The following is a 114,988-nucleotide window of genomic DNA, read 5'->3' as shown; positions in this document are numbered from 1 at the left end:
ATATTCTATTTATGAACTGATAAATTACAACGTTGAATTTGGATGTTTGATCTTTAGAATTCTTCAAAATTATGCAAATCTTATGTTTTCACCTGAAAATCAAATCGAAAAAATAATTTCGATAATAATTGTTCGATTTTTTTTTAAAAAATATTTTTTTTGGAATGATATCAATTTCTGATTTAATTTTCTGCCGAAAAATAATTTTTTTATTTCGATCATTCCTTTATATAAGTGACAATGTTGGATTAATCAGAAAACATTCCGTAAAATGGACTTGATCTGAAAAACGAATGAGAGTATTGATTCATTTTTTTATAAAAATGTCAAAAATTATGTAATTATGGATATTGAAGATCAGAAATGTGAATGAAACCTTCTAACAGTGTATAAATTGGGTATTTGTTTTTAAATGTTATGAAAATTCTAAAACTTTGCTCAGCATGGATAACGACATGGGATATGCTTTGTTTTTGCTGTTATCTGAGCAAAAAAGAAAATAAATAACTGTAAAGTTCTGCGAGATTCAGAGTTTACATATTTGAAACATTATAAATTTAAACAGAAAAAACACATGTATCCAATATTTCTTTTGTTTGCAACAGCTTTTGCAATTAGAAATTGTGAAGAAATTGAATGCTGCGAAGATGATGGTTCTGCCCCATTGGCAAGTTTGTTTCAAATAACGTTGATTGATAATTTAATTTCATTCATTTTAAAGATGCTCTGTTTCTCCCTGGATTCGGTTTGGGAGGATTTGGACTTGGAATGCCATTCGGGCTCGGTGGATTGGGATATGGTTTGGGCGGTCTGGGCTATGGTCTTGGAGGACTTGGATATGGGCTGGGAGGATACGGAATGGGGTACGGCATGGGATACGGAATGGGATACGGCCTAGGAGGTTATGGACTTGGAGGGCTTGGATATGGATTAGGTGGAATGATGCCTTTTGGATTTGGAATGATTTAATACTTTTTTTTACAAAAAATTTACAACCTAAGTAATAATTTCAACTTCGCCTATTTTATTTTTTTAAAATAATTTCACAACACACATATTTGTAATGTTAAAGAAATTATTTCCACATTCTGTAAATAAAAAAATTTCACTTACAAATGAAAAGGCATCAAAAGACTAATGAAAGATTGTATATGTTTGAAGCAATCTTTTTTTCAAAAATTTCATTTATTAGATAAAATAAAAGCATAAGGAGCATAAATTAATTTATCAACACAATGTTGTAAATATTAACAAACAAAATGCTTGAAGTAATTATTGATTACAACGAGCCAACAATTACAAAAATTAATTTTAAAAAAGAAACGAAAAAATCGAGAAGTGAATTTAAAAAAGAAAAGAAAAAAAGAAAAAGAAATGATGTTGTGAGCAGAAAATATTCCATTTTCCCCTAAACTGCATATCTGCAAAATCTCTTCCGCTTGATTGCGCTGTTTAATATATGTATTTACATTAACTTTTCAAATAAAAAATTTTTTAACATTAAGAACTGAATTATGATTATAAATTCACATTCATTCATCTTTGCGTGTTGAAAATACATCGATCTTTTCATCATCATCACTGTAGAAATCACTATCACTCCAATCATCCTCGCTGTCGCTCCATTCTTCTTCGTTCTCCATCTCTTTCTCTTCGGCAAGTCTTTTTGCTTCCTCCTCAGCCTTATCTTCTTTGTAATCAATGTAGCATTCTCTGCACATCATGATAAGGTAAATGGCCACAAGCAGCACAACGACAGACGCTAACACAATCACAACAATCAAAAACGTATCCAGTTTTGGTGCAACATACGGAGGTATCTTCATAAACCCGTAATCAATATACACCCACTTGTTCTTAATTTGTATGTCTCGTTTCGGATTGACTTCTTTTGCTGTCGAATTTGTTCCAGAAATAAAAGTCAGCTGGTCGTTGAGGAGTTTTGCTGAAAGCTCCATTGAAATCCTGTTTGTTACGATAAAGTCGCTGAGAGGAGGGACAAACGAATCGGGATAATCGGGATCAAGCATAGAGAGATTCAAAGTGATGGGGTACTTAAAGTCTGGAAGATCATCGTAAGCTGATGGCGTGTAGTTCTGAAATGAATGAGAAGGATGATTTTATATATTGAAATAATTATATTCATATAAAAATAAGCAATGATAAAAAATATAAAAGCTCAATTTGAAAGCCAAAAAACGGTTCACATTAATAAGCAAACCAATTCCTTTGCAGAAAAATACTTCTTTTCCAAAACCAGTTTATTGTTTTTCATGCGATTGAAATTCACCAAGCGCGCTTCAACATCCATTTTCACTTTGTCAGATATCATGAAAATGATGTCTCCGCCTGTTGACACAATGGTTGTTTCATTGAGAATGTTACCTGTTACACGACCATATCCCTAACACAACCAAACAAACAAATAAAGAAAAATGTTTTTCAAACATTAAAGAATTGAAGTTCATAATATAAATGTGTGCATTTAAGATGTGCAAAGATTTCAAATTAATCAAAAAAAAATTCTTTCATATTTTCATGCAAAAATTTGTATGCAAACCTGAGGTTGATCGCTTGTAATATTTCCTGTTTCGAATTTGCATTCGACACCAAAAGTCAATTCCATCTCCTTGTCCTTCTCCCACTTGATGCAGTATGCATTCTTATTTGACTCCAGCTCCTTTGCTGAGCATTCTGACGCTGGATTTGTTACAACCAGCTCGCATTGGACATCTCTAAGCTTGTCGCAATAAACCATCTCTTCATCTTCATCATCGTCGTCATCATCATCACTCTCATCCACTTCTTCTCCTCTTTCTTTTGCTTCGTTTTTTAATAATCTACCTTGATGATACGCATATGCGTAGCACTTACAAGTACGGTTTGGATCTGATGCCTGAATTATTAAAAATAATTGAACAATAATCACATTCAATAATCAAAGAATGAGCAAAATTGGAAAAAAAATATTTTTTTGAAAGTTATCATTAAAAATTAAAAGCTAAAATAAACAAAAATTGCATTTTGCTAATTGGTTTATTTCAAATGAAAACGAACTCCCTGAAACAATTTCATTTTTAAACTTGTAACATACATCATCCCATTCTCCAAGATAGCACTCTGAGTATTGGCATGAAATTCCAAAATATCCAGGCAAGCATTTGCAATAAGGTTCATTACTTCCGTCTCGTAATTCTCTTGTTCCATGATAACATTCCACGTCGCATGCATCACCTTGAAAACCTCGCTCACAAACACAACGTGTTCCGTCAAATGTTCCATTTGCACATTTAACACTACAATCCGAAGATGTATAATTCTCGAGGCAATGACACTGACTTGGAAGAAGTCGAGGATCATAATAGCCTTGATCGCAATAAATATCGCAGAATGGTCCTTTCCAATGTTCATTACAATTGCAAAATCCTTGATTAAGAACTCCGTTATTACACGTATATTGGCAAGATTCTCCAAAGTAATTTCCAGTACACGTACATTTCCCGTTCACGTAAGTTCCATGCCCATTACACGTTGGATCAACATTTTGAGTTTTGTTTTGAGAATATGCACTTTTGTTTTCAGAAGTGTTAAGCCCAAGACGTTCGCTAAGAAAGTGTTGTGATTTTGAAGTGGAAATTGTATGAGCTGTCTTTTTAATAGTCTTCCAGCCTTCTTTTGTAACTTTATAAGCTCTTGATAGCAAATTGAGCAAAGGATTTCCTCCTTCATCAACAGCTTCATTCCACACTTTTCTTAGTGGATTTCTTTGTTTATATGGCTCAAAAAAATCAACTGCTGAAAGCAGAGACACAATAAATAAGATGTGGAGAAACATTGTTACCCATACTTTTTTCTTTGTTCTCAAATACTCCGAAATTAGACATTGATTTCAAGAAAATTTTCAAATGAAAATGGAAATTGAAAAAGAGTCCATAAAATATTTTGAGATTTCACACTAAATTTGAATAATACCCATAAAATGTTACAAATCACAAAGGAAATTTAATATGTTTGTTTTTTTTCATGAAAAGAGAGTAAAACCCAAAAATTTTCACATTTATTTTGTAGATCTCAATATATATTAACAAGAAGAACCGGATGCATAATAGTCTGACAGAAACTGAGACGGCAAAGCAATGTAAAGATAGTGAAAGAAATCAATCTCGTAGAAGAAGAAGTGAAGGTGAAAAGCATCATCGTCATTCAAATAAAACTCTTAAGAATGCAACAACTATCGTGTCTGATGATTCTTATCCATCAGCAGAGCTTCTCTCATGTTCACATATGAAACAACAAGAGAAAACAACAATATCAAAGAGCTTTGACAGCGCCATTCAACCAACCCATGACGAAGATGCCATAAAGAATAGAACTGATGAAGAGAATCTGGAACAGCGCGACAAAATCTCTTATGCGAAAAAACGAAAGTTCAAAAGTGGTCAACAAATGGAACTTGATGATTTGAAAAGAAAATCAAGCATAGAAAAAAAACAATCATCTGAATATTCTTCTCTGTACGAAAGCAAAGAAAAACATCAAAAATCAAATGCTTTTCACGATTCAGAAACATTTTCAGATGAATTGGATCAAATAAAAAATGAATCAATCAATTCAAAACGATCTCAAGTGAGAAGTGGAAACGTTGTTCAAAAGCGAACGATATCGTCGCAAACTCCAAATATCCGAATGCTAAGATCATCAGGACTCGTTAGAGTTGAGAAAGATAAAATTATAACATTATCGCTTAAGAAATCTGCTTCTACGCATCTGAAAAATGGATCAAGTGTTGGAAAAAGTTATGAATCGAAAAAGATAGTGTTGAATGAAAAGCTGATTGAAGAAAGGGAAAGAAAGGAGACTGATCAAGATAACAATTCTTTACAAGACGAAAGTATTCAATGTGCAATGCCTTCTCAGAACGATAGATATTCCAAGCACATGATGGAACCAGAAAAGAAGAGCGAAAAAGGTAACAATATTTCTGAAGAAGGAAGCAAACGCGGTAAAGCAGAAGACAGCATTGAAGGCGAAGATAATCGTGGAAACGAAGGTGATATGGTAGAAGAAAGAATGACTTTTGAAGAGAAAATGAAAGAGAAAGAGAAGCGGGAAGTAAAAGAAGAGAAAGAAGAAAAATATAAAAGTGAGATGATTGCAGCGGATGTGCGAATGGATGGAGTTCTTTGTGAAGCAGAAAGTGAAGGTGATAAAATGGTGTTTTCAACTGACAGAAAAGAAGAGAAAATAAAGTCGAGCTGTGACAACGTCTCACAAAACATACAAAAGATACAAAGACTGCCTTTATCGAGAGAAGCAAAAGAAAAAATCGTTCACATAAGTTTGAAAGGAAAAGAAGAAGCTAATGAAATTGACGTATCTACAATGAAAGAGACTCATTTGAAATGCAGCAGAGATAACTTTGAAATTGAGAAAGATTCATCAAACACGACTGTGAAAGGTTCTTGCAGCAAACAAGGTTACACAGAAGCTGTTGAAGGAAACCATCAAAGCACTCCAGAAATAAGATTCAAAGAATACAACCTTTTTTTCACCAGCAACAAGCCTGCAACAGAGAAGAAAAGCGATGTTTCAAAAGCAAATTGCAGAAAAGAAGATTTCCATTCAGAAAATCACATGAAGTTCGATTCAGACATCTGCTTTGGAAAAAGTGCTAGTGAAGAAGCAGCGCAAAAGCAGTTTATCAAAAATGGCTCAACTTCATCTTGTTCTTTGTTACCGAACTCTGGCTCTGCCTCAGCATCTTCATTGCCTTCGATTTTACCTTCACCTAATTCGTCAATTTCTTCACTTGATCCTCTTTTGGAGTCGCTTTCTTCTTTGCTCCCACGCACATTGAGTATGCCCACATCAGCAAAGTCGAGTGCTTCAGTTGTGAATTCATCGCCATCTTCGTTGTCAACTGTGTCTTCATCAACCCCATTGCCATCACATTCCTCCAGTGTTTCATCAGCTTCGTTGTCAAACAGTTGTGCTTCATCGTCTCCAGTTTACAGGTCATTTACCTTCGCCCTGCCGTCTGCCAATCTCGATCCCAAGGCATCTTCAAGCTCCGGTTGCCCCACACAAAATTATCCTTTGTTCACGCGGGTGAAAATCACTCTGAATCACACACCGCCACCAAATTCACCAGCCACCCGCTCTCCTTCGCTGCCATCACTGCCATCACAGTCATCACAGCCGTCTCAGCTATCACAACCATCACAAACACCACAACCACCACAGCCGTCTCAGATGTTTCATTCGCCACAGACACCACGCCAGCCGCCAATATACTCTCCACTGGCTTCTATGTCGCTTTCCTCGCCGTTCACCTTTGCAAGTTCTGGTTCAGAGGCACATTCATCCACAAAGATCAACAACAACAACAACAGTATCACTAATGCTGATGCATCGAAGCAGGCCTTGTCTGCGTTGTCCCTGTTCAAAGAAAGCATAACTGAGATGGTTACACCAAGTTCATCCTCTGCGACCCCATCTTCTCCATCTACAGTGCTTTCTGTGCTTACCCCGCCTGCTTTGTTTCCACTTGCAAAGATACCTCAGTCCACATCTTTGTCACCCGCTCCAATCAAAATGGAATCGCCCTCTTCAATGCCCCTTTCAAACGAGCTGCACTCACCTGCCTCGTCAATGTCGAGTCTTTCACTGGCTTTGAATTCATCAGTGGCGCCTTCTTCATTTGTCTCCCAGTCAAACTCACCGCTGATGCTGAAGTCTCCATTGCTGGAGAATCCTTTGTCTGCGATGAATGGGTCGTATTCAGCACTTACACTATCACCATTAGCTTTGTCAACAGCATCGTCAACATCCATGGCATCTTCATCACCAGCATTGCAATCGTCGTCAGATTCATCCAAACAGTCCTTGTTCAATTCTGCTTCTTCGCTTTCAGCGAACTTTGATTCAATTTCAATGTCTCACTCAAATCTGTCTTCTTCTTTCTCTCCGATTTCTGCTTATCATCCGACACCATCAGCTTCTCGATCAACCAGTCAGTCTTTATCCCCATCCAGATTCTTGTCAACTGCAGAACAAAGCAATTCTCTATTCAAATCCCCCAAAGCGTCTTCTTTGTTTCCGCATTCAACTATACAAAATATTTCTTTTCCAGATCCTTCTTCTTTTTCCAATCTGTCTTCTTCTGCTTCAACTCCGTCTAATTCTTATTCACTTTCTAATTCTGGTTCGTTGCAATCTGGTTCTTCTGATCAACCTTCTCTTCCTCCGCATATACCTTCTTTAAGTTTATCTTCTTCTGTATCCAACCCTTCTACTCCTCTTTCTTCTTCTTCATCTTGCACTGATGCTGATGGAACTGATGCTTTGCCATCTTCTGCACTTGCGTCTTCTGCTTCTTCTACTGCAGCTGAAAACACTGCTGTTGCTTCCTCTTCTTCTTCTTCCTCCTCCTCTTCTTCCTCCTCTTCCTCCTCCTCTTCTTCTTCTTCCTCTTCCTCTTCTTCTTCTTCTTCTTCCTCTTCCTCTTCTTCTTCTTCTTCTTCCTCTTCCTCTTCCTCTTCATCTTCTTCTTCCTCCTCTTCCTCCTTTTCTTCTTCATCTTCATCATCGTCTTCCACTTTTTCCGATACTTCAAGCACATCTTCGTTTCTGTCGTTTCTCTCGTCTTCAGAGTCGTCCACCCAGCCGTCTTCGCCTTTGTCTTCAAGTGGGAAGCCGATGAGTAAAACGAGAAGAAGACTGGCGAAATTGGAGAGAGAAACATTTCGGCTGTCTGGCTGGACGAAAGACTCGTCGAAGACTCGAACAGCAGCAATGCCTGCTAAGAGGAAAAAAAGTAGTGTCATTGAATTTGAGAGACAGATGGAGATGTACAAAGAAAATGAAGGAGATGAAAGCGATGAAGGAGAAGTGGATAAGCAGTTTGGAAGACTGCATCGAGAAATTGAATTGTCTCGAAGGAAATCTCTGCTTTGTAACAGCATGAGAAAAAGGAAATTCAGTATTCAGAATGACGACTCAGACTCACAAACGCAGGTTGTGTCAGAAATTGAAGATAAAATATCAGACAAAGAGAAAAGATTTGAGCTCGAGGAAGGAGAAGAGATGAGCGAAAGAGGAGAAAACAGAGGTGAAGCTGGGAAAGAAAGCGAAGAAGGCCAAAATGGAAAGAAGGCCTTTGAGTATGCCAACGATGTCTACACCGCAGCTGGTCAGTCCGTGCAGAAAGGCCGTTATTCATTGCGGTGCTCGACTTCAGAGCAGCTCAGACCGGCACACTCGCATCATCAGCTTTCAGCTCAGAAGAAAGAAAGAAAAGAGGCGGCACAGAAAAGAAATGGAAAAGAGGCAGAAATAAAAAGGGAAGAGAGTAGTTTAGTGAAAGATGAAGGAGAGAAGAAGAATTTTGATGGAAAGCCGAATGGGACGAGGCAAGAGGAGAAAGCGTGGGAAAGAAAAAGGAATACGATACGCGAGCAAAAGCGAAGGAAGCGACGAAAAAGAGCTGGATGTGGCGCAGATGGGAGCGATGGCGGAGAAGAAGATGGGGAAGGGAAAAGTCGTCATAATAAAGATAGCTCAGCCTCTGGCAGCAGGCACAATATGCGTGCGAGGAACAGGAGACGAGGCCAGAAAGACAGCCGGCGAGAGAAAAGCGGAAGTTCAGAAAGCAACTCTCATCATCGGCGAGGACATCATCGCAGGCACAATCGGCACCGCCACCATCACTCTTCGAGTACTTCACATTCGTCAGATTCAGAGGAGTCAAGATCTTCGTCTGTCGAGTCGTCAACATCAACATCAGGGCTTTCTTCAGCATCGCGCTTTATTCGGTCTGTGAAAAAGGCAGACATTCATCCTGTTCACGTGGATTCTTCGATCACATTCTCCTCTTCTGTTGGAGGTCTTTCACAAATTGTGTCTGCACTGCACGAGATGATTGTGCTGCCTCTGCTTTTTCCAGGACTCTTTAGGCAAGACCAAGGTCATTCGCATTCACATTCGCACACATCGTCTATGTCTTCGCCACCAAAAGGTGTTCTGCTTTCTGGACCGCCAGGGACAGGGAAAACGCTTATTGTTCGCGCATTGGCAGCCTCTTGTCAAAAGGCATTTGGATTGGATGATAGTCACATTAACGATCAAATGGACAGCGAAGATGAAGATGGAAAGGACAAAAGTTCAAAGCAAAAATTGGTTTATAAAAGAAGTCGTCCATTTAAGCACCCCCACACACAGATGATGACTCATTCGCTGTCAGAACCATACGAAGAAGTGGAAAGTTCACTTTCTATGAACAAGTCGAACAGACATCATCATCAAAACAGCTATCCAGCTTTTGAAAGAGTTGATTTCTACACAAGACTCAGAAATTCGTTTCATCATCATGACTTGGAAAGGGAAGTGCATGCAACAGCTGGATCTTCATCTTCTTCGACATTTATCAGGCCACAGGCGTTGAACAGGCCGATCACATTTTTCATGCGAAAAGGTGCGGATGTGCTATCAAAGTGGGTGGGGGAAACAGAAAGTCAGCTGCGTCTTTTGTTTGAGGCAGCCAAGCGTTGTTCGCCATCCATCATCTTCTTTGATGAGATCGATGGATTGGCGCCGGTTCGATCTTCTCGGCAGGACCACATCCACTCCTCGATAGTGTCGACGCTGTTGTCTCTGATGGACGGACTGAGCGATCGAGGAAGTGTTCTTGTGATTGCTGCTACAAATAGACCTGATGCTGTCGATCCGGCACTTCGAAGGCCAGGAAGGTTTGATAGAGAGTTTGTTGTCCCGCTTCCTGATGAGCAAGGCAGAAGAGAGATTTTGGAGATTCATACACGCGGATGGAAATTTGAAGAGGATGAGCGGGAGACGGTTGATAAAGGAAAGATAAGCACACAGCAAAGAGCTGGCTCCATTGGTGGAAATAACAAAAACGAAGAGATTCGTAACAAAGACGATGCTTATGGAAAAAATCGTCAAAAATTGTTTGGTAATTCGAAAGAAGTTCTTTCAATGCCACATTCGTCACCATCACCACCTTCATTGTTTATTTCATCTGGAAAATCACTCCATTCATCCAGAGCGTCATCACTGTCACCATCATCACCATCACCTTCATCGTCGTCAGTGCTAGCAGAAGTGTCTAGAATGACTGAGGGATGGTCTGGGGCCGACCTCCAGGCGCTGTGTGCTGAGACACTTCTGCGCACTCTGAGGCGAACGCACCCACATTTGTATCACTGGAGAGAAAGAGAGGAAGGAAAAAAGAAGAGCTCAAAGGTGGATGAAATCACATCTGAAACGTCAGAACAGCAGTCATACAACAAAGCAATGTGTAAATCAGGTAGAATATGTGGCCCATCGAAAGTGGGCAAGGCAGGATTTGTTGTTGATTCAACACTTGTTAAACCAACGATTGAGGATTTCAGAGAAGCAATGGCTGACATTGTTCCTTCAATACTGAGGGTTGCACCGTCCTCTTTGTCGTTTCATTCACTTTCTTCGTCAGCACTTTATCAACAAATGACTCAAGCTTCATTGTCTTCTCTATCAACCCTCACATCGTTTCCACATCCGGCTGTCAGTGCTGACCATTCACCAGAATTAGAGAGTCAACATAACGCTATTTGTAGTATAAGCACTAAAGGTCAGTCCGTCCAATTGTTTGAAAATTCTGGAAATGGAGAATTTGAGATGGAGAAATACAATTCTCCATTCTCTTCTCAAGCACTTCAGAACATACTGCTGCAAGAACTTTATTTGGGAGTTGATGCGTTCTTCACACCTTCGTCAGCTGCTTTATCCAATCAAATAGTGTCTTCAACAAATTTTATTGAGCAGTTGCAGGTTTCAGATTTGTCTTCATCGAATGAACTTTCTTCGGCTGATTTAATGCAGCCCTCGCCACAATCAACCCCCTCACCTTTTTCGGATTTGTCTCCGCCTTTGCCAGCATCACCTGCTCCAGTATTGCCTCCAACAACGTTTTCCAACCCGATTCTATTTCATCCACCAATGATTTTGTTCTGTGGGCAGTCTGGTTCAGGGCAGGATGAGTTAGCAACATACTTTTTGTCAAAACTTCATGAAACACACAGCATTCATCCTGTTTCACTTACAGAGATTTTGTCTGGTATTCCTCCTGTTGTTATTCCACCTCGTTCTCTGTCAAAGAAGAAGACTTCTGGCAAAGGATCTTCTTCATCACCGAGCTTGTCTTCGGCTTCTCCTTCGTCGTCTTCATCAATGGCATACATTCAGTCTTTACTTTCCTCACCCATTAATTCATCATCTGATCAGTCAGAAATGCCGAAGACAGCCGAAGAAGCGCTTTCACGTGTTGTTCTGCGCTTCTCACTGAATACACCACCCATCACAAGCTCATCTTCATCCACAACTTCTTCATTCCGATCTTCTTCTGTTTTGTTTATTCATCGGATTGATTTGTTGTGGGAAGGACTTTCAGATCCTTGCAGAATTATTTTGGTCGATGTCATCAAACGCACTCTTTCAGCTTTATCATATTTAAGTGACGTGGAATCTGTTGAGCAGACTTCATTTTTCAATTCTTTTCCAACGGCATCTCCTTCATTGTCACCTTCATTGTCTCCATTAATGAATGAGACACCACTGTCACAAAGTAGCCAAATATCAGATTGCATGTCTGTCAATACTTCTAATGCATCCTCACCTTCCTCATCTAACGCAACTCCATTCTTCACGCCCAATCCCACTCCTTCTACATCTCCGTATTCGTCCTCTCCTTCAGTTCTACAAACTTCATTGCAATCTCAGAATTCAGAAGCATTTCCTCGCCATGTAATTTTGTTGACATCTGATAGTCCATTTTTGTGTCTTCCCACAGAAATAGCTTCTTTCTTTCAATCACCCTTTGCACAAACACTTCAGCTCACTGCTTTGAAGCGTATTCCATATAAGTGCCCTCTTGGCCCTTCCAATTTGAATACTGAAGGTGATCCCCCTATGGATCAATCAAAATCAGCATCACCTTCGCCAGACACTCAAACAATTCACTCATTGGAAGGTTCGCCTGCATTGTTGACAAATGATTATCCATCTCACTCTATTATGTTGACTCCGTCAACATTAAGCTTTCATCTCTCATCGCCAAGTCATTCTTCTCTGCTCTCCTTTTTCTCCTTTATTTTGTCGTCACTTGTTCAGACTGCTTTTGTGGAGTATAGCAGATTATTAGAGAAGGTGAATGCTATTAAAGCTAAGGAAATGAATGCCATTGGCGACTCTGCTGCTGGAGAGACTGTGAAGCAGCAGGTAAAGGATTACAAGCAAGAGAGAGATGAAAGTGAGCAAAGCGACTCGATCAATTCTTCTTCATTGCAATCTGTTGATGCATCTGATACATCAACAAGGTTGTCAAACAGTTCTTCTTCTCCTTCTTTTTACACTGCGTCCACAACATCGTCTGTGTCCTCTGATTCGTCCTTCTTTATGCACTCGTCAAAAGTGAAGCAAAGTTCATACTTACGCGAATTGAGGATTTTATGTCGGGCAGCAGTGCAAAAGGCAATGAAAATGGCTAAGTTCAAAACATTTGATGAGCAAATGATCGAACTTTTAAGATGGAAAGAAGACAAGGAAAGATTTGTTGTAGGGGCAGTGAAAGAAGGTGAATGGCAGTGTGAAGAGTTGCCATCAGGAGAGCCTTCTTTCACACAGTCTGCTGCGAATCAGACGATTTCTGCAGACAAAGCTGATATTGAAAATGATGTTGAGAAAGATTTGTATAAGCAAAATGAGCAGAACACAAGCTATGGTAACAGATCGGAAGAGGAGAATTCCGATTTCAATCTTGCGAGGAGCAATGCAAAGCTCTCGAATTCAAAAAACATTACAAGTCTTAATGAGAGCCAGGACAGTTCATCGCACAACTCATCAACTTCAGTCTTGAGTAGATACGAGACGCGTCTTGCTGCTTTAAGCAGTTGTGGAGAGAAGAGTAAGGACTTTAGAAAAGAGCAGAAAAAAACAGATAGAGAGAAAGATATGGTTATTCAAAGGTCTTTTAATGTGAAAAGACTTGCAGATGCGGAGCACGGGGCTCGCCGAACATCGCAGACCTCGTCTCCTTTTCTTTCATCACTTGGCGTATTTTCTCCAACATCACTAATGCTAACTGATCTAACGTTTCCGAATGATCCATTTCACCATCCTTTTGAATACAATGACCTCCCGCAATTGATCCAGTCAGAGTCTGACGATTCGAAAGACAATGATGAATGTCATTCGTCAGTTGATGCTGGTTCATTTGGTGTAAGTCCGCCAACTTCAGCTGGATTGTTGGCAAAAAAAACGAAGGATGATCCTAAAAAACAAAGTGCAACAAACAAGAATAACAAAAAAATCGAGCAAAAAAGCATAAATTCGTTTTCACAAGCTTCTGGTTTTTCGACTGTTCAGGTGGTATCTTCACCTTTTATGGATTCAAAAGCCTCTGCTTCAAGTTCCTCATTGTCGAAGCAGTCAAATCTCACAAATTCATCATCTCTGAATTCCAGTTTACCATTTTTTGAGCAAACACTTAAAGAGATGCCTCGATTGATCACATCTGATAAAGCTGAATATGTGGTTATACCACCACCTCCGATTCAGCTGGAGACGCCTCCACTTTTGCTTTTAAGTGATGTGATGGACGGAATTGATCACAATATGTTCGAAGATGTTGCACAGTTTGTATCGACATTCTATCAAATGCGAAAGATTATTATATCCTTTGCAAGCGGAAAGGATGAGTGGCTTTGGTTGATTCGCTTTCGTCAGTTCAGGAATAAAGAGGAAGTCTTTTTTAAAGGTGAATGTTTGAAGCGCATCACAAATAGATTTGGATGTTTAAGTGGTGAGAATGGTGAAGCAAAAGGTCGAAGTACAAAACGCATCACAACTTCAAAAAGGAGAATACGAGTCAGTAAGTTACAAACGACTTCTTTGGTTTCACAAAAGGAAGAGATGAACAACCATCAAGACGATAAAGTTGGACAACAGTTGTTGCCTGTCTCAGAAATGGTGGAGATACGCCAGTCTGCCAAAGCCACAGCGTGGCGTGTATCTGATTTGATTGACTTTATTGAAAACGAAACAGAACAATGGAATTCGAAAATTGTTGAAAAATGCGCCAAGTATCGAAGTAAAAGAATTCTGAGAATTAAAAGAGATGAAGAGCGAATGAAAGAGATCGAAAAGCGAAAAAGGGAAAAAAACAAGAAGAGACAAGAAAGAGAGGGGAAAATACAGAAAAAGAATGAGACAAGGCATCTACAAAAGAGAAAGAAAGAAGAGAAAAAGCTCCGGCGTATCAACTCTGGAATGCAACTGCACATTGATGCAAAACAGCCTTTGGCTCCTACTCAACAAAAAGCACAGCCATATGACCCAAAAGATGCAGATGTCAATCTCTCATCTTCTGTGAATCAAACTCTGTTACCGTCATCGAACTTTTCCCTTTCTTCGTGTTCACTATCTGCTCCATTACCTGTAAATGTATCATGCCCAGCTTCTTCGCCAGCTTCCTCTTCTTCCTTTATGAATCATCTTCCTTCTCCTTTGCTTTCTCCATCGTCTAGTGGTTCCTTTTCTCCACTTTCTTTGTCAGGTATTTCTCCTTTATCTTCTTTCTCCTCTTCTCCTCTTGCATCTTCATCTTCATCATCTCCAATTGCCATATCTTCCATTCCTCCTTCTTTCACTCCTTCTTCGTCTCAGCAATCTGCTTTTTCTCCTTCATGTTTCACTTTTCCTTCATCAAAGCTGGCAATGCTTGTGAATTATAAGTTTAAGCTTTCATCTTATCAACAATCGATGCTTACTCAAGTTGCTGAATTCTGTGCAGATCGGATTGAAAAGCACATTTTCTGTTCAGATCTTAATGGTCCATTGCAAGGAAAAATTTCAACACCTTTATTTTCAAAATCTGCTCCTCAGACTGTGTCCTCGCAAAAAAATTTGAAGACTCTATCTTCATTAGCTTTCAGTTCTTCTACTCGCCCTTCATTTCCTGCCGCTGCTAACCTGTCCAATTCAAGTAGGCGCCGCTCTTTTAGGCTTAATGAACTCATCGGATTTGGTTGCAGCCTGCAGCAGACTGTTTGCCAAGCTTTGTCTGCATTTATTTCTCAAATGCCTCTTCAAAAGAACGATCAAGGCTGGAACACAACAGATAGTGAAGGTGATGCCACCTTCAGAAGAATTATTGATTTTTTGATGTCGCAAGTGACAAATATTGTCGAGATGGCTACAAAATCTCAAGAACATTGACCCATTTATTAAATGTATCAGATAATATTGCACTGTCACTCTAATATTAGCTTTTTGCGAAAAGTCTTAATGAATTTTTATTTTTCACTCTTTTTTTAAAATCCTTCGACATTTTAATTTATGTCCAATCACACAAACAAAAGTTATGATTCTTTTTTTTAAATTGCCCCTCATTCATACTGGTTTTTACCGTCATTCATTCATATTCGTTCACATTCATACACTTCCATTCGCTTTTTTATCACGCCCCACTTACCATCCCATGTGCTTTTATGAGTACATTTTTCGAAATGAAATAATAAGTGGCGCAAATTACGTTTGCAGCTGTGCTTATTTTGATTGCTCTTCGTGTTGCAACGAGTTTGTATGAGAATTTGAATTTTGCGCCATAGTTTTGCCCTGTCCTATTTTTCAATCGAGCAATTATCATAATTCAAATGTTTTTATTATGGCCACTCCATGCCAAAATATTAAGTGTATTGTGTGCTGTTAAAATTAAAAGACAATAACATAAAACCTCCAACAGTTCCAGCTTAACTTGGTTGTTGCTGCGAACAAAATGAAAAATACATATCGTGCTTTGCAAATTGCAAAACTTAATTTCAAAATAAATTATTAAACGAAAATTGAATTAACAGAATAAATCGGAAAAAATCAATATCCTCTCTTTCAATCGAACATTCAATATACGCCAAAGTGAAAAATTATACTACATATCAATAACATAAAAAATTTTTGTATAAATAATAAACTGCATTGAAATGGGAATGAAACTTAAAAATCTTCTTCATTTGGCGCTTGATAGTCACTTGGAATTTGCTGAGGTGATAACAAAAAAAGTTGAAGTGGCAAAACAGAATTTCCTTCATAGTCTTCTTGTAGGACTTTTTGGTTAAGTTTTTTCACAACTGATAAATAGTGCTTTTCAAGTGATTGTAAATATTCATGCGTATTTTTATTCCCAATTAAAGGACTTATAAAATCTTGAGGTGAAATAGTTGAGGAGGAAGAATTACCGAGCAAAGATCCACTCTGTGCGGAAGGCTCGTTATCATTCGCTTCAACTGGCATTTGACCAGCAGAATTTTGATGACGAAGAAGAGATGGTGAACCGGACAACGCAGGTGAATGTTGATTTGAAGCATTTAATCTTCGAAAGGAATCGGAATCATTAGAAGCGCTTTGCGAAATACTTCTTGAAGTGATAGAAGAGGAAAGTCCTGATTGAAATGTTTGCAGCAAGCTATCTCCATTCAATTCATCTCCATTTAATGTCGGAAAGTAGATAGTAACGTCATCTGCATTCAACATGTGTTTTTTTCTTTTCCGAATTCGAACTTTAAGGTAGCAAGCAATACATAATATGAGGCTAGCAAAAACAACAACAAGAAATGCCACAATAGTGCAGATAAAATCGCAGTCTGTAGAAGGCTGCGAAATGCTGTGTATGTGAAGCTGTAATTCAACAGAAATTGGATCGTGCACAATTATTCCTTTGGACGCTGAGACTTCAACAAGCGCGAATGAAATGTTTCTTTTTAACGGAATTGGAGGTATTGCGCTCTCATTTATAGCAACAAAAGCGTTTGTTTCATTTATAAACTCAGAAAAAGTAATATCCTCAAACTTGTCCATTTTGCTTGAATCAACCCAAAATCTAAGAGATAGGTTACATGGAATTAGTAATTCACCCTCAACTTGGAAGTTATATGAATAAGAATAACTGCTGTTGTTGTATTTTATGTTGTTGATTTTAGGGTTAAACAATACATTATCAATTGTGCTGATATCTCCGGTGAATTTACAACCTTCGTCTCTGATCCAGAAATTCGGTAGTGAATTTCCTTCATTGAGAAGAAAGTCTTTTTTCAATTCAATGGAACTTGATTCTTCATTTAATTTATTTGGTAAGATTTTCAATTTATTTTCATCTTTTGTGTCAAGATATCCAAATCTCTCCAAATTCCTTTTATCATTTGAAGTGGAGCTGGATTTGGTAGAATTAAAATGAAGTGGAGAGGAAGGCAATGATAAATGTTCGTTTGAAGATAATAATCGAAAATTCGATAATTCGATACTGGTTGGGTCTGTAGATGACACATTTGTTGTAGATGAATTTAAGAAGAAACTATTTGGAGCAAAGACTCTTGAAGAAGTGCTCAAGAAGTTCCAAGAAATCTGACCATTGTTTCTGCAAATTATGTTGTGAGAAATTGAAGGATAATTCAAAGAATACGGAGCATTATTTATGAAAGAACAATTGATAATTGTCACTGTTGCAGAGTCGACAATCAAGGCTCCTTCAATTGCACCCTTTACAGAAACTTGCTCAAGAGCAGCTGTGCATTGCCTAATAGATATTATTCCTGATCCCCATTTGCACGATTGAAATCGATCAAATGCTGAAAAAGACGTCGCATTCTCTTGATTTTGCAAAAATTGATTTGAAGGAGATGCTTCAAATGAAAAATCGCAATCGATTTTCACATCGAATATGTTGACATCAATGAATATTATAGAGAGCAACATTGGCTGATGGAATGCATTTCTGTAAAATGATATTTCCATATGCATTAACTGAAGTGGATTTATGCCATGCGTAAACTGGAACAGATGGATGTCGTCATTATCAATTTTTAATTGTTGTATTAATATATCTTTCAAAGTTAATCCTCCATTGTAATTCTGTTGTTCCATTATGTTGATCAGAACAGAAGTGCGAACAATACAGTTCAAGAGTACAATATTTGATATTGACATTGACTTTACTGAAAACAAGGCAGAGACTAATTCTGAACAAATGATTCCTGATCTCATAAAAACCGAATCAATTTGGCAGGCAGCTTTTGTCGATGAGGCAGATGATAGCTTAATCCCAATGCCTGTAAGATTTCCATAAATCGTAATGTTTGAAACATTAACCTTTATGAAATTGTCATAGCAAATGAAAGCTTTTTCTGATATGCAATTCTTGAAAACAATATTTGAAAGATCATAATTAGAAGCAAATTGATTATCATAACTTCCTTCTCCTTTTATTATTTCGCTACTTGAATTAGTATTTTGGAATGTACAATTAGTGAGCTTTGAATCATAAACATTGAAAAAACAAAAAGCATTCTTATTGAAAGTTGAGTTTGAAACATGGCAGTTCAGAAGAGTTGCACTCACATTTGAATCAAAGCCCATGTTCAAGAATTTTTTTGCATTTAAGATTTGCGGTGAATGCGTCTGAGAAACGAATAAGTCTTCAAATACCAAGTCTCCAAAATATTTCACTTCAATAAGCGCAGAACTTGAGTTCACATTTGACAAATTTAAATTTGTAATTGCAAAAGTGATCTTTGAGTTTAAATTTCCTTCAAAGTTGATAAGATTTTTGATTGACGCATCTCTCAATGATATTGTATCCAGTACAAAATCGTTCACTTGTGAAACGTCATTAAAAATTTTTTCGTTAAAACATTTTTCAATACTCAAATTTTTAATGTTTGAATCCTTAGCATTATTTAAAATGATCATTGACTGTGCCCGTTGATTTCGAATATAAAAATTGTTCAGACAAAACGACGGACTATTAACATTCATTATTGTGCAATCGATGCATTGCTCCTCTGTTGAATCTCCAGCACGTATAATTTCTATTTTGTTAAATATGCACATATCAGTATTTGTAATAAGGAAAAGGCTTTGACAAAATGATAGAGAGCAATTAATAACCCATTTAACGTGTGACATTTTGAAACTTCGGCAGCTAATATCTAATGCGCAATCGTCTTGAGAAGTCAATGTCACAATCACCTCTGTATTGGTGACTTGTTTTTTGTTTTTTGTCAAGTCGCATAAATGATAAGTTTCTAATTTTGCAGAGTTTTTCAATTCATTAGAGAATCCTGTTAAGAAAAAAGAGCAATCTTGAACCATAATTGTATTAATCAGATCGAAAGCTGCTTGAATAGTCTCGCATGGGCGGCTTATAGAACCACAAAAAAAAGAAGATACTTTGGATTTTGTCTCTTCAATATAAATTTCAGATGGAATGTGAGACCATTCTTTAACTTCAGATTTTTCATCACCAACAATCTCACACAACTTTTGATCTGAAGAAAAGCACGTACAACTATTTTTATCAAAAGGAATTGGTAAATTGCCACTAGGAAATATAAATGGAAAATGCAAGCAACCAGCATTTGATAGATTATCATCATCACCATCTTTCTTAACTACACTATTCTGATAGAAATAGAGGAAAGAAAAAGGCTTTTCTTCATTCTTTCGTTCATTGCAACCACATGTGTGTGAATTAATAAAATTATCTTTTGAACTTGTATATTGAATAAATATTCCCCCTCCAATTTGATCTGCTTTGCATTCCTGAAAAATTCCTTCTGATATGATTGGAAATGCATCAACCGAGATGAAAAGTGCTCCTCCTCCAAAATATGTATCAAAATTGTTTTCACATGTGGAGCAACAATTCATAAAAAAGCAATTTATTAATTTTGTAGTTTTGTCAGTGTTCGTTTCTGAGGCAAATCCTTTCAGATGCTTCATATAACAACCTCCGCCATATCCAGCAGAGCAGCTTAAGAAGATGCCATTATTCACGTTGCATTGACTTGCGTTTGAGCAAAGTATTGCTCCTCCTTTGCTATCATCGTTAGTTAGAGCTTTACATTCATTGAAAGTGCAATTCTGAATTCTTAAGTTAACTGATCCCAAAACAGCAATTGCACCTCCTCCTGTATCGATTCCTTCCCCTTCAGTAATACATTGATGAAAATCGCTTTGTTTCATCGTTATAGTGAGAATTTCGTTTGCAAAATTTGATTGCTTTGCTAATATTGCTCCTCCAATGGTCGATTTGCATCCAATGAATGAATCAAAATCAAAAGAAGATGTTTTTGAAACAATTATTTGGTTTCTATAAATGTTGTGATCATTAACGAATGAACAATTAATTGTGGAAAGAGAATCAACAAGTATTGAATCATTTATGCAATAATGTTGAAGAAAAGTGGATTCAAAATAACTTGATTTCAAACTGATGAAATCTATCTCAGTGAAGTGAAAAGGGTAAAAACAAGCCCCATCATCAATATTACATAATCTTTGAAAATCAAATTGAAAAGATGCGTGTAAAAAATATGAGCAATTGAAATAACTCGTTTGACTTACTGAAAAATCATTCACTTTAAATAAATTTAAAGTTGAAATCATAAACATCGAACACTTTTTATTCTCAAAAATCTCCAAATGCTCGAAAAAATTATGTTTAGTTAGCAGAGATTTTGAAGGGCAAATACATGCTGCATTTTGAAAGATTGATGAATTTCTTATATATAGGCTACCCTTCTCGGAAATGATCCAATTTGGTTCGTTAACGTTACAATAAAGTTCAGAAGAAATGATAGAAATTGATGAAGTATCACATAAATGGAAAAAAGGAGTATCGAAGAAAGATATGAAAGTATTTCCAAATAAAAAAACTGAGGAATTACTTAAATAAAAAAGACAATTCGATGAATTTGCAAAAATGGATGTCTGACGTTCGTACATATGACACTTTTCTTTTAAATCTTTTTTCACTAAATTGATATTGAATGTTGTGTTGCAATGAATATCGCAATGTCTTTTGTGGCACGAAGAAAACAAAAAATAATTCACTGGACAAAATATTGTCGCCAATGCTTCAATTTCATATATTAATAAAAATGCAAAGTTAATAGAACCAGGAAATCGCGTGGCTTTCATTTATTTGATATTTTCACCGAAACTAGAGCAGATAATATAAAATTTTCATATAATTTGAAAATAATAATGGTTTATGAAAGAGACAATTTAAAATCGAATGAGTATCAGTCATAAGATACACATAATAATTCAAATCGATAGATGCAATATTCACTCTTTTATGTTTATTAACAAAGATATTTATTAAGATTGGAATGTTCTAAATATTTATTTTTTAAAAGCGAATCTGCTTATCGATTGAAGTGAGATAATTATGAAATGATGTATAATGATAGAAAGAAAGCAATGTATTCGTTGGAAAATAGTTTTGAAAGCTTACACCATTATAAGATAACTCAAAAAAAAAAATGCAACGAAATGATTTTAATGAATGTTTTATGCAAAAGTCCGAAGATTATCTTTTTTCCAAAAAATGCAGAAAGAAACAGAAGATAATTCTTTTTTGAAATTATAAGGAGGGATGTGAAAGAAACAAAGAAAAAGAAAAAACTGATGATATGTGGATTTCAAAAGACAAAAATGTTCATTGATAGTTTTTCAATATTTCCTGTCAAATATGTTGCACAAAAAATATTATTTGTCTTATTCAAGCACAGGAAGAATGTATGCTAATAAAGAAATAAATAAATAAATAAAGCGCGTGGAAAGAAAAAATGATTTTCTTTAATAATTTATAATCTCGAACAATAATAAGACAGGTGAACAAAAAATTTTCCTCCAAATGGGGAAAATAACAATGGCAAACTTCTATTATTGTTTGCAGCATTCGTTGGTTTGCTCTGTAATTAATAACTTTGGACAGAACAATTTGCCACACATTGGAATATCAATGTAATCAGCTGAAGGGGGCAATCAATTCTTTAAATGGAAATACAAAAATATCATTTCAACAATAATCACCGAATAATGACTTTTCAATGAAAATTGAATAAAATTCATTTTTTTTTTAATTTTTGAAACAGTTTTCAACGGAAATGCTTCACGCTATTGACCAAACCACTTCAATCTATTAGTTTGATTCCAAAAAAGAAAAATATGTCCGCTCAGAAAATAATTTTTGTGTGGACTGAAATAAAATAGTTAATGAGATTGATCAATCGAAAAAGTATTTTTGCAACTGCAAAGGCTAAGGCCTGTCTTTCATTATATTTGCCCAATGGTTGTCATCACTTCTGGAAATGGGTCGAAAAGCTGAAGCGACGCTGCGCTGGGGTTGATTTATGCTGCCATTAATCTTTGCAATGAAATTGAGATTTCACCGAGCACAGCCGAGACATGCAAAATGCGCTCGATGCAACGATGGCGCATGCGATTTTGTTTTCAGAGGAATGGAATTATTAACAGAGAAACATTCATGCGACGATGAATAAATTGACAATAACTGAAGATGTCTTTTATTGAGCCTGCTGAAGGAAACGGAAAGTGACCCAATGTCGAGGATGGGAGCCATTCTGCATTTGCTGCATTCAGGTAGCAGTGCCACACTTGCAGTTGTTGAACTCATCTTTTTTTTGGATTGCTTGAGAAAAAACGAAAAACCATTTGAAGAAAAAGGCGATGCAAGCATTGCTGCACGGACATGATCGTTTTTTCGTGCAACTGCCACATGCTATTTGTTTCGGAGAGGAAATGAGTGGTGGACGCTTTATTGCCAAATGACACTGCGTTTCACGGAATGGATGAAAAAGCAAACTGTTGGAGGCGCCCAGCGGCTGTGGTGTTTTTCTGGAGCAAAAAAAGGGACGGCAAGAATAAAGATGTTATAATTGATTTTGTGCTCCGCAATTGCGACCCAAACAAGCGATGAAGAAGCCACGATTCGAGTTGAAACATCATCATTTTTTTATTTTTTTGACCGACTTGTTGAATACACTGCTCGAATTGTTTGCTAACGGCTCGGGAGGAACATGCTTTGGGTCTGGGACACGAACGGGAGGATTCCGTCGTATATCTATTTTTGACCTTCGGATTTGGAGAGGCGTGAAAAGCAGCAAAGCAAGGGAGTTGCTCATGGGAAGGGGCATTTGCGAAGCTGGGAATGCTCGAGCCGACACGAGGCAGCAAGGTCGAAGGGATATTCGATTTTCTTTTTTTTGGTGCATTTCCAATCAATTGGTCATTTGTGAGTTTTGGCTCAAAAGGCTCAGATGGATGGAATCCATGAAATGGAGCATCATTCATTTCAATACACATCAGAAAACCTTTTATTTTCTCTTGAAAGTGCTTCATTCTATCTGAAGAAGCAAAGCCAACAGCGAAGCAGAAATAGAGGGAAAAAAAACATTTGCCAAACATCTTTGTTATTTTTGATTTGAGGAGGCATTTCGATTTTCATTCCTGAAAATTGGATCAAAAGCGTTTTCGTGAAGTGCTCAGCAAAACGGACTTGAGGCGAGTCATTTTTATTGATTTATTGGTGGCAGGTCGCAGAATTGCGATGACACGAAGGGGAAAAGCAAAGCTGGAGGTTTTGGAAGCCAGAAGGATTTTGTGTTTTTCATCAGTGTTTCATTCTATCGCTTGATGTGTGAGCGGCAATGCGAATCTTGCCCGATCTTTGTTTTGGAGAGAAAAGAAATGCATTTCTTTCTCTCTGTATATGTGCATGTGTCGTGACTTGATGGAAGAATTCAGGAATGGGCAGAAACGGCACATGGTCCATTCAAGATTTATCTGGAATCGCTTTTGTTCGTTTGCTTCAACTCTTTTTGAAGGCTGACTCTCTCTCACTCTTGCACAAAAAGCTTCGATATTGTCTTTGATTCAATATTGTCGAGATTAATTTTTTGGGGTTTTTTTCTGTGGAAGTGCAAAAGGACATGAGGGATGGAATGGCAGGAAAGAAGCAGCACTGGGAAATGAAGGGTTGCTTCAAGCCTATGAACAGGAAAAGGATGGATGGTGATGTGAAGACATTCAAATGGAACAGGGAAAAAAAAATAGGAAAGTCAAAAACAAAAGCCATTTGGCACAAAACATCAAAAAAAGAAAAGAAAAGAAATATAAGGAATGCTGCATTGCGATGTGCTTGAAGCAGACAGAAATACGAGAAAAATGGGCAGTTGAAGAGTCAGTCCCACTTTGATCGTGCCCTGCTGTCAGCAGCGATTTTCAAGTATTTCGCTTTCGCTGCAAGCAAGTTCACTCGAAGCACCTCTTCCAGACTGCTGGCTATCCACTGTGCGATCGATGGCATCTGAGGCTGTGAGGACCATCGCTCCCGGCGGAAAATGCAGGAAGAGCTCTCTTTTGAGGGTTGTGAGGGATGGGCGCTTCTGCGAAAGGCTGTTGAGGCAGTTTTCAACCACAGAGCAGAACGACGATTGCCCCGCGCTGCCCAGGACTGGCCTCTCCCCATTCACGATCTTCTGCCCTGCCACCTCTGCCTCATAATCACCAAACGGAATCTGGAGCGTCAGACACTCCCACAACATCATCCCGATCGAGAATGCCACCGACTCCTTGGTTGCACCCATCTTCTTGTTGATCAGCAGCTCTGGCGCCTTCCACCTCAAACACTCTTTTTTAAAGTCATCCTCATCCTCAAAGGCAGACGAGGGCAGGGAGTCATCATCTTCGTCGTCATCATCACTTGCAGAAGTCACAACAGTTGACGAGGAGATCGATGATGAATCTGAGTCATCATCTGATAAAAGGTCTGAATGCATCACAATGCAGATGACCATATGCTCCGAGAACAATACAATGTGAGGACTCAAACTGGATAATGATTGGAGAGGATTTTCCATTTCATCAAATGAATGAAGAGCTCCATTTGCCACCCAGAACAGGATCTGAGCAGCTGTCTGCTCCCTCTCCTGCAGAGTGCCAATCGTCATCTCCTTTGTCTTATTCCTTCCATGGAGCAACATGAACAGAGAATCCCTCAAGTCCACAATCAACTTTTCATGAGGTGAAGAGCAGGCCATTGCATCCACCAGATTCGACATTGATGATGTGGTTGGGCAAAGATCCTCTCCTCGAACAAAAGTCGAATCAGAATCAGTTGTTGAAGTGGATGAGATGGATGGAGAAGGAGTTCTCTTCCTTGTTTCCTCTTCTTCCTCTTCCTTCTCATCAACCTTCTCCAGTGCCCATTGAGGGATCTTATCTGAGTCCCTTCCAAGGATGTATTCAGTCGATCCACTCTCAGACAGAAGATGCTCTTCAGACTCCGAATGCTGCATCTGCTTCCCATACACCCTCTTCTTTATTTTTTCATCATTCCTCTTCTCTGCCTCCCTCTCTGCTCTTCTCCACTGCTCCTCAGGCGACATCTCCATCGTCACCATTTCAAACGCCTTCGGATCCTTCTTCACTGTGTCTTCCACAATTATCTCCAACTCTTCTGTTCTTCTCTTTTGTTTTCGCCATCGAACGGCCAAAACAACAGATACAATCAGAACAATGAATAATATAACAACCAATATAACAACAATTATCGGCCAGATCGATTTTCCTTCTTTTCCTCCTTCAACAATCCTTTCATCTCCCTTTGGATCAGTCTCGCTCCTGTTCTTCAGGATGAACGACTCAGTTGCCGAGGGAGAATGGCCATCCCCAAACAAGATGCACACCCTCACTTCTGCACTCGCCTCTGCTCCCCTCACCATCTCCAACCCAGTTGTGCCATGCACTTCCTCTTCACTCACAAACCCAGACTCACTTATCTCGTGAGTCTCCATCTGCTCCACATCCCCCACCGACGAAACAACCCGAAACGACAGGTTGCATGGCAGAAGAAGTGTGCCCCTGAACACAACATCCAGCACCCCTTCCTTCTCCTCTGTCTCCACCCTTCGCAGTGTGGGGATGAACAATGGCGATGCTCGCTCCTCAACAATCCCCATCAAACTGCATTCATCATTCAGAATCCAAAGGGAGGTGTTCTTCTCTTGCCCATCTCCTCCCTTCAAGCTCATGATATTCAGCTGAGCAGAATCCGAGCACAATATGTTTCTCCGAGCTGAGGGATATTTTCCAATCGATGGATTGTTGCTCACAAACTCTCCTTTCTCAATCACCACATTTCCTCCACTCACTGACAATCCCCCTTTCATGCTGTTTCTCATCGAAGTCACTTTCATCTCCACTTCACTCTTCTCAAATTCAACCATTGAGCCATTCCACTTGCATATCTCCTCTCTTCTTTCTCCTTCATCCTGCTCATTTCTTGATCTCTTTTCATTCTCTTTCTCTTCTCCATCAAACTCACAACAATCAACATTCACACTTTCACACTTGCACACACTCACCATCCATCCTCTCTCTTCTTTTCCCAAACACATCCTCATCGAGCAATTCATCAAATCCACTCTTTCTGCACATTCCACGATCTTCACAATGCTCCCTCTGTTCTGTCTGGTGATGTTGCTCATCGACATCTCCTTCGCCTCCATCTTTGCTTTATTCGCATCAACAATCCCTCCATCCTCGCTCTCGATATCGCTCATCCTCAGCTGATATATCGCAGCCTTGCTCCCTTCACAGACTGACAATATCTCTCGTGAAGTGGAAACACAGCTGACAACACATTTCTCCATCTCCAGCTCTCCCCCCTCCACTTCCACAATTGTGCTGTTCAAAAGCATCATCATTCCAACACTCTTCCACCAACACTCACTCACCCCCAATGTTCCATTCTTCACTTTCACAATGCATGAATGCTCTGATTCAAAGCTCAACCCAAACAAGAATTCACATTTCCCCACAGCACTTTCATTCACAAACACAACCACACTCCCTTCATCCCCCACAGCCTCCATCTTTCCATCAAGATGGATTATCGATCGAGTCTTCTTCAGACTCTTCACATTCATATCCCCAATCACACACACTCCCCCAATCACCCCTTCTCCATCAATCAGAAGCATATTTGCAATGCCTCTTTGAATGTGCTTCACAGCGCTGCCAATGCTCAGGCAAGGATTGTTCTGTGCCCCACATTGTCTGTCATCTCTTCCACTTGCAGAGACAAACACCTGCTGGCCGTAATAGAATGTGATCAGAGGGATCAGATCAACATCATCCCTCTCCTTGTCTGACCCACAGATGGAGTTGGAGGATTTCAGGGCATCCTGGCTGAGATCCAGCACAAACAATGTCTCATTGATCTGTTCGGCAATCGACTCGCATCTGATGAACACATCCTTCCCCACAAATGCCTCGTTGCCCCCAAACCTCACATTCTCCATCCTTATCCCAACAGGCCCGAATCCACTGGCTCCACCCTCATTCGGGTCAAGCGCATCAACCATCACCCCTCCTCCTCTCCCCTTCACCCCCGAGCACGAGCACATCCCCAACGAGCATCCAACAACCCTCACTTCTGATTCTCCTCTCTTCAAGCACACTTTCATCCCTCCTCCTTCCTCGCTCATTTCACTCCTGCAACTCGAAACCGAACACCCCTCCAACACACACTCCATTGCCCTCGCAAATGAATCCGCACTCAACACCCCTGCTCTGTTTTCTCCATTTGTGATGTTTGTGAACGAAGACCCATTCACTTTTATCACCACTTTTTCGTTGTTTGAATGCCTGTTTTCTCCCCTGTTTATCCCTCTTTTTGTTTTCATCCCATTCGTCTGCTCATCCTCAAACATCGATATCAGACTTCTCTCTTTCACCCCAACATTCGAGATATTCACATCCTCCACAGTCACCTCCCTTGTTGCTGTTGCGCTGAAAGCGATGAACCCTTTCAATTTGTCAACCGCATCCATCGAACATCCTTGAACAACAACTCTGCCTCCATTCACTTTCATCACACAAAATCCTGCATCTGCCATTCCATTCAATGAACCAAATGAGCAATCCACGACTGACAAACAGATGTTTGCTCCGGATGATTCGATCAATACCTCATGATGAATATTTGGATTTGGATTTGAGAATGATAGATTTGCTAGTGTGAGACTCGCACTTGATGATATTAATGGACTGCCATTTGCATCATTCTCATCTTCATCGCTGATAATCACTGCTGTACCTTTCTTTGTTCCTTCAATCACCATTTTTTGTGACTCTGAATCTTGTGAAGCCTGTGTGGATGAGGAATAAAATGATATGGAATGTCTCAGCAACCCAGAATCCACAATGCTGATGTGGGATTCACCTTCATCAAGTGGTTCATATCTCAGTGATATCAGGTGGTCAATCGATGAACATGGTGCTTCAGAAAAGCCACATCCACTGAAGTCTCCTCCTCCATCTTTCGAAACAAACCCATTCCCACTCCAATTAGACCACAAATACACAACCAATGGAATCACATATCCCTCTCCTGTTGTCTTCCTCTCCCATCCACACAGCTCATCCAATGATCCCAACTCTTCTTCCTTTATCTCCCATTTGAAGTGCTCCTTGTTCACAATCTTGCTCAGAACCCATCCTGAAACAAACATGTTCTTCCCTTTCCAGGCATCACATCCCTCAAATTTCATTCCTTCGAGCACAAATGATCCCATTTGATCAGGCAGTTCAGCGAATACCGCTCCTCCTAATCCTCCTTTTTTCTCTGAACTATCCTCTGATGGAACTTCACATTCAGACAAATTCACATTTTTCATTTCCAAACTCCCTTCACTTCCAACTGATATCATCATCCCTCCTCCTTTCATCTCACTTCCACCTGAGCAGATCGAGGACAAATTGCTTTCTTCAATATTCACACATCCACCTTCCTTCATCCCAACATTCAAACATCCCCCTCCTCCACTTCCACCTGCCACATTCACCTCCACTCCAATCACCCTGCTATTCAAAATCTCCAATTCAACTCCATTTGAAATAGCAACTGGAGATTTCCCACTCATTGTCAGTGTCACTCCCCCTTCCATCACAAATCCATCAACAATCAGTTCTCCCCCCTCAATGTTTATCGCATTATATCCGATCTTTCCATCAGTCAATGCCCCACTCTCAAATGAGATTGAACAGTTTGTCATGTTGATTGTTAATGTTGAATGAACGAATGCTTTTCTCCTTGAATTCAACTGATCTTTCACAACAAATGAAAGTCTGCTCATTGCCAGTGAACTCGAACATCCCACAAGCCAATCTTGTGTGGCTGATCCTTCATCACTCACATTCACCTGCTTCCTCTCCCCTTCCTCTGATGATGATGACACTATTCTGCCTGAAATACTCACACCAAATAAAGAAATTTTAATTTCATCCCTTATTGACGAAGATGAGACAACCTCAATTTCATTTGAACTTTCACTCAACCTTGAATTCGCACAATAATCAACTGTCTGACACCTGAATCCATCAAATCCACAATGGCTGTGGTCCATCCCATTTCTGCCACTCCCATCAACAATCACCTTTGTCCCCATTGAGCACAAATACACAAACAGCGGAATCACTCCACTTTCATCCCCATTTTCACTCCCACTCAGCTTCAGCACATCTGATGGAATGGCGCTTGTGTCAAAGAATGCAAATGATTGTGCATTCACTTTTGACTCCAAAAACACTCCACTCCCACAATGAACAAACACATCCTTCCCATATTCTGCCACATTCTCCCTCACTTTCGAAAACTCAACATTCTGCCCAATTGTCAATCCACATCCCCCACCCTCCATCAGCACAAACATCCCTCCTCCTCTCCCTCCTCTCCCTCCATTCCCTCCATTCCCTCCATTATTCTCTGCCTTATTCCCATCAATCACACTCGTTCCATTCACAACCACTTTCCCATTTCCCTTCAATTCAACATATATTCCTCCTCCCTTTCCACCACCACAACTGCACCCATTCACATTGCATCCATCAACTGCCAATGTTCCACTCGTTCCAACTGTTCCTTTCATCCATCCTCCATCTCCACTATTCTTCACAACTCCACTGATATTGCATCCTGAACAAATCACACTCGTCATTCCTTCACAAAATTCAATGGCTGAATGACCATTGAATGTCAGCCCTTCCTCCATCACAAATCGTTCCATTTTCAGACTCCCACTCTGTACATTCACAATGCTGTATCCAAAGGAAACACTCGATGTGCTCTCTGACAAATGAGCAACTGAACAGTCTGTGAGTGTGAGTGATGAGCTGGTCAAAGCAATGAGTGATGTTGCACTTGACAACAGAAATGGAATTTGGAAGGCAACGTTCTTTATGGAACTTTTGCTCTCAACAATTATCAAATGCGAAGATGTCATTTCACTCGGAACCTTCACATTCACTTCCGTCTTGTTTATCCCGCAATACACCTCCCACTCATATGATCCTGCCATAGAGACAACTTCTGCCAACTCAAATCCAGGATCCAACACAATGTTCTTCTTTGACGAGCTGAATCTGTTTTGTGCTGCCTTTGTGATCGTTTTGCATGGAAAATAGTCAAGCCCACAAACCCACGAGTCATATCCTCCGTATCCATCTTTTTTCTTCCCAACATGTGCTGCTCCAGAAATTGCATCAAAAAACACATTCAATGGGAATATTCCCATCTCTTCCTCATTCCGGTCATATCCCATCAGCTCATCGTAAATAGATCCATTGTGTTCAACATTCAGCTTTGTGGTTGTTATTGTTCCATTCACCAGCCTGCTCCCATTCACAAACACATCTTTCCCTCCCAACCCTGCATCACAATTCATAAAACTCACTGATGATATCTCAAAGTCGAATGAATTTTCTGCAAGCCACATCATCACTCCTCCTCCATTCCCACTGCAACAGCATTGAGAGAATGCAGTTGTTCCTCCACTAGATGATGCTGTTTGTCCCATTCGAAACTTGCTTGTTGCTGATTCCAGTTTTATTTTGAGACCACCACCACTGCCTCTCTCGCACTCACAATCTTCAAATGTTGTGTTCCACACCGCAAGCGTTTCCTCTTCAGCAACTGATTTTGCTACAACCACCCCGTCTCCACTCTCCAGCTTCACATTCTTCACCGTGATATTTGCCAATGAGCTCTCTTTTGATGTGGCGGTTGTCAACAGCAACGCAGAGGAAGAGGACGAAGAAGAAGATAAAACAGGTTCTGAGAACAATGATTGAGAAATATTTATTTCTTTGATTTCCACATCAACCATCGACAGCTGCGACAGCGATACCACAAACACTGATGATGATATCACGTATTCTCCAGTATTGCTCATGGTGATCAAAATATCCTCCAATGAGAGTGACCCACCCCCATCAGTCACCACAACCACACTCGGAGAAGGACTTGCATTTGAGTCACAATCAATCTTCAAGTTACTCATTCCAAGATGACCTGTCGAAACGCTAAACAGCGCTCCTGCTTCTGAAAGCGTTCCTGTTCCAATCAAACTCGCCTCTCTTCCTTTCCCAATTACTGAAATCTTCTTTGTTCCAATCTCAATTTTCGTTGCTTCACTTGTGTGATTTCCTTCCGCCAAAATAATATTCGAGGTTACATCAAAAATTGTATTTTGAACAGCAAATCCAATTGTCTTGCAAGGCTTTAACTTATTCACTCCACACCATTTGTTTGTATTATTTCCTGTTTCTCCCACAAATTTATCCATCACCCCATTCTTCAACCAGCCCTTTTTTTGTGATTCAAGATCAATCCAATTCCCATCTGAATAATAATAGTAACACACTCTCTTTTCGTCTGTATTAGTTGTGTAACATTCATAAAACGGATTCTCAAGATTCCGATACAGATAGAAATAATCTTCATAAAGCACATCATGACCATATGGAGCTGACTCGGTTCTGCATTTGTGGAAAAAAAGAAAAAAGAAATAATGGTCGTTGCTTGGAAATGATTGTTGCCATGGAGAAAAAAACAATCCACCACCTTGAGATCCAGCCGCACACAATGCAAACTGGACATTTCTCATTTTGAATTGTGCGAAGGATATATTTTTACAAAATATACCTCCACCAGCAATATCCTCAATTGTGCAAGATATAAATGAGCATTCAAACACGCATGCACTCTCTCCTTCACCTTTTTCTTCTTCAACACATCCAGGACCAGAGATACCCACAGTATGAAGCAATAGCCCACCTCCTTCACTTTGAGCTTTGCACTTGAGAAATTCGCATTCACTTATCTGAATACATGATATAATAACACCTGCATACATTCCTCCTCCATATTGATTTTGGGCAGTACAAACATTGAACGCATTATTTTCGATATGCACAGATTTGATTGTATGACACATAATTCCACCACCGCGGCTGTATGCAAAACAATTATAAAATAAACTGTGTGAAACAGAAAGCTCTCCGGAATTGATATTATTCATGCAAATTGCACCTCCACTTGACACTCTATCTGAAACAGAATTGCTTGTTCCTGTTGTCTTTGATCCGTTCCACTCACACCAAATGAATGTGTTCTGTCCATCATCTGTTTCGTTCTGCCTTCCTGGATATTTCTTTTTTTCTTTACTTCCTATGAACTCCACATTTCTTGTCCGACAACATCCAACAAATGAGGCGTTTGAAGCAGTTAAAGAAGTCAAAGGGTTGTTGATTGAGGGCATAATCCCTCCATCATCCACATCACAGACTGAATGAAAAGAACAAGAATTCATCGAGGTTGCTTTTCCACATTGGCAAGTTGAATGAGATTCTGTTTTTGCTGGAATTGTCGAGATATTGAAGAAATTCAAATTGGAAAGTGAAATGCTCTCAATAAATGCGGATGAGAGAAATGGAGGTCTTGAGACCATAAAGGATGAAAATCTTGAAAAGCACATTGAAATGCTTCCAAAAAACTCAAATTGGTTTTCTGATCGTTCTGAAGCAAAAAGAGGAGGAATTGAATGAAGATGTTGAATTGATGATGCAAGTGTTACATTCACCAAAACAGCACAACTCCCCGTCAATTTCAAAGGTGAGTTTTCTTCACCAATGGATAAAATGCATCCTCTCATTTCCACAAAACTCTTCTGTTTTGCTTCAATAACACAGTTGTTTGTTCTTTCCACGATTGTCACATCAGCCCACAGAACTGAAGAATTCATCATTTTCAGGCAACCTTCAATCCAACTTTCTTCAACATCGTTGTTTGAACTCCAATGTTTTTGTGCACTTTCAACGCATCTCAGTGGTTTTCTTCTTTTCTTGTTTTCCACGTCAAACTTAATTTCGTTTTTGCTATTTACAACATCAAAGTCTTCCTTTTGGATACTATAAGCTCGAAATCTTTTTTCTGTTGCATTTTTCTCATGCATATTTCTGCTTTGAATTTCATTTGAAATAAAACTGTCTTGGAATATCTCCTTTTCAAATTCCTCTGTTCCTTCTTTCCTGTCTTCTTCATAATCTGTGGAACACATATGTGTGCAGTGAAGATGAATGAAAAAGACCAGATAACATATTCCTGATGGCATTTTGATCTTTTTTAGCACAAGAATTACCAAATTATTCTTTTGTTAAGCCAATATTTTCTTCAATGGGTCTTTTTGATCATTTGGTTTTGATGTTTGCAATCCAATTTTTAATAAATGAAAGGATCAAATAACAACAAAGTGTTCACAAAACAATGAAAACGGCTTTTCACAATCTTTTTTCGTATTAATAATAAACTTCTTCAAATTTTGTAAATCATTTGTTGTTCGTAAATGTGGATGGTTTTTAACTTAATATCCATCAAACATTTTGAATTTTTAAAGCAGTTTTCATATTTGCAACAACATCTACAAAACGGGTAATTATCTATGAAATCACATATTTTTTGCCGTATTAAATATAAAAAGATGCCATGGAATTGGCTTGAAATTTTTCATTCGAACGGAAAATGTGTTGCAACAGTTATGATAGCCAAAGTTGAAATGAATTCGTTGTACAGTTATCTTTAAATCAGATTATCATGTTTCTGTAATAATCTTTGAAATGTTCAAAACAATAACTCAAACCGAATTATTTGTTAGAGAAAATGTGATTTCAAGAATTATCCCATAAGTGAATAATGATTTTGACTTGAATGAGCTTTCTCTCTTAAGGTTTAACATAAAAATCTTATGCAAATATTTCATTCTTCAATTTTCACTCTTATTATATTCATTTGGTTATGTTAATTTTGATGTTGAACAAATAACATTTCCAACTTTCCTTTGCTTGCAAAAATGGAAATGAAAACTTGGCATTATTCTCATTTCTTTATTGTCTTGGTTCTAGAAAATGAGTGATCAAAAACTGAATTTTAAATAATGTGAGCATTTTTTATTTCAAACAGAAAAAATATCAAAAGTGTCTTCATAAAAATTTTTTTGAAATTCATTCGATGAAAATAATATCTATCACAATTTTCAAGTGTTCTTCTTTTGACTTTCTCATTTACAAAAAAGACAGAAGCTTTCGTCTGAAAAAAATACTATAATAATAGTGAATGGATGTGTTGTGAATAATATTCTATCAATTTTTATAGTCGATGAACCAGATAATGCAATAAAAACTTTCAACTTTCTTCCCTTCGAAAAACATTGACAAAAAAATGTAATTTTCTTTTTCTGTTATTCAATAGAAAAATTGTCTGTTCAAATGTTTATTCACAAACAAATAATTCGAAAAACAATGAATTGTATTAACAAATTGGGCAAAAAATATTCACTACAGGCATTTTCATTGAATAATAACAGTCAAAACCGGATCTTATCACGTCGGATATAATTACATTCGTTTATAATCACATTTTTCGATGCACCGTCATTTTTTCCAATTTTTCATTCATTTTCCATCACATATAATCACAGGGCTGAAAATATATAATCACATTTTTTTAATATTATGTGTGATTTTTACAATGAAAAATCGATTTTTTGATCAAAAATCTCAACTTTATGTTTTTTCAAAAATTATGTTTATATATGTCTTAATAATGTTTATTAGTGATAAAAATTGTTTTCGTAAGTGAAAAATGCGTTAAAATGAAGAATTTTCAAAAATTAAAAACTTGGCTAAAAATTTATTAATTAAAAAATTAAATTTTATTCTTTTCTGTGTAAAGTTGCATCGTATATTATCACAATCAGAAACAGTCACAAAAAGTTGTGCAAAAACCGATGTGATTTTATCCGGTTTAGACTGTATCCGCTTTTCCTTGACTTTTTGAAATCAAAAAACATAAAAAAAATGGATTTGTTTTTTGACATTCGTGAAATGTCACAATTCTTTATGTTTTGATTTCAATGATGCCAGCTGAAGGAAATGAAAATCAAATTTATTTTGAAATCTGAGAAAGCGTTCAAAAGTTATGAGTGAAGCAATTTTTTCATGCTTTGTGCAAAAAAAAGCTTGAAAGTTTGTATTTCCCCCAAATTGGTGATTATTTTTGTCATCATAACATTTTTTGGTGAGATGAATAATTTTCTTATCACAGTTGTTTGTAAAAGAATTTTCAAAAAAGTGTCACATGTTTTCACATTATTGTCCTTCAAATCCATGTTGTCTTCGAAATACATAGAAGTTCATTAATGATTTTTATCAGATCATCAGATTGATTTCTGAGTAATTGAGATAAATTGATAATTCAAAAAATTTTTAATACGAAATATGAAATCAAAAATAATCACCTATATGTTATCTCAATGGGTTTTTTGAATTATGAGTTGCAACAGAGAGAACACAAATTGTCCGTGAAGAAGATGTTGTAGAAACATCATTTCTTTAAAGATCCAATATCGAAAAAATTTTTTTGATCAAAATTCGAATGAAAGGAGGACTTAAAGAAGGATCACCATAAAAGATATCTTTCCTTTATGAGCAAGCAAGACAATTTGAAATTTAATAATATTTATTTTTCCTTTGTGAGAGAATACACAATGTGGTGGTTAAAGATAAATACATCTTTTCCTTCATTCGGATTTTTCCATAATAATTTATTTACAATAATTAACAATCTTTCAAAGGTGTAATTTATGCGGTCATCCAATGTCAATGCTCGCTCAGTTTCAAAAAGTTTGTTTGAATATATCAGCACATTTATTCGAAGTATTTTCTCCAACACGTTTCCTCCACTTTTTGAAAATAATAAATAACGTGGAAAATATGATTGAAAATTACAAAACAGAAAATAAGTGGTAGCAATTCATTACAAGCTCTTGAAAAGCATGATGCAGAAACTCTTTGTACAATTTTTATTTTATTTGCAAAAATTTTATATTTTTTTTTGCTATTCCTAATTAAATGTTATACGCTTATCTTTTGTTTGCTGTTTAAGTTAACGGACCAGGAAAATCTTTAAAAATTTGCAAGTATTCTCAAAAGCGTTCACAGTCAATTTCATCTCGCTCATCATTATCAAGATCCAAAAGCTTTTCTCTTCAAAGCGCTCAAGATTCTTCACCAACACTTTCATCGTTTCCATTCGAATTTTCTCCGAAATACAAATCCATATCCAATCGAGCGCATTTTGAAAAAACATCGAGATTTAGTTGCAATAACGCAAAATACAATTCTGGAATTACAGACAATTCAAATTGTATTTCTTCAAAACAATTAATCACAGAAAGTTATAATAGCGATAAATTTCCATCAAAAAAATTGCAACTATTTTTCCATCAGTTATACAATTATAAGCAATCTTCACAGTTTAAATGCTCAAGCACAGAAATCTCTACAGTTAAAAATGTTTTTGAATCTAATTCTTTCATTACTAGTTCTGTATTTCTTTCAGCTGGAACACGAAGCACCACAAATCTCCATGATCAAAAGCCAATAATAAGCGAAGATGCAATTTTGCACGAGAATGACATGTTTCGAGGAATTTTTTACCTACCAATTGAAGAAACGAAAGAGTTCATCGGAAAAGATATCACTCAAACGAGGAAAATTAATGAAGGACATTTTGAAAAACCTAAACACAGTCAGAAGAAGCACATCAAAGACCTTGCACCACCATATACCAGAGCAGACTTTTTTGCAGATATGGGATTCATTCTCGAAAAGAATAAGAGCTTCAAACATTTGGATTCCGAAAGAAACGAGATAAACGCAAGTAATTGCAGTAGCGAGACGAACCATTTATATAGCGCAGAAGGAGGCACATTTGCTACAAAAGAAGAAAACGAGCGAGGCATTGGACAAGATTACTCGCCTTCTGCTGATTCCTCGCCTGGAGGACAAATGCCTGCTCGGATGAACACTCCTGACGAGGATGTGAGCTTCATGTTTTCGAAGTGGACGCCTTTCGCAACAAAAGAGATGCGGTTTTTTAACGACGTCGAGCTGGTTGTTGATGGGCACGTGGAGTCTGCCTTTGCGGCGAAGGAGAAAGAGAAGATGCTTCGCAAGTGGGAAAAGGACGATGTGGCTCTGCTAAACAGCAATGAAGTGTTGAAAGAACCTGAAAGTGGAGAAAGAGGTTGCTCGATCGATGAGGAAAAGGCAGAGGAAAGTGCTTTCAAAAGCAGAAGGATGGCTGTTATAGCAAGGCAGATCAAAGAAGCCAAGCAGTATCAAAAGAGATATGGAATTTGGTGCAGAAAAGGATGGATTTCAGACGAAGAGGAAGGCAAAATGTGGGACGAGGCAGAAAGGAAATTGAGCTGCAAAGAATTGAAAGAAGATATCGAAGACTGTCAGCCAACTGCAAACAGCAGAATTTCTTCGTTGAATATGCTTGATGATTCTCGTGGCATCGATTTATTTGAAATGGGGAAAAGGACTTGTGAACAAGAAAGTCCAAGATTTTTCGATGAAATAAATGAAAGTCGTGAGAAAGCTAAAGAATTGATAGCAAAAGATAAGTGCGTTGAATGCATTCGGCAGAAAAAAACAGAATTTGACAGAAATATGAAATTGACTCGCAACGAGGTTATGAATCTTGACGACAATGAAATAACAACAAAGAAAGAAAATGAAGCTGGCGAAATTTGCGAAAGTTACCAGAAGACGGAATCACTTCCATTCTTGAAATTGGATGAAGAGTCGAAAGGCACAGCAAATGAGCATATTTGTTTAGCTGAGCCGTCCTTTCATCAGAATTGGATTGATTTCTGCTCAGTAAAATCGACAGATGGCTTGGAAAGCTCTTTTAAGCAGGACGAGTTTTCATCATTGGCAAATGTGGAAAAGATAACACTGCATAACACAAAACGAAGGGACTTTTTGAATTCTCAATGCAACATGCAATCCAATTCTGATCTATTTCTAAATTCTTCTTCCAATTCAGAGGAAAATCCAAGCCAACTTCATTTGACACCATTCGGTTTGCATCCATTTAAAGAACCCTCTTTTGCAATTCAGAGGAATTCATTGAATTTTGGATCTGAATTATCGTCTTTGAATAAGCCTGATTTCTCTTCTTCATTTTCACAATCAGATTGCTCAAACATAACTTCAGCTGTTCAAACACCTTCAATAACTTCTTTCTCTTCAAAACACACTTCACTTCCACTCTCTGCTGATCTCAGGGGCATTTCTACTTTTTCTTCATCCATTTCAACTATTTTGAACGAGCGCCATCAACTTCTCACGAACAGCTCTTCTTCTGCTGTTCATTTGTGCCTTTCCAATGATTTATGCGAAGATGAACCGGAACATGTGATTTTGTCACCAAAAAATGAAGGCGAAATTCCTTCAGTCAGCACAATTAGAGTCGTTTTAGACGAAAATGAATGGCTTTCGCGATACAACGACCCGACGATTCCAAGAAAGAAAATATACAAAATGATCAAAAGAAATAAGAATGTTGTAGGGTTTATTCAGGATATGTATGAAATCTATGATTTGGTAAAAGATTCACCCCCTTTGATTACACCCATCCATTGCACAAGCACTGACTCTGTAACACTTATTAGAGACAGAAAACAAAGAGCAAAGATTTTTTGGAAGACTTTTTGTGAGTTAGAAAAGGGTGTTTTCATGAATTCTGACTGGCCATTCATTTGCTGCTCTTGATAATTTGTCGTTATTCGCAAAACAGGAATCAATCCTTTGTTGAATATGCTTAATCATTTTTGTGATTTTGTTATTGCACATGATTAGCTTTTGTAGTATATTTTTGATATAGTTTTTATTTGTCTCCTTTATGTTATTCTATTAACAAAAATTGTTTTCGGAAATCTTTTGGTTTTTGCGTGTGATCCTTTCTTTTAATATTGACAAATACTATTAATAATAGAAAATATCAGATTTTTGATTCTTTTTTTGTTGTTGTATTTTATAAGAACAAAATAGTATGGTTGCTATTCATTTTTTGGATTGGCTTTATTCTTCTAAATTCTTAAATTATAAATAAATATTTTGAATGACTTCATGACAATTGTGAAAGAAATCTGTTCTTATTGGACATGAGTTGAGTTATTCTTTTGCGGCTTCAATGAAAATTCTACAGTAATTATGATCAATTTTGGCTTTGGTGTTTTATTTTCTCTTAAAGGATGAAGTCACTTACCCAACCAATATTCATTTTAGCTTTTCTTTTTATTGTATGGATATTCTTTTCCGTTATACGTATTCTATGTTTCACATAGCTTGATTCTATTTTATGTGCTTACCCGTCCTTAGCAAGTAAATACACCTCAAACGCATCGACCAAACTTCAAAACCAATATATAAAATCCCTCCCCAAATCAGGAGGAAGTTCTTATTCACCTGTCTGTTCACTTTTTTCTCTTATCAATTCTTATATTTCTTTCATTTAATAGTACCAAAAAAGCAGAGACAAACGCTCCCGAGCATCTCCTTATCGTGAAGAGATGTCCCCAGCAGACTATCGCGATGTGTATGAAACTGATCATTATCCACGCCCAATTTCTTATCCAAAGCAAGATCCTCATCATCAACCTCGAATAAATGAAGATCCAAATGACTGGGAGAAGTTGTGGGACGGTCCGACAGGAGAATGCACATCAAATTCGACTGCACCAGAAGAATGCCCAGTTTGCATTCTTTTTTCCCCTTATTTTTGTGCAATAACTTCATATTGATTGTTTTGACGATAATTGATTGATAAAAGAGACTTCACGGAAGCAGAGAGGGACTTGGACGATGGATTTGTAACGGAAGCGATCTGACTTGTTTTTGGTTTTCATATGAATATTCGGAAGATGAAGAAGACAGCATTCGGGAGAAAAGCGCTGGACAAAAAAGTGGAAGTGGGAATAGCAAAAAAGTGGATGATTACATTAAGCATCATCAATACGGTGCTCCGTTGGATCCAAGCAAAAGACGAGAAAGCGAAAGAGGATATTCGAAAGAGAGGGGGCAAGGCGGAGAAAAAAAGAATCGATTCGAATTTGAGCCTGTAATTGTGAAAAAAGCAACTTCTATTGGCTGTTCTTCGAATAATGGTTTGCATTAATTATAAAAATTGAGAATTTATCTTATTTCTTTTTTGTCTTTCATTTCTTTTTTGGCGCTGCTATTTTTTGTTGAAATAAATATATTTATTTATTATTTCTTTTCTTTTGTTTTTTAGATTGTGATTCGGACTCCTTCTGCGAAATTATCGATATTGGTGTTTGCCCTTCTCAATCAAATGATTCTACAGTACGTGGAACATGCAAAAAGAGGCCAGAAAGATGTCAGTCAGCATTTATCAAGCCAGTGGTATGCATTTTATTGATATATTGCAGTTGAAGTATATTTTGATTAAAATAAACATATCATTTCTTTCTATTTATCACAATTTTCTTTTTCAATGAATGCAGTGTGGATGCGATGGGAAAACATATCAAAATGGCTGTCTTGCTCAACAAGCAGGAGTGAATCTGCTTGATCTTAGTCCATGCAACTAGTCATTCAGCTTTTTGAAAAGGCAATTTCAATTGAAATTCTCTGATTCTTTATTTCATTTCTTTCTTCATAATCTGGATTGTGTGCAGCTAAGTTACATTTTTACGTTATTTTATTTTATTTGTTGTATTCTTTAAAACAAAAGTGAAAATTATTTTTTGATGTTTCCAACAAAATGATCAAATCCATTTTTTAAAAATTCTCAAGAATCTAAAAACAATGGTTTTTGATCAATTCTTCATATTTTAATGGCAGCACCTGCTTCTGATCTCTTTTATTTCACAAGCGAATCTGTGTCTGAAGGACATCCAGGTATATAGTACTATCATTTTATCTGATTTATATCGCATTCCTAATTGCTAGACAAGCTGTGCGATCTTGTTTCTGATGCAATTGTTGATGAATGCCTGCGCCAAGATGAGCATTCTCGTGTCGCATGTGGCATGCAAACATATATATTGTTAAAAGTTTTTGTTTTATTATTTAATTCTTTTTTGCTACCATTGGTTTAGAAACTGCATGCAAAGGAAACTGGTGCGCAGTTTTTGGAGAAATATCATCTGATGCAAAAGTTGACTTTCCTGCTGTTGTTAAACAAGTGTATAAGGATGTTGGCTATGATGATGCTGAATATGGTGCAGATTACAAGACTCTTGAAGTTGAAGTTCGTATTTCTCAACAATCATCAGAGATCGATGGAGCTGTCTCAAAAGTTGCTGAAGCTGATACTGGTGCAGGTGACCAAGGCTTGATGTTCGGATTTGCTTGCAACGAATCCGAAGAATTGGTGCCCCTTACCCTTCTCTTTTCTCACAGATTGGTTGAGAAACTTTCTGAAGTTCGTAAGTCAAAAGTTCTTCCATGGTTGCAACCTGATGCAAAATCGCAGGTCACATTTGCATATAAAATGGAAAAGCGCGTTCCTGTTCCACAATTTGCTGATACCATTGTCATTTCAACTCAACATACTCCAGATGTGTCTAATGAAGTGATTCGTCAAGAAGTTATTGACAAAGTCATCAAAGCAGTGATTCCACCACAATATCTCACAGAAAAGACAAAGATTTATGTGAATCCTTCAGGAAGATTCACTTATGGTGGACCAAAATCTGATGCTGGACTTACTGGAAGAAAGATCATTGTTGATACATATGGTGGATGGGGAGGACATGGTGGAGGGGCATTCTCCGGAAAAGATTGGACTAAAGTCGATAGATCTGGTTCATATCTCGCTCGTTGGATTGCAAAATCTCTTGTTGCAAGCAAGATTGTTGATCGTTGTCTCATTGAATTGTCATATGTTATTGGATTGGCTCAGCCTATCTCTCTTTATGTTGATGATTTCGGAACATCAAAGATTCCAAACGAAGAGCTTCAGGCGCTTGTGAGACATAATTTCGACATGCGTCCAGGAATGATCGCCAGCCAACTTGATTTGAAAAAACCACGTTTCTACAAGACTGCAGCATATGGACATTTCGGAAGAACTGATCCATCATTCACATGGGAAGTACCAAAGAAACTTGACTTCTCAGTTGTGAAGACAAAATGGGAAGCATAATTTCATGAAATTACAAGGGCGATGGTGGAGAAGACATGTGCTTATGAAGAATGATCGACTCTTAAAGATGTTCGAGTAATCGTCATAACACATGATCGAGAATTGAGATTTTGGTTCACTCGAAACAGTAATTTGCGAAAAAGATAACACACAAAGCAGAACGATCGGACAAAGGACAAAAACAAGCAAAGGGAAAAGAAGAGATGATTTTGATTCTTTATCTCAAAGTGTTTCTTTCAGAAGAGTTTTGATGGTTGATGCTTATGCTCCCGTCCTCTTCTGCGTTTCTCTGTTGTTTCATTGTTACAAAGATTCTTTATCGTCTCTCCTATTCATTTTCTCTTTTCAAGATTTGTTCTCGGCTTTCTGTTTTTCAAGTTCTTTTCACATTTTTACTGTTTCTTTTTCTTCAGTAGTATTTAGATGGAATAATAATCATTTCATAAAAATCTTTTTCATTTTTTTCACCTTGATTGTCATAGTCAATACTACTAAAAGTGTTTTTTATTTGAAACGCAAAAAACTTACAATAAATACAGAAAAAAATAAATGAAAACAAGAAAATTTTGTGATTCATTGTAATTCAATTAACATTTGAGATAAATTCAACGAACATGTTATACAGTTATGAATGAATCAGAAGAAGAGGATGAAGATGTTTCTGCTTCTTCATCTTTTGGAGCAGGGGGAAGCGGCCTTCCCAGCATGAAATTGATTAAGCATTCGTGAAACAGCTCCGGCTTTTCTCTGTTATATTTGAATAATAAACAAAAAAAAAGAGAAAATATAAATAGAGACTCATTATTCATTATTCAATTATTTATTTCTTTCAAACATGTTAATTCCGTGCCCGCATCCTGGGAATGGAAACAGAATTGCTCCAAGATGCTCTGCAAGTGGAGGCGCATAACTATACGATACCATCTTGTCTGCTGTTCCGTGCATAACAAGAATTGGCAGTTTCATTTGCTTCACTTTTTCCATCCTCTCAACAGTCACATGATGAGTCAAACATGCAGACACCTGAGCCGCTTGGCATTTGAATGAAGGCTCGTCTTCTGATAGAAAGATTTCTGAGGTAGGTTGATCAATGTATTGATATCCGCTTAAACCCCCGAGCGCTTTCTGAGGAGTTGTAAGGAATTTTTCTGAAAGTTGAGTTCGCATCATGGTTTTCAACATTGCTTTTTTGTCAAAAGTCACAATCATCTTTGCAAACGATCCCACAACAAACGCTGATGGTATCATAAATCCAGCAGTTCCTCCGGCGATAATAGCAGATTCAATTATATCCGGGTGAAGGCAAACAAGTTCAGAAACAATAAATCCTCCCATTGAAAATCCACAGACATTAATCTTTTTCCAATGAAGATGTTCAGCAAGGCGTGCAACATCATGCGCCATCATTGTTGTACTGTATAAATCAAAATCAAAAATGATACAGCCACATGAATTTGTTTTCAAAAAAAGTCAAACGTCATTCTCCAATTCTTGCACTTACTCTCTCGAATGCCCCGATTGTTAAAAATACATATTTCAAATTCGTTATATTCTAAAAGCTTGAGAACACTCCTTCTCCAATCATCCATCGTTCCACTCAAGCCGCTAACAAAAATAACTTTTTTTTCTCCATTTCCATAAACTTACAATATACATAAATTCAGTGAACAAAATATTTCAAAAAAAAAAGCTTCGAAAATAAGTATTTTTTAAGAGGCACACGTTCGTAGTATAACTGATAGTTTTCTTTTTCAACAACAAACAATCCATTTCGACGAATTGCTGCTTTTTGCCTTTTGCACAATTCACCCTCTGCTCCAGTTTTTGTATCCAATCTTTTTAATGGCTCTTGCATGAGTTGTCTACCATTTGCGGTTTTTGATTCTTCCATAAGTGAATACAATCAATTATTGATTGATCATAATACCAAATTAAGTTTTTATTGAAAAAACCTCTAATATGTCAGAGGCTTTTTCGTCCAGAGAACAAATCGTTCAGAATATAAATGATGCTCAACAGCTAACAGAAGTATTTTTATAAGATGTAGTTTTTTTTTGATTGTTTTTTGTATGTAGTTAGTAGAAAAGAAGAAAAACTCAACTTCTTCTCATTTGTCCCCTTATGAACAAGCTATGAAAGATATGCAAGAAGCCAGATATGAAGAATATAAAAGAAAGCATGCACAATACATGGAAGCAATTAAGGTTTTTTCCTCCTTTTTATCCTGCAAAATTTTTGATTTTTTGTTTTAGCAACATCACGAAGCTCAAAAACAGAACAAAACGAATAAATTTTTACAAAACATTTATCAGTTGAAAAATGAAAACTTGACATTTGTTAAAGATATTTCAGAGGATGTATCAAAACGTGTTGTTAGTAGAACACTTAAGCAAGTTGAACTTTACAATGATTGGTCAAAGCAAATTTACAAGCCTATGAGGCAAGAAATAATTTCACAATTGGAATCTCCGATTTCAGATGCAATTAGAGAAGAACGTCTCAAAGAGTACGATTGCTTTGTGAGACACTCATATAAATCTCGTGTGCTCTTATTTCACCATTTTCAATTAATTTACGAATTTGACTTGTCGAATTGAACTTTAGCTGTATTTTTGGAAGACTGTCAATCTCTTACAGCGAGAGATAGCAAAAAAGATGCAACAATAAGATATCGCAATCCTCCAAACAGCGAAGATCCTCTTTTTGCAGTTGAATTTGCTCAGCTTCGCGAAAAAAGACTTGCAAAAACTTTTTCTCCAACACACTTTTCGAATCGTGCACTGACAGCAGGCAGAGTTCCGCTGAGTCTAAAAGGACTAGATAATTCTTCGAACAGCCTGCAGTTGATGAGAAGAAGCTTCGACTTGTCGATTGAAAGGCAGAGATATTCAATCGAACTGGAGAGGCAGAGGCTGTTGAGAGGGAGATGTGCGCAGACAGAGCGGATGATGCTGAGCACGAGGGAGAAGATGAGGAGAAGGAAGCAGGCAGAAAAACAAGGCTACAGAAGCAGAAGCAATGAAAGGATGCTGGCTTCATATGATTATTCGGAAGAAAGAAACAGAAAAGAAGATGCAGTTGATTCAGAAACTGAGAGGCAGAAAGAAGTGAAACGGAAAAAAACACGACTTCCTCTTTTGAACAGCCAAAAGTTCAAAGCGACTCCAAACAAACAAACAGAATTGAAAACAGATGTCTCAACACAAAGCAATCCGCAAAGCGAGAATGAAGCAGAAATTTCAATAGACAAAAAGTTGAAGTGTGATTTCAATGAAGACAATAAGAAGAACAACATCAAAGAAAACGATAAAATGGACAACCCAATTTCTGACTCGTCTCAATCTGAAGATCCTTTTCCAATGCCATCTTCTCCGTCTCAGCTGCAGTATGTTGCACTTGAATCGAGTGTTAACTGCACTCCATCACCTTCTTCTCCGCCAACGCCACCTGCCTCTTCTCATCCCAATGAAAGTGACCGTTTTGCTGTGAAGCTGCCTTCATTATCTGCTTCTTCATCTTCTTCTTCCACATCATCTGATAACACTTTCACTTCAGTCAGTTCTTCTCACCCAGAAATTAAAGATGAACAACGAGACAATCTTTCACCTCCTTCTGTGCAACGTAGACGTCCACATCCCATCACCCCATTTCGCTCTTCTTTACCAATGATAACATCGCCTTTTACGTTTTTGTGTGATTCTGATCCGTCATTTCCTGTTACAAGTCGCCCTCGACCGCAAAGAGGAAAATGAATTTTAAATTGTAAATATAACTTGTGAAATTGTTTTATTTATAGTCATTTTTCAGTTTTTAAGTTAAATTTCATTTTATGTGTATGGTTTTTGATCAGTGATTTGAACTGCTACCTTTTTTTCTTAACATATGAGCAGACCTCAAGGTGGACCAGTTGCTCCGCAACTTCACAGACAACATTTATCAACATTAAAAAAAACTGTTTTGAAAGGAGATGTGTCAAAAGGAATGAGAGGAAATTTGTATGAAATTCCACCGTCATTAATTGAGCAGGCAACAAATGGAAAGAAAAGTACTGGCTTTACTTTTGGATCTTCTTCTGCAGCAAAACAAGCAGAATTAGAGAGAAAACAACTTCAAAATTATCATGATATGGTCAAAAGATCTTCTTTTGGAGAAGAGCTTGGATATTCTTATGATAATTATCCTGCTCAACCGCTTGTCAATTTTTTGCCGCTCTTAACAAGAAAAATTTCAGCTTCGCGATATGTTCCAATAACTGCGAAATTGGAGTTGAATATTCCAGATACTTTTGTAACTCTTCAAAAAGAGGAAATTCGAATGTGGCTTCTGACTTCTGAAGAAGGATATTTGGAAAGAATTGATAATTTTACAAATAGAGATTTGATGATGGCAGTTGGAAGGCCGAAAGGGCGTGAAAATGAATTAACAGCTGTTCTTAAATTGAAAAATAGAAAAGGACTTGCAAATGAAGTTTCAATGTTGAATACAGAAGATATGAAAAATCAAATTCTGTCTCCTCCTGGAGGTGATTTTATTATTCAGAGATTCGTTCAATCCAAAGGGCTTCATCCTTGGTATGTTCGAGTCGTTTACAGAACATCTCAGGCTCCGTTTGCATACACATTAACAGGGAAAAACTTGTTTTCGGACGATACTGAAGGTGATTTTCGCAAGAGATTTACTGTTTGTACAGACGTCCCGATGGGAGCGACCATCATCAAGACAACAGGCTCGTCAGTTTCAGAGCCAATCCGTATGACAGAGAATATTTTGCGATATGTGCAGCGACAGCACGGAATACACTTCGAAGAGCTGGTTGCAGACTTCATCAAGGACAGTGCAGATGTGTGGTGGTTTTTGCAGGTGAAGGCGTTTCGAGTGACAGAAGAGTGTTTGCGTTTGTATCAGCAGATTGAAGCGGCAAAGGCCAGTGGCGATCCTGCACTGATTGCAAAGCAAAGAAGTCTGATTCCCAAAGCCAACAAAAAGCAAGAGTATGTTCGTCTTTCGAAGTGCAAGTGCTGCGGGGCGCTGTATTCAGCTAATGATTTGGTTCATCAGCTGACTTTTAAGATGATCATTCAGACAATTAATCATTTGGAGGTATCAAAAATAAAAATACGTTTTCTTTGAAAACATATTTATCATTTTCATTTTGTGCGACTTTTTTTGTGAAATTGACGAATCACATTTTAATTTTTTGAAAATTTTGTTATTTTTTATTTTTCTGTTGTTCTTCAAATTTTTACTTATATTTCATGAAATTCTCAATCAATAACAACTTAAACATTGATTTTTGCACCTGACAGCATCGTGGTGAGCATATTCCGTTCTTCGACCGAATTGACCTAAAACTGAGAGACTCTCGTGAGATGACGCGTGTGTTCAAAGTGTGCTCGTCGTGCTATGATCTCTACAACTCCGAGAAGCGGCTGTCAAACGTGGAGAAGAAGTTTGCGAAGGCCGTTGGCATCAACCTCGTCTCAAACGATGCGGGAGAAATCCAAATTGTGGAGCCTGAGCGCTGTCTGGCTGCTCCGCCTATCAGCGAAGTGGTCGCTGCGCATCCCGAGCTGAAGCTCTTCCGCCTGCTTGTCTGCATCTACGAGGTGTTCAACCTTCCTCCCCGCGGAATGGGCAGAGAGAGGAGCTCATCCCGATTGATGAGCACAAAATCTGGAAGCACCAGGCAGGCAACGGGGACAGCGTCGTCGCCGTCCAGGCAGCACAACAGCGGACACAGCGGAGATTATTCATACACGCTGGCGTATCAGCTGCTGGGGAAGACAGTCAAAATCCCGATTGTCGCCAAAGTGCCTCCGCCTTCGGTGTTTCTGCCAGACTCTGAGAAGGTGAACTCGATTGCGGTTGTAAACAACTACAGGGTGCACTACTTCATTGCCGATGAAGAGTGCTTCGAGCAGTTCCTCCACAACGAGCAGCAGGTCATCCGTGTTGTGTGCCTTGCGGGACACCAGCGCAATGTGGGAGGTGTGCACAACCTGCCAACTCTACAAGACCACAACAGCGCAGTTTCACAGTCATCGTCAGCGTTGGGTGCAGGAACAGATGCGTTTGGCTCTCCTGTTTCACCCAACAGAAGGAGAGGCAGCACGATGAGCGGTGCAGACTACGGGGCGAGCGCAAAGCGGCCAGTGACGTCGATGGGCAACACACGCAGCAGCAGAAGAGGCACATCTGGTTCAACAACAATGTTCACACCATATTCAACCGGCAGTTCGATGGGCAAGACGGGATCTTCTATTCGTCCAGTAACTGCTTATCAGACATCTGGAAGGAACACACCAGCACGCCCGAGGAGCAGAGCAGGCAGTGGAACACTGAAAAGAGCAAGCTCACCTTCTGTTTCGACGACTTCTCTTTCTCCACCGTCTGTCGGTTCGATGGGAGGAATGAGTGATTTTGGCTCATCTTCTGCCTCGTCGCTGCCTCCGACGTCTGCTGCATTTGCTGCGGGACTTCCGCCACTGCACCAGTCATCAATGGCGTATTGTGGGGAATTTCCTATCTCTCTGTTGGGATTTAATGCGAAGACATCGTCGAACCGGATGGATATGATTGTGGACATGGTGCACAGGACAGACGAGCCGGCTGAGCGGATGAGGCTGGCTGCAACATCAACAAGATTAGGAGGTTTGAGATTTGCATTCTTTATTTAAAAAAATGTATTATTTCAATTTATTTATTTAATGAATGGAATTGTAATGTTATTGTTTGAATTCTTCATTTGTTGCACAATAGCTGGAACACCGTTTTCTGATCAAAGCGGAGATGGAACGAGCTTTTCAGCAACAAGCACAAAATCTGCCCAGCTTGATCCAGAAGATGACCCTCCTTTCCCTCAAATGAAGGTGTGCTCTTATCAATTCTGAAAATCTTTATGAATGATTTCAAATATTGTTCTATTAAATACATATTTGTTTTTTTCCTTTCACTCAAAATATAATAATAATAATAATAAAAACCAATGATGAATCCATTCATTAGGTGACAGTTGCATATGCGCCATGCACAGCAGCGGAGTTGAGTGAATCGAAGTTGTGGGTCGATCACGGCGTGTTTATTCCGCATCTGTCTTTCTTTACATGCGAGCCTCTTCCGGATAATTGGGTGGTGCTGCTTCCACAGAACAAGACAGCTCAGTCTCGTCCAATTAAGTTCTTCCCAAGAGATGGTATTCTACATTCTTTTATTTATTTTTGTTTTTTTAATTTTTATTCTTTGAATCTTCTTCAAATAACTATTCATTTGCTATTGTTTTTATAAATGAATTCTTTCTTCTTCTTCTTCTTCTTCTTCTATCATTCACATTCATTTATTTATTATCTCATCTTCATCTTCATCTTCATCTTCAGTCACAAAGCAGCTTCCAGACAACAACATAGACGACACCCAAAGCACCGAGAACATGTTCTTCAACGACACAGACGAAGTGCTGCCGATCTTCAAGCCACACATCGAGAAGCTGCGTGGCATCCAACAGAAACAAGCTCTTCAGAGAGAGAAAGCAGAGGCTGAAGAGAGGAAGAAAGCAGAGCGCGAAGCAAGGAAAGCGAATCGGCGGTTTGGGTTTGGCGGAGATGGAGATGATGATTTCGACTTTGACGATTATTCGGATGAGGAAGTCTCTGAAAACGAGGCTGAACCGGAGCCTGAGCCGAGTCAGCAGTTCTTCCAGCCGGCTCGTCCGCTGTCTTCGTCTTCGACAGCTTCTTTGACAGCCAAAAAGGCAGCAGCTGAAGAAGAAGAGAAGAAGAAGAAAGCAGAAGAAGAGGCGAAGGAAAAGGCAAAGGCTGAGGAAGAGGCAGAAAAGAAGAGGAAAGAGGAAGAAGAAGCGAAAGAAAGAGGGCAGCAGGAAAAAGCGAGGAATGCGCCTGTGACAGAAGGAGAAGGAACAGGGGCAGGACCATCTTCTGATGAAGCGACTGTGATTGACGATCCAAAACAGCAAGAACAGGAAGACAATGTGAAGGAGAGAGAATTTAAGCTGAATGAAGAGCAAGAAGGGAAAGAAGAAGGGGAAGGGAAAGAGGAGGGGAAAGAGGAGGGGATAAAGGAAGAGGAAGGGAAAGAAAGTGAAGTCCAAAATGAAGTTGGTGAGGGTGCAGAAGAAAGAACTGGTGATGTGATTGAAGGAGAAAACGAAGAAAAGAAAGAAGAAGAAGAAGAGGTTGCTGAAGGAGAACAAGAACATGATGAAAATGGCGAAAATGCAATAGGAGAAGAAGTTGTGGAGCGGGGAGATGAAGTACAAGAGGGTGGGGAGGAAATGGATAACACTGAAGGAAGAGATGCTGAAGGAGAAGCTGAAGGTGAAGGAGAAATTGAGGGAGAAATAGAAGGAGAAGCAGATGGGAATGGAAATGGAAGTGAAGGAGAAGGTTTGCCATTTGAAGACGATCAAAATACTAATGGTTTTGGATATGACGACAATGAGACAGGAGACGAGAACAAGCCATTTTAAAAGGAAGTTAACAATTTCAATTCTTTTTGTAATCATTCCATTTTTATTCTTTGTTCAATAATGTTTTCTCATTCTATGTTCAAATCCATTCATTGTGGGACTCTTTCTTTTGCTTCCTCCCTGTTCTTTCATCTCGCATAACATCCACTTCATACCATTGCACTTGCTATGTAATGTTTTTAGATCATTTCCTGATTGTTTATTCGTGTAGTCGCAGTCAATTTTTATGATTGGCTGTTATTTTTTTTTTGTATAGTTTTCTTTATATTGATGTGAAGCTAACTATTAACCTCTTTGATTTTCTTTTTAATTTTCTTTTTCTTTTTCTTTTTTAACCTTTTCTCCACACGTCACGAAAAGCACTTCTATTTCTGACTCATTGTGCATCCATCTTCCACAAAAGAAGCAATCCAACAAGACAATTTTTACTTCAAAAAAGCTGATTCCTCAAATGTCACTTGTGCAATATTTGAAGGGTTACTCTTCCAAAAAAAAAGAGTAGAAAATATTCCGTAATAAGAACCGTTGTGTGAATTGTCCCAAATACAAATAGAAATGCCAATAGAATTTAAAGAAAAATAAACAAAAGAAAAATTGAAAAATAAAAAAAAAAAGAGTTTTCATGCTCAATTCATCAAAATTCAGAAAAAGTCAAAAAATTCAATCAAAAAAAATCTGAAATAAAAAACATTGCTGCTAAAATGAATCTCGCTCTTCATCTTTCAATAATCCATTTCTTCTTGTTGTCGTACTCATTTTTCCATTTTCCTTCTCCTTTTCCCTTTTTATAATCTTCTTCTTCTTCTTCTTCTTCCCTTTCTCTCGCAATCCCCAACCTCCTTCTTCCTTCTTCTCTCTATCTCATATACGTCTCCACCTGGCTCTTCTGTATAGCCAGCAGCAGCATCTCCTCCTCTGACATGTTCGCATACACATCGTCTGTATCCACCAGCATCGGTGGATGCACCGCTGACCGGGGAATCTCCTCTGCCACACCCACATTCTCATCCTCCGGCTGCTGCACAGACGGCTTCGTGTTGTCAAATATCACTTTTTCAATGGCTTCTGTGCTATTTCCTTGTGACGCCTCATTCGGTTTCCCTTGAGCTGTTTGTGCACCAAGCCCAGAAATGACAGAAGACAAGTCGATCGGATCAGAGATTTTGATAGAGTCAGTCTCTGTGCTATGCAGAGTGGCACCCAAGTTCGATTGAGGAGACTGAGCAGAAGAAGCAGAAGCAGAAGTCGATCCATGCCCCAAGTGAAATGCCCCACTTTCCATCATCTTGCTGAACTGCTCGTCTGTCACAGCATCACCACTTACACCAACTCCGGGTCCTCCACTCTGAAGCAGGACTGCCTTCGAGTGCGGAGAAGGCGGCGGAAGAGCAGGCATCGGACGGACGTGTGGAGGCGGCTTCTTTCGGTGGCTGGGAGAGAAAGAGGAAGATGAAGGAGTCTTTTTGGAGGAGGAGGAGGAAGAAGAAGAAGAAGATGATGATGATGAATCACCAGAAGAGGAAGCCAGAGAGAACTTCGGATTTGACTGAGGAATTGCGCGGTGGATGCGGCGGATGGCTCTTTCGTCGTCTGTCCAGAATATTCCCCCACTCAGAAACTGTGCTCCTGGTGGAAGAGGCGTATCACAGATGGAACTCCAGGCATAATTGGCTGGGTTGAAGAAGAAGTCAGACAAGGGGCGTTTTCTGTCCTCTGAGCAGTACATCTCTCCATCTTCATCCTCGTCTTCATCTGAATCAGATTCTGATTCTGATTCGCCTTTATCTGAATTGTCGTCACTGCTGCTGTTGTCATCGTCATCGCCGTATCTTCTCCCATATGTTCTGTTGGGCTTCCAGCTTTCCAGCGGAGGAGGAGGGCGTGGGTGCAGATAAGGTCCATAAGAGGAATACGAGCTGTGGTCTCTGCCTTGCATCTCTTTGATCATCTCGTCAAAGTTCTCGAGAGATTGCAGTCGAACTGGATCAGGCACTTGGAATGGGGGTGGGGGTGGGAATAAAGGTGAATCTTGACTTGAAGAAGAGGAAGAAGTTGATGATGATGATGATTCATTTGCTGTAATGAAGTCAATGTTGCGGAAGGGCTTTTCATATTCTTTGTTGAGTCGCTCAAGCTCTTTCTTTTCTTCTTCTGCTTTTGACAACTTTTCTGTTGGTTGTTTAGTTTCATTCTCATTTTGTGCTTTTTCTGGAAATGTCTCTTCATTCAATGTTGAAGAAGAAGAAGAAGAAGATGTTGATGATGATGATGTTGTTGTTGTTGATGATGATGAAGTTGTAGAATTTCCACTTTCCAGTTCTTTTTCTCCATCTTTTTCTCCTCCTTTTTCTTTCTCCTCCTTTTCCCTCCTTTCCTCATCCTCCACCAGCTTCTTCTCCACCTCTCTTATTCTCTCTTTAGTCACTTGACTTGCTCTGATCGAATATTCAACATCTTCTTTGCTCCACTCAATGTCTCTTCGCCTGTAGAACAGCAGATACGCATCACGCGACACAACACCCGAAAGATACTTTGTGAGATCTTCAGCACTTTTCATTGATTTTACATCAGTTGAAGAACTTATAGAGGAGGAGGAAGATGATGATGATGATGCAGACTCTGCAACAGCAGAGTTACTGTCGCCCTCCTTTTGATCAGATGAAGCTCCTGTTGAAAATTCATCTTTAGCAACCTCAACTTGCTTCTTATCTCCATTCTCCTCTTCTTCCATCTTCTTCCTCTCGATCTCTTCAGCCGGGTCTGGATGCTCCACCAGTGTGACTGTATCGTCGTTGAAGTAATACCATTCCTTTGTGATTGGAGATTGGGCATAGGCTGTGTAATGCCCGCCGGTTGTACCTCCCATGTGGATGCTCACTCCAAACAGATCATATATCGCCTGTGAATGAGGCTCTTTTGGTTCATCAGATGGCATTGAAGAAGAAGAAGAAGAAGAAGAAGAAGAAGAAGAAGAAGAAGAAGCAGATGATGATGATGATGATGAAGTCATTGTATCTGACTGTCCATCCATCTGCTCGTTCTCATCCATTTTGCCCATTTCTAATTCGTTTGTGTTGCTCTGTGAAGCAACCAGCTGCTCAAACTGCCCAGACTGAAGAAAACGCTCCAGCTCTTCGTCGCTCATCGCCTCCATATTCACTGCAACATTTTGGCTTTCCTTCTCTTTTGCTTCTTTTGCTTCTTTTGCTTCTTTCGCTTCTTTCGCTTTCTTTTCTTCTTCTTCTTCTTTCCTCTTCTTCTCTGCTGCTTCTGCCATCTTCCTCAGATGATACGAATTCTCCCTGTTTCTTCTGAACTCCTCCACAACCTCATCGCCACACAGCTCATATTTCCTCAAGTCCAATCCTTTCACCGGATAAATCACCGGCTTCTCAATCTTCTCTCTCTCTGCCATTCCGCCAAATCCTCTTCCACCCACTCCTGCCATCATCCCTCCTTCATTTCCTTCTCCATCTCCTTCAATCAGCCCCATCGCTTTCAGAATCGCCTGCTCGTTCTGTGCATCGTTGCTGGCTGTCTTGAAGCGCTTCAGCTGAATCACCAGTAGCGGCGGCCAGCGCCACACGTCCATCTTCTTCCATGCCTGTTTGTGCTCTTTGCACACGTTGCAGTACCAGCTGTTCTCCCCCGTCAGCTGCTCCTTCTGCACAAACAGCTCAAGACAGTCATACAGTGAGCAGGGCGCTTCTCTCTCTCTCTTTTCTTTCTCTTCTTTCTCCTTTCTCGCCTTTCGAATTAGCTCATCGATCTTGTTCCTCGCAACCTCTGCTGCCTCTTTCTTCTCCTTCAGCTGCCTTCTCGTCCAGTGCTCCACCACATCCACGCTCTTCAGCTTCGACAGCGTCTGTGGCGCTATCCACATCAACGAAAGAGACTCAGCACAGAGCAAAGAGCGCACATTGATCCTCTGACTTCCACGAGGCATTTCAGCCTCGTTGATTTCTTCTCCGTCTTTCATCAGGTCTGGTCTACCCATGATGACACGATATGGCACATACGCCCGCGGAGGCAGAGGAAGCGACGCCAGCCGCATTGAGCCTTCAGAAGCAGCAGGGCGGTCAAATGCATCTTCTGAGAGAGTGTTTTTGTAGCTGACATCGTCGAGCGACAAAGAAGAGCTTGTTCTGTTCTCGCGCACATCTTCCACAGATGGGAAGATGTCCATTCGAGAAACCTCGTGTGGGCAGACAGGATTAGAGACATGGAAGTTCGAGTGCGAGACCGCCCACCACGGCGAGCGCAGCGCAGGCACAAGATTAGACGCATATGAGTGAAAAAGAGAATTGGTGCTGGGTGCATAGCTCATCTTTGGCCCAATTGCTGGCTCTTTTGATGGTTGAATGGATGGAATAGAAGAAGCGCTTTGTGTTTGTGCTTCAATTGCTCCTTTATGATGTCCATCCAACGCATTTTGTTGCTGTTCTTCAATTTTCTTCTCTGTCTCAAACACCTCCTTCCTTGTCTCGCACCACTTGAAGTACATTTCCTCGTCCAGCAGCAGCTTCATTCTGTCCCAAATCATCTCGTTCAGATCGTCCCAGCTCATCCGGCTGTGGTTGCCACCTCCGCAGCAACACACACCTTCTTTCTCTTCCTTCGCCATCTGCGCAAACACTTCTTTCTTCTTCCTCTCTGCCACTTCAAACCCAGAATCTTCACTCACATTCAGATCGCCCACGTTCTTTTCTCTGCTTTCTCTCTCATTTGCAGAAGAGAGATAGGGCTCTTCTATCTGCCTCCGCAACTCAAGCAATTCTCTGTCACTTTCATCAAGTGCCTCATTCTCTTTGTCTGCATCCACCAGATGCACTGGCCCAAAATACCCTCCTTCCAATGTTCGGTCTCTGTTCTTTGTGGAGCTTCCATTGTAGCTGTTATTGCTGTCGCTGAATGTGTTGTCTGGAGATGGCATGTCCTGCATCTCAATCTCTACTGGGCTTTTGATCAAAGGAGATGGGCTTTCATCTCCTTCCTCTCCTTCATCTCCATTTTTGTTGCGTCTTTTGTACTCTTTCCATTCACTCCACGTATTTTTGTCGAGTGTTGTATAGCAGCTGCAGCCGACGCAGATAGGAAGAAGGAACGGATACGAATTCTGGTGTATTGTGAAAGGGAAATGGAACGATTTGGTGAAAGTGTATGTGGCAGAGGTGACCTTCATCAGAAGGACAGAAGGGAGTGGGTGGAGTGGCTGGACGATTGGACGAGGCACACTCGACAGAGATGGGTTAATTGGAGTAAGCAATGATGAGGAAGAAGAAGAGGAAGAGGAAGAAGATGATTGAGAAGATTCATTGCCTTGATTCACTTCTTCAGTATGTGAATCTTTTGTTGACTCATTTTGAGTTTCACTGTTTTTCTGCTGTTCCTTCAGCATTCTATCCACATCCTCCACCGTCCCTTCCGCCACGCCTTCTTCTCCCTCCTTCTCCTTCTCCTTCTCCTTCTCTTCTTTCCCTTTCAACTCCACAGCAACACGAGGAGGAGGCGGCGGAGGAGGTAGTCTTGGCCACAGGCTGCCCACATGAAAGACAGCGAAGACGGTGCTGTTGACTGAGCCGATCTCTGCATATGGTTCATAGACACGGTTGATGTTGCCGTTGTACACTTCACACAGACGCAGGGAGGATGGGGAGAGGATGGGGAAATGATGATATGAAGAAGAAGATGCTGTTTTTGAATCCATTTTCTTGTCTGTGTTTTGCTTTGCTTTGAACAGTGGCACAGATGGAACGAGTGTTTTATCGAGTGAAATGTGTTTGATGACCATCTTCAGAAAGTCTTCTGTTTTTGTGTGTTTGTTGGCAATGAACGAAAGCACGACAGGGCGAATGAACGCTGGCTGAGGATATGGCTGTGGACGATGCAAACAGTTTGGCTGAGATGGGTAAGGCTTGCTGGTTTCCTCAGATGAGGAGTTGATGGAAGGAGAGGAAGAAGATAAAGGAGTGGAAGAAGAAGAAGGAGGAGAAGGAGAAGATTCGGCTGATGCTCCTTCAGATGATGAAGTTTCACTCTTTTCGGATTCAACAGCTGATTCTTCAGTTTTTTGTGTGTTTTCCATTTTTGAGCAGTTTTGCAGTCCAAACGGAACAATCTTCTTTTTCCCATTTTGTTTGTATGTCTCACATTCTTCTTCTTTTCCTCCTTCTTTTTCTTTTTCTTTTTCTTCATTGCTGTCTGTTTCCTCTTCTCCTTCTTCCACAATCATCGGAGTTGGCACAAATGTCACCGTGTAAAATGCATCGTCTGGGCGCAACGCTGCTCCAATCTCCTTTTTGATTGCTTCGATCTCTTTTGCCAGCTGCTCTTCGGCTTTCTTCTTTTCAGACTTCTCTTCTGCTTCTTTGTCTTCTTCTTTGCTTTCTTCTTTGTTATCCTTCGATTCACTGTCAATACTCTCTCCTTCTCCATCTTCACTCATCTTTTTTCCCTTATTGTCATTTTTAAAATGCCCCTCATTCTTCTCTTCTTTCTTTTCATGTCCCATCGGAATCGGCAGCTGGAACACAGCACATGGGTCAAACCTGACTGAATGCTTGCCACAGTCTGGGCAGTCCGTCGTCGACTTCAGCTGCCCTTCAAACAGCTCCACAACAGCCGACTTGTTCCGCAGAAGATGCCGCTGCCACGCCTCCTCCGCTGCTGCTGCCTCTTCCTCAGCCGTTTGGCCGGTTGTCTCAACATCCTCAACGTACTGCTTGGTCACTACGCGATTCAGATCTTCGTGCTGTGTGCAAAATTGCAAGAAATAGATAGAATAGAAAATAAATGGTTGACGGTTACAGATAGAAGTTAGGATTAATTTATTGCAAAAAAAAAAAAATAAATAAATAAATAAATAAATAAAATAAAATAAAATAAAATAAAATAAAAAATAAAAATAAAATAAAAATAAAATAAATTTTTTTCTTGATAGCAATTGATGCATGTGACTAAATATGTATGTATGTGTGTATATAATTCAAGTGACATATGTTCATACCAGCCCATCAAGCAAAAACGTTATAAATTCTTGCGCGTCTTGCTGTCCATAACCAGAAAATTGTTGATTGAAAAAGCCCATCACAGCTTTCATCTTTCGTGGAGCAATCCATTTTTTTGCTTTCAAATTCCAAATCTTTCTCATCAAATTACCATAACATGCTGCAATCTTTCCTTTGTGCCCCAACACATTTCTTAAATTCACATCAGAAAGCCAACGAAACGATAAAAAGTATTCTGTAAAAGGCTGGGCCGCAGATAAGCATTGTAAAGATGAATTCATGTAGCACGTATTTCCAAGATTTCTTAAACCTACCACTCCAGGAAATGTTGCCTGTTCCGATGATTCTTCGTCACAATCCTTCGCTTCAAGCAACGAATCAGTTGAAGAAGATTCATTTAAATTTGAATCTGTTTCCTGGCATTTAACGTTAGAAGTTGAAGCTCCCTTCTGTGAACTTGAATCTTTTGTTTCTTTTTCATCAGTTTTCTTTCGTAACGAGAAAAAAGGATATCATCATGAAATAGAATAATTTTTCAATGTTTTGAAAATATTTGATGTGAATAGTTTTAAATATCATGTATCGAAGAAAGAAGAAATATCATTTTTAATGCACATATTTAATTGCATTGAAAAAACAATCAAACCTTTGAACATATGTCGAATTCTTCTTTTGTTTTGGATAAGTCATTTTCATTTTCGTTTTGATATGGCATTTTTAAATGAAATGCCCTTGAAAATAATAATTCAAAATTTTATTCTTTTAATTACAATGCAAATTGCACACGATTTTAAAAATACTTTCTCTTGTTTTAATGATCTTAAACCAAAAGAATTTGCGAATTTCGAAAATAGGTTTTTCTTTGAAAAATGAATTATAACTCGAATTAACAGTATGTTTAAGTTTTTGAAAAATTGAAAAATAACAACCATTATAAAAAATTGTTGTTGAATACAAACAGATTTTTTGATAAATACTGATGTCTTTCAATAGCTTTATCTTTGAGTTAAGTTTTGTAATTTTTTTACGTGTATTTTCGATGCAATATCATCAGAAAGACGATCAGGCTTTTTTTGAGAAAGGAAATATTGATGAAATTGATTCGATATATCCAACTGAAATGAACATTGAAGCTTTTCGCGGAGAAAGCAAACATAACATTTTGCATCCTTTTCGTGATGTTCTTCATCAATCTTCTTTTCAATCTGTTCCAAAATCAAATACCGAACAACAGCTTCTTCAAACAGTTTTCATTTCAGAAAATTCAAAAGATACAGATGATTGTGGAATTGAGCCTGATCCTTGCATGACAATGTCTTTTGCGATGAAACGATTGGAAAACAACGACAAAATGAGAACGATTATTTTAAAAACAGGTTTGAAGAATACGAAAATGCTTGATGTATCCAATATTTGGATGCGAGCAAATAATGGAAATGCAAATAACATATGTTTACTAAGCTTTGTAATAGACGATTGGGACTCGGGAGCATTTTTAGATAATACAAAAAATCTGACTTTAGAATGGTTGAGATTTAATGTACCAAATTTGGTACCATCCCCACATGAAGATATCATTCATTCAGGGGCTTCTCAAAATTTTTTGAACTCTAATTTGCCAGTTGTTTCGCTTTTACACTGTCATTTCGATGGAATTAGAAATACAGAGCATTGTTATTTTCATTTAATAACTATCGAATCTGGAAGTCTGATTCTTAGATGTTGTAACTTTACGGATTGGTCAGATGTCCCTGGAGCCATTTGCTGCTGTCCTTCAGTTAATGTTCAGATTGATGAAAGTATTTTTGAAGGTGTCAATACACATCACATAGAAGAAGGTGTTGATAGTGTTGTGATAAAAATAGATCAAATTAAACATAAAAAAGAAGCTGAAAATAATAGATACAATACAACTCTTGAATGTGGAGCAATAAGTGAGGTTGAAGCTCCTGTTTTCTCGATGAGTTACACTTCATTCAATAAGATTTGGAATGATGGAGGTTCGACGGCTGTGCTGACTTTAATGTCGGTTGCCAATCACAAGATAGACATCTCACATTGCAAATTTGAAAATATCAGGTTCAGCACTGCAAAAGGTGGCGCATTTCGAATAAACTTGAAAACGGGAAGCACTTTCTTGTTTACTTACAACAGCGCATCTGCCAGTCAGAGAATTAGTAATAAATACAATGGTACGCTTATGAATATAGTTTGTGCTGATAAGACTATTCTGTGGGATTTCACTGGAATTGACATGAGAAAATGGGATGTGGTTGTGGAAGATGATTACTACAAAAAGCAAGCGCCTTGGTTCTACACAATATGCCCTGGTTTGGAGCAGAAAGTTACTCCTGCATTCTTCTGCTTTGATCGAACAGGAAATGATAATGCGTACTATAGATATCAAATGCTTGGCGCGAATGATGAAAAGGGGGAGCCAGTTGATCTCATCAATACGTATTTGAATATTTCTCAAGGATACACCATTGTAATTTGTCATAATGGAAGCGAAGATTCATATTGCGGAATTAATGACAAAGATAAGCCATGTTCGACACTCGAAAATGGCATTGGGCATTTGCTTCCTGAGGTTGACGGTCACAGCAGAATCGTTAAGGTTCTTGACAAGGCATATGAGATGAAAGAAATGATTATTTCCAGAATGACAATTACGGCGTATGCGACTGAAGAAGACATAAATTGCAATCATTATCAAAATGCTGGTGATGCCACCCTCATTTTCTTGGATCAGAGAGACGCTTCAATGTCGGGTTTTGCCAACTGTGAAGGGATCGTTGTATTCTCCTATCTGAAATTATCTCTTCAGAAATTAAAGGACAGTCGCAACACTCTCTTTTTGGCTTCTGGATTGGCACTGACTTTGTCGCACTGCAGCGTTGACAGCACCATCGAAAGCATCAGCGCTCATTTCGTTCATGTTACTCAAGGGCAGTTTGATTGCGATACGGTTGCATTCAATAAGATGAAGTTTTCAAGAACTGTTTTTTTGTTCGAGCCTCGTGTGGATGTGAGTGTGAAAGCCACAAACATCACTGATATTACAATCAATGGTGGATCTCTCTTTCTTTGCATTGGCCCAGAAAGTGAACATGATTACGATGTGCCTCAGAACACGGAAACATCTTCTGATTATGAATTGACTTCTAAGTCTTTATTTTCTGAAACAAGGTTTTCTTCAAATGAAGATCCATCACAACACATTCTTAAGAATGATGAAAACTCTTTCAATATGAAAGATTGTCAAATCAGTGGAATTGATATATCTAACATGCTCATTAACCATATCATCGAAGCAAATGTTTGGATTATCGCTTTGGTAAACTGCAAATTCACCATTGAACAAAATTCAGAAAGCAGAAATTATTCTCCAGTTAATAGAATGCATAATGAAGCAAGTTCAGAAATGTGTAATTGGGCAGAAGAAGCAATAAAGCTGACAAATTGCAAATCAAAGATAGACGAATGCGTCTTTTCAAACTTAAAGTCGGGAGCGTTGCAAGTGACTGGATCTGAAGCAATCATATTCAACACTTTGTTTGAAAACAACGGGAAAAACGCAGAATTCCAATCATTCAGAAAGAATATCGCATGCTCTAAAGGGAAAATAAGTGTGGAAAAAATGCGAGGGGATGGATCAGATTTGGACCATCCGCTGTTTCTGAGGAGCGACGACTGCACACTTGACGGAGATTTGCCTGCACTTGATTCGCCTTTCTTCATGCCTGTGCTTGACAGTGTCGCTTTGGCGAATGACACAGAAACGCAAACAACCAAACTGACATTCAAAGGAAAGCTATTCATCCCGTGTTCGCTCTCATTCGAAATCGTCTTCAAGAAGAAAGGCGAGATTCAGAAAAGCAATCCTTACAATTTCTCTTTGATCAGCAATGAAAACACAATAGAAATGAATATATCATCTGCAGAGCTGCAAAGAAGCAAAGATGATGACTCGGATGAAGTTGGTGTTCGTTTGGTGTTTCTGCGTGCGGAGAATCAATACGTCACAGGCAAATATATTTCTCTAATAAAAGATCCAGGTGAAAAGCCTGATGAACCAACGGTTGACCCAAAAAAAGAAGAGAATAAAAATAACAGTACTGGATTGATAATTGGGTTGGTTGTTGGTCTAATCGGAATCATCGCATTTGTAATAGTCGTTTTGCTTTTGCTTTTGCAAAGGCGAAAGCGAAGATTTTTGAAGCTTGGCTCTTTGGACAGCAACAACCCGAACATGGAATCAATGAAAACTGAAAAGATTTTGAACTCTCTGAACTCGTCATATGGCACAAACAATGATACCCGTGCCAACTCTGAGGGAAAGAGCCAGTCATTTTCTTCAAATGACGAGAAAGATCCATTAATGTCTTCACTGTCTTACAAGTATATGAGCGATGGAGTGCCCAGTAAAAACAGTCTCTCAATCCCAGAGTACACCAGAGCACCTTTAAAGAATGTCAAATGGATTCCTGATCGCGTTGCATGGGGTCAGGCAGAAATAGAGCATCTTCCTCCTTTTCCTTCTATACCTGCGGACTTTTGTAAAGTATTTTTGGAGTGATTTTGTTTGATTGTAAAGTATGTTTTTGTTTTCAGTTGAAATTTTGATATTTTTTACAATGTTATTAGAAAACATTTTAATGTTGATAGCTTTTCAAGAGAAAAATACATTGTCTTATTTTTATTGTTCTCTGTCTTTTTCGGTTTTCCATTTCAATTCTGCATTATATTTGTTTAAAGAATTTTATTGTTAATGCTTCAATAAAGAATAATTTACTTTTCAGAAAATTTTACCATAATTTTTTTGATTTTCATTTCAATTTTTTTGTTTGGAGCGATTTCATGTCATATCTCGACAAATATCTTCCAAGGCGCGAATCAAGGGCATCAGAGCATGAGATTGATCGACTTATGGACCAATTGAAAAGGAGTGAGGCAGCATTCGAATCAATTCAACAACGACATGAAAAGCAGCATAGACAACTGTTAATTGAATCAATTAAAAAGCAAACCTTATCAAAGAGAGAAAAGGGTAATATGCGAATTAAAGCATCTACAACATCAGCACCTGAAAACATTGTGAACGATTCATTCGTGAAAGAGTCATCAACGCCATCAGTGGAGAAAGACCAGCATATTGTAATGGAAAGAGCGAAAATGCTTCATATGATGAAAAAAATAGGAGTTGATGAAACTGCTCAATTTGTAAGAAGTGATGTATTTCGTGATGATATCCAATCAACATATGAAGATAATGTTGCATCAATAATTGCAGATTTTGATCCGCAAAAGCTTGTTGGTAATATTTCTGCAAACGTGCAACGTCCTTCTTCTGCGTTTCAAAAATTATTTCTTTTTGGAGCAGTGTGAACAGTTTTCATATTTTGGATATTGATATCTCTTTAATTTATTCCAACAAGATTGCACATAATCTGCACCAACGATCAATTAGACTTGGACTTAGTGGGGCAGAGCCTCCTCGTTTATCAAATTCAAAATGTATTTTGCTTTTTTTCCCCCTCCAGCCTGTTGCTTATCCTTTATCAAATACATTTTAGACATAATTCCCCCTAATAGGACTTCACAAAGCGGATCTTCAACAAAATCGACAAGAATCCCACAATCTCCAGCATTCGCACATGGAATGCCTTCTGAAAGGACATCGCGCTCAAGAATGTACGCTCCACCAGGTTGTTATTTGTTGCATTTATTCAATCAAGAATTTAAATTACATATTGAAATTATTAAAATATTAGGATTTTACACTTCAAATTCGATGACTCCATCTGGACTTGGAGGCAAATCTCCCTCTTTCATCATCCCTCACTCTCCTCTTCCCACAATGACCGGAACCTCTCAACTGCGGCTGCCCACGTCAAAGCTTGCCCTCAGCAATTCATTCACCCCGCGCAGACCAGCTTCTCCATCCACATCGCCAAACTCTTCGCCAACCATCTCGCCAGCTGCCTCGCCTCATCCAGGCAGCTTCAGCTCGCCGCGGGCGTCAGACAGCCTCCACTCGTCACATGGCTCGCTCCGCCCAGGCCCGCAGACACAGCGCTCGGTGGCGCATTCGTGGAATGATGAGACGTTCAAAGAGGAGCAGCTGTCGCTTTTCGAAAGCGCACACAGCTCGCTGAAGAGAGGGCTGGGGCGGTCAGCTGCGGATGTGGAGTCTGAAAGAGCGAAGGTGATAAAGCCAGGGGAAGAGAGATACGTGGGCCTGCACGAGACTCTGGAGAGGGGAGACGACGAAGTGCTTTCGGCGGACAGTGACGAGGAGGCAGACGAGTACTACAAGAAAAAGAGGCTGGAGCGGATGAAGCAGAAAGAGGAGCGAGAGAGCGTGAAGCTTGAGAGGGAGTCTGTGAAAGAGGAAGACGAGTCGGGCGAATGGAGAGTGAAGACACCCGAGCCACCTGGCGGAGACGGGACATTGCGTTTGAACCCGCGCTTCCAGCAGCTGCAGCTGCAAGCTCCGTCTAACGATTTTAACACAAAACCGCAATTTTCGATGAACAAGTCGAGCAGCACGAGGTTTGACGAGATGGAGATGGAGATCGGGTGCGAGCCGCAGGAGGAGCTGGATCAGCTGGCTAATGAGACAGAGCTGAGGAAAGAGCACGTGTATTCAAGTTATGTCACAAGGAGCATTGAGCTTGTGAGCAGCCAAGAAAAAAGAGAAGAGAAAATAGAAAAGGAAATGAAAGAGTATCAGCAGAGATCGATGCAAAGGTCGGATTCATTGAATGGATATGCTGGTAATGATCGAGGTTTGCCATTCATAATTTGTATCTTCTCCTTTCAACTTTATGCATTTTTTAATCATTTTTTCTCAAATATTTTTTATCCTCAAAGATTATTTTCAATCAACACTAGAAGGTAAAAGCGGGATGCGAAGATCCCTGGCTAAACGGCCGCATTCATCTTCTTTGAGGGGATCTGCAACGCTTGTTTCTGTTATTCGAAGAAATAGACTTGAAAAAGAAAAGAAGCATCTTTCTGAGATTGCAATCGAACAGCAGCTAAAAGCTCAGCACAAACGCGAAGAAAACGAAAAGATAAGAGCTCAATCGGAAGTGACATCAAAAGATTCGAATGAAATTATGACATGGCTCATCCGGCCACCAAAAAAATTTCCAAAACGGAAAAAGAAAAAACTTTCAATCGAATTGTGATCATAATATTAAAAAATATACTAATAGTGATCTATTTTTTACGAATTGACTAATTCTAAGATGCTCAGCATCTTAATAGCAATTTTGTTTAATGCTAAATGCATTATGGTAGTTGGACATAGGGGAAATGGCTGTTCTCATCCGGTATTACACATTTAAATAAATTTTTTATAATTGTTGTTGTTGAACAAAATTAAAGGAATGTTTAAATCAGTATCCAGAAAATTCTATTCCTTCATATTTGGAAGCAATCCGAGTTGGTGCAGATGCGTTTGCTTTTATGTTATTTTTATCAAAAAATTAATGATTTATTCTTTTCGATTTTTCAGTGTTGAACTTGATGTGTGGATATCAAGGGACAATCAAGTTGTTGTTACACATCGCTCTGATCCTGGTCCAACGGATAGTTTAAATGCTTCAATTGTTCCAGAGAAAAAAGGAATGAGAACACCTCTTTCTGGTGAGTATCTTCATTCAGAACGTCATAAAAATAGAGTTAAGGCTCCATGGTTTTTGCTTTTATTTATTGCTTTGAGATTATTGTTTTAATTTTTCAATATTTCTTAGGAGCTTGGAAAAACCTGATTCAAGATTATATTTGTCTGATGAATACACAAAAGCATATGAACCACCTTTGTATATTCCTTTGCTTGCTACTGTTTTTAAGGAAATTTGTCCTACTGGTAAAAAGATTATCGTTGAACTGAAAGGTGATAATCCTGAAATTGCCCCACGTGTTTTAAATATTGCTCGAATGCTTGGAGTCGAGAGTTGCATTCATACATTGTCATCATTTTATTGGAAAAAATGTTTTTGCTTTTATTATTTCATTGATTTTTGAGCTCTTTTTAAATGTTAATTCATTTTCTTAGACCAAAATCCAACATTTTCGGTTCCAGCGGATCTGTTTGAGCCAATAAGAAACATTACAACTGTTAGAAAAGCACTCTTATTCAATAGGATGCCATCAAAGTTTGAAGAATCTTTGCTATCTTCTTCGATTTAATTTTATCACTTATATTTTGTGTGAATGTTAAGTTGGGAATTTCCATTTCGCGCTGCCGAGTATTATGGAGCCCAGTATTTCCATCCTCACTGTAATTTAGTTTTTAATGAAACATTCCAGAATAAAATTATCGAGCCAGCCCATAGAATGGGAATGAACATGTCGTGCTATTTTTCTGCAGGCAACCCCGATACGGAGCCCGTTCTTCGTCAATATGTCAATTCAAATATGGATGAGATCTGTACAAACAATCCAGGTCTTCTGAGGAGAATTCTGGATGAGGAAGAGCGTAAGAAGACTATTGAAAAAATGAAGAAGAAAGAATTTATTGGAATTTAATTTTTATTATTTTAATGTAACTTCTGTTGAAAACAGTGAATCATTTCTTTTGTTTGAATATGTCTGGATTTTATTTTTTTTTTCAATTTGTTTTTTCAAGTCATTTTCCTAAATATCAAATTTTTTACAGATCTTATCTGTTGATTTGCTATTGAGCGAGATTTGATCTATTGGAGATGCTGCTTGAATTGTTTGTTTTTTAGAATATTATTGACTTATTTTTTAATTGTTTTGCTGTTGAGAAACGTATTTTCAAGCTGAGATTTTTTTATGGGCCCAACATTTTTCTTTCTGATATTTTTGGGTATATTTTTGTAGTATAAAGGAAATCTGCCATACATAGCTGGAAGTCTTGTTGTAAATAAGTGGATTTATGACTTCTGATGAGGAGAATAAGATTTTTCTGATTATACAAAAGTTAAATTTTATTTATTTTTTTCAAGCAGTTTCTTTTAACAAAAAAAAAATTTTTTTTTGAATAGAATACTTGTTGGATTTGTGACTGTTTTTTCTCTGGAAGAATTTGTACGTTTAGAACTTGTATGCAAGTTGAAGAAAGGATGCGATAGATTTCATCTTCAATTCTTATTTCATCTCTTCATTTTTATAACTTTTGCAATGAGGTATTCAATTTATCTTTAAAAATATTTTTTCATATTTAAGAATCTGTAAGATTTGTTGCTCATATGATTTTTGACACGACTTCAAAACCAATGCTTAAGCAATCTCCTCAAGAAGTTCTCTTGACTGCAATGTCAAGCTACATTTTTATTTTTTGCTTTATAACAATCAACATATACTGGATGTTAGCAATGCATTCTCAGGGGGGATCGAGATCTGTTGTTTTCGTCACCTTTGGACTTTGCATTGTTTTTGTCTTAATTATTCCATTGTGCATCATAATTCCGATGTTCCCTATTGCTTTTACAAAGTATCAGGGAGCTTGCGATGGTGCCTGTGACACGTTGCATCTTATAGAAGGAACTTATGCTGCTATTTTGAATACTGTTGTTGCACTAATCATCTTAGTATACGGTATGAAAAACTTTGATTCAACTGAAGTGGTTATAATTCTTAAACACCCAAAACAGGAATTCGAATTGTTGGAAGATTGAATAAAGCAATTGGAATTTCTTTTCTTTCTAATATGAAACGAGGCGTTTTATTTCGAGCACTTTTGTGTCTGTGCGGCTTCATCTTTCGGGCTTTCATGTTAGGTGTGCGTTTTGACTGTGAAAGTTGAATTATGAAAATTACCATTTCTTTGTTTTTCTGAATTTTTTATTTAAAAATTAAATGAATGTGTTTTTAAAGTCCTGCGCTACGTCACTGATTTTAAGCATCCTGAGAACCATGCAATCTACACGTTTTTGAATGCGCTCATTGGACAGGTTGTTCTCGCATTGATGATGCTCGTAATGATTGGGAGATGGGGGAACTGCTGCTGTTGCTCGAATGGACAAAGCAAGCCCGTTAACAGAGAACAAACAAATAGCAATGCGACTCGTTCGAAAAAGTTACTAAATTCAATGAACTCTGATGTTTCTGAAAATGGTATGGAAAATGACATGAAACAAAAAACAACATTGAAAATGACAAAAGGAGAAAAATCGATAAGGAAGATGGATCTGAATAAGTTTAAACAGGATGTTTCCGAAGAATTTGATCGCACTGGGCAAAGTGGAGGATATAAAAGTGGAAATGAAAATATTCCTAAATCACTTCAAAACAAAAAATCAATAAACAGCTCTCAAACGTGTCTGATGCAACCGTTGCTTGAGAATGAGTCCTTCCATGATTCAGAGTATTCGTCTAAATCTGGCAAATGGACTGAAGATGAGTTTTCTTCACCATTTACGCAATTGACGTTCAATACTAAAAATGAATCTGAGGGATTTGATTGCGAGCAAGCAGCAGAAAGGAGTTATTTGCTAAATGAATGTGCTCCATTTGTATCGAGTGATTGCTGTTCAGCGGAAAAGGCCGTCCTGCACGATGATTGCGCTGGCATGTTCGATGGCAGCAATGAAGAAGACACTGATTTTGAAATGTGTTTTGCAGTCGAGCCTGATGAAGGTTGTGATTGAAAATAGAAATTTTTTTAAATCTGAAAAAATTTTTCAGAATTTCTTTGTAAATTTTTTTTCAGTTTTTGTTGATGTTTTTGTTTCGCATTATGCATTGAAAATGCTTTGCTATAATTTGAATGGTTTTTGTTTGTCGTTTAGTTTTTAGCAACAAGATAAAACATTTTTTGGTTTTCCAAATCTTGTTAATCTTTTGATTTCACTAATGACAAGATGCAAGCTCAATAACAAGATTCTTTTTTGTATTTTATTTTATTTATCTCAATTTCATTTATCTTATGTGGTTCTTTGATTGATCAAAAGTTTGCATTCCGTTAATTGTGCAATGTTGTTCTGTTTTCAGTTAAATAAAAAGGATAACATTTTTTATTCTCTGTTTTTAAAAAATAGTCTTTCATTTCTATGATAATGGAAAAAATTGGTTGAACTTGCAAGAATCAGAATCCAAAAATTAAACGAAAAAAGAGTGATAAGTTCAACAAAAGTGCAAAATATTATTTTTATAATAATTCCCACAACGTTATAAGTACAATTACATTACAGATATTAGTTAAATGAAAAGAAAGACAAAGTCGTTTCAAACTTATTCAAATAAAAATTTCACTTAATCAAAATGAATCCTAAAAGCTTCGTACAAGCTATCCAATCCAATTAAATCGAGTAATACTTTTCTTTTCGTGACTTCATCTTAATCTAATTCTTCCACACTTCTGATATTGGCAATCCAATTCGGAGAAGTACTCAAAAACTCATCCATGCGTTGATGCGAATAACGGTCACGGTTTCCAACATACAAAATAGCAGAAAGCAAATCGTCAGTGGTGGCTGTTGGGATGAAGAATGTGCTTGAATCTAATTGAGACATATCAAAGGGCATCACTTCGCTCACAAAATCGCTGTCAGGATCTTCACAAACAGTTAAAAGCTGAGAAGAAGAAGAAGGAGGAGGAGGAGAAGAAGAAGAAGAAGAAGAAGAAGAAAATGACGATGATGAAGAGGATGATGGCAAATCAGATGAAGAAGTCGTCGATTGGGCAGAGGATAAAATGGGCGAAGATGGAGCCATTGGAATTATTTGCGGATGAATCGTATGAACTGAACTGGTTGAAGACGGAGAAGGTTGAGTAATTTCGCCTTCTGATTTTTCCTGTTCGAATTCTTTGCTGCATTTCCCTTCATCTGAGCATTCTTTGCTAATTCGCTCATTTTCCATCTTTTTAGCTTTTTCTCTCCTGTATTTGTTTTGTTTCAGAACAATTCCTATGTGTTTCTTTGCAACAGTCATCACGTCATATCCGCAGCCATCCGCCTTGACAACCTTCATCTGGATGCATGAATCAGAATTTATGATCTCTCGAAGCTTAATCATCAAAGCCTCACGCACAATAATTGAAAGATCGGAGTTGATGTATCTGAATCAATTAATACAAAATGTAGTCAAAAAATAAAGGCGTTTCAGAATTTGACAAATTTCAAATTTTTTCACATGAAGATGTTGAATTCATTTTGATTTTTATAAAAAAGAAAGAAAGAAAGAAAGAAATATATTTTTGTGCTTTGAAGTAATTATAAATGCTTACCCTTCTGTTCGTAATGCAATCTGCTCGTAGTCGACAAAACTGTCCATGCACTTAATATTGTGTCTCTCTATTTCGCTTCTGAAATACCCCATCCTTTCTTCGAGTGACCAATAAGGTGCATCAACAATATAATCAAATAGGTCCCTTTCATCAGTCGAAAGTTCCCATGGAAGCGAAGTGGAAACAATAACTACAAAATCAATTGGAGAAGAAGCAGAAAATGAAAGAGAATTTTTAGAAGTTCGTGTTATCTCAGAAGAAGGTCTAAATGTTGATGCTTTAAAATGTCCCAGGCACTTTATCAACTCATTTGCAAGACTTTCTTTGTGTGTTTCAAATCTACCTTCGCGATGCCCGCTAATATCGTCAAGACCCTCAAAATTTACGATATAAGGATAAGGACTGCAGCACCTATCTAAAACTGATTGAATACATCTTTAATAAAATTTCAACATATTTTCGATTTTGGGTTGATGCATGTTTAAAATTTCATAAAACATTTCCAAAATCAATTATTATGATGTCAAACCCACAAAATACATGTTTATTCAAATGCCCAATTGTTAACAAAGGAACTCTTATACTTTTTGCTCTTGACTTAGAGCAGAACGAAGACGCCAAAATAGATTTCCCGTTCCCGAATGTCTAATGTAATTTGTTATCAAATGCAAATTTGAAAATAATGAAACAATTACGTACTCCAACAACAAGAATGAAAAGTGCCACTGGTTTCATTTGTGCAAATGGGCATTTGTTCCTTGCTGACGAAAATTGAATTGCATCAAAAAATGACTTTTGTTCTTTAAATCCTTTAATATTTTCCCATTCAACCGAATCTTTATTAAAAAGCTGATTATCTGATTCTAAATAGATGTATAAGTCAAAAATAGTTTCAATATTGAAATATTTATAAAATAAATAAATAAAATCATTTGCTACCGAAATTGTTTCTTCTAAAACTCTTTAAAAAACTTAAAAATTCTTCGTTTTCCTCAATTGATATCATTATTCATGAGAATAAAATAAAATAATATGGGTGAAAATCACTACAAATAATATTTATTGACAATGAAGATATCTCTCGTTCACTGAAGTTCTTTTTTCACTATCTTGGATTATAATATTCGAAGATCAAATAATGAGGCCAATTATTTTTTTTTTCCTTGAATTTAATCAAACGTTATTATTTCCAGACAATCTATTTCTTCTTCTGTGAATATTCATGCTTTTTATAACATCTTTAATGGGGAATATATGATCACTTTGAAATTCTTATCTGTTGATGATTCTTTTTGATATAATCTTTTTTCCATCAAAATTTTCGAAAATATTTGTCGCAAACACTATGAGGTCAATCAAATGTTTTTGAAAATAACACAAATACACTTCTCTGTTTATCTGCAACAACATGTGTTTGAATGACAATGATTTGAAAGCATATAACGTATCTTTGTAAAGGATTTTGCAATTTTCTTTTTACCAGAAAAAAATACATCCACAGAAAAAATGTTTGATTTTTAAATAATCACCCTATGATTTTTGTTAAAAATATCATATTTTTTTTCTTTTAAGTCAAACTGTTATTTGTTGTTTTAAATTGTTTTTAACAAGTCAATTGAAATTTTATCTGAAGTTACAAATATTTTTTATGTTCTTTTTGTTATATTTTCTTGAGAAAATAAAAATTGTGGATATTTATCAAAATTTCATTCCGACTCAAAAAATTTCAACAGAATAGAAAAATTACCTGGATAATGTTCAAATTTCCATGTCTGTGAATTTTCGAAAGTTTGAATGATAATTTAATGAAAACATTCAATTTCCTTTAAGTGTCAACTTTTAAATGGAACTTTTTTTCTTATCGTTACTTTTTTGTTTTTGACTGCCAACTTTCAACAAACGTTGATAGGCTTTCAGCACATTAAAAATCCTTTTTAACCAGTTTTATTCTATTTATTTACTTTTTTCTTATTTGTTTTTGATTTTTACACATTGAGAAATTAAGATTTTTTGCTCATTTTAATAAGACTTTTACACCATTTATTATTCAAATTTGGTAAACTAATTATTAAAAGTTGTTAAACTTATTATTCAAAATTGTTAAACTTTTTTTTCGAAATTAATAAACTTATTATTCGAAATTGGTAAACTTCTTATTCAAAATTAATAAAATTCAGCATTTTTTATTAAAAATTTTTTTGATATCATATGATCACTGGCTGACTGTCAGAAAGTGATTAAAATGTTTTGTTTTTTCATTGTTTTTAAAAAGGATGAAAAATTGAACCCCGATTTTTATTATTTGTGAATAAACATGAAATTTTTTGATATTTCAGAAAAAATTCATCATCATGGAAATCGGATAATTTTCAAATGAATTCACCTCACATCGATAAATAATGAGAAATTCAATCAAGAAAAGTTATTGAAATTTAATTTTATTCAGATGAACAATAAAAAACAATTAAAGATTTTCTAAAGTGTATTTACAGATTTATTCTGTTTCCAAAAAATATTTGTATTTTTGTTTGAAAAACTGATGCGAATAACTTTTCTTGATTGAATTTCTCATTATTTATCGATGTGAGGTGAATTCATTTGAAAATTATCCGATTTCCATGATGATGAATTTTTTCTGAAATATCAAAAAATTTCATGTTTATTCACAAATAATAAAAATCGGGGTTCAATTTTTCATCCTTTTTAAAAACAATGAAAAAACAAAACATTTTAATCACTTTCTGACAGTCAGCCAGTGATCATATTATATCAAAAAAATTTTTAATAAAAAATGCTGAATTTTATTAATTTTGAATAAGAAGTTTACCAATTTCGAATAATAAGTTTATTAATTTCGAAAAAAAAGTTTAACAATTTTGAATAATTAGTTTACCAAAATCGAATAATAAATGGTGTATCAGCGAACCAAGTAGCTCAAAAGAAATTCATAACTTGTTTTGAATTGGATAAACTATAATATAACTATTTTTTAATTCTTTTTTTCACAAACACTTTTTTCTTGTTTTTTTTTCACATTTCATTTTTTTGACAACATGCAAGAACAAAACCGATTATTTCTTCGTTTATATAATGAAATGATAAAAAAAAATGATATGCAAAACAAATACTTTTATAAAAATGTATATCAAAAGATGAATATTAAAATTTTCGAATTGTCAAGGAATCATCAAAACAACGAAAGTTTGATCGAAGATCAAAAGCAGTTGGTACCATTTGGCTGTTCAAGATAAATAGAAAAAAACAATGTTTCATATTTTCAACACATCATTAATAATGTATTTGTTTTCATATCAAATTTTTTAATTTTATCATTTCATTATATTAACAAAGAAAGAATCGGTTTTGTTCTTGCATGTTATTATAAAAATGAAATGTAAAAATATCACGAAAAAATTATTTGTTTAAAAAAAATATAAAAAAAGATTGATCTTCGAAAAAGCTATTCAAAACATGTCCCCATTTTCATGGACGTTGCCTGGTTGACTAGAAAAAGTCCTATTTAATTTGGCAAAAAAACGAAATATCTCGATGACTAAAGAATAAAAATCTAAAAACAAACTGCAAAAGTATCAGCTGAAACAAGCAAAAAAGTGTGGTGTATGTGTTGAAATTCATAGGGGATTTTTTGTTGATAGGAAGCTTTATACATAAAAAGTGACGATAAGAAAAAAAGTCCCATAGAAAAGTTGACCCTCCTCAGAAAACTTAACAAAAAGAACTTTGAAAAAAATATTTGATCGACTTATATATTATATAGCTTTTTGACGATTGAAACGAATGCTGCGATCATTGAACTCGGAATTCCAAAAAAAAAAAAAAAAAAAAAAAAAAAAAAAAACATTTTTATTTCAAAAAGAATTGAGAATAATTCTAAATTTTTTAAATATTTTTTCAGATTATTCAAAGATTATTGAGAATATCTGAAAATAATCCAAAAGAATTTGAAATATTTTTCAAAAATTCAGCATAATTAATAGACGAAATAGTGAAATATTTTTGCTCCAAGACTTTTTCTTTCCCTTTATTAAAAAGATGGGACAAGGACAAACAAAAATAGCTCAGTTAACAGAAACTCTTCATCAAAATCGTAAAAAGAAAATCACAACAGAATGGCAGCAAATTGTCTCAGATTTAAATGAACTTATTCCGCAACATCCAAATCTTCAATTAAAAAAAGATTCAATTATTCGCGACATATATTTTTATCTATCAATATCAAACGATAGCGATGAATTGGTTCAGTTGTTCACACTTGTACAAAAAGTTTTAACATCAAGAACTATTTTTGAGGTTTGCATTTGAAAATTTTCTTCTTCTTTTTGCGTTAAATCCGTATTTTGAAGCAACTGACAAATTCAAAAAATAAAGACCTTCAGTGGACGATGCATTTTTTTCATTCATCCCCCAAAGTTGTCAAATGTTCTTTGTGTGCATTATTTCAAATCGTTGAGGCAGGATTTATTTGTGGGAAGAATCAACAACAATTAATTAAAGTTGAAATGGCGAATAAAACAAAATTATACTCTGCATTTGGTCATAAAACAATCATGAGGGTTGCAATGAAGTTTGCAGCTCCAGGAGGCGATGAGATGATTGTTGCTCTTTGTTTAGGATTGTTTGTTTCCATATTTTGCCATCGTTCATGGTCAACAAATTATTCTACAATGGAATCCACAGCCAAATTAATAGAATACCATGCCCTATTTTTGCTTCGTCTCACCCGTCCCCCAACAAAGTCTAATTCAGATTATTTTTCATTATCAACTCTCCTTTCAGAGTCGTCAGAAACAGATAAAATCATAAACCAAAAGATAACACTTCCCTTTTCACCTCAAGCATTACTCGAGCTTTCACCTGTGTACATTCGTTTGTACACCGTCCGTCTCCTGTCAATGACATTATTACGAGCCTTTTTGCTATTTTCACCACCAAGAGCCGTCCAGAGAGTCCAGACGATGGCTCACCGATGTGGCGCCTTGACATGGATGATGGCATCTGGGTGCGTCGATGCCTCAGAACTCGAAGCAGGAGGCCTGCTCGGAGGAAAAACAACAGAAAGCTCGTCGCTCAACGAAAACAAAAGGAATAACTGGAAAGAATCACATGCAGCAAGCCCAGTTGCTTCATTTGGCTCATCCGCAAATGCAACGTCTTCAAATCTCCCAGCGTCTTCATCGTCTTCTTTTTCTGCAGGACTAAAGCAGCCTTACTCGCACCGTCCTTCTCCTCTTTCGCAGTCTGCATCGATTGAAAATTCATCGCCTTCTTCTTCTTCTTCTTCGACTTTCGCTCAATCAAAGCTCATTCAAAAGAAATCTGCAATTCACAAGTATCAAAAGTTACCCAGCTCTGCTGCTATGCATCTGCGAGACTGCTACCGCGAGCTTGTTTTCCTTCTTCTTCCGTCTGAGGCAGTTCCTTTCTATCTGAATACCCTTTTCCCTTCGTCTTTGCTGTCACCTTCGCTTTCTCCCACCACAGTTCATCCAGCGCAGACAGGACTTATTTGTGTGGATGAAGACAAAGCAAAGGCAGATTTCGGCTCAGTTTCGCTCTGCCCTTCACCCTTGTTGTGGATAAACAGCTGTGTCGAAGAGAAAATGAAGGAAAAATCAAAATTGAATGAAGCCACTGAACAAACGAAAAAGAACAATGGAGAAAGCAGCAAAGCAGAAGCTAAAAAAACAGACGACGCAAAGGAAAATGAGAAGCCAAGCGAATTTACACCATTTCCAACGATGCTGTCTGCAGCTAAAAACCCATTTCCTGCGCTTTTTCCGCTTATGTTTCCAGTCGACATTTCAATCAGAAGCAAAATGGAAGAACAAGAAGCGAGCAAATCAGCCACATCTCAAGATGCATCAGCATCAGATGCTTTTGAATCAACAGAAGCACATTCAAATGCTCCATCTGTCCGATTCCCGTATCCTCCTCTTCTCACATGGCATACACCACTTTATCTCCTTTCTCCTTTCCTTCTTCCAGCACACACACAATGGTCTTTCCTTTCTCCTTTCTTCTTCTACTATCAGATGTCACCTTCGCTCTGCTTCGACCCGCTGGCTGGGTGGAATGCCAGTGATGCAACAGACATCGGAAGAAGATGGAGGAAAGAAGGAGAAGGACAGGACGACTGGAGCGACAGAAGAGAGAAAAAGAATACATTTTCAAGCGACGGCTATTATTCATCTGCAAATTCAAAAACATCTTCATCGTCTTCTCAGTCATCTTCATCTGCATCGAGCAATCCTTCCTGCTGTTATGGCGGAGCAGACGGGGCAGGCTGGCGCATCACTTCGAAGGAGGAGCGGCTGAGAGAGCGGGCAGCGTCTGTCCATTCGCTTTGGGTGCTGCGGGAATCACTGATCGACAACACGAGGATGATAAGCATTGCAGCAAGAGAACTGGGCACAAATGAGAGGAAAGAGAAGGAAAAGGCAGAAAAGGCAGAAAGAGAGAAATGGACGAGAAAGCAGAAAAGGGCAGCTGGAAGAGAAAAAACGAGAAAAACAGAGAAGAATGAAGGAGATTCAAGAAAGAGAATTTATCTTGTGACAGCTCCAGTGGCATCTTCCTCTTCAGAAGACAGAAGAACAAACTCTGAAGAATGCAGCATTCAATTTAGATCTTCTCCTCCACCGCCACCTTTGTCACTCTTAACACATGTTGATTTGGATGGAAGTGGAAGAGACATTTCAGACATAACTTTTCTGACTTCGATTGACCGCGCAGTTAAGCTGATGCAGAAAAAAGGAATGTATTTCGGATGGAAAGGAAAGAAGCAGTCCAAAATACACCATTTTGATGTGAGTGAGAACTCGGCAATGCACACAGCAGTTGTGGAGCTGATGAGAATGAAGAAGAAAGTGGATGATTTGAAAGAAAGCGAAAAAGCCAAAAAAGCAAAGAACGATGCGAAGAAAGGAGATAATAGAGATGGAGGTCTGAATCAGACAGGCTCTACTTCACAACCATTGGCTGCTCTGATGAACAAAACGACGATAAAGCAAGAAATAAAAGAAGCTGTTCAACGAGAGAGAGATAATGAACGAGAAGAAAATGGAGAAGGAAGGACAGCCGATGAGAAAAGCGGCATATCAAGAGATTTTGATGATGATGACGATGATATTTATTCAACAATGCAAGTTCGCTCAAAAGGAAATAAATCCAAACAGCAAAAGAGCAGTTCATCAGCCTCATCACTTCCTTCTCTTTCCTCTCCTTTTCTTCCCATCAACAGCGGGGCGTTCTGGGCGCTGTATGACTCGACCCATTGCTCGCCTGTGTTGGTGTGGGGCAGAGAAGAAAGAGAGGCGGTTGTGCAGCGGCTGCTGAAGGAGATGAAGGACTTTGAGCTGAAGTGCTCGAAGGTCGAAGGAACGGAAAAGAAGGAAGAAGAAAAGGAAAGGGAAAGAGAAAGGGAAAAAGAAGATGAAAGCAGTAAAGAAGAGAGCGACAGCGATGATAACAGCAATGAAGCAAAGGAAGAGTCAGATTCGCAAAGCGACGGAGAAAAGAACACCAAAATGTCACTCATAAAAGAGCCTTCTACAAAGCCAAGGGAACTTAAGCGTCATTCCACGCTGTTTCCTCCTCCTCCTTTCGTGTCTGCATTGAATCCAGCTTCAAAGGCACCAACGGAATCTTCACCTTCTGACATTGTGGCACAGTACATGAACTCACCTTTTCTTCATCCTTCTGCTCTGCTTCTGCTTCCTCCTCTGCTTTTTCAGCACTCGTCTTCGTTGCCTCTCTCGTTTTCTTCTGAAACAAAGTTCACATTTCTGAACGGAATCTCAATTGATTTGCTGCTGCTGGAGTGGGAACCTGTGTTGTGGATGACTCCAAAAAGAGACTTGTTCATAAGTGCTGCAAACGCTAAAAGTGGTATGTTTTATTTGGAAACATTTTTATATAAATGCTTTAACTTATCTTTCTTTCTCTTTTTTATTTCGTTTTATTTCATGATATGTTTTGTTTATGTTTGTAAATCTGCAAAATATTTATTTTTTATTCCAAAAATCATTTTTGTTCTTCATTTTTTTTCTCCATTGGAATTTTTTCAAATCTATTCTTTTTTATCAAACCAATTTATACATCATTAATTTATTCAGAATCTTCTCAAATGCCTTCTTGCGACTTCTCAATGGATCCTTTCGATGACTGCCATCGAGCAAGCTTTCCTCTGTTCTATCCATTTGATCCAATTTCTCTTGTTTCACAAATCGTTTCAACCATTCAGACACACTTCCATTGCTTTGCCCAGCTGCTCTGCTTTGGCTTTTCACTGAACACATCCTCAAACAGCTCATCTGTTTTATCATCATCTCTCAATTCTTCCAATGAGCAATCCTCTCAAAATGCTTCTTCATCCCATTCCGCTCTTCTTCTGTTCACTTCATCACCTCTCACAACATCGTTCCACTCCCTCCTCACTTTGTCTCTTCTCATTCGCTTTCTCTGCTGCTGTGTTCGCTTGCATCCACAAACAAGACCATTGATTCCTCTTTCTTCGTTGATCTCTCTTATAAAGTCAGCCATTTGTGTCGTCATTTCATTCGCTTCTTTTCCAGAAGTGAGAAAAATCATCCAGCGTTCAATCATCAAAACTCTGTGCGAAAACAGCTTTTCCAGTAAAGAAAACTCAAATGCAAACGAAAAGTCTAAAAACAAGAAGCTGAACTCAAAGAAATCTGAGAATACAAAAGTTTATAATGATAATTGCAGAAATGAACTTTCTTTGGCAAAACAACAAGAATTCACAGAAGCTTCGCAACTGATGCTGATTTTATCTGTTGTCTCCCAGATGTTAGTTCACTCTCTTTCTCTTCTCCACACTCTTCTTATTTCTTCCCACTATCGCACTTCTGTGTTTGTTGAATCTGACGGCTTATCAATTTTCCCTTCTCTTTTCAGTATTGGCTTTGTTTTATGTATTCTCTTTTCTTTTCTCCCACTTCCTTTGCCTCGCCGAATTGCAAAAAGGTTTGTCTCACAAAAAAATCATGAGATGCTCCAAACAGTCAAGCTCGGAGATCCTTCTGCTTTATCTGCTTCTGCTTCTTCTTCTTGCTTTACTCATTCTTTTTCTGTACACCGCAAGCATTCCATCACTTCTCTATTGACTTGTCCGATTCCTTTATCCTCTCCTCTTTCTATTGTGAAGACAATCGGTCCATTTGTGAGGCTATTTGAAAGAAACCCATCGTTTCCCCTTTCAGTTGGGCGACGCACTCATCTTGGGAAACAGCTTGTGGGATTGAAAAAAACTGTAAGAAGAGAAAAGAAGAGCAATGAAAGGATGTGGTGGAGGAGAGAAAGACAAAGAAGGAGATTTCAGAGGCAAATGAACGCAAAGGAGAATAAAAAGGAGGATGAGAAAAACAAGCAAGGGAAGAAGCTTTCCTTGATGAAGAAAGAAAGCGCAACCAAACCATCAGAAAAAGAAAAGAAAATGTTTTTAGCTGCACACAAACATTCACCATCTGTTTCAACAACTCCAAAGAATTTCAATTCAGGCACTGGAGAACGAAGATGGGTGCAGCAGTTGAAAGAGAGAGAAGAAGCAAAGCAAAGAGAAAGAGAGAAAGAGAGAGAGATGGAAACCGACAGGATTCAATCCTCACTTCTGACGAATGATGTCAAAGAGATCGTTCCTTTCACACCATCAACGAACAACAACATGGGATCGATGAGAACCAACAACCCTGGCTATTCCACTCCAGTCAATGGAGCTGCTTTGCCTTCTTCCCTCCGAAATGCATCAACAGCAGAGGCGCCTTCTTCAGAAACTGCTTCAGATGAACAATCTGGGTATTATATTCAAACCTGCGCTAATCAAACCTGCGCTGTATGCTCATTTTATTCTTCTTTAGACGAAGACGAAGAAGAAGAAAAACTTATTTTGAAACAGGAGCAAGAGATGGTCAGAGAAATGGACGAGATGAAGAGGCTGAGAAGAGGATTAAGGAGCATAAGCGGATTTGGAGCAGGTTCTCGGATGAGAGGAAAGGCTTTTAAAAGAGATGAGGAAAGAAGGAATGGAATGTTTGGAGATTTCGAAAGAGAAAAGGAAAGAAACAAGCAAAGAAGGAAGAAAGAGCAGAATTTGATATGTGTGGGATTTGACGATGTTAATGCTGTGTGTGGAGTAGAAGATGGAGGAGGGTTTGAATTTGACGAGAGAGAAGAGCTGTATGTTGTTGGCTATTCAGACGCGACAGATTATTCGTCAGATGCAAGTGATTTTGGAGGGAACTATTCAGATGACGAAGATGAAAGCGATGAAGATGTACTTTCATATTCAACATATTCATCGAATTCGTATTCGGATGACTCTTCTGCCAGAAGCTATTCTTCATCGTCATCTCGCGTCTCACGAAGAGGAAAATCGAATAAGAGGCGCAGTTCATCTTGCTCTGCCAGTTCAGATTGGGACCTGTCATCTGATTATGAAGAGATCGACAAGCAGCTCTTCATCGATCTTGTCCTGGCAGATAAGAACAAATCAAGCAGCGAAAAAAGAAAGAGCAGATCAGAACAACAAGAAGGGAAGCAGGAAAAGGAAAAACAAAGTAAAAAAGGTCAGCAAGCTGACAAAGAAACCAACAAAGTGCAAAACAAACAGGAGAATAAACCGGTCACTGCACAGCCAGCCAGACCTTCAACTGTTCTGTCAACGCCAGTCCAACACAAAATGGGCAAGCATCGGTCGAATGAGTCATCCTCATCCGCATCTCCTTCGCATTCTCAAAAGCGCAATAATAACAAAAAGCACAACAAACATCACATTCATTCAAAAGCTCACATGCAACAATATGACTCCCCGCAAAACAAGCGATTTTCAACCAATTTTTCTCAGTCTCCGGTTTCGATGACAGCCACAATTCGCTTTTTGTCGTCCTCACCACTCAACGCATCTGCCAACCCTTCTCCACTGGGCCATTCTTCTTCCACCTCTTTTTCTTCCTCTTCACTCTTAGGGTATCACACCCCACCACACTCACCTTCCCAATGGAGTGTGCTTTCGTCGCCTCAGAAGCAATCTCCGTTCAGCTTCTCTTCGTATGTGCCATCTGCGTCGCCACTCACTGCGCGATATGGAGGAAATGGGGAAGAAAGGACAAGAAGAAGGAAAACGCATCGTAAAGAGAAAGAAAAGAAAGAGGAAACAGAACAGAGCAAACAGGAAAAACAGGAAAGAAGAGAGAAGAAGAGAAAAGAAAGAGAGGAGAAAGCGAAGAAGAAAGCTGACGAAAAGAAGAGACTGAGAGAACAAAGGAGCAAAAATGAAATGATAATAAGATCTGAGAAAAGAGAAGGGAAAGAAGGAGGAAGTGAAACAACGCCTTCCCCTCTTCTGATAGAACAAGATTCAGATGTTGAACTATCTTCAGATGAATCTTCTTCTTCTTCTTCTCTCTCACCATCTTCTTATTCATCCTCCTCATCTTCTTCATTTAGCAGTGGATCTTCAATATCTCAGTCATCCTTTGAGCTGTTTGACATTGACGCTGATGAAGATGACGTGTCTGCCGCATTGCAGGCAACACCGCTCAGCGAAACCATCAGAAGACAGGCACAACGCAGACAAAAGGAAAAAGAAAAAGAAAAAGGAAGGAAAGGAAAACTGCTCAGCGGAGACGAAAGACTGCTTAACGAAGAAGTTGATAGAGACAATTTACAGAGTGGGAATAAGAGCGATGATGAAGAGGCAGACAGCGAGTTGGAAAGAGATGAAAAAAGAATCAGAAGAATTGAAGAAGAAGGAGACGACACTGCTGAAAAGGGCAATTTGAAAAAGAAAGGCAAAAGAAGCGAAGATGTGCAGAGTGACGATGAAAGCAGCGAAGAATCAGATGAAATTGAATCGGAAGACGACGATAGCAACAATGAAGAGGAGGAGGAGGAAGAAGCAGAAGAAGAAGTTGAAGACGAATCATCTCTTTATGAACAGCCAAATGGCGAATGGGGAGCAGCAGCAAGGATGATGCGAGGAGGTGCCATCTTATCGCTTTTCACACCCTTCCCTCTTTCCATCTCTTCTGAAACAGCACACAGCATCTTAGCCGAAATCAAAGAGAACAAGAAGAACTATTGGTGGATGAACAACACAGACAATGCCAGCTTTTTGCCTTCCGAAGTCGCTTTCTCCAAAACATCACAGAAATCTACCCAAAACATTCCTTCTCCTTCTTCGCTCCCTGCTCTATCGCTTTCCTTGCTTCTGTTCTCTCCGCCAGACACTTTGTCTCTTCTCCTTCTCGCAATAGACTCACTGCACCATGTCATCAACGCCTTCCCACATTCATTTGGCGCCTGGGGCGATTGGAAGACATTCAACAACCTGATGGAAAGACGCAACGAGGCAGAAAAAGCCAAGCAGAACAACAACACAGACAGATCACCTTCATATTTATCAATTGACTCTCCATTGAGTTCTCAGTCACTTTCGCCATCTTCTGTTCCCCCACCGTTCATGCTCCATCTGATCAGCCGCTGCCTCCTCCTGCCTTCTCCCCCCATCCGCCAAACAAGCTCCCGCCTTCTTCTCTCTCTTTTCTCACTCGACTCGCTCCATCCCTCTCAACTGGCTGCACAGTCTCAGATTGAACAGTCTGGTTTGAATGCGTTTCTGCTGCATGTTTTGAAGGAAGGGGTCGATGCTGACACAGCTGCACTGCTGAAGTTCTGTGTGGTGGTGGCTGTGATGAATGAGAAGCGTCACAGAGAGAAAGAGGCAGCAAAATTGAACAAGAAGCAGGCAACAAGAATGAAGATAACAACACACCAGATGCAAGACATGCTGTTTGGTGCATCAACACCGATCAAGCGCTCAGCGCATATGCACTCTGTTTCATTTAATCCTTCCTCTTCCTCTTCTTCCTCTTCTCCTTTTACTGCCTCTTCTCCAATGCAGTCACCCCGCTTTCATCGTCCTTCTCCTTCGATGAAGTCATTCCACTTTCTGAATTCTCTCTCCAACATGTCTTCTCTGGTTCCTTTGTCCTCTCCTTCTTTGCCTTTAGGATCATCATCATCTTCTTCCTCTTCCTCTTCTTCTGCCTCTTCCTCTTTCTCCCCTTCTCTTTCATTCTTCCTCTCCGCCCCTTCTCTCGTACAGCAGCTCGCAATGAAGTCTGACCCAACACTTGTAATCAATCCATTGCAAGCAATTGAACTATCCTTTGCTCCTTCTTCATTCAGCTGGCAGGCGCTGATTCTGGCTGTAAACGATCTTTCATTCGCTTCTGCATATTCTTCATCAAATGAACAATCAGCTTCAAATGTTTCTTCTTCTTATTTGGCAGTGCTTCCTTATTCTGTCACTTCTCTAATGCCTTCATCTGTCTTGCTTGCTGCTCTTCCGCCTTCTCTGCTATCTCTTCTGTTTGTCTGCAGACCCGATGACGCCCTCGTGTTTTCTCCTGACATCGAAGGCAATGCAAACACAGAAATGAGTTCTGTTAAATCTTCTTCTTCTTCTGCTTCTTCAACTTCTTCGATATCTTCTTCATCATCATCTGGATTCACTTTTCCTCAGCCTCTTTTGCGAACGTCTTTTTCGCACATTCCTTCTTCCTCCTCTTTCATCATCTCCTCCAATCCAACAACAACGTTCATTCCTTCGATTCTTCTGCAGATTCTTCGCCCGCTTCATCCGCTTCCTCTTTTCGAGTTTGCCAATCTCATTGCAATTTATTCATCTTCATCTGCATCTGGTTCACAAGAAATCACAACAACAATTACTTCTTCTTATCCTCAGCTTTTCACATCAAATTCCTCTTCTTCTGCTTCCTCTCTTCCTCCTCTTTTTGCCAACACCATTTGGAACAGCTCCTCTGCCGTCACACTGAAAAGCACAGCGTCTGCTCTTCTTTCTGATTTCATAACCGAATTATCAGACAATCCATTTGAATGGTTCATCAACCCTCCTTCAACTTCAAAACTTGTTGAAATAGCACAAAAACGCAATGGAAATGATTCTTCTTCTGTGAGCACAGAACCTCAACAATCCAAACGTCCTTCTTCAAAGTCACGTGTTCTGCAGCCCACAACGGTATTCCCACTGCCTCATCCTCCATTCTGCACAGTGCGTTATCTCCCTCTTTCTTCAGACATTCCACTCACTCCTCTTTCTTCCTCTGCCCTCAAAATAACCTCACAAGAGCTGTCTCTATCACCCTCACGCACACTCTCTTCCCATCCTCTTATTTCTCCTCTTTCTCCCCTCTTTTCTTCTCCTGCTGTCTTTAATAGCATCGTCCGCGATGTCGACTTCATCTTTTGCTCTCTTTTTGCCGACGACTGGTTTGCTGCTGTGTTTCCTTCTCCTCTTTTCTTCCAGCCATTCATAAAGCGCCGGAGAGGATTCACCGGATGGGGCAGGAGACTGCGAAGCAACAGAAAAGCACAGGGCAGCTTTGTGCAGCACGGAAGATATCATTCACAGGGAGAATGCAATCACACTGCAGCAGACAGGGACGACTCAGACAAAGACACAGACGAGCTCGATGCCTTCTGCTATGAAGAGGACGATGACAGGCGAGGCAGGTTCGGGTTCCGAGAAGAAGAGAACAGAGCGAACGGCGAAAGAGCAGAGATGATGCTGATGACGCTGTCGAAGATGCGCAGCGAGGTGGGTGTTGTTGGCGTGGACGACTTCGACCCAGACAGAGCAGTGTTCGAGTCGGATTCACCGTGGAGAGGCTCTGACTCAACAGACATGCTGGCTGCATTAGAGCTTGGGGCACTCGCTGGAATACGCTCAACGGCAACTGCAACTGCTGTTTCTTCTTCCACTTCCTCTGCTTCTTCATCTTCGTCCGCGCAGTCAGATTCCAGTTCCGATCTTGTTCTCAACGGGACGTTCATCCAACATCCTTCTTTCACAGCGTTGTCATCTTATTCTTTGTCTCTTCCATTACACTCCACACTCTCCCACCGCTTCTTCCTCTCTCTCACCCGCCTCCCAATCTCTCTTCTTCTCTGCTACCCGCCTTTTGTGCGGCTTGAGCAGCTGTCTCCGTTTGGGGCCATGTCCATCGCGGCTTCTGCACTCGCTGTCATCGCAGAGCTGAGTGAAAATAGCATTCTCTGCTTGCCTTGTGTGGCTCCATTTGAGACAGAACAGGACTTCTCAATGAATTCAACACAAAAGAATGAAATGACACAGTTGATTTCTTCTCCTATGCGAAGGCTTGCTTGGAGCGTTGATGACAAATCAAATGAAAGAAACAATAAATTAAGTTGTTGTAAAGACGATCCAGAAATAGTTGTGGAAGAAGCTACGAAGCTTGTCAAAGATCGATTGCTTAACATAAATTCTTCCAAAGAATCTCGCCATGAAAGAGAGAAAGAAGCCAAAGATAAGAACACTCTTTTTGATTCTTCTTCTCTTTCCTCAGATTCAACCACTTCTCCTTCACCCAATTCTTCATCCAATCCTTCTGTGTCAATCACTAACTCTGCCACAATCGCTTCTTTACTCCGCTTTTTGAGCGTTCTTCTGATTGCCCATCCACAGTTGGCTACTCAGCCAAATACAACAGCCAAATTTGAACACCAGTGGAAGAAGTTCATATCATGCAGAAATGACAACAAGAGGAAAATCAACTTGAAAGACAAACAGAAAATTGAGACAGACAAAAGTGAAGAGGTTGTTGCTTCTTTTGCATCTTCTTCTTCTTCTTCTTCTTCTTCTTCTTCTTCTTCTTCTTCTTCTTCCTCTTCATTTGTCAAAATTCCATACAATACGCCATCGTTGGACATCGTGTTTTTCCTGTCACTTTTAGAGAGAATTGTTGTTCAGAGCGAAATCAATGCTGAAGGCGCAATGAGCAACGAAAAGATCACCCAATCACATCGTTCACACCATCTGCAGCAGAATTCAAGTGATTCTTGTTCAATTCCATCAGCAAATGCAGCAACGCCATCGACTCGTTTGTTCGAGGAAACGCGATATTCTCCATTATATTCCCTTCCAGTTGTTCTTTCTCCGCTTCTTTCTGTTATTTCATCTTTACTCACCTTATCATTGCTACTCCCTCCAACAACGCTCTCCTCCTCTTCTCCCTCTTCTTTCTCCTCCTCCTCTTACTCCTCTCTTCCACACCATCCCACAACTCCATCCACCCGATTCATTGCAAACAAAGGCGTCGAAATCATCTGCAGATGTCTGCGCTGTGTCATCTTCCCTGCCCTTGCTGATTATGTCACCAGCACATGCAAAGTTATCCACTCGTTTTTCCCATCATCACATTTGTCAGAGGAAGAAGACGAGAAAACAAATGAATCATCAAAAAATGGAGTAAATAGCAATACTTTTACAACAGAAGATCCACTTCTTTCAGTCCGAACATCTTTCCTGTCTGAAATCTACAGCTGCATTTTCCACTGCTTCAGCTGCTTAATTGTTGCCAGTGATTGTCTTAAGACATTGCATGCTCAATGGATTGCCTGTCCAGAGTCAGTAAATGGAGTGCTGCATCCACTGATTCCATTTGAAGAAAAGAAGATTGAAGCGGAAATGAGGAATGACAATATGATTGGTTTGAATTTTTACAATTTGAAAATCTATTTTTTTGATTATAAACTTTGGTTATTGATATTTTTTCAATAATTCTTTATAATTTTCCTATAATTTCAATAACAATACAAAGAATTTAACAATTCGCTTCCACACAGTGGATTCATCAAAGAGTATCTTGAAGGCACGCCCAATTCCCCAACTCCATCTGCGCCATCTCCTTCTCGTTTGCACAGAAACGAAGCAACCGACAAGCACCCACACGAAGTGGCAGCATCTTCTCCTCTCGTTCATGTGTCTCACACACAAATAGCAACACCAGATCGTCCAACACCCTCAAATCTGCTCTCTTCCTCTTCCACTGCACATGCATCGCTGCCTGCCCAGTTTCCTCTTTCGCGTCCTCCGCCCATCCCTCCGATGCCTCCGTCGCTTCGTGCACTGCATCAGAAGAGCTACACACCCGAAGTGCCTGTTCCTTCATTCGACGAATACAAACCAACTATCAACGCGGTTCGTCAGCTACCTTCGTTTGCATTGCAAAGACGGCTGTTGAACAAAAACAAAAAAGGAAAATCTCTTGTTTCTCCGCTTATTTCCAGGCCTGCTTCAATCAATGCGATCCCGCTTCCACCACAAAGACGTCCGCCTTCATTCCCTCCGTCCTCTGGCTCAATACCCTCAGCCCCGCCGCTTGTCAACACTGTTCTTAATGAAGGAGAGTTTGCTGCCAGCAGTGCAGATGAAACAACTGACAGAAGTGACAATATCATTGAAGACAATCTGGATGGGTCTGAGTCGCTTCCTCCTTTGCCTCCACCGCCTCCATCACCTCCAACCACCCCGTCTCCTCCACCTTTGCCACAAACACCATTGCTCCCTTCATTGCCTCCAACTCCACAATTTGACGGTTTTATGCGTGATGGTGCTTCATCTGACCCACTTGCTTCTGCTTCTTCTGCACCTCAGACGCCTCAGGTTCTGGATGCGAGTGAAGAAATGATGACACAACAAGACCAACATAATAATAATGGTACGACTTCTTCAAAGGATCAAAAAGAAGAACTGACATCACCAACAACTCAAAACAGAGATTCAACCAGTTCCAACAGTTCATCATCATCGTCTTCTTCTTCTGCTCTCCCAAAAATCACATTCACAGATCTTCGCCAGCTCCACAACCAGCTTGTGGCTGAATGTGTTGTGTCTTTGCTTTCGCTGTGTGTGCCAGCGGTTGTGCAGCACATGAACAACGGAATCATTCCACTTTCATATCCAAACAACGATGTCATCACAAACGATGACGAGGTGGAAGAAGAAAGCCGAACAAACTCTTCCAGAAAGGGCAAAGATAAAACAAGAGGGAAACATTCGTCTGAAATGAACAGCACAACGAGACTTGTGGAAGAGAGAAAGAAGCAGCTCTTTGGATCCACTGAAGAACTTCCCTTGATCCAATCAATTGTGTTCTGCTTCAGACACACACGAGCGACTAACGTCACAAAACAGCTTTCCATCCAGTCGACGAAGCCTCAGAACAGACAATCATTCAGATATTCCTCACAGCCTGCTTCTGTTCTGCTGTTACAAGATCCGTTCCTATTTGGACTGATTCATTTGGGGCTGTGCATGCTGCTTTCTCTGCTCAGCAGCGCTTTCCACGCATTTTCTGCGTCTCTTCAGGCGCCAGTGAGGCGTGTGTCGTCGATGCGGTTTGCGCAGAAGATGTTTCGCGTGGCTGGCGCAGAGAAAATAATGAATGATTTAGACAGTACAATTCTGAGGAAGGAGAAAAAGAGGAAGTGCGAGAAGGAGAACGATGAACCTGCAGAAAGCAAAGATTATATGCAATCAACTAACTTTTCGTCTTCAGATGCTTCATCTTCTTCTTCTTCTTCTTCTTCATCTTCGTCTGCTCCTTCTTTGCCTTCCTCTGCCTCAAAGATCGTCTCTTATTTGCTGACATCAAATACCATCCCATCACTGCTGTTCTTATGCCTCTTCTGCCCCTGCACCCTTCCTCTGCCTCTTCTCGCCACTTCTCCTTCCTTCTCGCCTTCCATCAACAGTCTGTTGCATTCTCCTTCTACTTCCTCATTTGCATCTCTTCCGACTGTTAGCACTGTTTCTTCACCTTCTTCATTTTCTGAGATGTCAACGCCAACTTCCACGTCTTATCTGCTCTTCGACGACGATCCTTCATCTTCTTCACACAGCTCGCCTGCTTCTGCTTACTCAAAAGCGTCTTCTTCAAACTCTTCTTCAGGCATTTCTTCTTCTTCTTATTCAAACGCCTCATTTTCATCGCACATAAGCCAGCTGCACAACACGCTGCCTGTTCCCCATCTGTCTGCGCTTGTCTCAACACCAACCACATCTCTTATCGCACTCGAATCAGCCAAATGTCTCCAGTTTATCCTCAGATGCAACCGAAGCGCTGTCGAAAAGGCGTTCACCCGATTGAAGTCGTCCAATGAATCATCAATCGGAGCAGAAGATGTGCTCAAAGCATCGCCAGTTGCACAGCCAGTCATTAATGAGCTGTTTGAGTCGCCCTCTCGCTTCTTCGTGTGGCGTGTGGCTGAAGATGGCTTGTATCGTTCTCCACAGTCAAACAACAATGCAGCGTCAAACTTGCCTTCTTCCTCTGCACTTTCATCTGTCTCTCAAGCAAACAGAGACGGGCACTTGCTGATTGAGCACCACAAACAGAGTCTGGAGTGGAAGAAGCGCATGCAAATGTGCGAGCAGCAGGGCTCATCTGCTCCGCCTCTGCCGCCTCTGCCTCCGCCTTCGATTCTGACAACAACAAAAGGAGACACAAATACAGCTGGAACAGCGTTTTCTTCTATGAGCAGTGCGAATTCTATTGCAGATGCTATTTTGAGGGGAGGAAGCAACGAGGCAGAGAACGAGAGGCGGGAGAAGCTGCTGAATGAAAGCGGGGTGTTTTCAGGGATGGACGAAAAGGAGAAGAGGGAAGCGAAGAAGCAGATGCTGCTTTTTCGAAGGGATGTGGCGTGGGACGAAGAGAGGAAGAGGGACGTGATGATGGAGCTGAGCATGATTATCTTGTACTGCAACGAAGGGAGATGGAAAAGAGGGATGAAACTGGCTGAGGGGCCAAAGAGAAAGAGGAGTAAAAAAGAGGATTCAAATGCCAGCATATTTGAAGAATATTTGGAGGAGCAAAAAAGAATAGAAAAGGAACGGTTAAAAAAATTGTGTGAATAAAAAAATATTTCTGAAAGGCAAATTCGAAGCCCATGATAACGTATATTTTTATTTTTTTAAAATTATATTATTTTTTATATTGTATTGTCAATATTATATTTGTTGGATTATGTGTTCTTGTGTAATTTCTGATATATAAATATTATCTTTTATTTCATTTAAAATTTTTTATAACAAAATTATTATATTATTATCATTATTTTGATATTAATTTTTGGAGTTTACTTAGTTTTATGATATTTTCTCCAAAAAAAGCAACTCATATTTTTTTCCAGATAAAAAATATTTGATGTTTTATTTCAAGTTAATCTGAATTACAGTTTCCATTTATGAGAAACATGGAATTATTTGAAAAAGGATAAATTAATCAATGCAGTTTCTTTGATTAGACGAATTAAACATATAAAATTTGTCAAAACTGTTAAATAAACATCATGTAAATATGGCCCAGATCACTCCAATCACATCAAATTGTTTTTTCAGGCTTTAGAATGAACAAATACGACATATTATGCATTCAAGGAGAAGGCATTAATTTTTAATTTTTTGCTTATTATTTTTGCGATTTGAATTTTTATCAGGAGCATATGGAGTGGTCCTTAGATGTCGAAATAAAGAAACCGGCGAATTTGTTGCTGTCAAGAAATTCAAGGGAGATGGAGGCATGTAAATATTTTTTTCACATATGTTTTTTGTATAATGGAGCATTTATCAACAGAAGATGAAGCAGACCGAAAGATTATTATTAGGGAAGTCAAAATTTTGAAACTTCTTCATCACATTAATATAGTCAATCTTATAGAGGCGTTCAAGCGCAGAAGTAGATTATATCTTGTATTCGAATTTTGCGAAAAAAATCTTTTGGAGATTCTCGAAGAAAGTCCTGATGGATTGGACGAAGAAACTGTCCAGTTTTATATTTGGCAGTTGTGCAGAGCAATCGAATATTGTCATCGAAATTCCATTATTCATCGAGGTTTCGGCAATTTTATCATTTTCTTTACACATTTTTCCATTTTTGAACAAATTATTTACAGACATTAAACCAGAGAATCTTCTTGTATGCACCAATGGAGAGGTCAAACTTTGTGATTTTGGTGCGTGTCAGTTTTATTTATTGTTGTTTTATTTGCATTATCATCAACACACATTCGAATTATCTTTCATCAATGTACTTGTCAAAAAACAATCTTAGGATTTGCACGATTTATGAGTAATCGAGGTGATTATACTGATTACGTTGCAACAAGGTGGTATAGAGCACCAGAATTGTTACTTTGGTTTGCCTTTTGCAGCAGTTAAAGAAATAAAACAAAAATTTTGAAACATTATATTTTTCAAACATTTTTCTTTAAATCAATATGACTTGACAAACAGCACAACTAATTACACCCCAGCTGTCGACATGTGGGCAATTGGCTGTATTATTGCTGAATTGAGCGATGGACAGCCATTATTTCCCGGAGAAAGTGATCTGGACCAATTGAATATTATTCAAAAAATGCTTGGTCCAATTACCCCAAAACAGAAAGAGGTTTGCCTTTTCAAACAAACGAGAGATTGAGGCTCGATTTGGAAAATGAGCGAAATAATATAAAAGAAAGTACCTTTATCATACAGCAAGATTTTCTTTTTTCATTGATCGTTTTTTTTAATGCTTAATTTTTTGGTTTTGCGTTCTGTTAACATCTTTTGTTATCCCAGCTATTTCACAAGTGCCCAGCGTATTCCCATTCCTCTCTTCCAGTTGTGTCCCGCCCAGAAACATTAGAAAGGCGTTTTTTGGGTCGGATGTCACGCAAATGCCTGAATTTCACAAAATCGCTGCTGAAAATGGATCCGAACGAAAGGCTGACTGCAAAGCAGGCCTTGGAGCATCCGTGTGCTTCTGCTGTTATTTTATTTTAATTTATATGAAAAAATGTATTTGCAATTTAATGTTATCTTTCTTCTTTTATTTGAATGTTTGTATCTCAAAACAACTAAATCATTGTGGATTCTCAAAAACAATACATTTCATAAAAAGATATTTTGCAGGAATGAATGAAAAGTATCCACATATTTCGTCACAAAATGGGGCAGACATTCAAATGCCTCGCTTAACAGCTCATTCTTCTTCGTCATTTTCATTTTCTTCATCTCCGAATGAAGAATATAGTGATCACAAAGCCAATGAGAAAAGAAGAAATGCAGATAACGAGAACGAGAACGAGAAAGAGAAAGAAAAGGAAAAAGTGAAAATAAAGCAAAAATTAAAAGATATTTCAAAGGACAATGTTTTGCATCCAGTTGCTGAATTCGAACCACCAAAAAGCAAAAAAGCAGAAAAAAGCAAAGGAAAATCCACAAATCAATCAAAACAAGTGGTTTTGCCATCACTTCAACAGAGCACAATGCAATCTCAAGCTTCAGTTGTCTCACACACAAAGAAGGAGAAGGAGAAGGAGAAAGAAAAAGAGAAAGAAAAGGAGAAAGACAAACAAAAGAAGAACTCAAAAGAAAGGGCAGTTGCCAATTTACAACAATCTTTCATCGAGTTGTCTTTGAAAGGAGATGCTTCGAAACATTCGTCTCAGCCAAAATACACACGCGGAAATATGCAGACACAAGAATCATTTTCTATGCAGACCTCTTCTTCGATGATGTCAGTCCAGTTAGATGCTTCATCATCATCCTCCTCCTCCTCTTCCTCTCCGAATCCTTCGTTCTATTTTCCTCCAACATCAAAAAATACATCCTTGGCATTTTCTCGATCAACCTCACCAGCTCCTTCTTCGATGCAGCAGGCAACGGCCTTTCCTTCATCATCTGCATCTTCCTCTTCTTCTCCATTGGAATGGAGAACAAATGAAAGAGCAGAACAGTGTAATCAGATAAGAGATGTCGAGTGCTACACACCTATTCCTTTTGAATATGAACGCAAATCTGACAAAATGCGCGATGAATCAAAGAAACACACAAACAAGCAAAAAGAATTGAAAGCTGGCACAAATAATATAACACTGCCCGCTCTAAATGACAAATCAACTTTTGCTTTACCTTCATCATCATCATCTTCTTCTTCTTCCACTTCTGCTTCCTCTGCTTCTTTGTCTTCAAATGGGATATCTTTATTGCCTCTCCATTCAGACTCCACCAATTGCACCAGGTGCATTCCGACTGCCTCAGAAATGCTTCCTCATTTGCCAACTTATGATAACCTGAATGATACACACAACAGCAACAAGGAAGAAACAGCTTCAAAACAAGAAATAGGAGAAATCAATGAAGTGAAGAATTTGCGCAATCTTTCAAAGAAAGCTTCGCAGCGTTCGGTTGAGATGCTTTCTGATGTGTTGTTGGGAAACAATCATTTGAAAGAAAGGAAATACACAAAAGACGACATATTCGACACAGAAGAAAGTGCTTATGAGACAAAATCGAAGGAGACAAAAAAGAAAGAAGAAAGAAAAGCAGTCGAAAAAATGGCTAGTTCCGATGATTTGGCATCGTTTGCATTCAACATTCCACAAGAGGCAGTTGACGATAAAAGTGACACAGCAGATCACTTTGCACAGAGAATTTCGAATCAGAACTCGAACAATCCGTCACCAGACACTTTGTCTGAGGAAAGCTCTTCTTCGGCTTCATCGCAGCAGCATCTGAAGCACTTTGCTTCGACCTACTCTTCCACCATCAATCTGGATGACTTCGTATCTCTATCCACACTTAAAGAGCCAATAAACAAGTCGACTGTGCTTCCGCCGTCTGCTTCCGCCACTCCGATGCAGCTGACGAAGCCTGTGAAGAATGTGTCGTCTTCTTCATTGACTTCTCTGCTGTCAAATGAAGCAGTGTCATCTTTGCCCACATCGCCAATTTTTTCATTAGACAACCAGGCTTCTTCATCGCCTCCAATAATTAATCCTTCTTCTTCGACAGAACAGTTGGTGGTGCACAAGCCCCTTCTTCTTCCTCCTCTTCAGCCCACAACTTTGAACTCTAACTGTGCAGATTGCTCAACATCTGTACGAAACACATCTTCCCCTCGTTCTTCTTTGTTCTCTTCTTCTTCATCTTCCTCATTCAAGCAATTTCATGCACACCCCTTAGCTTATGATATTAAAGAAGCTAAAAGCTGCTCTGATAAAGAAAATAGTCCATGTGCCAATTCATTTCGCGAAAATAGCCTCCAAAACAGTTCATTTCACAAAGATGAGCATCTTTTCAATGATTGCTCATCAAAACACAACACTGACAAAACACTTCATTTGGCCTCTTGCGAAAGCAATGTCTCATCCACTTCACCAACATTTCATTCGCCTTATTCATTTCCTTTTAGCTCACCAGCCACAAGCACTGCCGACGCTCCAACTCTACCCACCAGCTCCCTTTCCTCTCTCCCGGCGCTGCTCAACTCTTCTCCCGTTCATTCACCTGTGCTGCCTTCTTCTTCGGTAATGTCCATTCCGGCGTCTCATCTCCGCTCTCGCACTCAACCCAAACAAACAGCGAAGCACCAGATTCATTCACCGAACCAGTCTTCGTTGCTGACCTCCTCTTCGTCTGCAGCCTCGCTCTCTTCAACGTCCAACACCCCAGTCTCTTCACGCTCTTCTTCTCCACTTGCATCTCCTGGATGTAAACAGTCTCAAACCACAGCATTTGCTCCTCAGACCATTAATTCAAAAGCTTCAGATTCTGTTATTCAGTCATCGCCAATTGCCAAAAATCATGTGAAGCAGAAGGATATTAGTGATTTATCATTGAATTGGAGAGAAAAAGACAAAACAAAAGGGAAAAATCACGCAGTTATGCTTCATCAGAATTACAATATCCTCAATCCTGTAACTGCTCTTCCAACATCTTCAGTACCTCTTTCTCGCTCTTCTTCAATAAAAATTTCTTCTTTTCCATCATCATTAAACATGACAGCTGCTTCTTTTACAACTCCATCTTCTCTTTTTTCTTCACCAACACAAATAAAAACTACTCGTAAAGTTATCTCAATCTCCGATCCTCATCGTTGAACCCTTCAATTTATTTAAAAAAGTGTTTGTTTCCTTTAATTTTTAAAATGCTTATAATTCTTCAGATTGAATAAGAGTGAACAATGTTTTAACATTTTCGTTTCAAAAGTTTTTTCTTTTCAGCATGAAATGATGAACTTTTCTATTATAAAATGCCTTCGTTATTTTTTGTGTTGTTCATAATATTTATCACTTTCTTGAATTGTTTTTATGAAGAAGTGCTTAATTTTTGGTTTTATGAATGTGTAATAACTTATAACTTTATTTTATTGTTCATAGCCATGAATTTTTGTAATTGAACTCGATATATTGAAAAAAATTTTTGTCTTTCGTTTTCCTGATTTTCCATCTTTTTGAGCATTGAATCTTATTCATTTTCATTGTCACGGGAACAAGATCATTTTTCAAAGAGATTGAATAAAAAAAGTGATTCTTGAATGTTGTTTCCATTTTGTGAATGTTCAAGGTTAAATTGTAGAATATTTTCTGAAAATCAATTCAGGAATACATGAATGCTAAAAATCATAACAAACACACCTGAGGATTGAATTGATTCTTGAAATGAGTAATTTATTTCTTTCATTAATATTATCATGGGATTGCTCAAAAAATAAAAATTCAACAACTGTAATACATTCCTCCTAAATAAAATTCAAGAGTGTTGAGACACCTTTTCATTCTTGCATAATTTCAGAGACTTTTTGCGAATAAGTACCATGCTTTATGTCTCTCTTTTAATCACAGCCTAATATTTCCAATTCTGTTTCACACTCTTTTCTGAGAAGAAGACTCTCACCATTGAAAATCCAAATTCATTTGTATATTCAAGTTTGCAAAACATTGGATGCATTTATCAATGCAACAACAAAAATACTGCAAATGAAAAAACATGTGAAGCATATTTTTCATACAAATTACCACATATATTTGAGCAGAAGCCCCGTTCTTTGCTAATTTCGACAAATGCAATCAACTCTTCTGTTCAATTCGAAACAGTTGCAATGGCTCAACATTCGAATTCATCGATTGTGATTTCTCGAAGATTATCGAGAACTTCCCTCAAGCATTGCATTCTGTTCCATTCAAGAGAAAAAAAGAATGCACTTTTCACATGTGATGAAAGCGAGCTTCTTCTCGAGAGCATTTCCCTTCAGTTTTCATCCGTTTCCAATTCACTTTATTTTGTATCATCTTCATTTCCAGTATCTTCTTCTTCGCCGTCCTTGTCCTGTTGTCCGTGTATCATATCAATCTCTGATTCTATTCTGTCATCCGCAGAAATATTGAATGCTCCTTTGTTATGCACTGAAAGTGACACACAAGCATCGATGCAAAGATGCCTGCTTTCAAACATCACCGCATCGTATGACAGAAATGAAGTGAAGCACAAAAACGGCTTATTCTCAACTTCTTTTTCGTCGTGTGTCTTTTCAAGCGTTGAGAATGTCTTCAATGATGGTATTTCTTGCTCCATCAATTCGCCTTCATCCAGAAACTTTGTATGTTCTAATTCAACATTCTCAAAATGCTGCCGCACAAAAAATGAACCAACTCGTTACAATACATCTCAAAGGCATTTCATTGGAGAAGTTTCATTTAAAAACTCAATTTTTGAAATGTGTATTGCAAACGACACTGAGATCACAAGAGGTGGAGGAATCTTCTGTGCTGGATCATCATTGACGCTATCGGTTGTGAACTGCAGCTTTTTCATTTGTATGGCCAGCATAGATGGTGGAGCAATTTATGTAGCAAATTCGAATTTGAAATCAATCTTAAATTGCTATTTTGAAAACAACACCGCAAATTATGGAGGAGGAACATACTTCACATCCATGACAGATAAAGTTATTATTGAAAAATGCACATATATTGGGAACGTTGCTCTATCTTGTGGACATGATATTCGATTTTTTCAAATGCAAAGTTTAATTAACAACGCAATTATGGAATCTTGTTTATTTATTGGTTGGAACACAAGCACAAATGGCAGTAATTATTTTGACCCTGCACCAAAAAATTTATATTTCAGCAACTGCTATTGGAGTGATTTTCACTCTAATTTGGGGAGTGCAGCCCTTTTCATGGATTGCCACGAAAGTTGGGCTTCAACACCACCAAGGTTCCTTTTCTTGTTTTTCCACAACAATACAAGTGGGGGTAATCACGGACATGACTATTGGCTGAATTCTTCATTCAACATCCTCAATCCTTTTGCTTATTCATTTTCAACAACTCCTGCAAAGAGAGTGAATTTCATGGGAACATCAGAAAGCAAGGAATTCAACAGTTGGATTCCACAAGGAACGATGATATATTCAAAAACAGGAGGAGCAGACACAGAGGGATGCGGATTGAGTGCATTGTCCACACCGTGCAATTCATTGGAATACATCCTTTCTCGGCTTCAAGAGTTACGAACTGGCCTTGTGAGCATGCTGCAAGCAAAATTTCAACCTGCAACTCTGAATATCGGAGAGATGACAGTCACAATGAAGGGAGATGGAAAAGATGCCACAGTGATCAGCACCTCGCAAGTTCCGCAAAGTGCCTCCTCCGTGATTGTTTTGTCAAGCGGCTCTCTTTGCTTGACAAATGTGAGTGTGGAGATTAACCACCATCCTCCTCACTGACTGTATTTTATTCATTGGCTGCTCTGGCACATCCACAGGGAAGGATTCAACTCGAAAACATCCTCATTTTTGGATCTGAGGCAAGCAATAATGTTGTTCATTCTGTTTCTTTGCTCAATGTTCAAAATGGTTATCTTGGTTTATCCAGCTGCACGATATCCGAAATAGCTGTGGATACTTTGCCTCTCATTGCATTCCAAGCTCCAGACCAGTTGGGAATGAAGAACGTGCTGATGGAAAGTATCTCTCGGAAAAGTGGAAATGGAGGTATTATGGAGATGGAGGTTGAAGAGCAAGAGATTGTCAGTTTCGACAATGTGACTTTCAGGAACTGCAGCTGTCAACAGGGGAACGGAGGAGCCATGTTTGTTGCTCTGAAAACAAACAGCATGTTCACTGTTGGGCAGGATGTTGCTGTTAACTTCAATGAATGTTGTGTTCCAACAGATGATCAATCGAAGGGAAAAGGTGGGGCACTCTATATCAAGGTGTGCTCAGATGAACCACTGTTTATTCTCAATGCCCTATCATTTGAGCGATGCAATGCCTGGAAAGGGAAGAATGTGTTTGTGGAAGCAGTGAATCTGGGAACGTGTGTGAATGAAAATACTATCAAATTCGGACGAAATGGGATGCTGGATGACGATTTGATGGGTTTCGAAAACAACGATCCATCGCATTTGATTCCGCTGAGGTTGTATCTGAGTGGGGCTTTTGTGCCTCCAGTACATGTGGGAGGACCAAACAACAGAGATTTCAGTGGATGCGGATATGTCAGTTATCCGTGCTCAACATTAAAGCATGCAGTATCATTGAGATTTTCAGATGCAGATAGATTGCTATCCCTTCATTCTCAGTTTGTCTGGAACGAAGAGATGACACTTGATGGTTTCGCTTGGAATATCTGCTGCGAGCAAGAAAACACATCCATTTCATTCAAACCAGTTGCACCCGTTGAAGGAGATGGATTCATAACATGTGCTTCTTCATCTCTCTTCCAAAATATCTGCTTCATGCTTTGTGACCAACAAGAGTTTTCATTTCGTTCACTTCTTGTGGGTCTCGGTCCATCTCTGTCAATTTCAGATTGTTCGTTAAAGATGGAGATTGATGATTCAGTTCTGACAAATTCATTTGCTGAAATCAGAAAAGGGACTTTTTCAATCAGCAATTTTCACATTCAACAACTCACAGCTGATCTGTCATTTCCTGCTCCTTCTGGGCTTATTTGTGTGAGTGGAGATGAAACATCTATCGACGCAAAAGGACTCATATGCAAACAGCTCACAGTGAGAAACAAAGGTGATTTTTTTTGTTTATCGTCAGGAAAATCATCAGAAATAAAAAACAGCGTTTTTGAGGAAGGGAGCTATGCTGATGGCTGTTGTGTGCAATGGACCAATGGCCAATCACTGAAAGTGAGGAATACTTCATTCGCAAGCGAAATTCGAACAAGTGGCAATGGCTCTTGCATAAATGTGAAGGGAATAAGTGAAAATTTCAAATCGATGATGATCACGAACTGCTCCTTCGACAGCTGCTCTGTTCAGGAAGATGAAAGCTGTGGAGGTGCGATATGCGGAACAGAGGATGCAAAATGTGGGCTGACAGTCTCTGAATGCACGTTTCACTCGTGCACAGCTCCTGAAGGATTACTGGGAAAGGGTTATGGGGGTGGGATATGCCTGTATTGCAGCAGCGACAGCGATGATTTGTTCTCAATCGCTTCTCCTGTATCTTCTCTCGAGCATCCAAACAGCGCTGCAATCGGAAAGGATTTGTTCATTCAGTCGCCGAATCTCACAAATACCCTCACAAACAAAACGCTCCCGTTTGTTGCTGGCTCTGCAGATCTGACAGATGATTCAATGAGAGGATATGATGGAGCAGACAAAGTCCATGCAATACCTCTTGTCTATTTTTATCGTGTCATCACAAATGAGGTGTGTGCATCGGAAACAGGTCAAGATGTGGCACCCTGTGGATTTGATACATATCCATGCAGATCTATCTCATTTTCGTTCAAAAGACAGAACGGAAGCAAAAGCAATGTTATTCTTTCACCTCTTTTCACTCTGGCTGAAAGCGTTGTTGCAGATGGAGAAAAAACACACACAATCGGCGGAGTGGCTGAAAGGAGCGTCGTGATTGTGCAAGGTGCAAAATCACCAGAAGCAGGTTTGTTTTGCTCGAGTATTTCCTTGGGCTTTTCAGTGATCATAAATAGCATTGCCTTCAAGCTGCCAACAGCAATCCAGGCACATTCCTCGCTTATGCATCACAAAGGATCAGGGAGCACGCGTGTGGAGAATTGTGAATTTGAACCTCAAGAAGCAGTGGAATCCCATTCATTCTCGTTGATCGCAGCAGAGTCGGGAGATATCACAATCAGTGATTGCTCTTTCAAGAACATTGCTTATGTGGCTGCTTGCATTGTGAGCTGCAGTGGCTCTTCTCAAACGCTGATTGATAAAGCAACCATCACAAATGCAACAACTCTGACAGGAAGCAGTCTGATCGCAGCAACCACCTCCACGGCAGAGCTGACTGTGAGAGATTCATCATTCACATCAGTGGCCAAATCCAACTGTGTTGCAATCCAGACAGCATTTATCCAAGCTCTGACTTTGAACAACACAAATATCGAGAATATTGAGCGCAGCAGCAACAACGGAGGTGCTGTGGAATGCACTGTGGGGAATGGCGGAAGTGTGGTAATCGAAGGCGGAAGCATGAAAAAATGTGTTTGCGAAGGATGGAACGGAGGCGGCCTCCATATTTCTGTGGAAGCAGGAGGGAATGTGCAGGTGGGGAACACATCGTCTGCAGAGACAGCCATTGAAGAATGCAGCTCGAAAGAAAATGGAGGGAAAGGAGGGTATGGTGGAGGGATAATGCTGTTGCTGAGTGAAGGGGCACAAAATGTGATCATCAAGAATGTGCTGTTCACGTTGTGTTCAGCTCCTAAAGGAGGAAGCAACATATTCATGGAGGCACCTGTGCTTGAGAATGTTGCAAAGGCAACAGTTTTGGCACACTCGTTCAACACATCTGTGGAGGACATGCCTGTTTTTGAGGAGCTTGGAGGCTTTGATGGAAGCAACAAAAGGGATGTGATCCCCTTGGTTCTGTTCTTTCGTCAGCTGAGCTCAACTGCACATGTGTCTGGAACTGGGATCGACTACTACAAATGCGGATATGCGGATTTCCCTTGTCTGACAATCCCGTTCAGCGAGAGTCTGATCAAAGAGAGCAGTGGAGTGATCTTGGTGGAGAGCTCGTTCAACATCAAGGACAAGATAGAATTGAAGACGAAAAACATGAGTATCAAAGCCAAAGAGAGCAGAAGTGAAATCAGAGTGGATGCTGGAGGAGGCGGATCAAGCGGAGGAATGATCGAAACATCCAAGGAGGTGAATATCGAACAGATATCATTTGTGCATCCTTCATCTTTGGGAGAGGCAATTTCATTCCTGTTTATGTGCCTCAATGAAAGGTTGTGCATTTCAGATTGCCAAGTGGAAATGGAAGCAGCATCGGGGCTGACATGTTCGTTCAGTCTGATTGGAGTGCTTGGAGGAGAACTGAAATGCGAGCATTTCTCAGTGTTGAATTCCAGATATGGCTCGGTGGAGATGATTGTTCTAGACGGAAGCGGAACGAATAATGCTGTCAAGTGCAACATGAACGATGCGAATTTCACAGATATCGCAACTCGTTCAGAAAAGGGAATGATGAGTGTGAAATCGGTGCAGGAGTTTGGAATGGAAAACTCGAAAGTGCAGAACACAAACCAAATGAACTATCCTTTCTTCAGCTTTGAAGGAACAGCGAATATAACAATGAAGAACAGCACTTTCAGTGAGATAAGCAGACAGAACGGGTTTGGAGGATTGATGAATGGGAGAGTGAACGAGAAAGAGAAGATCGAAATAACAAACTGCACAATGGACATCTGCAATTCTACTTCGGAAGATATGTGCGGTGGATGTGTTCATGTGGATGTGGGTGATTATGGAACTTTTCTATTCGATGGGAACACTGCAACAAAGTGCAAAGTGTTTGGTGAACGCAGCTTTGGTGGAGGGCTGTATATCATTTTGAACACACTGAAGTCGAAATATTCGCTGAAGATGATCGAGTTCAGTGAGAATGAGGCAAAGAGGGGAAAGAACATTTATATTGTCTGTCCAACACCAAGAGAGGTGATTAAGCCGACTCTGTTTGACAAATCAGCAGATGAAAACATGGAAGAGGAGGAGCTGTGGGTGTATGACACATCAGGAAGCATGCCTGATGGCGAGTCGCTTCGGAGATATCTCTTTGCCTCTGATGCTGAGATTGTATTTCTCGATTCAACAAACGGGACAGATTCTCCTGAGTGTGGCACTGATCTGTATCCGTGCCAAACAATGGACGCTGGCTTCACAAAGATGACCGACAATCAGTCCACGCTGCACATTCAAGGTTCAACGGAGCTGAACCGTGATGTGAACAGGGCTGGAAAATCTCTCACTGTTCGAGGGAAGGCTGAGCATTCAACGCTGAACATTGAAACCAATGGGCATTTTTGGTTATCTGAGGGTTCGGAAACGCCCAGTCTAATCTTCAATAATATCAGATTCGCACTTCTCGCACAATCAGGCAGAAGCGAGCTGATAAATGCACAAACAGGAACATTGTTTCTGAAAAACTGCATCTTTGATGAGAGCGAGAGGTCAGACACCAAGATTGAATTCTGGCTTCTTGAATGCAGAAGGGCTGAGGCATCCTTCACAACTGTCATCATCAACACTCTGAGTTTCACAGAATCTGTGGGAATCGCAAGAGTTACTGAAGGAATTATTGAAATGGAAGATGTGAACATCAGCGATGCCAGCTCCAAAGGAAATGGGCTGATTCAAGGTTGTGAAGGATCTGACCTTTTGCTGAGAAACATCAGAGCAGAGAGTTGTGTTGTCGAAAATGGGCAAGTGGTGAGTGTTTCAGGCAAAGCATCGTTATCTATCACAAAAAACAGTAAATTTGGAACATGCGAGAATTTGAATGGAAATGGAGGTGCTGTGAGTGTGAAAGGCTGCACAAACGAAGAGTTCATATTTGCAAATATTTCTTTGCAGAGCTGCACTGTTGATGAAATGGAAATGAAAGGAGGAGGATTCTTCTTTGAATTCACAGAACAACATTCAAGAACATTCTCGGTAATGGATTGTTCTTTTGGGAATAACAAGGCAAAATTTGGAAAAGATGCGTTCATCAGCTGTTTTGATTTGAACAACTCAGTCACTTCAGAGCGATTTGCAAGATTGAGTGGAGATGGAGAAAATGGCACAGTGGAAATGATGGGGACTGACAATGTGAATTTCAAGAACGAAAATGTGAACTTGATGTTGTTTTTGGTTCAAGGGAAATTTGAAGTGGTGAAGGTGTCGCCAACAGGGTTGGATGTTCTGGGTTGCGGAAGCTCAGAACACCCTTGTCAATCGCTTTGGAGAGGATTTCAAAATCTGGTTCCTGAAACTCGTGAAAGGGAGATACGCATCAATGGGAGTGCAATGGTGAATGATTCATACGATCTTTATTCATTCCTCACGATTTCATCTTCGACAGATAAAACAGCAGAACTCTTTATAAACCCGAAAATTGAAAGAGGAGAAGAAACATCTGTGTTCAGCAGCACAATGTCTCTCACATTGCACTCAATATCACTTTTGATGCCTCAAGCATTCGAAAACGGCCAAACTATTGTTTTTGAATCCAGCTCCCCATCTGGCATGCTGGATTTCCAATCTTCATCATTCAATGTGGAGAGAGAAGGGGAAATTGCATATCAGCTTGTGCACGTGACAAGCGGATCACTTTCGTTGTTCAACTGTTCTGTTTCCATTTTCCGCTTTTTCCAAACACCATTTGTTGCATGCGGATCGGTGCAGCTCAGCAACTGTAACATTTCAAAAGTGTGCACATCAGGAAGTGTAGAGGGAGGGGCACTGTGTGTGTGCTTGACGAATAGTAACAACGCTGCAATCAATGAGACAACAGCTTGCAAGTGTGTGTGCGAAGCAAAGGAGGGAATGGGTGGATTTATGTTCTTGAACAGCACGGACTCATTGGAAGAGAAACCGTTATCCATCATATCCTCTGTCTTTGAAGCCAATGAAGCTGCATTGGGCAAAAACATTTTCATGCAAGCATCTGATCTGAATACAACAGTTACAGAGGATGTATTTGCCTTCGATTATGAACAGCTCAAGGACAATCCAGATCTGTTTGTTGGAAGCGATAGATTCCAAAACAATGTGGATTTGTTTGTGTTCTTGATCAGCTTCAAGAGCGATACTGTGTTTGTTTCATCATCTGGATTCGATGTGAAGCGGTGTGGGAGCGAGTTCATTGCATGCAGATCATTTTGGAAAGGTTTTGGCCAGATAGATCAGACAAAACAAGAAAAAATCATTCTCATCGATCAAGCAGCAGCAGTCACGGATCAATATGATGTTTCGAATTTCACAATAAAATCATCAGTGAAGATGGCGCTGGAAGAGGCATCTTCTTTGTTGTTTGAGACAGCCAATGAAAGCAATGAGATTTGCTTCTTTTCTAATGCCCACAAGCTGTCTGTGGTTGATCTTGCTCTGAAGATGAGAAAAGTGGAAGAAGGGTCGAGTGTGCGTGTGATAAAAAATATCCAAGGCATCCTATCACTGGAGGACTGTTCCTTCGAAACATCAGCAGATAGTGCAGGGGCATCATTCAGAGCAGACGTGTTGTTTGCGATGATGAGCAGTGGAGAGTTTTTTGTGAAGAAGTTGAAAGTGAAGGCAAGCGTGAGAAAAGATTTGTTTTGCATCAACTCTGGATGCTTGTGCAATTTTGATGGAATGGATGTGAAGGAACTTTCGTCTGATTGCGGATGTGTTGTGAATGTGGAGCAGCAAGAGAGAAACACAAATGCTGAACAAGCACATATCTCTATGGATGGCTCACTATTTTCCTCAGTTGTCCGTTCAGATGATGGCAGCTGTGTTGTCAAAAGCTCTTCAAATGTTCCTCTTTCACTGGATATCAATGGCTCCACATTCGAGTTTTGCAGATCGCCCGAATCTGAGAAAGGAGGAGCGATTTTTGTGAACTTGGCGTCTGATGGGGTGTTCAAGTTGAGCAGCTCAAATGTGGTTCAATGCGGATGCTCGTCGTCAGCTGGCAGAGGAGGTGGAGTGTATCTATGTGCGAAAGAGGAAGGATCATTGAAGTTTGTGTTCAAGAACTCCAGCTTCGACTCCAACAGCGCAAAGACTGGAAAGGATATCTTCATCGAATGCAGAGACATTTCTGCTCAAGTTAATGAGAGCCAGTTTGCGATGGATCTGAGAGAGGGATACTACAACCGTGTCAACGCCATCTGGGGCATTGATGACAAGCATCAGAGCGAGATTGATCTGATGGATTTCATTGTGGTGTATCAGTCCTCAATGATATTCGTTTCTTCGGCAAATAACAAGAATGGTGAAAACAGCAGGAAGTGTGGAACCACAAAAGTGCCTTGCTTGTCTCTGGGATATGGGCTCAGCCATGTTGTGACTGATGATGTGCCCATGCTCGTTATTGATACGGAATGTGTTCTCCAAGAAGAAGTGGATCTGACTGATGTATCAATGAGACCGCGCTCATACGAAGGAGGAAGGATTGTTCTTGTTGGTGGAATTGCTCCAACGAGAAACAGCTTGATGAGAGCGTGGGAAAGGGTGAAGATTGAGATGCTGAACATCACTCTTCCATTCTCAGATTCATTTGCCCATCTGTGTCTCTTGGAGATAAGCTCAGGCTATTTCGAAATGAGCCGGTCGGTTGTCAGCACCTCAGACGAATTAAATCGTGCCAAAGCAGAGTGTGTGTTTTTGTGCTCAGATGGAGAATGTGTGCTTTTCGATGTGACAGTTTCACTTTTGGACTGTTCATGCGTTGCGGCATGCAGTGGTGGTGCTCTGAACTGCTCCAGCTTGTTGTTAGCTTCGCTTGATGTTTCACAGAACTGCCTGCAAATATCTGGCAGTAGCGGAAATTGCACTCTTGCAAACATTTCGGCTCGTGATATCCAGTTGGATGATGGATATGTGATTGCAGTTTCCAGCCAGTTTCATCAGCAAAACTCAATAGCAACTGAATTTCGAAAACATCTATCGATGTTTCTTGGTTCATTTTCTGCAATCACTGGCAAATCAGATTATTCAGGAGTCATTTATGTTGAAGGCAGCTCACATCAGATCGAAATGAACAGCTTGTCAGTTGAAAATATGTCATCCAAAGCTAATATTGGAAGTTATGCCTCTTTTTCTCATTGCTCAGATATTTCGATAGAATCTTGCTTGTTCAATGGAGATAAATCTTTGAGAAATTCAAACGTATCAATGAATGAAAAAACGAACATTTGCAAATGGAATGGCTCATTGGTGGACTTTTCAGATTGCACAGCAAAATTCAAGGATTCAGCATTTGCAAATTCCAGTGAAGGAGGATTGTCAGTGAGTGGAGGAAATGTGGAGATTGAGAAAGGAGAGTTTGCGAACAACAACCCATCGATTGGAAAATATCCCTCAGCTCGGAGAAACATATTGTGTTCGGATTCTGCTCAGCTGAATATCATGAGCTTGAAGGGAGGAGACGGAGTGAAAGATGATTCATCGATGTGGATTCTGAATGATGGATGCAGTTTGATGGGGATTGTTGAGGAGCGAGCATCGCCATTGTTCGTTCCCACACTGCGAAGGGTGGAGACAGAGGAGAAGGAAGAGGTGCTGGATGTTGTGTTCAGGGGCGCACTTCTTCTGCCATGCAACCTGTCGTTTCGGGTTGTTTCGTCGGTGGGGGATGTGGAGCAGATGGAGACTCACGAGATAAGTGAGTCTGGATTTGTGAGTGAAGAGGAAGTTCGTGGCACAACTGGGTTGGAGATGGTCAGAGGAGCAGAGGCGAGTGCGGAAGTGAGGGTGTGCATCTTGTTTGGAGATGGCCATTCTCCCTCGGCAACTGAGTCATTCATCCTGAAGAACAGGAGCGAGGTTGAGTCGAAGGGAGATGAAAGGATTGCTGAAGGAGGAAAAGAAGGGAAATCGATTTGGCCAATTATTGTTGTTATATTAACTGTTTTGTTTTTGATTGTTCTCATTGGATTTATTATGTTTGTCATCCGATGGAGAAAGGTTAAGAATGAAGCAGAAGATCTGAGAGAGATTGTGAATGATAACATCAGAAAGGATCCGAAGGCGTTTGAGATGGTGACGATGGAGATGTCACCAGAGGAGCAGTGGAGAAGAGCTGAGAGAGAGGCAGAAAAGAAGAATGAAGAGAGAATGAAGAAGAGGGTGTATGGGAAGCAGATGCAGCATTCAGAGTCATCGGAGCATCTTTTATCTGAGAGCGGATCGACTGAATACATTCTGGGCAGAGATTCAGACAAGATCCCTCAATGGGCACTGGAGAAGGTTGATGAGAAAGAGGAAGAAGAAGAGGAAGAAGAAGAGGAAACAAGGAAGAGAACTCCTTCACCATCCATCTCATCCACTTCAACAGCTGATTCTGATTCAACTTTTGTTCGAGTGGAGAGTCTGTGTCCAACCACCTCATCCATGTCGAATCTGGTGGATGCAATGGCATGTTCGTCTCCTCATGAGAAGCTGATTGTGGACTTGAGGGATTCGCTGTTCATGCTGCTGCACGGAAGGAATAAGACAAAAGAGATGGCGATTGGCACTCTGCAGGAGAGGGAGCAAACCGCTGCTCAGATTCTTTTCTGGGTGGCAAATGGAGCTCTTCACTCATTTGACGAGATGGAAAACCCTCTCCAATCATTATCCAACCTCAGTCCTCACATTGTATTGTTCTCGGAGCACATGGTCATCTGCATCGTGATGCATTCTGACTTATTGTCTGATGATGATTCGGATTCATCATCCATCTCCTCGTCAACTGTTGTGACTTCTGCAAGTGATAATGATGACAATGAAGACTCTCTTCCCTCGTCTGCCTTTGAGGATGAGGATGACTTCAAAAAGGAGTGCCTAAGGTGGAAGGCGCCTGAGCTGCTGATCAACAAGAAGATGGGAGCAACCAAGGAGTCGGTTGCCTTCTCGATCGGGATGATGTTGTGGGAGTGCCTGACGCTCCAGATTCCGTTTGGTGATTATGAGGCAGAGGTGGCAGGGCAGAAGATCGTGAATGGGGAGAGGCCAGCCCTGGGCAGCGCGGAGCGATCGTCGTTCTGCTCTGTGGTTGAAAACTGCCTCAACAGCCTTTCGCAGAAGCGCCCATCCCTCGCAACCCTCAAAAGAGAGCTCTTCCTGCATTTTCCGCTGGGAGCGATGGTCCTCACAGCCTCAGATGCCATCGATCGCACAACGGACAGCCAGCAGTCTGGCAGAGGTGCATCGAGTGAACTTGCTTGCAGCGAAAGCGAAATGCTTGGAAATCGCAACTAGCAGCAGGGCACGATCAAAGTGGGACTGACTCTTCAACTGCCCATTTTTCTCGTATTTCTGTCTGCTTGATGCACATCGCGTCGCAGCATTCCTTATATTTTTTCTTTTCTTTTTTTGATGTTTTGTGCCAAATGGCTTTTGTTTTTGACTTTCCTATTTTTTTTTTCCCTGTTCCATTTGAATGTCTTCACATCACCATCCATCCTTTTCCTGTTCATAGGCTTGGAGCAACCCTTCATTTCCCAGTGCTGCTTCTTTCCTGCCATTCCATTCCTCATGTCTTTTTGCACTTCCACAGAAAAATCCATTAAAATAAATAATCTCGACAATCTTGAATCAAAGACGGTATCGAAGCATTTTGTGCAAGAGTGAGAGAGAATCAGCCTTCAAAAAGAGTTGAAGCAAACGAACAAAAGCGATTCCAGATAAATCTTGAATGGGCCATGTGCCGTTTCTGCCCATTTCTGAATTCTTCCATTGAATTGTAACACATGCACATATACAGAGAGAAAGAAATGCATTTCTTTTCTCTCCAAAACAAAGATCGGGCAAGACTCGCATTGCCGCTCACACATCAAGCGATAGAATAAAACGCTGCTGAAAAACACAAAATCCTTCTGGCTTCCAAAACCTCCAGCTTTGCTTTTCCCCTTCGTGTCATCGCAATTCTGCGTCCTGCCACCAATAAATCAATAAAAATGACTCGCCTCAAGTCCGTTTTGCTGAGCGCTTCACGAAAACGCTTTTGATCCAATTTTCAGGAATGAAAATCGAAATGCCTCCTCAAATCAAAAATAACAAAGATGTTTGGCAAATGTTTTTTTTCCCTCTATTTCTGCTTCGCTGTTGGCTTTGCTTCTTCAGATAGAACGAAGCACTTTCAAGAGAAAATAAAAGGTTTTCTGATGTGTATTGAAATGAATGATGCTCCATTTCATGGATTCCATCCATTTGAGCCTTTTGAGCCAAAACCCTCAGATGACCAATTGATTGGAAATGCACCAAAAAATAAAAAAATCGAATATCCCTTCGACCTTGCTGCCTCGTGTCGGCTCGAACATCCCCAGCTTCGCAAATGCCCCTTCCCATGAGCAACTCCCTTGCTTTGCTGCTTTTCACGCCTCTCCAAATCCGAAGGTCAAAAATAGATATACGACGGAATCCTCCCGTTCGTGTCCCAGACCCAAAGCATGTTCCTCCTGAGCCGTTAGCAAACAATTCGAGCAGTGCATTCAACAAGTCGGCCAAAAAAATAAAAAAATGATGATGTTTCAACTCGAATCGTGGCTTCTTCATCGCTTGTTTGGGTCGCAATTGCGGAGCACAAAATCAATTATAACATCTTTATTCTTGCCGTCCCTTTTTTTGCTCCAAAAATAACACCACAGCCGCTGGGCGCCTCCAACAGTTTGCTTTTTCATCCATTCCGTGAAACCCAGCGTTATTTGGCAATAAAGCGTCCACCACTCATTTCCTCTCCGAAACAAATAGCATGTGGCAGTTGCACGAAAAAACGATCATGTCCGCGCAGCAACACTTGCATCGTCTTTTTCTTCAAATGGTTTTTCGTTTTTTCTCAAGCAATCCAAAAAAAGATGAGTTCAACAACTGCAAGTGTGGCACTGCTGCCCGCATGCAGCAAATGCAGAATGGCTCCCATCCTCGACATTGGTTCACTTTCCGTTTCCTTCAGCAGGCCCAATAAAAGACATCTTCAGTTATTGTCAATTTATTCATCGTCGCATGAATGTTTCTCTGTTAATAATTCCATTCCTCTGAAAACAAAATCGCATGCGCCATCGTTGCATCGAGCGCATTTTGCATGTCTCGGCTGTGCTCGGTGAAATCTCAATTTCATTGCAAAGATTAACAGCAGCATAAATCAACCCCAGCGCAGCGTCGCTTCAGCTTTTCGACCCATTTCCAGAAGTGATGACAACCATTGGGCAAATATAATGAAAGACAGGCCTTAGCCTTTGCAGTTGCAAAAATACTTTTTCGATTGATCAATCTCATTAACTATTTTATTTCGGTCAAAAAAATAAAAAATATTTTCTGAGGGGACATATTTTTCTTTTTTGGAATCTAACTAATAGATTGAAGTGGTTCGGTCAATAGCGTGAAGCGTTTCCGTTGAAAACTGTTTCAAAAATTAAAAAAAAAATGAATTTTATTCAATTTTCATTGAAAAGTCATTATTTGGTGATTATTGTTGAAATGATATTTTTGTATTTCCATTTTGGAGAATTGATTGCTTCCTTCAGCTGATTATATTGATATTCCAATGTGTGGCAAATTGTTCTGTCCAAAGTTATTAATTACAGAGCAAACCAACGAATGGTGCAAGCAATAATGGAAGTTTGCCATTGTTGTTTTCCCCATCTGGGTCAAAACTTCTGGCGCAACATTCCAATTTTTATTCAAAATTTTTGTTAAAAATATTTCGCTATTCTATCAGAAAGAATCGCCCAATTGTTTCGATTTCGATGTTGAACTGAAAATGATTTATTTTATTCAGTTTTTTGGAACTGGCTCGTTATGTCTCACAACAACATGGAACAAATTGTAATAAATAAAAAAACAAAAATGACCCTGTTCACCTACGATAAACAGAGTTGTGATCTATGACTTGTTGGCACTTGAAATTTACAGAATATCCAATTTTTTTTTGCTTTCCCAGACATTTTATCAGAAATGACTTTTCGAAAATAATTTGACATTTATAGCAAGTGAAACACAAAAATCACCAAACGAATCTTTTTTGCTTTATGGAATGTGCTAGAAATGTTCCACATAACCATTTTTATTTCCTTCAAAAATGTACACACACACCAATAATTATTATTCGATTGTTGAAAACGCATTCCATCACTCAAAAACCAGGGAATTTTTCATATTTTTTATTTGAAAATTTTCTTGTGATAGACTGTGATTTTGCTGAATGCAAGAAACTTCATCTGGGTGATCCTTTTTTGAAGTCAACCATTTTCTGATAAAAATATAATAAAAACAACAACATTTTTTTTTTTGAATCCTGAAAGAAATACTTGGAGACAAACCCAAACAATGGTGAAAGCTTCAGATGTTTGTCCTTCTTAACAGTTAGGAGGGGGCTTCCCCCCCCCCCCAATTCGTTTTATTGTTGACAACTTTTCACCGAGCATAACAGTATCAAAAGTGGCAGATGAAAACACAACAAGGATATCATCCAAACAGAGAAAATGATAATGATTTCAAAATATAATTGAAATCACCAGTATAATTTTAATGTTTTGCAAATATTCGGTTAATGGAAATGAAAGTGAACATCCATTTCATGTTATTCATCAGCAAACATGAAATCTTCACAATTACTATCAAAACATTCCTGAGTTGTTTTGTCAATGCAATTATGGACATGTGTGTTTTTCTTTTTGAAAAGTCGCAAATGTTGTATTTTTTATTCATATTGTACACTTCATCGATGCATCAATATAATCAGGGAATCATAATGTTTTAACGATTTTAGAACATTTGGTCATTTCATTGACAAGAATGGAAATACTTGATTTTTAATAAGACTTAAAAAAAATTCGTTATTTTGACGAACTTCAAATGAGTTGTTTTGTGAAACATAAAAAATACAACATTTGCGACTTTTCAAAAAGAAAAACACACATGTCCATAATTGCATTGACAAAACAACTCAGGAATGTTTTTTTTTGGAAATTGTGAAGATTTCATGTTTGCTGATGAATAACAAGAGATGGATGTTCACTTTCATTTCCATTGTCCGAATATTTGCAAAACATTAAAATTATACTGGTGATTTCAATTATATTTTGAATTCATTGACATTTTCGGTGTTTGAATGAAATCCTTGTTGTGTTTTCATCTGCCACTTTTGATACTGTTATGTTCGGTGAAAAGTTATCAACAACAAAACAAATTGGGGAAAAAGCCCCCTCCCAACTGTTAAGAAGGACAAACATCTGAAGCTTTCACTATTGTTTGGGTTTGTCTCCAAGTATTTCTTTCAGGATTCAAAAAAAAAATTGTTGTTGTTTTTATTATATTTTTATCAGAAAATGGTTGACCTCAAAAAAGGATCACGCAGATGAAGTTTCTGGCATTCAGCAAAATCACAGTCTATCACAAGAAAATTTTCAAAAAAATATGAAAAATTCCCTGGTTTTTGAGTGATGGAATGCGTTTTCAACAATCGAATAATAATTATTGGTGTGTGTGTACATTTTTGAAGGAAATAAAAATGGTTATGTGGAACATTTCTAGCACATTCCATAAAGCAAAAAAGATTCGTTTGGTGATTTTTGTGTTTCACTTGCTATAAATGTCAAATTATTTTCGAAAAGTCATTTCTGATAAAATGTCTGGGAAAGCAAAAAAAAATTGGATATTCTGTAAATTTCAAGTGCCAACAAGTCATAGATCACAACTCTGTTTATCGTAGGTGAACAGGGTCATTTTTGTTTTTTTTTGATAGAACGCAGTGAGCAGGATTTGCTCCGAAATAATGAGTATTGTTCATGATTTATGGGCGGTTTAAGTGAAAACTTCGCCCTCCCAAAATGACGTGGGAAAAAGTGCGAGATGAAAATATAGACAAAAACATTTTAACAAAAATAAGTGTATTTTGAATTGTCCGCTTCACTTCACCACCTTCTTCGCCTTTTTGCCTTGGTCACGAAGACCAGAGGGCAGGGGACATTGCCCCTCGGAGCTTTCTCCTGCAGTCAGTGCAGGGATCCGGTGAGGCGAGTATTCTGGTCGGAACAGAAAGAAAAACCACTCTCGCTTCCGCGAGGCGTGGAAAAGAAAACTGCATGTTATGCGCTCTGCCTCCCGCTCTTCTGCTGCATCAGCAGAGCAACCCCAATCATCACACACTGCATATTTAATATTCAATTCTTCTCTGTAAAACAATACTAATCTTGTAAAGGAGTAGGATCATTCTTGAACTTTTTATTTGTTTCCATGTTTCTCAAAAAAGGTTCTAGGTGCACGTTAATATCTTCGGGCGGTTGATCTTTTCCTCTATCCTTATATATCTCGCCCTTTTTCTCGTCATATTCCTCCAAATATGTTTCTCTCTTACGCACCCAGCCGCTTTGAGTCTCTCCATCCGCGTTAGTATTATTTCGGAGCAAATCCTGCTCACTGCGTTCTATCAATTCGCAATAGAGCGAATATCCGAACGCAAGGAGCAGGTTTGCTCCTCAATAATGAGTCTTGAAAGCCCTTTTTAAATACTTATTCTTACTTAATTTTGTATTTATTCATTTATATATAATGATCTTAAACCCTCCTGCCTAGCACGTCATCGTGCGGCGGATGTGTTGAGAGCCTGCGGATGAAGGTGCGGCCATTGTCTCTACTCCCTTTATTTCATGAGGTGTTTCCGAGATGTTCTCGACCGGGAATTCGTTCCTCTTGAGTTCTTTATTATATAACCTTGACTTCTTTCTCCATTCTTCCTCCGGTCTGTGCCCTTCTTTCTCTGTGAGGCAGTGTGTCTGCTTCCAGTCAGTTCGCTTCCGCTGCTGGGAATTATGAGGGATGTTCTCCGACACTCGAGTGATCGGAATAAGTTGTGTTGTGATTGAATTCTTTCTCTCAACTTTCTCTCTTCTCAGCTCAGGAAGTCTTGTCTCTTTAAATTCTTCCCTTTTCTCATATCTTCATCTCCCCCAGCTTCTGATATATATATATATATAAATATTTGATACAATATTTCATCTCTGAATTTGCATTCTCGATTCACATATCCTTCATTCCTCCACTTATATCCAACTTTTCTTCTTCTCCACGAGGGGGTTCTTGAAAGTCGATCGTCAACAGGATCAATTTCATATCTTGAACAAGATAAATGTTTTAAATTTTCTGTCCACTCTTGATCCTTGCTCCCCTCTTGCGTGTATCTTTCTCGCTTTCCAATCTCAACATTTTCTTCTTGATATGTGTATTATAACTTTCTGTCTAATCGAGAGCGCGGTCAAATGATTTTGTATTTCATACTCTCTTTGAATAGCTTCTAACTCTTCTTTTATTCTCTGCATATTTGCAGGCTCACCTTCTTTAATATCAACTGCACGTGTTCATCTTTTTAAAATAATCCTGGAAAAATCCAACTCACGTTAGAGCGTTTCTTCTGTATCGATAAGTGAGTTTGAATGTTTGTTAATATCGATTTTTATTGTCTTCCTTAATGTTATCTTTATCTGCACTTCTATTAATGCTGCATTCTCTTTCAATATAGAACACTCCCTTCTCAATCTCTCCAGCTCAGCTGGCTCAAACGTTACAAAATTTCTGTGAGGATAGGGGCTCTCCTCTGTGATGCTTGCGTGTCTATTGAGTTAAATGTGGTGTCATCCCCCTTTTGTTATAATTGTAAAATCCCCCATTGATTTATATTGTTTGCCCCTTCTCGGCTTATCTCTAACGTGGGTTTTAGGTGATGAATCAATATCTTTCCCATTCGTCTTCATTTCTTTGAAAAGGTTCAAAGGCTCCAATGCTTCACGTTCAGCTCCGTTTATCTCTCCACTCAAAGCGTTTGTATTGGATAGAGTTTCAATAAATTCGGCCACAATCCATTTGGCATCTTTCTCTATAAGGTGTCTGTTTCATCCTTTCTTTCTCTATCCAAAAATTGTTTAAATTTTTCTCAGCGCTCTCCATGTGTCTGTTTCGCTCTTTTGATTTCTAAGTTTTGCTGCTGCTATCTCTTTTGCTCCAACGTGTTCTCCCCATGTTAAGAAGAGGTCTCTCCCCTGAATATTCTCTTCTCCAGTATAACGCTTATAACCTCTCCTGGGGGTAATTTCCAGTCTTCCCTTCTCATCTTCGCTCCCGGAATCATGCACTCCTGAAAGGTCCCCAGGGTCTTTATCAAATGCCTAGGCTGCAGTACGGGGTCCAGGTCTGCCCCCGCCAGGCTGGCAGAATCAGAATCGTTAGTCCCCTCTGAGCTTAATTCATCTTCTCTTTCAGCACCCGTCCGATGTTTCTCAGGGACAGATGGACTTGCACTATCTCATCTTCTTGCATTTCTTTCTCTCTCTTCCTTCACAGAGAGGAAAGTTTTTAAATAGTTCCACAGTGCACCGGAGTA

At 39.1% G+C, this 114,988-nt stretch overlaps 20 protein-coding genes across 20 annotated transcripts; 14 read left to right on the top strand and 6 right to left on the bottom strand.

Annotated features, from left to right (window-relative positions):
• Window positions 1–349: 349 nt before the first annotated feature.
• Window positions 350–1,212, top strand: MONOS_1434 (uncharacterized protein). The gene is made up of 2 exons (XM_067867135.1): window positions 350–671; window positions 722–1,212. The coding sequence occupies exons 1-2, from the start codon at window positions 575–577 to the stop codon at window positions 967–969; spliced, it is 345 nt and encodes a 114-aa protein (XP_067733725.1). The 5' UTR covers window positions 350–574; the 3' UTR covers window positions 970–1,212.
• Window positions 1,213–1,223: 11 nt separating this feature from the next.
• Window positions 1,224–3,884, bottom strand: MONOS_1435 (putative teneurin; the record flags this gene model as incomplete). Its single annotated transcript, XM_067867146.1, has 5 exons — window positions 1,224–2,096; window positions 2,222–2,404; window positions 2,561–2,896; window positions 3,095–3,795; window positions 3,848–3,884. The coding sequence occupies 5 exons, from the start codon at window positions 3,882–3,884 to the stop codon at window positions 1,533–1,535; spliced, it is 1,821 nt and encodes a 606-aa protein (XP_067733724.1). The 3' UTR covers window positions 1,224–1,532.
• Window positions 3,885–4,098: 214 nt separating this feature from the next.
• On the top strand, window positions 4,099–15,270 carry MONOS_1436 (putative AAA family ATPase; the record flags this gene model as incomplete). Its single annotated transcript, XM_067867156.1, has 1 exon — window positions 4,099–15,270. The coding sequence occupies one exon, from the start codon at window positions 4,099–4,101 to the stop codon at window positions 15,268–15,270; it is 11,172 nt and encodes a 3,723-aa protein (XP_067733723.1).
• An 8,512-nt stretch (window positions 15,271–23,782) lies between these two features.
• MONOS_1437 (uncharacterized protein) lies at window positions 23,783–32,516 on the bottom strand (the record flags this gene model as incomplete). Its single annotated transcript, XM_067867167.1, has 2 exons — window positions 23,783–32,208; window positions 32,356–32,516. 2 exons carry the CDS (start codon window positions 32,514–32,516, stop codon window positions 24,123–24,125), a joined length of 8,247 nt encoding a protein of 2,748 aa, XP_067733722.1. The 3' UTR covers window positions 23,783–24,122.
• Window positions 32,517–36,729: 4,213 nt separating this feature from the next.
• On the top strand, window positions 36,730–39,107 carry MONOS_1438 (uncharacterized protein; the record flags this gene model as incomplete). Its single annotated transcript, XM_067867178.1, has 1 exon — window positions 36,730–39,107. One exon carries the CDS (start codon window positions 36,730–36,732, stop codon window positions 38,875–38,877), a length of 2,148 nt encoding a protein of 715 aa, XP_067733721.1. The 3' UTR covers window positions 38,878–39,107.
• A 570-nt stretch (window positions 39,108–39,677) lies between these two features.
• Window positions 39,678–40,718, top strand: MONOS_1439 (uncharacterized protein; the record flags this gene model as incomplete). Its single annotated transcript, XM_067867188.1, has 4 exons — window positions 39,678–39,860; window positions 39,938–40,271; window positions 40,400–40,530; window positions 40,632–40,718. The coding sequence occupies 4 exons, from the start codon at window positions 39,678–39,680 to the stop codon at window positions 40,716–40,718; spliced, it is 735 nt and encodes a 244-aa protein (XP_067733720.1).
• Window positions 40,719–40,939: 221 nt separating this feature from the next.
• MONOS_1440 (Methionine adenosyltransferase 1) lies at window positions 40,940–42,791 on the top strand. The gene is made up of 3 exons (XM_067867200.1): window positions 40,940–41,028; window positions 41,080–41,157; window positions 41,229–42,791. The coding sequence occupies exons 1-3, from the start codon at window positions 40,965–40,967 to the stop codon at window positions 42,275–42,277; spliced, it is 1,191 nt and encodes a 396-aa protein (XP_067733719.1). The 5' UTR covers window positions 40,940–40,964; the 3' UTR covers window positions 42,278–42,791.
• MONOS_1441 (putative Alpha/Beta hydrolase protein) lies at window positions 42,716–44,199 on the bottom strand. The gene is made up of 4 exons (XM_067867211.1): window positions 44,000–44,199; window positions 43,754–43,919; window positions 43,113–43,691; window positions 42,716–43,024 (listed from the first exon to the last, which is right to left on the bottom strand). The coding sequence occupies exons 1-4, from the start codon at window positions 44,166–44,168 to the stop codon at window positions 42,895–42,897; spliced, it is 1,044 nt and encodes a 347-aa protein (XP_067733718.1). The 5' UTR covers window positions 44,169–44,199; the 3' UTR covers window positions 42,716–42,894.
• Window positions 44,200–44,712: 513 nt separating this feature from the next.
• Window positions 44,713–46,029, top strand: MONOS_1442 (uncharacterized protein; the record flags this gene model as incomplete). The annotated part of the gene is made up of 2 exons (XM_067867219.1): window positions 44,713–44,818; window positions 44,882–46,029. 2 exons carry the CDS (start codon window positions 44,713–44,715, stop codon window positions 46,027–46,029), a joined length of 1,254 nt encoding a protein of 417 aa, XP_067733717.1.
• A 130-nt stretch (window positions 46,030–46,159) lies between these two features.
• MONOS_1443 (uncharacterized protein) lies at window positions 46,160–51,198 on the top strand (the record flags this gene model as incomplete). Its single annotated transcript, XM_067867230.1, has 5 exons — window positions 46,160–47,377; window positions 47,584–48,928; window positions 49,037–49,146; window positions 49,283–49,469; window positions 49,651–51,198. 5 exons carry the CDS (start codon window positions 46,160–46,162, stop codon window positions 50,757–50,759), a joined length of 3,969 nt encoding a protein of 1,322 aa, XP_067733716.1. The 3' UTR covers window positions 50,760–51,198.
• An 8-nt stretch (window positions 51,199–51,206) lies between these two features.
• Window positions 51,207–58,588, bottom strand: MONOS_1444 (putative ubiquitin specific peptidase 11). The gene is made up of 4 exons (XM_067867240.1): window positions 58,553–58,588; window positions 58,413–58,497; window positions 57,766–58,254; window positions 51,207–57,510 (listed from the first exon to the last, which is right to left on the bottom strand). The coding sequence occupies exons 2-4, from the start codon at window positions 58,479–58,481 to the stop codon at window positions 51,616–51,618; spliced, it is 6,453 nt and encodes a 2,150-aa protein (XP_067733715.1). The 5' UTR covers window positions 58,482–58,497; window positions 58,553–58,588; the 3' UTR covers window positions 51,207–51,615.
• A 113-nt stretch (window positions 58,589–58,701) lies between these two features.
• Window positions 58,702–62,572, top strand: MONOS_1445 (uncharacterized protein). Its single transcript, XM_067867251.1, has one exon. The coding sequence runs from the start codon at window positions 58,746–58,748 to the stop codon at window positions 62,343–62,345; it is 3,600 nt and encodes a 1,199-aa protein (XP_067733714.1). The 5' UTR covers window positions 58,702–58,745; the 3' UTR covers window positions 62,346–62,572.
• A 54-nt stretch (window positions 62,573–62,626) lies between these two features.
• MONOS_1446 (uncharacterized protein) lies at window positions 62,627–64,983 on the top strand (the record flags this gene model as incomplete). The annotated part of the gene is made up of 5 exons (XM_067867262.1): window positions 62,627–63,148; window positions 63,205–63,283; window positions 63,343–63,474; window positions 63,541–64,557; window positions 64,643–64,983. The coding sequence occupies 5 exons, from the start codon at window positions 62,627–62,629 to the stop codon at window positions 64,960–64,962; spliced, it is 2,070 nt and encodes a 689-aa protein (XP_067733713.1). The 3' UTR covers window positions 64,963–64,983.
• A 4-nt stretch (window positions 64,984–64,987) lies between these two features.
• On the top strand, window positions 64,988–66,782 carry MONOS_18556 (putative glycerophosphoryl diester phosphodiesterase). Its single transcript, XM_067871586.1, has 6 exons — window positions 64,988–65,106; window positions 65,162–65,232; window positions 65,292–65,471; window positions 65,530–65,771; window positions 65,835–65,934; window positions 66,001–66,782. The coding sequence occupies exons 1-6, from the start codon at window positions 65,023–65,025 to the stop codon at window positions 66,305–66,307; spliced, it is 984 nt and encodes a 327-aa protein (XP_067733712.1). The 5' UTR covers window positions 64,988–65,022; the 3' UTR covers window positions 66,308–66,782.
• Window positions 66,783–67,020: 238 nt separating this feature from the next.
• On the top strand, window positions 67,021–68,619 carry MONOS_1447 (uncharacterized protein; the record flags this gene model as incomplete). Its single annotated transcript, XM_067867273.1, has 3 exons — window positions 67,021–67,342; window positions 67,399–67,524; window positions 67,622–68,619. 3 exons carry the CDS (start codon window positions 67,021–67,023, stop codon window positions 68,392–68,394), a joined length of 1,221 nt encoding a protein of 406 aa, XP_067733711.1. The 3' UTR covers window positions 68,395–68,619.
• Window positions 68,620–68,763: 144 nt separating this feature from the next.
• On the bottom strand, window positions 68,764–70,709 carry MONOS_1448 (Vacuolar protein sorting 4B (Vps4B); the record flags this gene model as incomplete). Its single annotated transcript, XM_067867283.1, has 4 exons — window positions 68,764–69,806; window positions 69,975–70,409; window positions 70,504–70,619; window positions 70,674–70,709. The coding sequence occupies 4 exons, from the start codon at window positions 70,707–70,709 to the stop codon at window positions 69,083–69,085; spliced, it is 1,311 nt and encodes a 436-aa protein (XP_067733710.1). The 3' UTR covers window positions 68,764–69,082.
• A 3,361-nt stretch (window positions 70,710–74,070) lies between these two features.
• MONOS_12264 (uncharacterized protein) lies at window positions 74,071–90,065 on the top strand. The gene is made up of 4 exons (XM_067864871.1): window positions 74,071–74,285; window positions 74,339–77,882; window positions 78,110–86,545; window positions 86,657–90,065. The coding sequence occupies exons 2-4, from the start codon at window positions 74,378–74,380 to the stop codon at window positions 89,755–89,757; spliced, it is 15,042 nt and encodes a 5,013-aa protein (XP_067733709.1). The 5' UTR covers window positions 74,071–74,285; window positions 74,339–74,377; the 3' UTR covers window positions 89,758–90,065.
• A 153-nt stretch (window positions 90,066–90,218) lies between these two features.
• MONOS_12263 (putative CMGC/CDKL protein kinase) lies at window positions 90,219–95,315 on the top strand. The gene is made up of 8 exons (XM_067864870.1): window positions 90,219–90,285; window positions 90,339–90,419; window positions 90,476–90,733; window positions 90,795–90,854; window positions 90,953–91,037; window positions 91,135–91,291; window positions 91,462–91,637; window positions 91,784–95,315. The coding sequence occupies exons 1-8, from the start codon at window positions 90,249–90,251 to the stop codon at window positions 94,764–94,766; spliced, it is 3,837 nt and encodes a 1,278-aa protein (XP_067733708.1). The 5' UTR covers window positions 90,219–90,248; the 3' UTR covers window positions 94,767–95,315.
• Window positions 95,316–95,943: 628 nt separating this feature from the next.
• On the bottom strand, window positions 95,944–96,240 carry MONOS_12262 (uncharacterized protein; the record flags this gene model as incomplete). The annotated part of the gene is made up of 1 exon (XM_067864869.1): window positions 95,944–96,240. The coding sequence occupies one exon, from the start codon at window positions 96,238–96,240 to the stop codon at window positions 95,944–95,946; it is 297 nt and encodes a 98-aa protein (XP_067733707.1).
• Window positions 96,241–96,382: 142 nt separating this feature from the next.
• On the top strand, window positions 96,383–107,874 carry MONOS_12261 (uncharacterized protein; the record flags this gene model as incomplete). The annotated part of the gene is made up of 2 exons (XM_067864868.1): window positions 96,383–97,367; window positions 97,568–107,874. 2 exons carry the CDS (start codon window positions 96,383–96,385, stop codon window positions 107,872–107,874), a joined length of 11,292 nt encoding a protein of 3,763 aa, XP_067733706.1.
• Between the last annotated feature and the right edge of the window lie 7,114 nt (window positions 107,875–114,988).

The sequence above is a fragment of the Monocercomonoides exilis genome (genome assembly GCF_001643675.1).
Source record: "Monocercomonoides exilis strain PA203 chromosome Unknown scaffold6-2077815, whole genome shotgun sequence".
Taxonomy (NCBI): domain Eukaryota; phylum Preaxostyla; order Oxymonadida; family Polymastigidae; genus Monocercomonoides; species Monocercomonoides exilis.
Note: the sequence above shows the minus strand (reverse complement) of the source record. Positions and strands in the feature narration are given on the sequence as shown.

Bases quoted from the DNA above. Each gene is read 5' to 3' on its own strand.
- MONOS_1441 (XM_067867211.1), bottom strand. From the start codon at position 44,168: ATGGAAGAATCAAAAACCGCAAATGGTAGACAACTCATGCAAGAGCCA. The intron at 43,920-43,999 runs GTGTGCCTCTTA...GTATATTGTAAG, and splicing joins CTATCAGTTATACTACGAAC to TTTATGGAAATGGAGAAAAA. The intron at 43,025-43,112 runs GTTTGAAAGAAA...CAAATATAACAG, and splicing joins TGCGGGCACGGAATTAACAT to AGAAAAGCCGGAGCTGTTTC.
- MONOS_12264 (XM_067864871.1), top strand. From the start codon at position 74,378: ATGCATTTTTTTCATTCATCCCCCAAAGTTGTCAAATGTTCTTTGTGT. The intron at 77,883-78,109 runs GTATGTTTTATT...TAATTTATTCAG, and splicing joins TGCTGCAAACGCTAAAAGTG to AATCTTCTCAAATGCCTTCT. The intron at 86,546-86,656 runs GTTTGAATTTTT...AACAATACAAAG, and splicing joins GAGGAATGACAATATGATTG to AATTTAACAATTCGCTTCCA.
- MONOS_1444 (XM_067867240.1), bottom strand. From the start codon at position 58,481: ATGCCATATCAAAACGAAAATGAAAATGACTTATCCAAAACAAAAGAA. The intron at 58,255-58,412 runs GTTTGATTGTTT...TCGTTACGAAAG, and splicing joins AATTCGACATATGTTCAAAG to AAAACTGATGAAAAAGAAAC. The intron at 57,511-57,765 runs GTATGAACATAT...TTTTGCACACAG, and splicing joins CGTTTTTGCTTGATGGGCTG to CACGAAGATCTGAATCGCGT.
- MONOS_12263 (XM_067864870.1), top strand. From the start codon at position 90,249: ATGAACAAATACGACATATTATGCATTCAAGGAGAAG. The intron at 91,038-91,134 runs GTTTGCCTTTTG...CTTGACAAACAG, and splicing joins GCACCAGAATTGTTACTTTG to CACAACTAATTACACCCCAG. The intron at 91,292-91,461 runs GTTTGCCTTTTC...TTGTTATCCCAG, and splicing joins TTACCCCAAAACAGAAAGAG to CTATTTCACAAGTGCCCAGC.
- MONOS_1445 (XM_067867251.1), top strand. From the start codon at position 58,746: ATGTCTTTCAATAGCTTTATCTTTGAGTTAAGTTTTGTAATTTTTTTA.
- MONOS_1434 (XM_067867135.1), top strand. From the start codon at position 575: ATGTATCCAATATTTCTTTTGTTTGCAACAGCTTTTGCAATTAGAAAT. The intron at 672-721 runs GTTTGTTTCAAA...TTCATTTTAAAG, and splicing joins TGGTTCTGCCCCATTGGCAA to ATGCTCTGTTTCTCCCTGGA.
- MONOS_18556 (XM_067871586.1), top strand. From the start codon at position 65,023: ATGCTCAGCATCTTAATAGCAATTTTGTTTAATGCTAAATGCATTATG. The intron at 65,233-65,291 runs GTTTGCTTTTAT...TCGATTTTTCAG, and splicing joins ATCCGAGTTGGTGCAGATGC to TGTTGAACTTGATGTGTGGA. The intron at 65,935-66,000 runs GTTTGAAGAATC...GTGAATGTTAAG, and splicing joins TTCAATAGGATGCCATCAAA to TTGGGAATTTCCATTTCGCG.
- MONOS_1440 (XM_067867200.1), top strand. From the start codon at position 40,965: ATGGCAGCACCTGCTTCTGATCTCTTTTATTTCACAAGCGAATCTGTG. The intron at 41,029-41,079 runs GTATATAGTACT...CCTAATTGCTAG, and splicing joins TGTGTCTGAAGGACATCCAG to ACAAGCTGTGCGATCTTGTT. The intron at 41,158-41,228 runs GCATGCAAACAT...CCATTGGTTTAG, and splicing joins GCATTCTCGTGTCGCATGTG to AAACTGCATGCAAAGGAAAC.